The sequence below is a fragment of the Pyxicephalus adspersus genome, chromosome 12, assembly GCF_032062135.1.
Source record: "Pyxicephalus adspersus chromosome 12, UCB_Pads_2.0, whole genome shotgun sequence".
NCBI lineage: Eukaryota > Metazoa > Chordata > Amphibia > Anura > Pyxicephalidae > Pyxicephalus > Pyxicephalus adspersus.
Window position 1 is genome coordinate 27,968,354 of NC_092869.1, and position 144,179 is coordinate 28,112,532.

The following is a 144,179-nucleotide window of genomic DNA, read 5'->3' on the forward strand; positions in this document are numbered from 1 at the left end:
ATCAATTTTTTTTTTTTGCTTAGAGAAACATCTGTACTTCCTATCAGTTTTGTTTTCCATAGGCAATTCAGTTATGAGCAACACGTCTTGCAAACAACTTTCCTTGTAAACGTATGCATGTATGCAGTTACTAGAAAATATTAAATTTATTATGATATTAAAAATATTTTTTTTTCTATTCAGACACTCTGATATAAACCAGTGCTGCACTCATCAAGGTGTTTAGTTAAGATAGCCAGTAACAATCCATTTGCTGGCAGCAAGTTTCAAGCAATTGGATTGCTATTGGGAGCACTGACCTGTCCTACCCTTGCGACACTTTTCTGGTATGACCAGAGATGGGACGACAGTGTAGAAGCAGGTGGGTAATTTTTCGGCAATCCTTTGACATAAGCTTGTTTACTTGATATTATTCAAATGCAGTGCACAACCACACACACTTTGTGCACTATTTATAACATAGGTAATCTGACCTTACCTCATACATTCCCTGGTGGGAATCGATTACCGCCATTGAAACACATTGACCTGAAAGATTCCCATGAGGGAATATTTAAGGAAATGTTTGATTCACTGTTTTATAAATAGAGCCCATTGACTTGCATTGGGTTAAAGCAGCATCCAACGTCAACTCACAACATTTGCATTTTTGATTCACTGCATCATTGGTACATTGCCAGCTACTGTAAGAGAATATTAATAAATAATATATAAATGAATGGTACGATGCACCACAGAGTCTGTGTCAGACTCTGAAGTGCATCTGTTGCATTAAAACAGCATATTCTTTTCCAAGTGCTGTTCCCATGCAACTCACAACACATCCATTTTTGGTTTTCTGCTTCTGTTCCTTTGTTATATATATTAATAAATAGAATACAAATAGGACTCCACCTTACTGCAGGGTTCTTGGCAAGCTAACTCATGGGGCCTGATTTATCCAAAACTGGGGAAGATAGGCTATCATGGGTGAACCTGAGTGAACCAGTAAACCTGCAATGGATCTAGTCCAAGACTTATAACATTTGTCAAATTATAGCAAGTACTTTTAGGAAATCCATTCTAGGTTTGCTGGATCACCCAGACCACTGCATATAAGTGACAAAAATTAAGCTAAATGTGTGTCCCAAGTGTCCCATTGATTAATTGCAACTCTGCTAATCTCAGCTTCAATTTATTGTTCTAATGAAGGCCAATCTCTATTACTATTTGCACACAAACAGGGGTATACCTTTGTGGTAAGCAGCCTGTTAAAAATCACAGTACAATTATTTTTTTTTAATTCTTATTTTTAATTTACAAAATACAAGCAAAATAAACATGAATGCTATAGGCACAAAATGAAAACCAGCAAAGAGGGACGAGGTGCCCACTAGAATTTTATAAAAGTCAAAAGTGTTAAGAAGACCTGTACAAATGGCACTGTACAATTTACATATACATTTATATACAAAAAATCTCTTCTTATCCAGAGTCACAATGAATTCACTTACTAATTTGTCAGTAGCAGATTCTTTTAACATAAAAAAAAATCTAAAAGGGAAAAGGGCAGAATCTTCTTGTGGTTTCCATATCAGGCAATGGAATAAAAATGTTATGTATAAAGTCCACTTAAAAGTGCAAACGTTGAGAGGTCCATCAGCTGCATCTTTGAGTGATCCGGATGCAATGAGTCCCTTTCCTGTTGTTCAGTCGTCATAATACGTGTACAGGCTTCTACACTAGGCGACCTACTGCAACAAATGGATACACATTGATGTTAGGTTACCAATTTAGGGCAGCCTCATATCAAAAATAACCAATATCATTATTTGCACCAAAAACAAAATATTTTGCAGTTACAGCAGTGCTTCAGGAGAACATCAAAGCATTGTATTTGTTTGTCATGACTACTCACTGAAAGGATTCAATCCGGGTCTCCTTCCAGGGGGGAAACTGCCAGCATTAGTACCTACAAAACAAAAGTGTAAAATACATAAAATAATCTGTGCATAGACAACATATAACACAACAAGAATTCACATAGTTATCTTGAGAAGGTTCACTACCAGCAAATCCAACATGTGGATTGGTCTTGACCCCTCAAACCAAAGTCATACAAACTAGGTCTCTAAGAAAAAGAAGGAACATGCTAAAAGAAGAAAGTAAAAAGTCCAGATTCATTTTAATTTAGACTCTTATGACATATAAGTTCAAACGTTTCAGGGGTTCAATGGATACCCCTTTATTAGGACTATAACAAATATAGTATTGACAAATATAAAGTAGTATAAATACTGAAAAGTAAAAATGTAGGGATATGCAATACAATTAGGAAGTCAGTTGACGATTGTCTATGATTCTTTTTCTGCACCAGAGTTCCGAATTTTGTATATTCCAGGCCCTGCTTGTTTAGAAACCTAACATTCAGCCACCCCCACTGGCAGAGCTTCCTGGGGAGAAATGTGACTCCCCCCTCACTCTACACCTTTTCTCTGCTCTAAGAAAAATTGTCAGTTCTATAGTGTCTTTAGCTAACCCTAAATGCACTAGAATCCTTTATCATGTATTAAATGTTTATCGGTGAGATAGATACAACAACTAAAAATTAACACAACTATATTAAAATTGGTCCCAAGCCAATATTGTTTCCCTTAAAATTTCTGCACAGCTCCAATCGGGGGGTTCTGAACACATATCTCTAAGGAAGCATGTCTTGAGAGAACACATTCAATAGAGCACCATTGCTAACATTTTATTTAGAATGCTTTGCTTTGAGTAACTGACCCAGGACAAGCATGCAGCCAACAATCTCCAAATATGATTACTCATACTCTGAGAGAATATCGAAGCCACTGGATCAAAACCGACTAAGAAACTCATATTTTTTAGAAACATGGATCAATAACTGATGTTTCCTTTCATAGGAATGTTTGCTTTATTTTTTTTTTTTGTTAAAACTTCTATTGGGAATTAAAAGGCTTTTAGCTAGATTCAGCAAATCAGTTCCGTTTTAACACCTTATATAGTGATACCTAAAAAGCAAATACATTTTACTTTATTTTTGGACCACGTAAGTCACATTGCATTTACTAAACTTAACACTAGATGGCAACATAACACCAACTAAAAAGTCTGTTTGCATGCAACCAAACCACAAACCCAAAATTACAGAAAATGCATCAGAAAATGGTTTAGTAATTGATCTAATCTAGTTTTAGCATTATGGCTGTTACGCAGCAAGTAATAATTATACGCCTTTTCATCTATATATGTACATGTGGTGGTAATGCTGATTTTTGGACGGCTGTGATAACATGAGAGTTATTATGATGACATAATATAAATCTCACCAGACTCCACTTAACATTTTCTGCTATTATCTGTTAGAGATAGATTAGCTCTGTTTTCTATTACTGATACAATTATAATGATTACATTCCAAGATCCAGTACTGTTAACCCCTACAGCAGACAGTCGCACTGGTTAGGGCAGTGTAAAAATGATAAAATATGAACAAGCAACATGAGTTTCTTGTTTCCACATTCTATGGTCTGTCCACATAATGAGAGGAATTTGCAGCAAAAATTTCTTTGTTCTTCCAAGGCAAAACAAAGTAAAATAAGCTTGTACAAATATAACCTATTACACAATGCATAAGGAGTGCTTTAAAGGTTAAGTTCTGACATCTGAAAAGATATCCCACATATAACTCTATAACTAACATATATCTCCTGGGGAATCTGCCCCACCTGAATTGGTATTAGAAAAAGGAATGGTAGGGCCGGTATTCCAACCTACAGCTCCCCAGTATCCACAGTATATTTGCTTGATTCTATGAAATAAATGTGTAAGTATTTGGAAAAATAAAATAAGGAGGGCAGCTTATAAAAAACATATTGTCCATAAAAAGTTTTTGGAGTTCATACAATCTCAAAAATAGCATTTTTTTTGTAAGACTCTACCACTATTTTTTTTGTAAGACTTTTGTAAGGACCACAGGGCAGCAACTCAAGATTGCTAACCATTCATCTATTAGTCTTGGCTATAAGGTAAGATCTTGAAACACTGGAAATTAGATATTTGTGATGGAATGATCAGGAGATGTAAAAGTGTAGAATGTATTGGAGCAATGCTTCTCAACCAGGGTTCTTCTAGAAATGCTTGATCAATATTCAATTAATGCCTCTCCGTTTAAGTGACACCAATCATCTTTTTGGCTATCTGTAAGGATTACATTCTTCCTATTGGCCAGCAATGTAAGAATCATTCTTCACATTGACCTCTATGGTAATGTACTGGGAGCTGGAGATAATAATTATAGAAGGGGTTCCCCAAAGACCTGAACATTTTTTTAAGGGTTCCTCCTTCATAAAAAGGGTGAGAAAGGCTGTATTATTGGAGTGTGCAAAAATGCTACAATCAGTCCCTACTACCTAAAAAAACACTTTACCTTTCTGCTGTGGATTGCAAAATTATTCCCTGAATTTATTTTTCTAAGCAGTACCAATAGAAGGCAGATTATTTGGGGTAGAAATGGGGGACTATATGAATTCATCTTCCTTGTATGACTGGCTGTAAATCACTAATGATATCACAATATGCTGCAAGCATGCCTCATGCTAGACTGCCTCTTACAAAAAATGTACAAGCTATTCAGACAAGTACTTTCTCTACGTCTGCTGCTAGCAGTTTACAGGAATGTTGAACTAGATCGATCACTTTGGATATATTTTCCTTTGCAGACAAAGTTTACTTCACCCTACATGATGCATACCACAGACAGCACTACGCTGTATTCTCCATGACGATGACAACACAACCTTATTTATTAACTGCAAATTGGATATTATGCTACAAAATACATACAATGCCACCATATAAATTTTCCAGTTTTAGAGACATATGCTATTATGCACAAAGAGACCTGAAAAGAAGTAAAGAGATTATTGGAAATCCTACAACTATTCACATGAAAACAAGATAAGATATCTCTCTCCACAAAATTACCATAAGCATAGATGATGCAACTAACTGAATGAATGAAACCAAGACTGAAGTACCTCCAATACCTATTGTAACGAACTAACATCCTTCACAGAATGTTGCTGTATGTAGGGATTCCTATCTGATCACCTTTACTGTGAATTAGCCACAAATAGCAGCAAAATAGTGATAAAGTTAGACAAACCTTTCATAACTTATTATGCTGCATAGTTTGATAATGTGAATGATCACGGGTTGCTCTGAGTATGTATTTGTGTATAAGTTGTGCATTGCTCTAAAATCAATACTAGACTAAAGCACTGCATGCAATGTAGACATTCCAACACAAAGCTCATGCACAACACACAAAAAGTGAGTTTTACATTAGGAATTGCCTTACCTACTTTAGACAGCATGTGATTGGTTCAACTTATAGCACTATTACACATAATATTTTGGTTCATATTTTTACACTAAAGAAAGTGTAATTGGAGCGATGGCCATGCAGACTGAGCTGTGATTACTTTCCAATGTTTGGAAACTGACTACTAAATAAATGCGAAAGCCTGCTGCAGTTTAGAGTTGAGCCAGCACACTCTTAAAAACATATATGTATTTACATTTTTGTTTTGATAATTAAAAATGTTAACACCACCCACAATTCATATTACTTTCTGGTGCATCTGTCCTTGGGTTCAGTCACCCACTATTGTACCTCTATTTAAGACTCTTGCAAATTCCCTTTGGCAGTTAAATGGCAGCCCAAAACATTTTACATGTTACTGACAGCTAGCATCACGATGAGTAGGTGGCTGTGTGCTATGCATGGTACTTGACCAAGGGCCTGTTGGATTGAAGTAATATGATCTTAAACATAACTGAGACTTTGATGTTGTAGGTGATAACATTTTTGTTGCAAAGCCAGGTTTATATGTAAAAAATAATTTATTTTCTTACCTGGGTCTTTACGAACACCTAGACATCCTTTTAACTCTGTGAGTGAGATGGATTTGTCTTTATTTAGGTCACAGTAGTCAGTAAATTTCCTGGCACATTTCTTGGGTTTGGCTTTCTTCTTTACATATCTCTTAAAAGGTTTCATCTCCTTCTTATTGATGTCTTCACTGCCATTGCTGTCTAGCTGATTGAAGTACCAGAGAACCACACGCTCTTCTAGAGTATGGTTGGGATCTGGTTCAGGGAATCTGAAGAAAGATATTCCTAGAATTACTTCATGTGTATGATTTGTGCCGTATTTACCAATGTACCAACATTTTACTTTTAAAAAAACCCAACCACACAAATTGGGGACCGTAGAAAAACCTATACACACTTGAGTGTAGATTATATACACTATAAAGGTGGAAAGGAAATTCTTCTTTATTATTATGAGAAGTGGTGTAAAGCTGTGTACAAACCTCTGGCTTACATACTTTATTAATGATCTAATGTTGGATAACTGGTTATGGGTAAAACCTGTAAGGCTGATTACTTTTCAGGGAAGGTCCATTCCTTTTTGTCTCTGCCATCTGTTCTGAATCCATGTGTTGGTAGCTTTAAGCTCTACAAGGAACCTGCACTTTATTAGTAATGTTTGTACAGTCATAGACTTTTGTGGACAGGTCCACTTTAGGTTTCATTTACAGGAAAATGTTGAATAGAGCTATGTTACAGGTAGCTACAATAGTTTGTTTAGACACAAACAGTGCTTAGTTCTTTAATGTTTCAGCACGGAAATACAGGTTTTCTTAGCAAGATACAGTCTGTGTGGTTACAGCCTAAGGGGATAGCTATAGACACACTTACACTGTCCTGCCTCTTGGTTTCCCTTAAAAGTCATAAAAGCCATAAAAGTAAAATTCTTGGCAGTCCTACATGTTAAGTCTCTTCATAAATGTAACCACAAAGCACCGCTTTAAAGAATTTCCTAGAGCCCCATACCACACAGACTGAGTGACTCAGATAACAGAAGCTTGTTTTAATAGGATGCTATGGTGAGGTGTTCATAAAGGTGACTGCTCACTTTGGTGAGCACTCAAAGTGGTATATTAGCACATGTAAGTGTTTTGTATTGTTGTCCTTATGCAAGGTCCATGCCCAACCTATATATGATAACTGACCTGCCGCCTGTTGCTGGGGCAGCAGAGTTGATGGCTTGAACCATATCTGTAGTAAGAGCATCCAGCAAACTTGTGATAAACTCCAACTTCTTCCCATCCGGACACCCTATGAAATTAAAAACATTCATAATGGTAAGTGCCAACAACGTTGTTATTTTGTTCATGAGAAAATATTAGTTTTGACAGCTAAACCTATTTACAAAGCTGGTTTTTTTCTGTATAGCTATACTTTTTTCTTAAACAGGCTCCTTAATCTAAGGTAGCTATACCTACCCTAGTCTCTATCAGATGACTCATATTATAGAAGCTTGATTTTTTGAAAGACAGGATAAAGGATACACAAAAGCAATCACAAGTGATTATTTACCCTTCATTTGATTTCCGTTAAATTTGATGTTAGAAATAACTAAAATTGTCAGGAGATTGTAGCCTGCATGAAGTTCAGCTCAGTATACCATTTTTAGCCCTTTGGGGTTTAAGTTGACTCATTTAGGCGTTTTAAAACATGTGCCTCTGCCCATCTGAACCTCCATGTGTTTGATAGTTGGGGAGACACTGATTGTATACTAAAAAAACATAGCTGGATCATTTATGTAGGGTTGTTGCACTCTGATTTTCACAATCCATGTGCAATGGCAACTGACCCAAACACTTCAGAGGAAAACAGGACATGAATGTGTGCCCATATCCATAAACACTGGGATTTTTACCACATAAGTAAGAACCGACTTTATCTACTACACAATTGGGGATTATAGCCTATTGGATTATTTTTTAATTTCAGTATGAATGTTTAATAAACTTTATTTAATCATGTTAGTATGTGGCTAGTACAGCACACACAATTTTCTTGTATGATTAACCATAGAAATATCACAAACAATATTTTTTTCTAGGAAAGGTGGCATCACAACCAGATGCCTGAATGATATTGCTGTAACCATGACATAACTTGTATATGGTATTCCTAACAAGTTTACCTTGGCTTTGTAACCTTCTACTGTTTATCATATATGTATAAAAGATTAATAATAAAAATATGAATATGTGTGAAAACAAGATGTTTTAGGCCACACCTAATGAAGCCTCTGGATGGGGACCAGTTACAAACTTTTTTTTTTGCTATATGCCTTACTATATCCTATACTAAACTATTTTCATGCCTTAATATATCCTATACTAAACTATTTTCATACATGTAAATTAAGACAATACATGTGTATGTTATATGTGTTAAGGGTTTTCTGGCTCATCGGATAATCCTGCATATATTATTCTCTTTTTGCATCTATCAGTTTCTAGACTATTGGAAGTTAAAGCCAACTCATTTGGCTTTCATTATGTTTTTGTAGCTGGTCGCAGTGAACAAGGTAATTTTGCATTCATCCTTGAGCCCCTCTTAGTTTTATTCTCCTTGCAACATCAACAGTGTTCTAATCCATGTAGGAAGGTCAGATTCTCATACAATGAGCTGAGATTGAGAACAGAGCAAAGAGAAACACAGATGCTTTTCATTTCAGCTGTCTGTGTAACTTATGGACCAAGCACTGCTTTTGTTAGAAGAATTTCTTAGCTTGTGCTACTTTACATCAGCCTGCTGGCGACATAAGCAACCCTTCTTAACCCCTACAGTGCTGCACTAGAAGAGTAATTTGTCAAATGGAAAAGAACTGAGCTCATAAATCATTTGCAGTTAGATTATGTGCATTTTCTCCAAATGTGATATATTTAGGACATAATTTACACATGATAATTAAAACTATTGAGACTAACAATATTTCACAGTGTCTTTAGTAATGTAACTCTTAGCAAGCCATTTACTGACCAGATCATACCAGTGTCTCTAGATTACACTGCTATTTCCTGCTGATTGCTACAAATTACTAAGCATTAGAAATTTAACCACTACTGACCTTAGGTTGCATATGACTTGATGTAAGGCAAGTCTTTCAGTATGCCGTTGGCCAGATCGGGTAACAATATTATGTAACGACACTCTTTAGTAGTCCCACATGACTATTTTTCAGAGGATAAAACAATTATTCGCAGACAGGCAACTGTTTGTATATTAATCTTACTTTTGCCCCCAAAAAATTGTTCACTTGAGGTCATCATTTTTTTGTTTACGACAGTGCAGACATTGTAAGATGTATGTCTTATTTTTCCTAAAGTCTAAAACATCCTAACTCCAACCCATGAACAAATACTAAACCAGTTGGATCTATGCTGAGAGCACAGGTTTGCAAGTGTGCATGCCTCTGGAGGCCAGACCAACTGCACCTACCCTTGAAGACCAGTCCACAAGAACAGTTAGACCACCAAACTTAAGGAAACATAGCATAAACTGATGTTCTGTCCTTCTACAAGTTGGGAATCATGTATTTAGAACAAAAACTGTGGCAACACAAACACATTACAATGTAGGAGGATTAAATTGCATAATGTTACAGTGTAAATAATATTATTGTCTAAACAGGTGTAATTTTTTAACTCTGCTGAGAAGTTAGAATTTTAGGAATTCACTAACAACTTTTACCAAAGGCATGGCAGTTACTAAGGCAGGAACCACTGCTAGCCACTTGGCTTCCCAAACTGCTACACCGCAGGCAGCAGTAAGAAGTAAACTGCATACGGCTGCCCCCATTAATTCTGTATTGGGCTGATGCAGGCTAGATATTACATGTAAGTAGCAGTTCAGTGGCGTGAGGAAAAGAGAGTGCGGCCTACATGATATTCCACTGTGACATACAGTCATGAATATTGTTACATTTTGTTTGCATATTTGAACAAGTAAATGTTAGATCATTATTCAAAGATCAGTGCCTACAGATAAAAAACCCCAAAAAATGCAGATTTCTTGTGTACAAAAAAAAAGTACAACATTGTAATAGTTTACATTTACCATCTCTTCCATCACTAAAATCCATAAAAGAAAAATCAGGTGTTCCAGAATAGTTGCCAATATTAAAAACCTCCTTAGAGAGTCTGCTGGTAGAAACTGTCTTATTTCTTATTTGAACCCCCAGTTTTTGTTAGTCTGTTGTTCTCTTTGCTATTGATGTGTGTGATGTCATAATGCACAGATCAAAAGAGCTTTCTCAGAACCACGTAAGGAAAGTGGTGGATGCTTATGAGTTTTAAAAAGAATGAAAAATTAATCGAAATAAATCTCACAATTGTAATGAAAATAATCTACAATTAGATTTGAGTAAACGACCCAGCAAACTTAGCCCAACAGCTGACCTTTTTTAACCTGCAAAAGAGGTGTGCCAGGAAAAGGCCTTTGTTGTCCATAAAAAACATAAAAGCGAGACTGCAGTTTGCTATTGAATATATAGGCAAATACTAGGCTTCAGAAACAATGTCTTGTGGACTGATGATTTAAAGGCATAATTGCACTACAATAGCACTAAAAAATATTTTTTTGTCAAGTAACAAAGCAATGAGTTGCATTAAATGGCAAGGAGCTGTTGCAGGTCCCCAGTATGACCCTGTAGCCACTGTTCCAAAACCATTTGTCTTCTGACTTTCTCTTCTGTGTAGGTATAGCTCATGTACAATTCTCTGTAACACATTAGCTTGGCCCGAGGTCATTACACTGCTTACTATGTTATTATGCTCCTATATATGCAGAGCAGGGACTATCAATTCAAAGAATAGTGTAGCTCAGGGGTCAGCAAACTCCGACCTTTAGGCAAGATACAGCTCAGCCGTTAGTTGCCAGCTACAGAGCCGCGGGTTGCTGGCCAGATCTGTCAGGGGGCGTTAGGAACTATCGGAGCCACAGGGGCTCCGCTTCCGCCTCCTTGCTGTTGCTCCCCTATTTACCACGGCCGGCGTTGATATTCCGTCGGCATGGTAAATAGGGAAGGCTCCCTACAGGGAAATCCCTCTCCTCTGATATGCATACGGAGGAGAGAGATTTCACTTCAGGGGGTGTTTCCTGTTAGTGGGCGGATTCATTAGGGCGGGACTCATAGTCCGGCCTAAAGTACTCCCGGCCACCCCTGAAATGGCCTAGTGGCCATAAAAGTTTGCCTACCCCTGGTGTAGCTTCTTGTGTCTTGCAATCACATTTGATCTATAGCTGCATTTAGCAAAACAAGTAACAAGTGGCTGATAAAAGAGAAGAAGAAAGGAAAATATTAGGACTTACACAACCACTATTGGCAACCAGTAAAAGCAGTTTTTACAGATTCTTCTCCTTCTTGTGAAGGAATAATTATACAACTTCCTTTGGATGGTATCACTACCTTCATCTTCTACCATTTATGCTGAGGCAGTACATAGAATAAGCTCTGCATGATGTTATGTGGGTAATATAAATATAAATACAGCAAAACCTAAAACAGATTAGTAAGTATGATTGTATGTACTATTTTTAACTTTCAAAGTGTTTGCATTAAAAAAGGCATACTTTAATTCAGCTTTAAAGCACATTGATCTTCTAAATTTATAATAACCACTGATCTCATTGCTAAAATAAATCTTGTTTTTACAAAGGGAAACAGAATGACATGCACGTGTGGCTTGGTTTATTTGTCTCTAACCCCTAAATCATATTGATAGAAACAGGCAAATGTTTAAAATGCCAGATGATCCATGTTTATCTCTAGAATGCACACAAAATAGGCACAAGTGCAAAATCAGTAAAAGGCACACTGTGCACATTTGGTGGGACTGATTATACAAAATGGCACAAAATATTCAAAAGAAAATATTATTGCTCTTGGATGCCTGTATAACATTGCAGATTTATACTCAAATGCACACAGCCCTGGCTTATACTTTCTAACACAACCTTTCACTGAAAAGGTGTTTTAAGCAATACAAATGACCCAACCAGTGATTTTATCCCCGAGCAGATCTTTCATAAGCATTATTCAGCATGGACACGCTCTTATTTCAAACAAGGCTTTCCAGCAACATTTTCTCCTGTGTGGAGTTTACAGAATGACTCGTGGAGTCCAGGTGTTTGAGGTTAAAACTGGCAGACTTGCCAAGGCAAACTAAAAAAATGTATAAGGTTCAGAAAGGCTGTGAAATCAATTCTATATGTTACTGCCAGTAACTATGCAGATAATGTAACAGCTCAATTTATCCTTTTGATATAAATGTTACTGCTTATATTTATTTTATTTGTACTACTATATGGGGATAAAGCCAAATCTAGGTATAATTTTTGCTGAAATCTTGGCCAGTGTGCACAGTAGAGAAATACTATAAATTACATCTGTGTCCCCACCAGTTTTATTCTAACCTCCTGCATAGATCTAGAAGAAAATACAGTTTTGTTATAAATGCCTGAGAGCTTCATAACACGTTTATATGAACAGTAATATTAAAAGCAGCCAAGGAACTGTTAAAAACTGCAGGTTCAACCTCATAAGACGCTTGTGAAAATCACCAGCTCTGTATGTTTCAGGAGTTTATATTAGCTTATAGTAAACCTGTTTCTGGGTCACACAAAGCAAATTGACCCTACAGCTGTACACAAGGCACCCTTCAATGACAAATAGTACCTTTCGCACCCCTGGCCACAACCCTGACTTACTGTACGGGTAGATTAAGGTGGCAGGTGGATCATTATGGGATCATAGAGTGCCTGGTGTGGAGTTTAAAACACTTTATGTGAGGCCACAACAGGTTTAGTAAGTATTTTGTGTCCACAAGGTATTATTACCTATTAAACAGGATAAAATGAGTAGGTATTAATGCTGAAGTTCTGCTTGCTAGTAACCTATCCTTTTCTAATTTCCAAATATTTTTCTCTTTTCCATATCCACAGTGGATAATGGAGAAGAAACCGTACATTATTGAGGTCATCCATGTGCTTTCCCTACTTGCAAGCTAGATCAAAATGTTAGACTGACCGCATGATGCAAAGCAATGAAGCTTTGATTGGTTAAGAATGCTGCCCTTATCCCACTATGAACATATGGGGTATTTAGAAAATGGCAGATTAAGTTTTTGTACTTTGAAATGCTTTTATACATTAGCAGATGAAATTTTTTTTCCATATTTGTTTGGAGTTCTACTTTAAGGAGACACTGTCACCCTGCCTATTTGAGGGAAAATGGCAGCGTGTTTGCCAGGAAGTTACCCTTTTTCTATCACCCATCTTTGTCATAGTTGAGGCAGTATCCGGTACTTCTAGCCATGAAGAGAACGTACAATGTGACAGTGCTGAGGTCTAGCCACCAATCCCAGAAAGAATGGTATCCATGCATCTACTTGTGTCTGACACTGGAGTTTTTAAAGTCAACTGTCAGAAGAAAGTGTAGCCATGAGAGATGGCAAAGTGGGAAAAAGGGATGGGCTACGCTACAGGGGACAGTGATTGCTTGCATTAAAACATTTATTGTTTATCAAGAACATGCAGATAATTTTAATTATAAAGCCTTCTCAGGTTCACTTTAAGCCTTGAATGTAAAAAAAAAATAGACAAATACAATTAAAGACAACAATTCTTTAAAAAGGAAAATACAGAAGGTTAGAAAGCATTATAAAGCAATCATTTTTTTGCTAAAGAAGATTTTTTTTTGGTTACGGCAAAATAAATACCACCAAAATGTATTTCTTTCCTTAGCAAATATCTTTCCAATTTTCCAAATGCCAAGGTCAAGCAAATCAAAAGCATATGTGTATTGTTACAAAGAATTATTATTTTCCATATTACAAATAACCACACTGAAAAAATCGTTCATTGGATTTATATTTTTGACCTGCATTAGGATGTGGTTAGATACATCTAGAGTGGTAAAAGAACCACAAAAGTCCATACAAACTTTGAACATGATGAGTCTTTTGCAATAATGCTGGGCTTTAAAAATTAAAGCATATGATTTTATAATATGTTTGTCAGGAATTATTGGCTTTGAAATGTCAATAACTTTATAAAGCTCATACAGGTTTTCTTCACATTTATACACTTTTTGGTATTTCAATATATATATATATATATATATATATATATATATAGCTATTTCCTTTTAAAATCAAGGAGTATGTTTTTTTCCACATTTTAGAACAAATTGTATTATTCATTTTAGGCCAGTGTCGATGGGCTTTATTAGAAAAATGTGGGGTGCTTTTGACATCAGATTGGGAAGCTTCTGTGCATTGGACCTTCAGATGATCACTTTCTGATCTATGTTTGACCTGTTTTAGGAAGTTTTTGCAACCCCATAGTATTAAGAGAGAAACCTATTAACACTGGCTTGTAAAGTGAACATGTTCACAGACTACGGGCATTACTTTATTACTTTACTTTATTACTTTATAAGTAAATGTGCCCTAAAACACTAACATGTGTCACTGTCTGTATTCGTCTGTCATTTGCAACCCCTATTTAATGTACTGAGCTACATACTATGTTGGCGCTATATATATCCTGTTTAATATTAATATTATTAGTGTTACTATTATAAATAATAATAATATTCTCTGGCTGAAGGTACTATAAAGTAATACATTCCCATTAAATTATCCTCAAAGATCACAAATCAAAGGAGAAGGAAAGAAGGGTTTGTTTGTGGCAAATCACAATATATATTGTGCTTTGAACAAATAAAAGAAAATGTGACTTTTTAGACAATAATAAAGTACAATCATAAAATTTGGTTGTTATTGGTCTTTACCATTATTATCATGGGATATGAGACCGTTTGGTCTGCTGCACGCTCTGGACAGTTTATCTTAACCATTCCCTTGCCGTTTTTCATGTTTGAACCGGAAGCCATTTGGAACACTAGTAACCCTTAAATGAGTACCCTCTTTCCAAGGAAGAACCACCACGATAACACATTATATAAACAGTCTCTGCACATGCCCTGAAGAAGCCAGTCGGCGAAACGCATCAGGATAATGGGCGTTCTCTTTTAAATCACTCAGGGAATATCTGTGTCTAGCTATATGGTCTCATATCCCACGATGATAATGGGAAAGACCCATAACAACTGAATTTTATGATTGTACTTTTATATTGTCTAAAAAGTCACATTTTCTATTATTTATTTTAAGCACAATATATATTTTGATTTGGTGCAAAAAACCTGCTGCAAAACCTGCTTTCCTTCTCCTTTCTTTAAATTTATAGTATCGTAAGGGGGGAGGCTGCATATGCAGTATTTTAGGAGGTGGGAGAAGTATTCCTCCCTATCCTCAAAGATCACAATAAAGTTTCTAAAATCAGTTTCAGTGGCTTCTAACATTTAGAAACACCAGATATGTTTTTACAGTAGTGGGCCTGTAATAGAAGATAGTAAATCCCAATGTTAATAATAATAGGTTACGAAAAGGATTTTGAGGTCCCATGACTAGGTGCCTGGATTCCAGTCTTACCTTATTTATATGGAAATAATTACTTTAGTAATTCAGTCAGTCAGATGTCATCTAAAACAAGAATAATGACTAAAAATTATTTTTACCTGGCAACTCTCTGTCTTTAAATGGATCCTCTGTGTCAGTATTTTTCCACTTTGCATCGCTTTCACACACTGGAGTTTCATATCTGCATTACATGAAATTATAACAAAATATCAGGTGTTGTGGCCTGTCCGTCTTTTGCTACAGAAGCTGAAAGATAACTTACCGTGTAGATGTTCCCGGTAAGGGACGTCCTGTATCTACTAGAACACACCAGCAATAGCCGGTGGATTGGTGACACTGCACTGGCTTGTATAGACCTCCAGGAGCACACTCTGGGATTACAATTCCCTCTCGTGGATTTTCTCTTGCCTCTTCCAGGGCACTTTGCCTTTCCTGGTCACAGGAATTCACTTTCTCTGTTAAAAAAAACACACACATGTCCATAATTAATATATAGGCATTGTTATAGGATAAGTAAATATATTGCATAAAATTGATTTTTTAAAATTCTCTAAGATAAATGTGTACATGTAATAGAGTAGGAGCATATGCTCCCATTTACACTTACAAAAGCTTGCACAGCATTCCCACAAATAAATACTGACATGTATCCTAAATTTGATAAAACACAAAACTAACTGCATACAATATTAATGGTTTCTGGTTCTGTGTAAAGGCTCTTATTTATATATTAGTGAATACAATTGGTAGCTGTTTTATTTTAAACGTGATGGTCCTCTAGGGAAACTGAGGTAAGAAACAAGATGTGTTGACCTAAAGAGAAAAAATACTTTTTACAAAGTCCAGCCCTGTTGGAGATTCCTTCATGAAGAATATAGAACTCCCTTCATCCACCCTGACACTGGAATCTCTTATTCCTCCTGCAACAGAAGACTGGTATTGTGGCTATTTGTTCAAATATAATGAAGCTCTATGACTTTTACCATCTCTGCATAACTAAAAGGGGAGTCTTGGAAGGATGACCCCCCTCTGGGTTCCTAATAGATGGATTGCAAACATGAATCAACTATAGTCTGAAGGGGTTTTGGATGTGTTCTATTGACTTACACTTTGTCTTTATGGATAATGCTTGAAAGCTCAGCGAGACAGGTCTCTGGGGGGTTAATAGGCTCACAATCAACACTAGCTTAGATATGCTTGCATGCCAATAAAAAGACCTGGATATATAACTTCTAGAAGTCAGTTTATATTCTGTGCAGCGGTAATTGGGAGGTAGGTAATGTTCATACAACGGACCAGCTCGATACAAAAAATACTTCTCTAACTAACCAGGTATTTGTAGCACAACCCCTACTAATGTATGTCTCTGTGTATTAGGGGTACAGGGAACCTTTCACCAGTCAACTACTTTCCTAACGAGTGCTCAGTTAATGGCAAGCTTCAAGGCACTTGAAATCCGTTAAAGCCATTTTTATGTCAGCCTGGACAATGCTTTTATTACTTAATACAAGTCAAACACTTGTAAATGCAAGGCAAAGAATTGCAAATGTACACACTAGTTCTCAGTGACTTAGCTATGCTTATAATGAGCTAGAGGAATACACCTGCATTTTTTGAAACCGAGCAAGATCCTACCCTGTTACCTGAGACAGTTAACTTCATAAAAGCTACTCAACTGACTAGGTGTTATCACGCTGAATGAGCCAGGTATAGCATGCACAAAAACCAGCAGGGTATGTCCAGACTACTAGTACTATACCTAATGTGATCACACAACATTTAACTCAACATCACGTCTTTGACTTTCCTTTTTGGTATACAAGCAGCTTCACAGCTCAGAAAGGTTTTGGCTGCATGACAGAGTAGTATAGCCCCAAAAAGCCTTGTCTTGGCCCTATCCAGTAAACTGACTGCCAATCCAAGTCTTGGCGTCATTATTGTAACTGGAGAAAGCTTCTGCAGCTCAGACAGAATGAATTAGTTATGAGACCAGGGGAACATATTCACAGTGACATGTCCCCTCGTATCCATAAAAGGAGAATGCAGGTGAGTTATGAGAGGACAAGGTTGCTTGGATGGAGTCCAGTTGGAGTTTAAGCCAACTTACACACATTACTCAAACAGTATGGCAGTACAGCATACTTGTCTTCTATATAATCAGTATATTTAGCTATAACAGCGCAGGCCTATTCATACTAAAACACAACCCTCACTATGCATAGAACACTACTAAACTGCTCAGAAAGCAGGGGCTGTAAAAACATTTTTTGTGTTTTTCCCTTTATCTTATGTAAATATGAACATCGCTGTAAAAAGTTCTTGTAAAAGGGCTTTGCTTCATCCCTATAAATATGGTAACTGTTCTTATTGCAAAGCTTAGTGTTCTGTTTTTTTTACCTAAATTGTAAATGTTAGAACATTATTGCCTGCATTTTCAAAATCATGTACAGCAGAGAATCTCTATATCTGTTGTGTTTTCCAAGCACAAGAATACTGGGATAATATGTTTGTTATATAAAATCTGTGATCCATAATTGTATATTTCTCTGACTGCAAAGTTCAAAATGGTTGTAATGTTTAGGAGAAGAGTCCACAAAAAATGGAAATCCACTATTTGACTTGAACTTCAGTAGTAACCTAGAGAAGTCTCTTCCTCCTATAGCTTCCGAGGACAAGATATTTAAAGGGAACTTATGGATAAAAGTGACAATACCTACAGGAAATCCTTTTAGGGCCTGTCAGCACTGTTGATTTGTATGTTTTGCAAACACAGGATTAAGGGAAAAATATGTAAGCTGCATTTGCTGGTCAGTGGCTTCAAAGCATTAAGTCACCAGGAAAGAAGCAGTATGCACATCAGGAATTTGTACTTTCCTGGCTGCATACCTGTTTTTACAAAAGTCAGAGACAGCCAGGACAACCTGCAGTCAACAATGCCAGCCTACATATCTCTCCCAGCAATGTTTCTTTTTTTGATGCAATCCCAATGAACTTCCACCAATCTATATGTACTATTGAATACTTGCCAGCCTTTCTGGTGAATGCCACTATATTACTAGGGTAATATAGTGTAAACCTAGAATATAACCTATTAGTTGTTAAAACACAAATATGGCAGCCATTTTCCAGATTCCATTTATCAAGGAGGGCACGTGGTCAACCAATCAACAGGATAGGATTGCCTTACATCAGTTCTGTCCAACACCTATACTCGAGGGCCAAGATCAGCACTGAATTTGGCAGGTTGTCACGCAAATGAGTGTTTATGTAAATATTTGGCTTGTTTGTTTCCCTGGTAGCCAGGAGTTGGACAGCCCTGCCTTATTATATGAAGCATAAGCTGGCTACTGCTGTCTATAAAGTATAATATCTGCCATATTCACCTTTATAGTACCAAGTGGCAGTATGCTTAGGGAAAATGGCAGCTTCACATACAGTACAAATTTGAATACACTAGAAAATAGCTGGTAAACATCGAATCTAAACTAGAAGGAGTGGTAGCTTTTAAAAGTATAGAATGTTAAGGATATATGACTATATCTGTCTGTTATAGACAATCTATTATTAAATTGACTTCTTTTTTGCCCAAATGAGAACAAGGGCTAGTCATAGAGAACAGTGGTGCAGCTGCTGTAGTAATGATAGGGACTACAATGTTAGCTTATGGTGCTCTATGGGTGAACCAAATAATAACGTAGTAAATGAAGCTAAACCTGGGAAAGACCAAGCAATGAAAATTATTTGAGATGGATAACCTATTCTATTTTTTTGTTGATATATAAAGATCATCAAACGGTCAACTTATTTTTTGAAGCAAAATGGTTCTCACTAGCTCTCGCAGGGTTGATTTATGAACTCCGGAATAGAAAAGTTATCAATATCATTTTACTTTTTATGCTATGGAATAATTATACAAAAACTCTGATTGGCTGGGTTTTTGTGTTCTTCGGTTTTTAGGAATCATTTTCTTTCTTTCTATTTGAAGGACCAGGGTCTTGATTTGAACATATCTACTGGAAATTAGTGTCAAATCTTTCTAAAGTTTACAATCTGAAAGAACAATAAAGTTCAATTACCCAAAGTAAACGTCTGACCATGTTATCTGTTTGTCAACTCATATATTCTGTCAACTTATAATAAATCACCATTTTTAGATACTGATGCTAGTTTCCTAATAATTTTCTAATAATATCTGTGTAATATAAGCAAGCATTAACATATTTTATGAGTTTCTAAATAACTAATGGCACACTTACGAACACAAAAAACAAAAGGTATAAAAAGTTCTGAAAGAACTAATTCTGACTAAGAGACTGTGAAATTAGAACGTGTTGCTGTTTCCTAAACAAAAAGGCATGTTCAGGCTATATAACTGTGAATCTTTTTAAAAGTAACAACATATTTGTGCAAAGAGCTTCAATCCCTTTCTGGAAGTTCGTGAGGAATACAATTTGCAATGGTTAGGTTAGGTAGAAACTGTTGGATCTAGCTTTCTTTATCTGCTTCCAGCATGTTATGAATGGGAGCTCAAGAAGATAGTATGTTAAGCTGAGTTTATCCATGAAAATTTGTACCATTGAAGCTGTGGACAGTGTGCGTTTTCATCATGACATATGCAGAAAAGAGCCCTATGGAAATGCAGCGAGGAAGTTTTCGGAAAGAACAAACCATAGTGTGGTGAAATAATCCTTTATACACGTCTTATTCCAGAGAAGTGTAAAGACTGCACTTTTTTATAAAATGTTGGGGCTCTGTTGAGAAATTAGCCTTAAAGTTTATTTATCATTAAAGTTTGGCCAGTGTGACTTTTGACACATGTGCTGAGCATCAAAAAATTTTTATGAGGTAAAATCGGGAAGGCTGTCATATGAGGAGTGTGCTCTTCTTTGTAGCCACTCCCCAGAGCCCAATGATTACATAAAAATAAGAAGAAAAATCCCTATCCCAAATTGTTTTTTTCAGTTTAGGGTAAGGTGAGGAAAGGTTAAAACCAGATCCAGTGTTCAAATGTTGTTAGTATTCCTACTGGTCACTGTCCCTTTGATGGAAAAATACGGCTTTGGTATTCTGCTCTCTTTGGACCTGTTCCTAAAATGGCTATGTACTGCGTTTTAAAAAAACAAACAAACGTTGCTATGCGTGTTGTGTTTGACAGTTCATTCATATAAATAGGCAGTCCAGAATACCACAATGCATGGAAATGAACCTTATTTTTTTCATTTTAAAGCAAAGGATGCAGCATCAGAGAGTAATGAAGTGTGCCGGTAAGGTGTGTTTGGCGTTAGCATTAATAATGAACGACAAACACGTTATGTGTTTCACGTTGCATTATTGAGAACAGGTGGCAAATAGTGGGAATGAGGACTTTAGTACACTTATATTGTCTTCTTTTTGTTTCTTTGGAAAACAAAGTATGGTACAAGTACACCAATAAACAAAAAAAGACTATTCTTAATCCAATTACATTATATTCAGAACTTATATAATATGCCTATAGAATTGACTGGAGCTCCTTTTTTAATATAGGAAACACTGGTATGTGTTTGATTTTACAACTGTTGTGTGAATTAGCTAATGACCAATTAGTGTTCTGCATGTCTATTTTTGTCTTTATGAGTGTAGTAGAGACAATATACTATAAGCTTCTCTGGGGGTAGGGACTGGTGTAAATGGTTCTGTGCATTCTGGTATGCGATTTGGGGTACATTGGTGTAACATAAATTAGTAAAAATAAACAAACAAGTGTTTAATTTCAGCTGATGATCCAATGGCAGAAAGTTCTACTAGCACTGACCCCCCTCCTTACCACACACACACAGAACTCTTATTTTTTAATGATAGAAGTAAAAAATGTTAGAAGATAATAACTCATTCAACAGGTCCTCTTTTCTTCCCATGCAGTGAGCAGATGAAGTTAGCAATGTTAACATTACAGCACGCACTGTGAAAAGAAATCTTCTGAGCAAACACATGTAATAGATTAGGTCATTCCTTGCTGTATGAACAGTTTATATGAGCACTCAGTCTTTACCTGGCAACCGGCCGCAAGACAGTCAAGAGACAGACTGACAGGCTGAAAGTTGTAAATAAATAGGCTTTTTTCCCCCTCTCTTCACTGCAAGTTGGGTGTTTACAAGTGACCCTCACAGATGTGACCTATGCCACTGCTAAGGTATCACATACTGCAATATATTATTACAGCCTTGCAAAAACTTTCCATAGCAATCATAAATAGCAGTTGAGAGCGTTATTAAAATGTGGTGTTTTAGTGTCTGGAAGCTGAAGAACATAACCCTTGTAGAAATGAAGGGAAGCTTCTGAGACTCAATATTTAAAAGGTTTAAGTTAAAATCTTGGATGGCCTATAAACACAAGTGTATGAGTTATAGTATCAAATGTTCTCGAGAGCCTTTAAACAAATGCCTTGCAACTCTGGTTTTACAGATGTGTATATAAATATATAACATACTGTGTGCCTAATCCTCTATAGAGCCATGAAGTACATTCAGCACAGATAAACTCTGTTAGCACTGTATTACTCAGACCTTTCTGTTAAGACAAATGCATTTTTTGTAATGGTAAAAGTCAGGGGTTACTACATCATGAGAAATGACTTAATGCTAACAGCAATCTGTAGATGTGCTTACAACTTCAATTTATATATGAAATCAGATTATAGTCAGGTGGATTTGATTAAACATGACTATCACAATTATTGCCCAATGGCAGAATCATGGTGGTCAGCTACATATGGGCCCCTTATGGCTTAATGAAACAATGACCCTCTACAGCCTCCTCCATGGGCCCCTTGTTATGGGTGAGGGTTATGTGGAGTCTTACCATGCATAATAAAGTTTGGCTGTCCAAGAAAGATTAATTTGCCCAATAAAGCAATTAGTAAAAAGACGTGCCTTTAGCAAATGTATCCCAAAAGGACAAATATTCCTACACAAGGACCCTGATTTATGAAAGCTCTCCAAGGCTGGAGAAAATACACTTACATCAGTGAAGCTGGGTTATCCAGCAAACCTGGAATGGATCTGGTCCAGGATTCAAAACATTTGCTAGCAAATAGCAAATGATTTTTAAAAATCCATTCCATGTTTTCTGGATCACCCAGTTTACTTCTGAAAGTGTATTCTCTCCAGCTTTGGAGAGCTTTCATAAATCAGGGCCAAGGCCCACAGAAGCCTATCAGGATTTTAACATCTGCTATTCCCCTTCTTCCATTTTCCGATCACTATATTACATTGATGGTGTCATCAGGGGGCACAAAGTGCCCTACTAATAGCTTGGACCTCCACTTGCGGCTTTTTTGCAGCCTCAGTGTATGGGAACAGTGTATGGGATTGCAAAGTGGGCCTAGACAGCTTTATAGTTCATGTTTTCAGTGCTATGTCATACATAAATGATGTGTTATGCACTACAATGACTTCATTGCCTGTGCCCACTTTAATAAGGTAAGAAACCACCCCTGTACAAGCACGCATCAAAGCATAATAAATTTATAACACAGCAGCCCGGTGAAAAAAAAAGAGAAACCTAATGTAATACAATCATTTTTTTTCTTCTAGATAGAAATGCATAATACCCTACTGTGAACGCACCACTAAATACAAAGAGTTCAGCGAATGATAAAACAAAAAAGACAGGAAAAAAAAAAAACAGAAAGAGGCTAAAAACAGAAAGAACTCAATGTTACAGTAATTATCTTCAGAAATTAACAAGCAGTCCTTATGAAATGTGTGTGTATTAATTGCATAAGCTGAGTAATCTTCTACTATTTAGACTGTTACAATTTAGCTTCATTGTTCTATTGTTTTTGTTGTTCATTTCCACCAACATTTGCCCTTAAGCATACTGGGACCTTGAAAACAAGCATTTTTTTATACTGTAGCCTATCAGGTCTTTTCTGTACTTACTAAATTGCTTTTAGGTTAAAAAAAACTTGTTAGCTGCATTTTTCATTCATGAATTGTTGCTTTTTTGTTCTTGAATTTAATTATGCATAATTTAGGTAGCAGTATCATTGTATTACTCTGTAACCTCATGCCTAAAACTGTTTGATGAGAATATTATGACTTCAGACTTATGCCTTCAGCTACAATGATTTTACTACAAAAGGCTTTTGTCTAAATATTTTCATCACATTCGATATTTTTAAAAAACCATTGGCAATTACCCTAATATATCAGCAACATTTTAGTATTAGGTGATACTTGATCACCCTGTTTTAAATACACAAAATATTACTATTAATGTTTCTGTGTTACTAATAACAGATATAATATTAAGATTTTTTTAACCTAATCTGTGCTTTTTGGGACAACTGAGAACTTCCTGTTGTAAGTGGTATCGGAGAATGGTAATGGTACTCCAGGCAGTTAGAATGAATCTGTTAAATATAATACATTTTTTAAGCTTTCGTGTATATATATATATATATATATATGTACCACAATACCACAGAGGGTTTAGTAAATGTGATATTTACCGCTTTACACATAGGCTCCTATATGTTTAGGAGAAAAAAGAAAGCTTAGAAAATAGTTTCATTAGTAAGTTCTGCTCTGCTCAGCTGAATTTATTCCCCAAATACTTTTATTGAAATCATTGACAGCTACTTAGGTCATCTGTTTTCTTTTTCTCTCTCGTTCAGGTAGTGAAGAAAAAACAAATTCTTTCCCAGTTGTCCATCAATCCCTGCCAAGACGCTGTCATTTATTTTTACAGCCGCATGCAGCTTTCAACACCAATGGATACAAGTGGATTATTGGCCTGAATCCTGCCATATACCATTTTTGGTACTCTGCACCTTTTCATGAAAAGCTTTATTAGGCTTCTGCTGCAATCCTATTTATGATGGTTTTGTGCCTATGAGTATCAAATAGGACTTGTCAAATTGCATAAAACAATTAGAATCATACGAATTAGCAATTTATAGATATATGTTAAAGCAAAATAAACTTCATAGCCTTAGAAAATTAAACATGCATAGCTCAGCCGCATATAGTATAATTTATCACATCCCAAATGTCTATATGTGGTGCTGCATAAAACAAACACAAATATTAAAAGTTTACATATAAATGGTTAAATAAAAAAAAGCAGGAATAAAAATCTTCTATCATGAGAACTACATACCTGACTGTCTCATGCTGGAGCCATTTAGCTTGGCATCCTTGATAACAAGGTGCTTGATCCATAATGTTGGTGCAGTAATATCTGCAAATTAAAAATATAAATGACACATATATTACTTTACTACTTTAATTGTATATACTGTATATATATATATATATATGTATATATCACCAATGTATATTTATCTTTTAAAGATCTAAATAAACCTATTTATATTATGTATGTGTTACTCAGCAGTGCCAAAAGAGTCATGGATCTACTATGAATGGCAATTATGATTCCACAATATAAGGTTTTAGTTAGAGATCCCATTTACAGTATTGTGTGAGTCTAGGTGACCCACTTACAAAAACATCTTGATAAGCTAGAGGTAAAATAGAGAGCCGGGAAAAACATAATATGTACACAACCTCAGGGACAGAAAGGAAAGGGAGACATCACTAAAGCCTTTAAACTCCTATGAAGTTCCCCTCACCTCCTAACCCGGTAATAGCCATATATTCTGGATTTTCCTTTACTTTTTGTCTTAATGACAATAGTCACCAGGATGAAAAGAGGGAGTAAATCTACTTAGTGGGAAACACTCAGATATTTAAACCTAACAGAGTAATCCTTCCTTATTCCCCCAAAAAGTTTTGGCTAGAGATACTAATTAATACAAATTATTTTAACATGCCTTAGTATCACCCAAGCATGTAGTTACCAATCTCATTACTCGCAACTTTCTCAGATGACAACCAGCATTCCCTCCAAATGGGGGATAACTGGGAGACATGATCCATCTAAACTGAGCTACCTAATTCCAAAAGAATGACTGCCAAAAACACAGAAATCATCACAATGAACCATATTGGAGAATTGATCATACACTTAAAATTATCACACGCTGGATAGATGTTTGCAGACCTAATGAATGAATATCCTGCACAAGACTAATCTATGAGCCAACAGACAAACCTGTGCTAATATTTTTTTAACCTGAATATGGTTTGCCTTTGGACTTGATATTATTTATCGGTTAATACCAGTATTTCTTAACTAGGGTTCCTCTAAAGTTGCCTGTGGTTCTTTAATGGGATCTCAGGTCAGTTTAACTGATACCAATGATCTTTTTGGCTATCTGTAAGGGTGCCATTCTTCCTACTAGCTGCAATGTAACAGGCACTTTTCCTAATGACCACTATAAATAAATGACCAATATAAAGGTCCTCAAACACTGGTCAATACTGTCAAAATTCACAGCCACAAATCATGATCATCTATCCAGAAGTAGAGAAAACCATTTAAGTGGCAAACTATAACAAGTTTCAAGGCATATGGTTTCTTTGGCAGGATTGGTCTTGTGGTTTTGAGTCCAGTGTCCAGTTAGTTATCTTACCCACAAACTTCCTATCATAACAGAAAATGATTCTGACTGCTACACATAACACAAAGCATAAACAAAAATTTCTGTTGAAAATAAAATTAACAATCCTATCCCTTAAAATAATAGAATACATTAGAAAGAATTCTCTGAGCATTGTGGGTTATCTAAAGAAAAATCAGTAATAACCTCGAACATAGATGCACTTCTGTGTGTAAATTTCACTTTAAATAACTGAGCTTTATTTAGCAGGAGGTAAAGAGAGACTGCCAAACGAGTGTAAATGCAATATTTCACACTGACCTGACTTAAAGCTGAACTCCATGATTTTTCTTTTTTCAAAAAACGTAATTTGCATTGGGACTACCCTAGCACTGAATACTCATTTAGGTCCAGGTGGGATGAAAACAGCAAATTTGCTTACCACATCCCTTTCTCCTTCCCTCTTATTTCTGGCCATAATCATAAAATATATATATATATACAAAGCCACTGCATGTTCATTTTAAACCTGTCAAAGTGTCTCCTACAGCCATGCCCTAAAATTGTAAGGTGACCATGAAATACAATGTTTCTTGCAAGTGATTGAATGTATTATGGTCTGACATCTGACCACAGATAAAGGGCCACCATTGTTTACAAAAGGTTTACAAGTGATGACTTTTTTTTACTTTATGATTTGTTTAAAAATAAATGCAGATTTACAGATTTCCTGAAAAAACACCAGTATTAGTAGCAGTACAAATTCCTTTTAACATAAAATAAATATCTACATAATTGGCCCAAAGGACACAGCCTAAAAGCCCCCCAATGATACAAGATGGACAACATTAACTTGTTGTCGTGGCTCATAACTGTGTGTTTATTGTGCATTGTATGTGTCAGCCCATGACCTGATCTGGAGGGAGGTGATTTCCTGAGCAGAAGATTGAACCTGCCCATGTGCTGTGAACAGGAAATTGCTGACCCTTGGGTCATTGTCACTTTTGGAAACCATCAAGTAGTGAAAAGAAATCAAACAAGAAACAGGTGTTCATCACAACTTGCCAAATGAAGAGATTAAGGATAGTTTAGCACACCCTTAATCTGGACTGTTAATTGATTGTCTGTGTTATAAGTGAATTGAAATGACTTTTGGGGGGGGGGGGGGTGATGTCCACAGAAATGTATAGAATTGTGCTGACTGTGCAGAACACATAAATATCACTACTAACAAATTGTGTATATTGTGGCTTTTAAAATACAATCACTTTTATTCTGAACAATGTAACAAGCACAGACGAAAGAGTTTTTTACACAATGACATCAAATATAAAAAAAAACTATTTTTATAATTATTTTATTTAATGACATGTTTTTTTAACCAACATTACTTTTAATGTTTTTTAATTAATGTTTAACCAACATTAATTCTACGTGTGGCCTTTACCACTATAACAGAATCCTACTTTTTTAGCAATAATCTGCTATACTGAATATAACTGGTGAGTATGATCAGAAATAACTGGGTCATTTACTACATTGAAGTGAAATGGCATGCATTGCTTTGGAAAGATTGAATGTCAGATATCAGTAGTTTTGCAAACAATAAAATGCGGTGAAGGAGTTGGGATGGCCAATCCCTCCTTTCTTTTAAAGCTGCATTTTGCTCCTTGGGTAAACTTTTTTGGGGGTAATTATGGGAGTTGATGCATACAAAACATATTCCTAGAAATGTGATAGCTACTCACAAACATGAAAAGCAGTCACTCTAAGGCATTAATTATTCTGCAACTTATTTAAAAATGCTGTAAATACATTTAACAAAAGCTGTTACTTGGGCTCTTTAAATAGAACTTTTACACAAGAATCACAACTTTCACCCAGGATTTCACCCCACCTCTTTACAGATCACGCATATCTAGATGTACTTTTATCTAGAGAAGCACCAATTAACTCTAAAAGCATTGCTAGCCTTTTTCATTAGATACCCTTGTATGCTTTGCATGGTGAATGTCAGAAAAGCTCTGTATTAGTAAGTTTGAAACTTCTAAAATGAACCATAATCTTAGTCTATTCACTAAACTGTATTTTAACTCTGTCCATTATTTACCTCTGCCTTATTAAATATTGTTTCAGTACACAAAAAAACAATATTACTAAGGTTTAGAATGGTTATTTTCCCATGAATCAGATATTTATCATTTGAAAATCGCCATCTTTCTTAAATTGTTTTTTTTTAAATCCAGAATCCCTTTTTAATCTTTGTCTCAAATGCCTAAATACTCAATCATAAAAATGAGCAAATGATGTATGGCAATAAGGACACCACTTAGGCTGTGCTTTAATGACCTTACCCTCATATTTCTATTTATTCCACTATAGCCTAATGTGTCTTTGCAAATATTTGTACTAAAGCATAGTATAAATAGAACTCCAGGTACCATAAAAATGACATATATGATGTAGTCTGTCATTAGTATTACCACAGCAGATTTTGTTTTTCTTAGCCCCCCCTCCTTTATATCATAATATTACCTGTTAGTCCTGCCACTAGATTCAATATTTTTCCACTACTTTTAATGGACCAAGCTGTCCAGCAAAAGTTTAAGTTACAGGGGTCTATATATTTAACATTACCAAGGGTGCTTACCAAGGTCAGCTTTTATTTATTTTTTTAGATTTATGTTACTGTAATTGATTAAAAAGTGTTGGCTGGAGTTTACAATTCATACATAACACATTCATACTATCTTATCTGTCTTGTGTTAATATGCAAAAAGAAGTGCACTTTGGTGCATTGATGTATTACACTACACTGGGAAAAAATAAACCAGGGCCTAAATGTTGATTCCTTGAGGTGCATTAAAACTCAATATTTTAAATTGCCTGATGCTGCATGCAGAAATCCACCTTAATGGTCTAAACTGAGTGCATTGCATCAAAGTTGTAATTGCCCCCTATACTTTATTTATTTAGGTACTAATTTATATAAAGTTGTCCTTACAAGATTACTCTGTCCACAGGGTACCAATGGTGGTATGCAATTTAAATGAGCACTTTTAAAGGATACAAAAATAATAAAACTCCAAACCTTCATAAGGCAGGACTACTAGGTATTAAACTATATTAATGCTGCCCCCATAGGGAGGGTGTGAGGGGTATTTACCGAATGCAGACTAGATGGATTTAAAATTATGATTATAGACTTTCCCTTCTCCATCCAAAACCAAGAAACGTTTCGAGGAGTTGAGCTTTGTTGTTCCATTATGTGAAACACAAATGTATTAATCTTTCAAATGCTCATCAAATATCAGACATACCAAATTATCTGTAGAGTATATATATCTTATAAAAAGATGCCCTCTTACCATCTCCTTCAAAAACAGGCCGGGTCTCCATTGTAGGTGTTGGCTTGGATCCATCATCTGAATTGAGAGTAAGAAAGAAACGAAAGGAGACTACCATTATTGAGGTAAATGCTATCTACTCTACAGAACTTTTGAATGGTTGGGGTTTGCACGTGGCCCGGCCACGTTAACATACACACAGATAAACATACACAAAAATAAAATAAACATTTGTAATTATTTTAATCCACCTAATTAATACTCAAAATGCTACAGTAGTGCTGCTTTCATTTACAGAATAGCTGTGTGCCCTGTCATTCACCTATATTATCCCCATCTCAGAGCAGGAATATCAGCTTATTGCCAGACAGTCCAATCTTCTGCCTGCAAACTGCTATTCTTTTTCAAGCTGAAGGTGAATTGATAAAGACTACCATGCAATCCTCCGAACAGCTTTCTTATCTGAGGTTTTTATGAGTAATTCTGAACATAAATAGGAGAGGCAGACTAATTGGGGGTCTTACTGTCTGACGCTGAGTTGACAATTCTTTGAATGGGAGAGTATACATCTAACTGGACAAACTGCTAGTAAGGAAGCATTTTTTTAAACATTCAAGATAAAAATGTCTTTTTGATTTCTGTCTTGTTCTCTTTAATTTATATTAAAGAACATAATTTTGTCTTTCAAAAACCAAACTATTCTAAATTATTGATATATATTTCCATCACACCAAAATTTAAGGAGAACTCCCACTGGAATAATTATAATTATTAGGTTATGTGCCCTTGAGTTGAATGTCATAAACCCCTTCACATAAGCCGAAGGCACATATTTAGGTAGGAAGGTATTTACTGGGATTGCACAGAATAACATTGGACATTGAGGATTATATACTAAGGGATAAAAGTTGCTAAGAATGGTGAATGTTCACTTTGCAAAATTAGGTTTAATGAATAGGGTAAACAAATATTTATTTTGAATACTCAATTATGTGCTGCAAAGATCTTGTTTTGTTTTAATAATTTCCCTTGCACATGTTCATGTATTCAAAATGAGCACAGCTTTACCTGAATTACTAACATTCACTTTGCAAGTGGACCTACACTTTCCATTGCTAACATTTGCTTTTCTAGGTAAACAACCTCTATTGCTTTAACAACCTCACTGCCTGAGATAAACCGCATTTCTCAGTACAGGGCTGAAGTTCCATGCAGCAGTGTTTTTCTTCCACATGGTAGACTGGGGTGTTTTTTCTTTATATATTTTTTGATCTTTGCTATATTTTTACTGGAGTTCTCTTTAAACATGGAAAGTGTAACAGTATATATATTTTACTTTTCATGACAAATAGATAAAGCCACCTACCACAACAATCTGGCATCGAATGGATGGTACTGCAATCGTCTTGGTCATCATCAATGAAATTATAAAAACAATTGAAAACTGTCCACTAAGACTGGCTTTTTTCCACCAGGTGAAGAATATTTTGGTTACCTGAAGTGGGACTACAATACGTACCTTCGTGTCATCTGTTGCCGATTTTATTTCATACACCATTGCCTTTCCCAAAGCTTGATGTCCAAAGGTCTACAAGAAGACCTATGTAAATTGTATTTTAGGAATTTAAAATTATTTTTTGGGAAACCTCTCTTTCAGTGCACATCAAATTTTCCAAATGGTAACAGCCCAGGCTGTTAGCTGAAGTCAATCCATTAAGCTAATTGAATATAAATAATTGTAATGCAAAGATATAAAACAAGAGATTTCCCAAAAATTAAAAAATACTGGGGTAAGCTGATGGATTTGGTACCTATAGTGAGGAGGTATGTATTCTGCTATTGTTCACCTCTACTTCTGTTATAGTAGTTTCCTGGTTGGAATGCTGATCCACATGGTTGACCCATAATTATAAATATGCTGCTTGCTACATGTCAGGGTCTCAATGGGCACTAAAGCAAGAGGCAGAAACACAACTTGCATATTTAGAAGGACTCAGATTTTGGATTTTTGTTATTATTTCAGCCTGGTATATTTGAATTTAGACCATAACATAATGTGTTTCTCATATGGCAGAAGGAAACCATATTGTACCTTTCCAATATCTACATTTTACATATTTCAGAATAGTTATATCTATTCTATAGTCTAGTAAAGATGTTTTATGCCCAATTCTTGGCTCTTCAAATGGATGTAAACCACCAAAGCAAATTATTCTTTTTGGGCATCCAGGAGGTTTTCTTGCCATCATGTTGCAAAAATGCACAACAAATTTGCACATTATGGCATACTTACCTGCCAAAACAAACTCCTAAAGTGTGTTAAAATGCAGTCTGTTCAGTCGCTGGCACTGCCATTTTCATGGGTTCATGGTCTTCATCCATTGTCATTGGCCAGGTTGGGATAAGATTACTCTCATGCATGTCCACTGGAGTTACTTTATCCCAACATAGAATAATGCAAAGACTGTACACTAAGACAGGCATGCAGGGATCAGTGTCCCAATTCAGAAACTGACAGGCGTTTTAATACGTGATCTTTTTTTGTGGTTTAACACTATGCTAAAATATTTGTGATATTAATTCTGTCAACTTGTCAATCAACTTGTTTATACAACATTTTCACGTAAATCTACATAATTTACTGAAAGGACTGCCTCCACTTTTTAAACTCTATTTTTTTATAAATACACTGTACTATATGTCTAATGTATGTGGACACTCCTTCAAATTCAAGTTAAAGTTCAAGGTGCTTCCAAACTTGATGCCATAGTTTAGGAAAACCCTAGTATGTTGCAGCAGAATTGTCCCTTGCACAAGACCCTAACCTCATTGATTTTGAGCAAGGGCTTCTTGTCGAAAATCAATATGGCACCATAACTTTTTTTTTCTTTTTTTGTTAAATGGGTACATATTTCCAAGGACATATATTAAATCCTTAATAGAAAGCCTTCTTAGAAGACTGCAAACCTTTGTAGCTGCCATTAATATTCTCATTGTTTTGGGATTCCTAACAGGCACTTTTAGGGGTAATGGTCAGGTATCCACCAACATTTGCCCTTGAAATGCCAACTCACAGTTCACTTATTCCCTGTACATTATGATTTTTATAGGTTGTAAAGAAACAGTAGAAATGAGGGTGTATCTATGGGGTCCTAGCTCTAAGCCTTATTTAGTATTTTATCATAAGTACACCTTATGTGTAACAATATCTTTGCAGCTTAGTGGATCAGTCAGAGCCAACATTGTTACAGAGTGATAACAAATTATGCACAAACCTGTAGACTCAATTCTATATAGAAGACATGGTGTAATTAAAGCATAATTAAACCCAAAGAACAAAAAAGAAATATATATTGCAGCTTACCAGTCCTTAGATGCGGTGGCTGCATTCGTTTTCTTTTTTTCAAGCCAAGTACATTTTCTGCAAGTACAGAAACATACCTGTTGATCCTGATAGAAATCTAGTATCCTTAGAACTTCCTGTATACTGAACTGAAATCTCAAACAATGTTATCAGCTATCCAAGCTATCTTCTGTGAACTACACAAGCCCTTCTCCTTATGTAATGAAGAGGAAGAGAGGGGAAGGTGTTTGTAGTCCAAACAAGGAGAACAGCCTAGAGTGACAACTCTGTTCCTCCATAATACAGTACAGTGTGTGAAAACTGTCTTCCTAGGACAGGAAGTGTGTTACTGGCAGGATCACCAGGTTAAAAACTATAGAAATAAAGCCTGAAAAATAATGAATGCAGTCATCACACCAAAAGGCTAGTATGGAGCAATATATGAATTCTCACCATATATATGTTGACAATTAAGCTCTCTACATACAGGCATCACAATGGGTGCTCTATTTCTGACACACAGGCCAGAATGTATGTAAATGAGTCAATATATTGCAATGTATTTTTAAATATTGCCAGATATTACCCCACATGTTAGGAATTGCAAAATATTTTCAGATGGCACAGGCATTAGCTTCTAGAATAGAAGTCCTATTTTTTGTATTGGTTATTTTAATTTAGTTTTAATGTTTTCTGTACTCTCTAGTATCCTATTACTGGCAATGATAGAAAGTAGCCACTGTGCCATGGTGCACAGTTACATCAAACTGCAACAACCCAACCTACATATTTAAAAATGCTTCTTGCTGCCTCCATCTGCTCTGCTGCAGAATGAACGGTGATACAAAGGGTTGATGTCCTGTTCTACCAGAAGGCCCAATCGGCCCAATATGTTATTGATTCGCAGTAGCTGAACTCACTTGCAGTATGTACAGTTATTACAGCAAAGTCCAAGGCTGTCCTCCAGCTCTCATTCTCAATTATTGGTCACTGTGGCTGCATTCCACATTTTTACAGTAGCTTAACAATAGCCATAGCAAGCCACTTGGGAAGGATCCCTTAAAAACATTCTCATTGCAAAAGAGTCAAAGTCAGATACACAGGAAAATACTTTTAGATTATGCTGTTCCTAGTAAAGGATCTTCTTTATATGCCTCCTATTTTAAGTAGGTGTTACTGATTCGCAGTAGCTGTACATTGTATGTAGAGTTAGAGTTCTGGGGTGCTGTGTGTATCATAGCATACAGGGGCTAAAAGGGGGGTGTGAGGGTGCTGTCTGTGGGTTACTGGGGCAGGGGCAAAAAATAGTGGAACAATCTGTGGTAGGGGTAGTGCAACCTGTGCAATGGGCGTCATAAAGAAGTAGTGCTGTATAGGACATGGAGGAGGAGTATTATCAGTAGCATGTGAAAATTCCATTTACCACATAAGTACTGAGTGCAGCAAATGACCTTAGCAAAATCCCCATTTTCTTGTATATGGGCACCATAGCTTAAGTACACAATGAAAGTGCTATTTCTCTGGCATGAGTTATAGTTTTTTTAAATAAAACCATAATGGCATTTTGAGAATGATGTCTCTCAAAAAGAGGGAAAAGACAGGCTTTTCAGCATCTGCTTTTCTATTATGTTGAATGATTAAAGAATGTCAGACTAAAAGATCAGACCTTTTCTCCTGCAGTAATGATGCTTTTGATTTAAAGAAAATACTAATATCAGAAATTGCATCCATATTGCTGGAAGACTTTGCTCTGAGAATGAGCCAAGCTAAGGTACCTGAAGTTGGCATTTAAGTTTAAATAATCAGAGCCAGACACTGATCACCGTCCCCCAGTTTTCAATAGTCTCCTCTCAAAGTTTTTAACTAGATTACATTTTTTCCCTCATCTGTACCGAAATCAATGACAGACTGCCATACCAAATTTGGAATTTATATGCCCCTTCTTGATGTATAACTAGCAAATATATTTCAGATTGGTAGATAAGAGAAAATATTTTGGGGGCCTTCCTAATCACATTCCCTGATAATCCTCTTCATTATCTACCTAAAATCCTCTTCATTTATACCAAAGTTAAATATACAGATGGTAAAAAGGGAATATAAAAGAAAAATTTCCACTACATCATATGCCTACCATTATAGTATAGAACATGACAAAAAGAGTGAGAAGAGAGAGAACTTTATTAAAGTACTGCTGCTTTTGGGTTGTCCAACCACGTGCTAAGGGCATAGAAGAAATTATGCTGTATTGTTGTACTGTTCACTTTTCACAATTTTGGCATAATGTCTTCCACAAAGAAAGTAGATGCTGTTGGGTTCCAGGTTTGAACAAGGACCAGTTGTCACTGACTTTGGGTCCTGATGTATTTGAGATCTGAATGGGACTTTCCCCTTCAGGGCCAGCACCCAAACATAGTTTTATTCTGTTCCCTTGGGTAATTCATTCTAGCAAGCTCATATGTGCATTTAATTCTTTCTGGGTTTTATTTTACCTATATAAGCCTACATGTATCTAAGATATATACATGTGGAACTGCTATTTGCTACAAGATTAGTGAAGGGTGATTGTAGACTGCGCGGTAGCATGATCACAGATCTGCCTACAGAACTTTACTTGAAATCTTTGTTGAGTCACTCGCTGCCTCCAGGAAAACAAGCTTAGTAATGGCAGCAAGGGAATTCAAGAGGGTAATTTACAGCAACAGAGCAAAACCCATTTATAACCACTGAATATTTTTCTACTGGCACATTTAATAGATAAGTATTTGACACCAGTCAGATGAAAGGGAAATCGTGGGAAATAGTTTAAATCATTTCATCTGCATCTGATTGGATGGCAAGATGAGCATGTCAGTAATTGACTCACTTGTTTTCAACTGCATCCATATGCCTTTGTTTCTACCAGTATAAGGTTATTTTTAAACTGATGCATAATTGCTGGATTTGTTGATGTGGTCACACACTCCTGCTTAGGCTCTGGTTTACCTGTAATTAATGTGTAACTGAATAAAGAGAATACATTCACGCATTTATTCCAACACTATGGAACAGCGATAGACCAGATAAGGTACCTAAGTGCCTATTTAGTAAATGCAATGATGTGTAAAAAGTCATCTGTGGAATTTGTTGGCTGTTGATAAAAGAACTAATAGTCATAAAGCTTTGGTCTAAATCAAAGTCACCACAGAAAGGAAAACTAAAGTGGAAAAATAAATCTTTTTTAACAATATGACACCCTATTATTGATTAGCTTAAACAAATAAAAGCATGCACCATATTTAATGTACCTAAGGCTTAGTGTGCAAATACAATCTAGACATAAGCAATAGGAAAAGGAAATCTGGAGACCTTTTACAGCTGTCAATGAGAATATATGTATTACTGCTTCCTTTATGCCTCTAGGGGTTATCACAGGTTTAAAAATCCTAATTTAGGAAAGCTAAGTGGAAGTCTGTCCTTCTGCTCTCATTCTTGAGACTCTTTGGTCATTGAGGCGGCCTTTCACATTTACACAGTAGCATAACTATAGCCATAGCAAGCCACTAAGGAAGGACCCCCAAAAAACAGTATCATTGCAGAAAAAAGTAAAAGTCAAATACACAGGAAATGCTTTTAGATTATGCTGTTCCTAGTCAAAGATCTTCTTTGCATGCCTCCTACAGTATCTTTAGGTAGAGGTACTACAAAGCTTCTGGACAGCACATAATATTAATAACCCTCTATACCTATGGGTTTGGACACAGTTTTTTACTTCTGATCCAATTGTTTGTTTCAATAAAAGATGAAATCTGTTAATACTCTAGGGGGAATCCAACAGCCAACCAACTGGTCAGAAGATACCATTGTTTTGGGTTTTGATGAGTTAGATATAGATTAGTAGTATTTGTGTATGTATGTTTACGTACATCCAATTGAAAATTCAATGGCTTTCTATAAAGGAAATAATTAAAAGGAAAGAATCGCATACACATGTGCAGTATTCTAGAAATTACAACCAATTGAATACTGCTAGGAAAATCAGTTTTTAAGCTCTCGTAGTAAAGCACAGGGAAAAGTACGAGGGCAGATCAGATTTTATCATTTGGTAATTTACATTTTAAAGTTCTCTAAGATTTAATGCTTCTGGTGTATTCTTTGGATAGGATTTGAAGGGTTCACAAGTGAATTATATTTAATTATGTTAAAGTGTTACTTTAAAATGAACTTCTACTGAAAGTCCCCTCTTTGTAAATGCTGGCCTATAATCATTTGATGTCAAAGAAATTTTCTTAGGCAGCAGGCTAGCCAGTCGATGACTGTGACTAATCCCTAACGCTCTCTTTTAGCAGAGATGATTCACCTGGTGCTCTGGCAGTTTGGTGATGTTACTAGCAACAATTGGTGGCAATTCTGTAGCAAATGTAATCACTACTAAAAACAGTATTTAATGCAGAATAGATCTTCTTTAAAGCTGAACTCATAGCAGATTTAAGCTGCTCTTTTAATATTTTAAGCTTTGGATAGAATGGGAAAGGCTCTTTTTCTTGCTGTATCCCAAAATGAAAGACTTCCTTTACTATCTTTAACAGGAAAAGGGGTATTCACATACATTAAAAAAACAGAACAGGGGAACAGAACACTTTCCATCTGCGGTTCTTTGTTTCTATCCCCATGGAGAAGATGGCCCTTTTCCAATACTATTGCTCACCAAGCCAGAAAATGAAGGAACATCTCTGCAGTGAAGACTGAGGCTCTAATTAAATTGTGCTGAAATGATAACCCTTGCCAAGGCTTTTTTAGGTTAACAAGCATTAGGTTAACACAAGTTAAGTTAACAGGTATTAGGTTAACACACAATAAATATTTGTCACTGAAAATGATGATTTCAGTAACAGGAATGGATGAGCACTGTACACACAGTGCTGGTAAATTCTATAGTGACAGTAGGGGGAGGACAAGAGGGAGGCACCCTGCTTATTCCTCCTCTATAGGAGGAATGAACTCTCAGTCATTCAGTGATCTATTATGGCGGATTGCTAAATGACATTCCAGGACTGTTTTATACACACTAGATATAGAACTGTCTGACGTGTGTACATACCTTAAGGTACATATCAAATCTGTTGAAAGAGGAAGAATTATTTGTGTAACTGATATTTGGAGTCAGCGTCCATTCTTAACTAAGAGTACTGTTCAGATCATTACAAAAGTAAGTAAAAGGAAATAAATACAGTAGTAAGGAAACTAATATATTATAGAGCTCTTATCAAGGAAGACTTAATTCTACCCTGTTTAAATAATATACCTTTATTTGACTTTTGATAATAGCAACTCTTTTTCCTGGGTTCTAATGGCCACAATTGTCAAATGCCGTCATATATATTTATAAAAAAAATGGAACTGAATGTGACCACTTCTAGGTATGCTGAATCAGGAATACGAAAAGTCTCAGCTACACGAATAGGAGATTTGTGGTACCTTTGTAGTTGTTTCATGATGATACCATAGCAATAGAAGGGCTTATTTATGGAATTCACTTGTTAGCTCTGTTAATAGGGATAGGTTTGTGTGCATTTAATAAAATAATGCCAGTGCACTGATACAAATATAGTAGGTTTAATTGATCTTAGACATGATGTACCAATTAAATAATTATTGAGGTATTTAACTGTAAAAGTAAATTGACAAAGATGATATGCTCCTTAAAGAAAACCTGTGGATAAATCAAAAGTAATAAACTAACATTCTCAGAAAGATGACATGATAAGATGTTAGCACATGCCTGTTTTTGCAACATCATTGCAGTCTTGTATTGTCTATTTATTGCTTTTTAACATGAGGGAAATAACAGTACATTAGCTTGGTAGTCAGTGGGCAGAATACCTCCTATATTGCTAGCCGTGGAAGGATGTCAGAATATGGCGTGTGTACAGCGCCCGTCGTCCATCGTCCGAAGGACTGTCCTGGCGGATCCACGGACGATGAACAACGAAGGATCCTAATGCTAGGGAACAGGGAGAGCGCAAAGCAGGGTGCCGTCATTCTCCCCCTCCCCTTTCCATAGAGCAGAACGGTGCTGTATGTACAGCACTTGTTCATGCATCGTGCAGTGCTTAATCAATGGAAAGGATCGTGAAAGATCCTTTCCAACAACAAAAATTACACGTGTACCCAGCTTTACAGCCAAAAAGATCATTGGTGTGAGTTGTAACTGACCTGAGAGGTCCCAACTACTCAACGATCAGGGAACCCCTAGCAGCCTCTGGAGAACCCTTGTTGAGAAACATTACTTAATTATGTCTTAATTTTCTGGTAGAGATTAGACACAACCAGATTGAGCTATCAGCAGGCTTGGGTGTTGTCATGTAAGGGGGGTTGCCTATTCTTATGCAAATAGCAACTTTGACAAAGTTTTCATTTGCATATCTCAGTCAGGAGGTGCTAGACTGCACTGATCCTGAAGCCAAGTATGTGTTGATATCTTATCAGCTGTCATCACCCTCCTGTTGATATTAGTTTGTCAGATTTGATTAATCTACAGGTTAACTTTAAAATACCTCTAGCTTCAGGCTGGCGATAACTTTGAGATTCAATGAGGTGTCTGTTGAGGAGAGCAGGAAAAGGAGCCATTTGTGGTGGTGATAAAATAACGCTTCCTGAAATAAAATACCGACTCATGAGAAAATAAGTCTTTCAAAAGTTGAATGCCTATTTCATTCCAAAAAATAATGATTACACACATATTTGTTTTTGTGAACTGAACAATTTAGGATAAATTAATAGAGTGATAAAATAAAAAACAATAGGTGAATTAAGGCTCTGCTATATACAAAATATGGACAATCTCATAGCCAAATTACAGGTTTAGTTTTAAATGGTTCGTTGAAAATAGACGAAAAATAGACTTTGGCAGTGGTCCAGATGTCAAGGAGCGAATACATCCCCTCACAATTGCTGTGCTCCAATTGAAAATTCTTACACTTCCTAAGCGACACTGGTATTGGAGCATTGTAAGGTGGTAGAATGTCAGACCGTTGTGATGCAGACTGCTGCAAAATGTTGAGCACTGGGTCTCTGGCATGCTGCCAAGAAAGGGCTGCTAAGCATTAGTTTGGAGCATACGTTCTTCATAAAACTATTAAAAATTAGAACTACAATTGGCCTTTAAGTGTAGCCAGCAGTTCATTTTTTAGGCTTTTAGTCTGGGAAGTTGACTTGGATGGTGCTAAAGAATAGTTATTAGTAATAAATAGCAACCATACATCAAATTTTACCTAATGACATCGAAATATTAAATAGTCAATTGGCTGTTGGGATGAGGCATATTTAAGCAGAATTGACAATGCCCGTCACACACAGTATAAACTGAAATAATATTAAACTTTTCCAATCCAAATGCTCAAATGTGTATACAGATATGTTATATGGTAAGTTACTGCCATGTGAACGACTGTGCAGATGGTTGGTAAACAAAAGGTTAAAGAAAAATAGAAATCTGTAAGCTTACACTGGACAAATGTATTTTTCTCTGAACCTTTGTTGTTGCAAAATGTAAAGACATCAAAGGTTATCCAGTTCACAGATGTGAAATTAGCATGCAATAAGAAGGGATAGAACACAATTCCCCAGGCTTTGTAGCGCACACAAGTGCATTTCCTTTTCTAAAACAGGTGCATCTTTGGGAGAAAATAGAAGGGTTCTAAGGAGAACAAGCACATAGCACTGAAAGCGCCTAATTGTGACAGCAATTCTTCTCTTCCTCTCTTCTGATTAAAAGCCAGGCACTGGAGACAGCGGGAAGCCCTCTCGACCCCTAATGGCACAATTGAAAGCCTCTTATGTTTGCCTTTTTGATTCTTGATTGACAATACACTGTGTGGCTCAGGCAAATGCTAACCAGAGGACAATGTTCATTGGCTCTGCCTATTCTTGCATGGGGTTTTCAGGAATGGACTATAGAGGAGTTAATTGTGTGCAGTGTACAATACACGTATTCTGATAGCACACAAAGAACTTTCTCACTCAGGTCCTTCAATAGCATCATGTCAAAAGTTCCTGAGCCCACTGCATTAATAGCATCCTTTTCACTTTTACAGTTCAACCTTGCCAACTGCTTATTATTACACAGTGATACAACAAGGTGTAATTGTATCAGTATTACAAACTACATTTAAAAGCTAGACATACATACACCATATTCTGCTTCAAAAATGTTTTTACTAATTTAAAGTTAGCTGGAATTGTGTTAGCTGATTGGCTCTGCTTGGCTTTACAAACCCGGAAGAAGGATATCATACTAGAAAAATATTAGAAAAACTACAGCAATAATAAACTTGATTTGGGGTCCATGATCTGTGTTTTCCCATTAAAGTAAATGGTCACTGGGACAAATGGTCAGAGTGAATCTACTCAGTGGTGACTTAGGCAGCAGTGAGTCAGAGATTGTAATCCACCCCTACTCTATTCAAACCAAGCATGACATTCACTTTAAAAGATGTAAACTTTAACTTGTCTTTACCTACAGATGGTAATTTTCTGTAATTTCTGAACCTGATACCTTAGAGAAGAGGAGCAATCATACAACACGAGGAAAGAAAGAGTTGCAATAAGGCTGCAGACTAATAAATGGTAAGATATGGAGGTACAATCTGTCTGCCACCTGGTTGTCACCTGAGCATGAATGTCCATAAGCAAGCATGCTCAGGTGAACAATCTCAAAAATTCCTAGAAAAGCAAGCTGTCATCTTGTGTGATGGCATCTTTCGGGACTTACAGAACAGTGGCACAGTCAAGGTTATTGACTGTCAATAGCCTCTATGACAGTACAGATCTTACATTTGCTGCAAGAAAAGAAGGGAGAGGTGCTCACACGCAAAGCCTGCAGTGATCCCTACTTATTGAAAATCCTTGCACCTTCTAAATCCTCTTTTGCCTAATAGTTCCTAATAGTTCCTGCTAGTAGTAACAATTGTTACTGGACATTTAGCACTCCTTAACCATTTACATGTTCACTACTATTTTACTGTAAGTCTATCTGAAACTTGCTACATTGCTACAATATTCAGGGTCAGCAGTAGACACTGCACTTTATATACAATATTTAAGAGTTCACTGTAAATATGTTGTAACAAGACTGTAAAGACTGTAGAACTACCCTTAAGGCACCATAAAATGAACTAAATATCTTCCACTCTGATTTCTAAAGAGATATTATTAGGTATATGCGTGAGATTTTGATGATCATCACCATTCACCCCAAGGAATGTAACTGCCATTGGCCACATAGCAACACGTCTAGATGTCCTGAAGCATGCTTTACTACTGCAGATGGGGGAAAAGATGAATTTGCGTGTGTATAAATATATTACTTTCTGCAAGGTTTGTAAATCTTGTTTGTCTGTTTTCATGTAAAGGGGAAAAAAGCCAGTCAATAACACTGCAGGCCTTATTTCAGAAAATGTTAAGTCCAATACTAAACACTGGACACTGCACATTAAATTTATGTAACATGAAATCATAATAAACCTTATAAACTGTGTGTCTTTCATGGACTCAACCAAATATCTAATTCTCTTTTTTTCTTTTTCTCAGAAAAAAGGGCACAACGGTTGTTCACCTGAAACCATATAGTGAAGGGGAACCTAATTCACCATGCAATAGAGCAGGTCCCAGACCAAAATAAAGAAGTACATTTGAATATAAGATGTTAGATGTAGTGCTAGGTACAGGAAGAAGAAAAATGTAGTACACAGGAACTGTGGAGATATGCTACTGGCGTGTGTACAGCGGCTGTCGTCCATCACCTGAAGGACTGTCCTGGCAGATCCACAGACGATGAACGACGGAGGATCCTAGGAACGGGGAGAGCGCGCAGCAGGGTGCCATCGTTCTCCCCCTCTCCATAGAGCAGAACGGTGCTGTGTGTACAACACTCGTTCATGCATTGTGCAGTGCTTAGCCGTTGGAAAGGATCGTGAAAGATCCTTTCCAACGACAATATTTGCATGTGTACCCTGCTTTAAAGAGAGCCAAAAAGAATATTGGTGTCATTTGTAACTGACCTGAGAGTTCCCAACTACTCAATGATCAAGGAACCCCTAGCAGCCTCTGGAGAACCCTGGTTGAGAAGTACATTTGAATATAAGATGTTAGATGTAGTGCTAGGTACAGGAAGAAGAAAAATGTAGTACACAGGAACTGTGGAGATATGCTACTGGAAACAGGGAGAGACATGCTTGGGTCAAATGGAGAAGAAATGATTTAGACAGAAATTATAATGTTATGGACAGGGGAAGACATATGCTGAAAACAGATATGCTGATGGAGACCAAAAGTAATATTCTGGTAGTTCAGAGTGTTATATGCTATTTGGAACAAATGGTAGCTATGCTGGTGGGGACAGTAGGAGATATGCTGGTTGGGACAGTGGAAGATATACTGCTAGTATAGGGGTGATGTTACTCCAACAGGGAATGCTATACTGCTATAGAGGGGTATATATACTGCTGGATGACAAGGGAAGATATGGTATTGGAGAGAGGGGTAGAGAATCATGGAAATAAATTGCTAATACATTTGCAGATTAGTTAAGAAAGTCAGAGGTTGATCCACTGTTCATGACAGTGGTGATTTGCTGCTGGGGATGGGGGTAATATGCAGCTGGGGACAAAAGGCAAATGTACAGCTAACACATGGGGATATATGATGCCCAGAAAAAGGCTGATTTACTGCTGCAGAGAGGAAGATGGTGGAAATAGAGTGTGATATTGCTGCTGGGGCAGGGGGTGATGTACTGCTTGGAAGATATGGAGATTTACTTCAGGAGAGATATGGAATGTGCTCCTAGTAAGGATATTATGCTGCCAGCTCAGGTCATATCCTCTTTCATGACTTCTTCATATATAAATAACATTGACAGGTACCATCTAAGCTCTATAAAGCCCTAAACTGATGGGAAAAGACCAAAATGATTATTATATGGACATCACAGAGTTAAAAATGTCTACACAACTGTAAAACTGCACTATTGTAACCTTATATAACTTTTAAAAAGTAATTCTAAAATGTAAACATGAGTATGCTAGTTTTCAGGCTTAAAAAAGATGAGTAATAAATCATGCAATCATAACGATGAAATTTAATTTATTAGCAAGGCCTTTTTCCTTTGAAATCCTGCTAGCAATAAATAACTGCACGTTCCACAAATCAGCAGCAGGTCAAAAGTCTCGGTATGACACAGCTGTTATTAGGATTGTCCATCATGCTGATTTAGAATGATTAATCATGGCCTGTCATTTTTTCCCCAAAACAGGAACACCTCCAGAGTTTTCACACCATTTAAACTATGAAGTAAATGATGAGGTCTTAGACTTGGCACTGAAACCTGGCAAGCTTTGTACAAAAGTACACAAAACTAAGGGGGTATTCTAAAATTAGACGCCGCAGGATTAGGCAGATCATAAAGAAAGAGTTATTATTCCTGCATACACCTTAAGTCGTAGCTAGTTATATAAATACTTAGCTCTCTGCTGGTTACTTTGTCCTTGTGTGTAACATTCCAATATTCACTTGGATGGATTTGTTTTATCACCTGTATTTTTATAGCTCACACATATGGAGAAAAATATGGAGAATGACATTTACTGACTTCTTTCTAAAATGTCTGTCATGACATTGCAATTCTGTTAGTATTGATTGTATATAAAGGAAGCATGCATGGTAGGAAAGTCAGTGAACCAAAAGGTACTAAGGCCATTGGATCATCAAAAAAAACATATTATATATACTTTCAGAAAGGTTGGCCACTGGATACAGGCAGTAAATGTTCCTTTTTAAAAAAAAAGTTGGTCCAGTAAAAACATGAATTTGAGTTATTCCAAATTGGGGTTGGGTTGAACAATCCAAAGACTTCAAAAATGGAATTTCTCTATCAAAAGTTTTGCTCTGCTTCATGCCCTGAAAGCCTCACTCCTTCTGCTGCACCAACAGTCTTGTCTTGCAGTAAAACAAAACTTTTTATGATTAATCGTTGAATAAAGGATTTAAACCCCTCACAGGATTTTATATTTCTCACAATTCCTTCATTGGGCAGCAACAGGTCTCACAAATGCAATATTGGAGTAAAGTATTTTCCTACTGTGCTCCCATCTGCTGTCCTCATGTAGGGAATTGGTTGCTAAATTCAGCATATGAACTGAACACGGACTATCTAGCAATAGTTTTTATTAACATAATTGCATGATACCGGAGGTGAAGCTTCTATATAAGGGCCCCAGGTCACCTTGGGCAGCAATACAACTTAGGCCCAGTTAACACTGGCGGTTAACCACCCACCATCACCCCCCCCCCCCCCCAACCTCTCTGTATAAAAAAGCCATTAATCTGAATGGCCTAATACACACAAAAGTGGTTGAAAAGGGAAGGCTCAGTATCGAGCGGTTAAAAAAGAAATATTTGCAGTGTCCTGTGTGCAGAAACTGCTACTAACTGCATGGAAAGTTTATCCACCACTAACCGCATGGAAGGGTGTTTACTCACTGCTAACCACACAGAAAGGCGTTTATCCACCAATGAATGGAGGATGGAAACATCTGCTGTGAAAATTTGCGTAGTTATCATCTGACAAACAGCTGGAAATCTGCAAACAACCAATGTACGCAGAATTTAAGAGGGTTAATGTAACCTCTAGTGATTACTATTCTTTAAATACTTGCTTCACCAATCAATGTAAACAACTTTGTGAAAAGGACTGCACTTCAGTTTGGAGGACATAGAGAATAAATTATAATGTAGTTATTATATATTTACACACACACACTTATATCATCAAGAGTATTTTATGTTGAACCAGTACGGTTATTTGCAGTTAGGCTTTGTGTTTATGGATCTTCTAAAAATAGATAACTAATATTTATTTCCTGTGTTTGCCAAGGGCTGTTAAAAGAAGGAAATGTCAAGGTTTGTGTTGGAAGAGGACATGGCTGGTAAAATTCTGCTAGCGTTACCCAAGTTTTAATGTCTTGTTATGTTAAAAAGCCTTAACATGTCTGCATGGCAACGTCCAGATAGAAGAGACCCTTCAATCAAAATGAAAAAAAATAAATAAATAAAGCAACTATAAAGAACTTGTAGGGCTTTATATAGTTACATAGTTAGTTAGGTTGAAAAAAGACATAAGTCCACCAAGTTCAACCACAAGGGAAATAAACATATTCCAGATATAAAACCCTATAGACATAGTTGATCCAGAGGAAGGAAATTCCTATACAGGGTGATCATATTCCCCTTATACGTCTCTTCTCAAGGGAGAATAGATTCAGTTCAGCTAATCTCTCCTCATAGCTGAGTTCCTCCATTCCTTTTATTAGTTTAGTTGCCCTTCTCTGCACTCTCACCAATTCCACAATGTCCTTTTTGTGAACTGGTCCCCAAAATTGGACTGCATATTCCAGATGTGGTCTGACCAATGCTTTATACAGGGGCAGGATTATGTCTTCATCTCTGCAGTCTATTCCTCTTTTAATACAAGAAAGTACTTTACTAGCTTTAGATATTGCAGCTTGGCATTGCATGCTGTTATAAGGTTTATGATCTACCAGAACCCCCAGATCCTTTTCCATTTCTAACTCCCCCAAATGTATTCCCCCTAGACAGTATGAAGCATGCATGTTGTTAGCCCCCAACTGCACAACATTACACTTATCTATATTAAATGTCATTTGCCACTTGGCTTCCCAATGAAATAGTACATCCAGGTCTGCTTGTAGATTATAGACATCCTGTATGGACTTAATTCCATTACAGAGTTTAGTGTCATCTGCAAACACAGAAACGGTACTTATAATCTCAACACTGAACCCTGGGGTACACCACTGATAACCTTTCTATTCAGAATATAAATCATTAATCATACTCTCTGAATGTGGTGTTTAGGCCAGTTTTCCTTAAAGTTACAGATCTAATTTCCTAAACCTTTAAACCCTAATTTACATATTACCTATCTGTGTGGTAAAGAAGAATAAAACATTTTAATATTCTATGTACAAGTACTTGTTTTCATGTGTCCCCATTATGTACTGCAAATAAACCCGGTAGTCTAAGACTTCAATGCAACAATGGGGTTCTCTGTGAAATCCGAACTCAGCATCCTAAAATATGTCTGAATCTCCGAGGGGTTTGTGGGGGGGTAATATGTTAGGGAAGTGAAGGATGAGTAATATTTGCCAAGAGATGGGCTTTTAACTCCAAACTGCATTTTTGGATATTATGGATTTTGGATATAATGGGGAGATGATATATTTCCCGGCAAGGGTGATGAAATCTCTTTGTTTGTCCTGAAAACCACTCTAAAAGAGATAGGAAATGAGGGAATATACAAATATACAATGGTAAGGCATTATATATTTAGGATTTTTCTCTTATTCTTCTTAAATGTATTATACAAATAGATTGTATGATAAATTTCCACTAATCTGGAGTTGTGAATATAATACTTGCTACAGAGTTCCAATGTTACAGTATGATCACCGTGGGATAGGAAATGCATGTAAATTTACTGAAACATCCACTTTAAACTAATCATAACTACACATTTCTAGTTGGTATTGGTTAGTATTGCTTGACTGCATGTGACAGTTCAATAACCAGTCCAGTGGAAGAACTTTTGGAGCACTGATATAAAAAGACATCTGCATCTAGTAGAACTATGCATTATATATATATATATATATATATATATATATATATATCAGCAGCTTCAGTTCCTGTAACATAAATGTATCACCTGTTGAACCTGCCAGTAGAGCTGTTTTCACTTCCTTTTACAGGGCAACAACACTATGAAGTAAAATGTGCAGTATTGTTGCCACCCTGAGGTCATGACAATGTAAGTTGTACATGTAGTTTTAAAACTGTAAGCAACACACAAACCAAAGCTCAACTCCACCTAATACATTAAACAGTTACAGAAATATTTGTTTACTTGATACAAGATGAATAGATGCTGACTGATGTAAGCATTCCTGGAAAGGTTATATAGTTTGTCCCAACCCCTGTAACTGTTACTTTTGCTGGACAGCTTGGTCTGCATGTATATGAAGAAAAAAAAAATAAAGAAAGCCTGTGAAATAGAAAAAAGGATTCATATACTGAATCCTATTATTGCAATTGATCACTACATACAGATACCAAAATACAATATTTTGTGCTATAGTGGGTTTTTAAATTTAGATTTTTAACATTAGTAGACAAATGCGTTCTTATCATATAGATAATTGGAATGTAGAGGAAAATACATTATCATATTGTTAAAATACTAACCAATATCATGATAATCTTTACTGTAATAAATAATTAAAAGTAGAAAAGACAGATCTACCAATCATTAAAAAGGCCCCTGGCTTTTTAAAATAACGTTTTAAAGGCAAGCCCACTATTGTGACAAAATCTTTCTACAGCAATCTCTAGCAGCATGTCTTATCTAATGATTCTTACATTTATATTTTGTCTTATCATAAGCAGTTAGTAAAATGTCATTGGTGTCCAAATAAAGTATTGTTTACCAGGCCACACTGAACTTCCTGCACGGAAGGCCATGTGGTAGATCCACAGCCTGCTATTGTGGTAGATCTGCCCATGATAGAATATCAATATAATTAAAAATGTTTATGAGTTTATGTAGAAATAAATCTGCTGTAGGCTGTCATTTTACAGCACATCATCGAACTTCACTCACCTTTCTTGCCTGAGTTACCCTGGCTTGAGGGCTTATCTGTTACCGACCCTGCAAAGAAAAGAAAAATATCAATAAAATGTAATTTGCATTTGTGATATTTTAAAGATAGAATTTACCCTTGAAGTGAAACTGAGGCTGAGTTACACAAAGAAAAGGAAATGGAGGAGCAGGGTAAGCAAAATTGCTTTTAAATGGTACCTCAGACAAAAAGCATTTAACCCAGGGAACACCATGCTGGAAGGCTAGTTTTGGATTTTCCTGAGATTTCAACTTTAAATACATTGAAGTAGTGCTATTGTGACAAATAAGATGATATAAAATAACAAATCATCTGCCAGCCATGCATCAGTATCAGGCCATCTTAGGCAAGTAGGGTCGTACTAAACCCCAGCTTGGTACAACTTCTGTTTGGAAGAGCAAGAAAATCTGTTTTTATGGTGGTTTGTATCGCTACTGGGGGAAAATTTCATTCTTGTTTATTTTTGCAGAAATGTCTTGTAATACCCACACAAAAATGCGGGTTATTAGGCCATTAAGGTATTGGAATCCTCCACAAAAAAACAAGGTTTTGTCAAAGTGTGAGCAAGATACCACCACTTCCATGGAATTAACAATAAAATGTATACTTGCAAGTATATATGCAAGTATACTTAATACTTGCATGCATTTACTCCAACACAACTCAAATTTTTAAAACAGTACTTAATATATCTGCACTACTTGTAATTATTGAGCCTCTAAAGTCGTTTTTATCAACCTTTTTACCCCAAGAAACCCTTAAAATATTTTCAGGTCTAGCGGAAACCCTGCTAGAATCAATTTGTCAGGGGTTAGTAAGAAGAGAGCTCACCCCTCCTTAAACAGATGAATAGATAATTGGTTTCATGCTGCTGGGTCTTTTAAGTTGTATTGGCCCATAAACTATCCAGGCACCATCAAATGAGAGGTCAATCAGCCACAGCTCCAGGAATCCCTATCAAACTCTAAAGGACCCCATAGGGTCCCAGTGAACCCTGAGAATGGCTGCTCCATAGCTCACAATTTACTTTTTTTGCTTATGCAGACCAATAAAGGGAAGTAGGCACATGGTTGGTTACTAGCTACAACACCACATACTTCTTTTTTGTTTGAGATATTAGTGCAGATCCTTTGTGATCCTGATAAAAAGGCATTGTCAAAACCTTTGTAACAAAGTTCCCTTTCAGATGCCATAGGGTCTAGAATAAGTTTGGACCATGTACAGCTATCACTCTGGTATGTGGTATTGTGGTATCATTATTCTCAAATTGGAAAAAGATTTGTTATTTTGTTATTTCTTGTAACAACCAAGGTGTCTCCTGTGCTTTGTAATTGTTATTGTTCCTCAATGCATTTGCAACCACTTGAACATTATCTGTATAGCATGCCAGTTTAGAAACTGTTATTTTATAGCAAGCTAAAGGGATTAGTTTAGTTATAAATTATTCCTTGTCATTACATTGGAAAGCTAGGAACCATGGGCACTAAAGGCTTGCTACTTCCAAGTTGGCATTTCTGCTACAGCAAGTATTTTTTATTGCAATTGTTGGCCATAAAATAGTTTTTCAGTTACACAACTGCACTATGATTTAAAGAAAAAAGTAATTAAAAAAATAATTAAATCTAATCCTAATTTAAAGGATATGTGATTCCACGTATGCGGTCACAAGTCACCTGTGCTCCTACAATAATGACCATCTGACAAAAAGTACTAATAAATTTGATAAGAAGACTCTCTCAGCTCTCGTGTAGCCATCTCTTCTTCATAACTACTGATAAATATGACATGTAGCAAACATCTCTCAGCCAGCTATGCTGCGTTTTCCAGTCTGGAAATAAAGTAGACAAAGGCAAACCACTACACTGAGCTGTTGCTTTAAGCTCACTACAGACAAGAAAACAGGTAAGCAAACACAATCCAAAGGTTTTTTATAGAAACATGTTATAACCAGAAGCTATTCCAACGGATCATGTTGTGTAGAATGCAATACCAAAGGTAACTGTCAAGAATTAGATGTCTAGATGATTATCACAACCTGAGATACTTCAGGCAGCTGAAGTTGTGCAAATTCTGGCTTCTTGTAAGGTCAAGCTTGGTGTCACCTTATCACCTCTCATTTGGTCAAAGCAACCACCTATTACATTAGAAAATCAATCTGGAGGCATATGAAATAAAATCAAGCTGAACTTAAAAAGGAAATACATTTTAGCTGTTCTAAAATTGGTAATCCATCAATTTTTTTGACATGAAGTTTGTAGATAACCAAAATTTCTGTGTTTGCTTCCATGTATTTAATTGGATTGCACAGTTTTATGAAATCATTACTTTGCATATTTTTAGATGAATGTGGTCAATAACAATAACAATAGAGAATGGCTGTTGAAATTACCAACACTGTTGACTATTGATGCGGTCTAAATCTATCAATCAAATCAAAATCTAGCAAAACAAGGCACAGTCATCTAATAGATATGAATACCCTAACAGATTAATGCTGTTTAATAAACAATATTAAAAAAAACAATAATTCTAGAAATAGGATTCAAGGCATTTTGTCATTGGGAGAATTTCTAAGCAACCTCTGGCTATGAATAGTTTTAAGAGGATTAGATTTTGAAGAAAAATTTCATATCTCAGCAGTAGCAGAGATATCCTCATTCGTTTCAACATTACCAGCCATGTAATGATATTACCTAGGCTTTCTTCGATACCTGAACATACAGGAGTCTTGTTCTGCACAGAGGAACCACTGACAGGTTTACCATCAGGTGTAACGCACCAGCAATATCCTGTGTAAGTGTGACATTGCACCTGGAAAAAAAGAATAGAGACATTGTTACAAGAATACAATTTATACATTGTACCGCAAATTCTATTAGTGCTTCGGTGTTGGGCTCTGGACTGCTCCTTAAAGGCAACCTGTCATACAGAAATACTGTAGCAGTTATTACTGACTATTTATGAAAATGCATACTCTGTGTCTGTCCTCCTTACCATTAATTTATCAAGTTATTCTGGAAACTAAAACATATTCCAAATTCATGTGCTGCATGCTTTTGGTCAATGATTCTCTTTGTATTGAAGCAGATGTATGAATGACAAAATTTTAAATTTAAATGACGCCTCCTATATAGGTATTCTAATAGGACACGACCTGGTGATGACCAGAGAACCCAACTATGTGCTTCATACTGCAGGTGCATAGCTTTGTATTAAGTCAACATAAATTAAATGTTGACATACAGTGCAAAATTCGTATACAATATTAACATATACTTATTTGTATACAGAAATATATATATATATATATATATATATATATATATATATATATATATGTATATAGCATAAGGGATCCTCAAAATGCCATTAGAAAAAGAATCACAGTTTATACAGTATGTGGGTCCTATTTATTGTATGTATTTAGTCACATTAAAGTTATTGGCATTTTTATTGATTACTGTTTTGAATTCCAGAGTGGTGACAGTGACATTTTGTGCTCTAGGTTTATATTCAATTCAAAGCAAGTTTCCAGTATTCTCAGGTTAAAAGAATAACTTTATTTATATTTGGATTGGTTTATAGTTGAGTATTTACAGTATATCTAAGCATGCATTTACTTTTATAGGGAGTAGAATGAAAGCAAAAACGAGCCACAAATCATAACATCCAAGGATACAGGGCTACCTGGTGCAAGTCTCTGGAGTTGTAATAAAACATAATCTCAATATAGACCAAAACTTCTTCAGTTCTGTTTAGGAATTCCCAATGCTTCTGTCACACAGGTGGAGAAGTCAAAAGATGGTTTGACACCACCTGGGTAGCCATATCAGCCTGTCATTGCTGTTTATAGTCATGATCAGGATAGGAACTGACAAAGCATAGTTACCACTGCTCTAATGTAAGACAAGCACAGACACACAATATTTTGTGTCTAGTTTATGAGATCCACTAGTTGCATTTAGTAATTTTTCAAGCCTCAGAAAGGGATACAAAATTATTCATGGGTTATATTTAGACATCTAAACAAATCTGCCATTACAAATTATACAAACTCATTTACACTGTAATTTTTTTCTTTTACAAATTATACTCTTAGTGCCGTGTTTAGGAAAAGAAGATTGAATCCAGGGACAAATATTTGCCTGGTCTTAATCTTATTCTCTGGCATTCATCCCTTACTATTTGAGGGATATATCACATTTAGGGGTACTTGGTGCTGCAATTGCAGAAAATGTTTGTATTGGGTAGAAAGCAAGGTTAAGCATGGCGAGTCATCAGGAAAATATTCTTTTTAACTGAAGTAAGGGAACCATTGTGGCCCTGCGGTAGGTAAGTGGTAAACCAATTATTGCTGAAGAAGACTGACAACAACTACTTACATTTCTTGAAAAAAAAGAGATTTAATAGCTAGTGCAGCCCTAGCCTTAGGGTTGCCTGTATTTGGAGAACTGAAAAATAGAGGAAGTTTAATAATATTTACATAATAATCAGTCCTCTAATTATAAACAGCAAAACAATTCACTGAGTTGCAAGTAAATGGTACATATCAGTAAACGATAAAATATGAACAATGGCAATGGATTAAAGGATATCACTAGATATTGTCCATCTCTTTTTTGTACTGGCTTCACTTCAGTAGTAGACATGTTGAATGGTTGAGACAACTTTCTTAGGATTCCCTTACTATGGGAAGATTTACTATTGCTTCTTTTTGTGAAAGGGAAAACACCCCAGTAAGACATAGGCAGAAAAAAATGTTTTGTAAAAGAAAATGGCTTTAGATGTTACATTAACTTTGAAATGGTAACTTCATGCAGACATGGACACGATGCAATGTAACAAATGGATACCTCCACTTTGTGTATAATATAACCGAAGTTTATTTTCTAATGACAGGTCCTCTTTAAGACACTGCAGCTCTGCTATTACTGGTTACCCTACAGAAGATCACATGCATATGACTCTGATGGGTTCACTGCACACATTAGTTTATAGAGTGTTTCTCATGTGTTAAAATTTTTGTTACTTTAGTAAAACTTTTGCTCTTTTGGTGATAAAAAAGTCTGGCTCCAGAATAATGTCTTCATTGCTGTTTTATCTTTTTTATGAAGTAATCTATTCCCTATGTTGATACTCAATGCCCTGCAAATAATAAGATGCCTCAATTGGTTGCAGAAAGTAATTTGATGCACCCTGATTATCATGAAGTCAAGATTAGCTTCAAACAAAATATTTCCAGATTGAATGCACTATTAACTATTTGTTATCCTCTAGGAATAAATTTACCATCTTCTCTACCCAGGATCTTATTCATCATGTACCCACTCACATATGATAACCTATGCAAAAATTAAAAAAAAAACTCTGCACCTTTTATTTATATATATAAAATTGTATATATAAAACAATAGGAACGTAGACAAGATATACCTACTGCAACTAACAAATTACCTGATCTTATATATACCTTTAGAATAAAAACTATGAGTGAGTGAGTGGATATATGGGCAACCATGGCTTCCTCATTTTATTGGCAAGGTCATTCACTCAAGTTTTGCAAATTTCCCTTGACTCTTGTTTCTTCTAGGGGCTCATAATCATACCCTTGTTCTGACAGAATGTATTACCTCCTCCCACTTTTTCATTGTATTCATGTCCAGCTCATGTCACACACATGCAAAATTCCTACCTTGGGGCACATATAAGATGTGATGGCATAGGGAACCACCATTTGATCAAACTTTATTATCAGAGAATAAATTATCCTTACCATAGTCCCAGAACACTAGGCTGCTAGCAACCAAATATTTTCAGACAATGAACAAATGACCAAGGTTCTCATGCACTTTAAAGATAAAAAAAAAAACCCCGGACACATAGGTTGAATTTTCTTTATGTATTTCTATAGTAAAAGTTCAAAGTTTACTGGAATGTACTTTTAAACAAACATAAAATAATTTTACATTTTTGATATTATGAAAATTGTTAAAAAATGTTAAGAAAAGGGGTGCCAGGCTGAACATTAACAGTCACCAAGGGGGGCAAATACCTATGTAGTTAGTCTTACTATGTCTCCATATTTCCTTTTCAGGGAACAGATGAGAAAGTGTGAGTGGAGTTCCAGCCTTATTCCTGGCTAACGTGTGCATATTCTCAGCATGTTATCCACCAAGAGCCCTGTATAGTTCTCTCTTCCAGAATATTAACACATTTTTAAGAGGTCATAGTTGGCTATTACAATTTTTTCTTTGTCCTATTAATTGCATTTATTTATTTATTTTTCTTGCTGAATATTATGCTAAAGTTGACATTTTAGTATTTATTTATATACAGAGCGAATTAAGAAATACTGTAAAAATGTCTAAGCCTTGTTATGTAAAATAGCAAGGGCACTGGAGGACAAAAAGGCTTTGTTTCATAATCTTATTGCAATGAACCTTGCAAATAGGAGAAAGCATATATATATATATATATATATATATATATATATATATATATATATATAATCATTACTTTAAATTAACTGCATCTTAAACTTAACCTACCAAGAATACATAGACTATCTTCAATGTTCAAGATAGAGATCAGCTCAGTTACAAAACACATAAATAAAAAGCATTGGGGCTACAATGATTTTCCTATGTCCATTGCGATTTTTGACTGTACCAAGTTAGGTAAATATATTTAGCCATTTAGATGGTAAATCTATAATAACTGACCAATGGCAGTACTCAGTATCTGATGTAATGTTATGATTTATGATGTATACCCAAACAGATCTTTACAGACCTGACAGACCAGCCTAGGAAACGGCCTATATGTGGCATAATTATGGGTTTGTAAGATCCATAATGACCTTTATTTAATTTAAAATGTGAAGGGTTTAATTGGCAGTGTTGGCGGCCATTTGGCCAATAGTGTTGCATGGGGGTAATGCAATGAGTTCTAAGCTCCTTGTAAACTTTATGTCTTAACCAGGGAGCTTACACAGTATATACTCCTGGCAGCTGGGGGAATCAAGAAAGGGTATAAAACAGGACTCCAGGGGTGGAGTATTTTCCCCCCAGCTTTAGACTGTGGTCCCTCTCAAAAAAACAGGTTACTTGTGCACCTCCTTTCTACCTGTGGGAACAAGATGCCCTTTTGAACCCACTGTTCTCATTTTCATTTAATCTGCTGATTTAGATATATATATAAATATAGTGGACACTCGGTATAAGTCCGCTTTGGAATAAGTCCAACTTGGTAAAAGTCCTGGACATCTTGCTTGGTATACAACCCTTTTGCTAGAACTTTTATGGGTCCAAATGAGTCATAACACCGCATGCTACCCTTATTTACCTCTCTCGTGACAAAGCCACGACTGCCCACAAGTGTCAGTACGCCAGTTGCTACCATTCAGTGAACAATCCGTGCTATAACTCTCTGTGAATTACATTACATCTCCTCCTCCTCCCTTCTCAGCACCATCCTAGTATACACTCGACTCTTCTCAGCGAAGTAAAGTGAGGTTAAAATTCCATTTATTTATTCTAATTGCTTTTGTATTTATGTATTTTTGTATTAAGCAGTGTTTCAATTATTTCATACAGCCCCATCAATGTATAAAATGCCAATAACAATAGGATATTTTTCATGGGAACGGATTAATAATTTTCCTTTTATTTCTTATGGGAAAAATTTGTTTGGTATAGGTCCAAGGATCTGGAACAGATTATGGACTTATACCAAGGTACCACTGTATATATATATATATATATATATATATATCTCTATATATATATATATATATATATATATATATATATATATATATATATATATACTGTATATCTGCTTACAGCATACAAGATGCATGCATTATTGGGAAAAAATTAGGAAGAATTGTGAAAGATATCTCAAAAATTACATAGAAAATATAATTTCCCTTTAAAGCCTAAAATGAACTTGTATGTTGTTTGAATAAATCACTGTGAAATTTCTGGGAAACAAAGACACCCCACCACCACTGTTAAATATTTTGAAACCATTTAGTAAAGGATCTAAATTCTATTGGTATGACAGCAAACCCCCTGCTCTCCCCAAGCTGGCAAAGAATTTCCAGATCCTTATAATACTTTTTTCAGGTTGAGAATATTTTCAATCAGATGTGATCTTCAAGCAATTACAATCCCAGCAGTTAGTGTTTGTTTTGGGACAGACTGCCTTGCAAGGCAGTCGACTCGAGGCGATGCCAAAATCAAATGTTAGGGAGCCAAAACCAACAGCATGGCTTGCATGTTTTCTTCTTATCTGCCACACAAACGTGTACAAAGATTTTATATTTAACGTCTTTATAATAATGTAAATATATATTTAAGAAGTAATTTCATGGATTATTTAGGTAGCCACTGAAACTTCAGGAGGTAAAACACACCTAAATCTTGATATACCAGGGTTTTTTTAGGGAACCATATTAGTGTATATAAATTATCTGAAAAGTTAAGATATTTATAAAAATCAGATCTAATCCCAGTAATAATGTAATGGTAACATGAAATTTCATAAGTAACAAATATGATTTAAAGATGGTCCCTAAAATACCAAGATGACTGAAATGGAATGAAGCTAGAGTAATAATGTGTGCTCAGAGTACCTTCTGCAAATCCCCCTGGAGACAATTTTAATCGTAAGATGTCCGGGTGGATTTTTTAACTATTAGTTACACACAGAGTGCTACTTGGGAAAGGAGAGTGCAGAAAAATTTCTATACCACTGAAAATGTTACCTATTAGGTAATTCAAGGATCCTTGTTATTTTCCCTAAAACTCTAATGTAGGACCAGAAAATCTCCCAAAAGACTACCTACTCTATCAAATACAAAAAAAAAAAACGTCTAGACTCAGTTTTACTTTAAACTGGTGTGTCTATGTAGATTCCATATTTTGTGTGAAGATTTTACAGACATTTGAGATCTGCAGAACATCTATGACTTATTTGGTTCTTTATTACAAGACTCTCCCTAGTTAAGAATGCTTTATCAAACAGAGTAGCCCATCCTTTGATAATCCAGTGTGTATTATAAATTCTATTCTGCCCTGCCTAAAAGGGCTCATTTATCATACATTGTTTTAAAATTTTAAATTCTTCTGAAGGAGGCGCAGCCAGCCTACGGTGTTCTAAGAACTGCATCTTCCTGCATTCCACATCAGACAACCTGTTTTTCTCCCATCCAAGGGAGGAATAGTCTCAGAACGCTCCATTACCAGCTTGGGTAATCTGGGTACTTTTGCTTTCTGACTTGGAATCTGACTTTTTGGTAAGAAAGAAATCTCTGGAAAACAGGAAAATGTTCAGGGGTAGGCAGGAGGGGAACACAAAAAGGACAGGACTTTAAACCCTTGCTTCCAAAGATAGTCACAGCAATGGGAAGGGTGTGCTTGCTCTTTTCGCCTTGGGTGTCAAACCACCATGACCATGAGTTACCTACTGTCTTGATTTCTAGTGATACTGGTTAAATATTTGTCCATCTTTTTTTTGTTTTTGGAAATGTTCATTGTTTTTTTTATAGGCCTTAACTATTGTAATTAGCAGTTACAGGTTTTTCATTATTATAAGGGTATATGAAAACAAAATACTTAGTTCGTATCCTACTAGAGCTCATCCAGATATCCAGATCTTCCAGGTATGCAATAACTTTGGCACTGCTTTAACACAATTAAGTGCTTGGCACCTAAATAACCAGGCACTAGGCCAGAAAGAGCTGAGGGAGAGTGCACTTGATATGTAGAACAAAATTAATTGGAAACTTACAACAGAATTCTGGATGTTGTGGCAGAAAATCAAGACAGCAGCAGAGTGAGTGGACAGTAAGAAATATTCTCGAATGTCTCTAATCTTCTTCAATTCACTATATTCTTCCTCTAGATTAGCGTGTAAATTTCTGACTCTTGACACCCCCAGAACCCCATTCCCCTTTATGGTGCTTTGTTCAATGTAGTCATCATTGCACACAGTTAGAAAGTAAATTGAAATGAAAGAGAACAATGTGCAAATTTTAGGTCTCGATGCTGCCTCCTCCTCTAAGACACTGATATATGATTGGTGAATGAAAACCACAGCCCTTCATTGCAATATAGTACAAAAGCTAAGCAATATACCCGGCATCAATTTTAAAATAATAGTACATTTGCATTCTCCCATTTTATCCTGGAGGGTAGGAGAAGCTACATTGCTGGTTTATTCTACACAATACTAATGAAGTATTGTACTGTAGAATGCAATGCCTCTGGTTAGGTGGCTATTAAACATTCAGGTATTTTGAATGTTTCGATCAAAAATTAGAAGGCATATAAAAGCAGAAGAGAACACACCAATGGGGGAATTTTAAAAATTTCTTTGAGTCCTTGTTCATGGTCAGACTTTAAATGTTCCATAACCACTAGCTTATCCTTTAAAAAGGATTCATTTTACACCCAATTTTTGTCATCCCCAGCACTCTAAACCCTGATGAAGGTAAAATTCTATAGCCTCTGATACATGTTGGGCTGTTGTCTTTGATTGTTAACTATATCTAGACCAAGATTACTCCTGATCCTGAAATGACTCTTAGATGCCACTTTGGGTCAGAACAGGTTATACACCCACCCATAGCGGATATTACTATAGAAACTTATTCAGAGTTCATTAAATGGCTGTTGTCATTTCCCCAAGATATGGCCGGAGAAAGGAAAGACTAACCCCCCCCCCCCCCCCCCAATTTATTTACAATACTAGGATTGCTCAGATGATCCATTCTCACTTTAGCCTACAGATCTTGAGTAGCTGGAGATTCACAGGTTGCTCAGGTTTTTGGAGATTAAAGGCCAGACACGTTTATGCAACTAGAACAGCTAGACTATACAGAAATATTCAGAGAAAAGGTGCAGATGTCAGAATGCGAACATTGCTCACAGCTTATGCCAAGATAAAGGGAACATGCTACAAATATTTGGCAAAGAAAAACCAGAGGGGCCCTTATCACAAACTTTTTATGAATTAATTACGGATCAAGCAATAAAAATGTCTTCTCCAATAATTCTTCCTAAGGGCCCTGCTCTGAAGAAAGAATGAAACTGGTAAAGTATGCTTGTTTTAACAGACTCCCTAACTCCCGTGTGGCAATGATTTCAGGCTTAACAGAGCAATACTTCCTAAAACTAAATCTAATTACACTGAATCTCTGCAATCCCAGTAGACTAAAAGATATACAAACCTCCAAATTGTTCATGTTTTTCTGATTAACAAAGAGGAATGTATACTCTAGGGACAGATAAACTTAAGGTGCTGTCTCTGTCCACTTTTCACAACATTATACTGATATTATATATAAATATATTACTCCCCACATATGCCCAGTAACCTTAGGCTATGCTCAGACTTGCAGTGAGTTTATGCTTCCATTATGGAAGTGAGGCGAATAGCTTCTATCCACGTCATTCCAAGAATGGATGGGGCCAGCAGTGAGTGGTTTTGTACCACTTACTGCTGCCCACTGTCAAATCTGCATATGCTGGTTCTTTAGGGTAGTTTTTATAGTCCGAATGACCAAGAGGCAGGCAAGGGGCCGGCTGTTGGGAGCCACGCGGGATCACTTAATCCTGCTACGGCTGAACCTGTCCTTAGCTATTTCGGCCTCGCCCACAGTGACACCGTACCTTCATCTGGAGATGTCACACATATATACTTTTCCAATTGATGCCCACACCACCTCACTCAAGCTTTGCAAAATAAATATTGACACTCCAGTAATAAAAGCTTCTACACAACAGATCTGACCTACAAGTAATTTTTTTAGCTATTTTTAAATGTTCTTCTTTGAACTAATTTGAAAATACATATTGGGATTTTCATTTTTTTTAATAGATAAAAAATATATGAGAGAAAGTAGCTCATATATTTTCATATACTATAGTGTATAGTCCATAAGGAAATAATAGTATTGTAAGGATTGTATTAGTTAGATAGCAGAACTATCCTTCACCCATAGCTATCTGGGATTGATGAACTACAATAAAGAAATGATTCCCTTTTTTTTTTAAAGAGAAAAGCTTCTGGTCATGGAGATCACAAAATCCCTATGTATGACAAGTGTTGTTGATGCATGGAAGTGCTAATACTCTCTGCCTAACTTCCACGTGGCCCAAAATTGCAAGCAACATTAAGTACTTTTACAGACCAAATACAGTAATTAAAAAAAACAGGTTGGGTGCTCTTTAAAGGCAAATTCCAATGTTTACTCATGCTTTTCTTCCAAAGATCATGCTGTAATCTAGCCATTAGTGCTTGTTTTATTTCTACTGTGGTCTAAACTATAGTGCTTGATTTATTTCTACTATGGTCAGCCTATAGTGTGTGCTTGTTTTATATCTACTCAGACTAAATTATTATTGTTATTTTTATTATGACATAAGCATCACCATGAGCATGAATTACCACTTTAACAGCCTCTGTAACTTTTCCTGTAAAATTCTAGTTATGTCAGAATAATTCTAGATTTTCTTTACAGGCATATAAATATTAATATCTTTTGCTCCAAAATACCAGTTTGTTTTTTTGAGCGATCCTTAAACTGGACGCAAAATATTCGCTTTGTCACTAGCTCAGCAAGATTTGCTGCTCTAATGTTCCCTTATGTAAACAGAGCTGTACGGTTTTCCATATATCACTAACGCTCCTCCGTCTGGGTAAAAACCAAGTCTTTCCAAAAGTCTTTCTGTGGTTTTAATCCTGTGGTGTTGAATGGTACGTGATGTGTTACACATGCTGAAAGGGTCTAGGAAAATGAATGTATAATTAACCTGACAGGGACATATCTTAAATATAGCTCACTCCAACATCAACATGTTTGACTAAACCAAACGTAACACCATACTAAATAATGTGGTGCATGAGAACCCCCATGATTTCTCATGTGTATCTCTCCTACCTAAAGAGTAAAGGTAAACTTACAGTACAAAACCAGGGGTGGTCCTATGAAACATAAATATTCCATCATGATTGCATTACTGGTAAGACCCCACTTCTCATGATAAATTATACATTTTTAAAAAAAGACAAGGGTAGCTAAAGTCATCTTGTCCCAATGCATGATCAAGTCATTGCCAGATGGCAGTTCTTTATTATTGTACTGCACTTACACACAGGTGGGCTGAGGCGAAATTGGTAAAGTTATTGAAACCATGTTTAAAAACTGAAGTCTATTTGTATCGTGGAACTATTCAGTTTCCTCGGGAGAGTAACACAAAAATAGTATTTTAAGTGAGAACAAATTATACTTTCTTAGAATTTAAAAAACTTAGTGGGGAAGTCTGTCATTCAGTGAGGACCCAAAAAAGGTAAAAAGCTTTGCCAAGAATTTATGCAACCACAATGTGTATGGTAACATTTTTTGAGAGAAGAGGACATAAAAGTGATTTTTGGGGGTTTTCTGTGTGCTCCAGAGTTATGAGCTCCAGGGTCTGATCCTGTTGCCAGTCTCAGATCAGGGGAGTAGATTAGGAATCAATTAAAAAAATCTCATTTGAGGTTTAACACTTTTCAAATTGTGAGAGGTAGAATAATGTCAGGAAAGGACGTTACTTGTTCGGACCTGCTGTTAATGTAAGATAGGAGTTGGCTGGTATCAAATTGAGCATATGGTTTCTGTTTTAATACAGCTGTGATTTTGGTGGCTGTCACTCCAATTAAATAACATTTGCTATTTCTCTGTCCCCTCATGATAGCAATAAAGTAAATTAAAGATGAAATTCTAAAATACATACAATAACGAAAAATATACTAAAAACTCACCCAAATCCAAATGTGCAGATAGGGCAAAAATAAACAACAAATGCACAAAACTGGACATCACTGTGCAAACCTGACTGAGTGGTATAATTATATGACAAATATTTAGGGTTATATCTTATGGTTTATATCTTATGACTTATGGACTATTTGAAATAGTGTTGTTTTTTTGGTTTTTTTTTTTTTTGCAATTTTGCAGGAACACATAATATTAAGACTTAGCATATTGGGTCTCTTTGCACTTCACCCACTCTTGTATTTTAAATTTCATCAAAGAACAGAAATTGTATTATGTTTGTGAGCCCAAAAATGCATCTGTATAGTTTACTGAAAATACAAGTTTGGAAAGTAGGTGTGCCAAAATCATCAGGCATAAATATTATTATTTTATTTTTATTCTACAGGGTGGAATAAAATGTGTGGGTTTTTTTTTAGTTTTAATACATGCATAAAAAATACTTGGATCGGTAACAGCAACTGGAACATTTAAAAAAAAAGTTTCTATTTTTTCAGTTCTGAAACTCTCACTAAAATAAAACAAGGCAATCCTGCAATCAGGGCCTTATTCAGAAATGCCCTGTTAAAGGATGACAACATTATCCGTCTCTGTCAGGGTTCTTGCACTCTGTCAAGCAAATATTCCACATCTGTCCCAATGAGATGAGCCCAATGAGCCCACCCTGTGAAGTGCATGTAGCAATAAAAAAGGTCCAAAACACTGCAGAAGATCAGGAGCACAGAGATAGATGTAACAGTGAGCAAAAACAAGAATTTTATATAAAAAATGTAATTTGTTCATTATGCGTAGTTCACAGAGAATAATAAATGACATTCATCTAAGGATTACAACTACTTTAAATGTAAATAAAAAGTGCAAATATTAAATATGGATATTTTTTAGAATCCTGCCAAATACAATTTAATTTAGAAAAAAAAGCAATGTCTGCAACTCTACCTTTTCTTCCAACAATAGACAAAGTGGTTTAGGTAATCCTGCACATATAGTTTCCTAAAGCTATCCAAAGAGCAGGAGTGAATAAGAAACTATCCAAAAATGTCTATCTCCTCTACTTAAATGTTGCTGATCTACTGCATTTTTTTTTTGTTAAACAATTAGTTTGATGCACAGCTACACCAAGGAAATTTAGATTGCTTGACATTTTTGCTCCTTTTATGGGCACATTTACTGTCGACTCCCATATTATAACATTAGACAATATTTCCCTCCACTGCCAACAAAAAACTCACTATCATAACAGAAGTATGTTATGTGGTTTTTGCTTTGGGTAACAAAGCAATGAGAATAAGCAACACATAAGATGTGGTAATCACTTGATACATTACAATTCTGTTTAGCTGAAGAAATTCGGACAGGATACGCTTACAGGCCTCACATGTGTTTACAAAAAGCCTGCTTCCAAGTGTCTTGGAATTCTCTTTTCAGCATGAACAGAACTTTTGGAATGTTGGATAAGACACTTTCAGTACGAACAGACTCCAAGTATTACACCTTGTGGACTATGGACAGAATGAACTACGAGGTGGACAGACTAAAGGAAAATCCTGTTATGAGAAGACTATACCAGTCAAAGCAAACCGGCATTCATATGCAAAATAAGGAAAGCTGTTGACATGATCCAAGTATTTTATATATAAGCATTTCAGCAAAACACTGGTAAGTATCCAACTAGGGTCATTTCCAGATACATATTTTTTACTATGTTGGGTGGTCAGTTTGTGTACACGATAAAGATGATTAGAATCAGAGGACAGAAGGCGCATACAACATTTCTATATTCCTATGGACAGCCTTGCTGACACTCCCATCTGTAAAAGTACACTATAGCAAAGTACACTGTAGCAAAGATCACCTATGAAATGTAGGTTACACAGACTCCCTCAATTGTCTGAATAGGCTTGCCATTCCCTTAAAAAAGAAATAAGCTCTAAAAAAATTCTACTAGACAGATCCTTTATTGCAGAAGAGACCAGTGAAGTTGCTCCTGCAATAAAATATCCTTACCTGCCACATTGTCGTTTTTTTAAATACACTCACCTGTCCCTGATCTGTCATGAGTGCAATCTTCTTTCTACTCCTCTTCATGGTCTTCAGCCATGTTGATTGGCTGGGCCATGATGACTGAATTCATACTGCATTCATACCTGGCACATCCCAGCATCCTACCCTGAGCTGGGCATGGGTTCCGTACAGAAACACTGATCTAGATGTCATAGTTAAACTGTCAATTGAAAATGCTAATTGTTTGGCTAATATGTGCTGGGATGTGTGTCTTATGAAATGATTAGTTATGCAGACCAGAGGTTTTGATTTCTTTTGACATAAAGGATAGTTTTACTTCCCTATTCCTCTCTGTCCTCAATTCTGTCCATGCTTCTGTGATCTGCAGGAAGCTGCACAACCATCACTGAAATCTTTCCCAAGCTTGTAAAATGCTGGAAAATTTAATTTACTCCTTTGGAAAGGCCATATTTTATTGAGATGACGTTCTAGCAAGAGAGTTAAATGGATCTGAAAGGGGTGTTGACATATTATTAAAATGTTTGGGGGATTCTGGGAGAGGGGGTAATTTAAAAGATAAATACCAAAGTAGGTATCCCTGTTGAAAGCATAAAACGTATTTTTTTTTATATGATACAACAGAATTATTGGGGAAAAAAGCTTTCTGTTTAACTATTTCATGCATAATTCCTCTTAGAGACATTTTTTTTGTAAACTAAAGATTTTGATGAGAAAATAATGTGAGATAAAATAACAAACTTAGTAAAATAATTAATATAGCTGTGTGAACTAATGCTATTGCCAGTTGGACATGGAAAATAAAGATTTGAGCAAACGGCAAGTACAAAATAAATCTGTTTATTGTAGCATATGTACATTTGACCTTTCATAAACTAGATTTACGGAGTGTGAAGTGCATGATGTAACAGACACTGCTGTAGTTTAGTGGTCCCAGTATGTGCTGAAAACAAAATGCTGATGCATTGAAAATTGTCTATTCCTACCTACAGTAAAGTGCAGTGAATGAGGATGTTATGGCTGACCTCAGTTCGAATGAACCACAATCTATTAAGTGATTGATCCCCTTTTTTTAATACAATGGGCACATAAATAAAGTTCCCTGGGTCTCACAGCTCTAGGGATTGCAACAGAGAACTCCATGGGACCAGGTTTCCAGAAGGAACCAAATTTGCAGCAATGGTGATGTGGCAACCATGATCAGCACTAGGAAGATGTTTAGAGACACTTTGCAGGTAGACTGTATACCTTTACTGAAGGAAGTACTGAATATATAAAACACAGTAATCCATACACCTACCGATTGGCATGTCTGAAATTTTTCATTCTTAGCAGTAGGCTGTCCAACCTGTACATTTTGCTATGGATGGTGACTGCCAATCTTAGTATTCTAGAAAAAGTGCTTGGTGCAACTGAAGTGATTGAGAACTGAATACAGATGTCCATTGAATGCTCATATCTTCAATCTTACCTGAAAGATGTGTACAAATACATTTCAGGTTCAACCCCCTTTTCAGTTGTTAATTATCTATGGACACAGACTGTATACGTAACCTAAACCGAATAATGTTACACAGGAAAATAATGCAGTTTTCAGTGTGTGAACTTCACAGCTAATACAAATGCCTTTAACTTTGTACAGTTTTTCTGTCTATTGCAGTTGCCAAAAATATGATTGATGGAGGAGTTAGAACAATGTGTCCAGTACAGAATCATCAGTCATCTGAATTAGCCTGCTCTGACAATGCACACACTGCCAAATTACCACCAGTAGGGAGTAAGAGCAGAGGCAACAGATGGAGCTTTCCAGAAAGTTTCAGTGAAACCTGAGCTCAGGTTCACCCCTGTTTCTGGCAATGTAGCCTGGAATAATCACCACAAGAGGCCATTATCTGACCTCTGACCACAGACTTTAATACATCCAAATCTGGGTAAAATTGTTAATTTACAGCGTGGAAACAGAATCTTACAGATGAACTTTGGTATAAAAATCAGAAGGCTGTTATAAAACAGTGAGCTGAAACTCATACATATATCTAGTTAACATTAGAATATAATTTTCATGCAGGTAAAGAGTTACCAGCATGATATCCTTTTCTGGCACCTTCAAGAACTACGGGACTGATTTAATAAAGCTCTCCAATGCTGTAGAAGATACATATTCATTAACCCTGAACAATATGAGCACTGTGTATTAAACATGTATAAAATAAAATTTTGATACAAATAATAAAAATCCTAAAATGAACTGTTGCTGTACAAATTAAAAAAATAAAGTCAAATATACCTCCATTTTATAATAATAAAAAAATAGAACAATTTTATATAATGCCAAAAATAAATGGTTCTGCAATCCAATGCCTAGAAGTCTGTGGCCTGCTTAGTATTTAGAATCTGCACACTATTTCTTTTTTTACTCACTTGGGTGAAGGACCCATCCTCATTGCACTCTGGGATAAAGACAGCTTCTTGCGGCTTTTTTGCTTGTTCCAGCGCTTGAGTTCTTTCCAGGCGACATTTACTCTGGCCAGCATCTAGGAATAAAATATTAACAGTTTTACAACATAATTGTATTTTTATATGGCTGGCAATATTAGTGATGTATTAAAATCATGAACCAGTTTTCACGAGACATCTAGAACCAGGGAAAACCTAAAGCAAGTGAACACAAAGCTATCAAGAGTACGATGTGAAGATAGTACTGTATTACCTAAAGTAATATAGAGAGATTGTTAGCTTATCGTGACGGTTGAGAGTGGAATGGAGCAAGTGAAATGCATGCAGCCGTTTCATTTCTATATTGTTTCCTGCTTTGTTACAGTAAAGGAATGACATTATTGATGTTAAGAGGCAACAAATGAGTGTGCAGGAAGGTCCGTATACATTATTGGGGATGAGGGTTCATCAGCAGACACCATCATTTTGTCCCACATGTGAAATGAATTATCACTAAAGCAAAGTTATTATAGACACTTTATTAATCGTCCTTCAGTAGTAAGTTACCTTTGCACTTTCCTTTATGGACCACATTGAGGGCAGCATCCTTGCACTTGGCTCTCTGGAAGTCACACGTGGATTCGTAGGTTCTACCATCTGAAGCACAAACTGGTCTGTACTGTGTTCTTACACAATGAGGGTTGCACTGGGGGTCTCTGTCTCGCTCACTTATTAAATACTATTAAAAAAAAAACAACAATAGTTACGATACAAACAGAAGACACTTTAGGTACTATAAAAAATTATGAGAAAAACTGCTTGATAAATTAGAACCAACCCATCTAGTTCTGACATAGCTGACAGCAGATACGTTTAACTTGTTAAAACAAGACAGATGAGATGGGATGTGACAGATTTGAACACTACTGACAGGTAGGAAGACAAGGTTTCCAAAACTTTCAAAAGAGCCTACATAGGCTCAAATATGGGGGCCATTACTGTCAACTTAGTTTTGAAGGTTTGGGTCCCAGGGAACTTATCTCTTTTTCATTTCTTCTTTGCTCGCTGACCTGAGGAAGTCATGATTATGTCAGCTGTTAGGTCACTTGAATTGTACGTGCTCATAATGTGTAGTTGAAGATCATAGCTATAGAACATGCACAATAAAGACATTGTTGCTACCCTTGAATCAATCCTAATCTGAAACAGATATTTGAAATTGGGATGAGCCATGATTGTCACCCAGTCTGTTCTCTTGATTTGCACTACAAAAGAGTCCCCCTCTCCTAAAGTTCATGCATGGGGAGATGTTGAATTGGTTGTTTACAGAAGCAGCTTTGAAGGAATTTATGTACACATGTCAGAAGATTCTAGCTCAATACAAGCTATTGGACGATAATCTGACATGTAAAAAGCGGTCCTCCGACGTCGGTAATGGATCCACCCTGACAGATCCATGAACGACAGGCAATGAACGACCGCAGTAGAAGTGAAGGGAATGGAGCACAAAGAGGTTTCGATAGCTCATTCTCCCCCCTCCTGTCTCCATAGAACAGAACAGCGCTATATGTACAGTGCTCATTTGTTCATCTTTCAGTCATTTGTCCCAGAAAACAATTGTGAAAGATCATTTTCAACGACAATAATTCAGCGTGTGTACATAGCCTTAGCTTATTTGTGCCTTCAGTTCATCTCTTGAAAAGTTACAAGTTCAACAAGTATTTTTGTCCACTTTTGATAATGTTCTTACAAAAAATTTAACTAACTTGGGGCACAGAAAGAGGCAGAACCACGTTCAACTTTTGTACCAAATATCATGATTTCAATTGTAGGTCCCTGAGGACTGTCAGCAGTGCATAAGGATGGACTTATAAAAACAACCACAATTTATACAAAAAGATGAATTAAATAAAAAAAATACATTTTATTTTCATTATATATCAATATTGTCAGGGTTGCATTGGTTTGAATATGAAACAATGGAGCAACATGTTGCAATACATTTGCCAATTTATGTTATTACATTCATTTTTATGATATGTGTTTGTTTTTATTATAAATGAATACTGTTTTAATTTATAACAAAAAAAAAGTAAACCAAAATTAAATAAAGCCAGGTTCAAGTTGCAGGTTGGCATAGAAGAAATGGATCAACATCCAATATATTTGCCAATTCATGCTATTACAAAGCATTGCTGAGCTTGACACGGAACAAAAAAGGATACTGGTGTAGTAATCATTATTACAGATGCAAGCCATAAAAGATGACCTTTACCGTGAATAATACAAGAAAAACATAGCCTGAATCATGTTTACAATCCCTTCTATTCCCTTGTGTACTCCAAAAAGTTTATTATCACTGCCATAAGCTCCAATGCTTTGATGACACCATATTACCAGCTCCATGAACACAATGATTTTTTCACCAGAAGCCCCACATTGCTCTTGTTGAAGTCCTCACAAACCACATACAGATCAGCAATGTGAAGAAGCCCCAGATTACCCTAAGCAGTGATAGTCAGTCTTGTTTCATTAACGCATGTTTAGAGAACATATACACTAACGTGTGTAAGTTAATATTAATGTGAACCCATATCAGAACATCTTACATATTTGCTCATCAGCACAATACTACTTCTTAAGCTACGTACACACTTCCAATTATTATCGTTGGTAAACGAACGACGAGCGATCCTGCACGATATCTGCGAACGATCGTATAGCACTGATCCTGTACATACAGATAACGACACGATCGTTCGTAGATATTGTACACACAATAGATGCGATCGTTTGAGCAATACAGGAAGTGACATGCACGACAGGAAGTGAACGAACGTTCGTTCATCACGCATGCTCAGACCATGGACGATCAATGAACGATCGTACACACGAACGATGGTCAACGATCGTCGTCCAATCCGATCCGCCAGTCCGGTCGTCAGTCATTTCCAACGACTTTCCTCGTTCGTCGGCGTCGTTGGTTACTTTTTTTACGAACGATTTTTGCCCAATCGATCGTTCGTCGTTCGTTCGTCGTTCATTTTGAACGATAAAAATTGGAAGTGTGTACGCAGCTTTAGTGTATCATTGTAAACGATCTCTAGCAGAAGAAAATACAACTGTGGATGCTACTGGTTGGTATGAAATGCAAATTATCTAAGAGAGGCACGAAGGGATGTACATAAAAGCAGTTTTCCCATCATAAGAGAAAGTAAGTACAATTGCTAAATGATTATATTTGGTTTTCGATAATGATTTTAAGAGTTTCTTATTTTAAAACAACATCCTGTTATTAGAACACAGTTTCTTTCTTTAAAAACTCAAAGAACTAACGTTTATTACAGGCTATTAAAGGCTAACATCAGGAAAGTTTGTCAGAGGGGTAGAAGTTACAATATCTAAACCACACTGGGTGGATTTCTCTTTAACTTCTGTTCTGCTGTGGCATACAAATTACATACATTGGACAGAAAAGCACATGCAGCAGTGAAAATATTGTTAGATTTGTAACAGTTCCCCACACTTTGTTTAAAGCATGTTTTTTTATTTTGGAGAGACATCTCACATCCAAAGAGGCAGAAAGAGGAAAAACAGAGCAGCCAAGCCTTTCCTGCCCCATTTTCTTCTAACTAGGACTATGAAAGTATTTTAAGGACGCCTTGTTATAGTCTTAGAAAAGCTGGAGAGTTAGACGCCTTCTGTTTGTTTTGGTGATATTTTTTGGTGGATGGGAACATTTTTCAATGGAATACCTGTTCCAGTAACAATAGAATGATTTCTTTCCACCCCATTGTGTCTCCAGGATATGAAGAAAAGGTCTTGCCAATGAAATATAGCCAGAATAAAATGCCAGCTTCTAACCCTCACTACTGTTTTCAAATTTTTAAAAATGTTTTGTCTTAAAAAAATTATTGTGAAACCATCTCTTCTGTCTGCACAATGTTAATTTCTGGGTAGATTTGGGTAAATACTGATCAGTATCTGAACAAATAGGTAAATTCCATTTCACACTGTTCCTGATCAATTTCTTTCTAAGGCTATGTACACGTGCAAGATCACTGCCACTGGAAACAATCTTTCATAATCGTTTCTAGTGAAAGATGAATGAACGAATGCTGTACACCCAGCCCCATTCGGTTTCTTTGGAAAGGGGAGGGTCAAGAGGACAAACAAGTGGGATCCCACTGTGATGTTCTCTATTGGAGTTCCACTGTAATAATGTCAGATTTTAATCTAAAATAAGCACAACTGTTTGTCAACAATGATTTTATGTGTGTTTGCAGCCTAAACCTAATTCCTCAAAATCTTTATTATACAAACTATGTTACAGTATTGAATATTTTATCCTGAACGGCACAGTTGACCATGCTGGCTTCTTAGGCTGAATTAATACACACAGACAGATAGTGGAGGTCGTGCTGACCTTTTTCCTTCATTCTAAAAGGTATAAATTACAGAAAGAAACACAGTTTGTAATTCTGCAGTTTCCTGTGATAAAACCAAGATCATAATCATGTTCTAAAACTAACAGTATGAAGATCTGGCAATAGAAACAATCCACTAAAATACTTTGCATGTAAACAGTATGCTAAGTGCCAGATGACCTTGGAAAGTTTCTCTCGGGCCCATCCTTATAATTTCACTAACAGTGCATGCTTTGAAGGTGGCCATCCAAATAAGATGGAAGCACACTACAACAGGTACATGTACACAAGGATTGATAAAAAAAAATGTACAGGAATGTAAATAAATCCCAAGTGTGTACTAAATATATTTTTTAACTCTTGCCTCAACATAAACTTTAAATCTGTTCTTCAGGCACCGTGCCCTGAACCCCCTCCACTTCCACGCACACACATTTTAGGTTAAAAACCCCGGTCTAAAAGCCCCTTTTACTTATCTAAAACAAGTTCCAAAGTATTTTCTCTTCCTTAAAGCAGAAAGGGAGAGCCAGTCTTCAGGTGTCTATGTCATTGGGTGACATGGACGTTTCTTTGTGGTTGTCCAAAGGTTGGGTTCTTTTGAACTCCAAAGTGTAGTAGTGTGATTATTTCACCATAGGTAATTGGTGAGCAAAGCAATGACTGCAATGGCCCTTTGTCAAAAGGGGCTCCAGTGTGAAACATATGGTGGGCTTAAGTAATTTGAAAAAGGGCTAGAACCTGCTTAGATTGCTATAGATGTCTGTGTTCCCTCTTAGGGAATTTACCCCTTTCTTGTGTTCTGTAATGCAATAGAGGAAAAATACAAAATTTACACACACTTTAATGGAGTTATACAAAATTCATAGCAACCCACTACTTTTCACTTTACTTTAGTCATACCATACAAGTCATGATTTCTGACTCATTGTTATGGGTTTCTGGAACTTTAAAACTCCATCATATTGACCTTTATATTGGGAAACTCAATTATCTTCTACAGTTCCGATCAAACTCTTTATCTTGCTCTTGTGGGCCTTAGGGGACTAATTTTGTATGCATTCCTGCAGAAGCAGCAGTGAAAGTCATCCATGGATATGACCTATGCATTTCAGTGCGTTAATGTGAACAAAGACTAAATAAAGGTAATGGATGGGGGACCTTTTTAAGGGCATTCTATAAATTCTAAATGTCTTTTATTTGCTTACAAATGCTCCAATGTAAGCTTTAAAGATAGACAAGCCATGTGGAGAGCATCCTTGTGTGCTAATTACCATTCTGACTCATATTTGATTGCTTTGTGTGTTACGTATTCAACAGATTTTGGGAAGAAAGGTTTCATCTACATAATGTTGTTAAGAACAGTTCTGACCAGCTTAGCATGTGTGTGGGTCATGGCAAGTTCACAGAAAAGTGTTTATTTATGAGTGCAATGATTAAAGCACAAACAACCATAAATATATAGTTTTGCAGTTACAACGTCAACTGCAGCTGCCAATTTCATCAAAGTCAATGTCAAAGGGTCAACTTATTTTGACTGCAATCATTATTTCATCTCATTATCATTTTCTCATAATTTACAAACATAAACTCTGCAAAAGTATAAATTAAACACTAAAGGTCTTCATTTTTCATAAATCTGTATTTAAATTCATTAGGTGTTATTTTATCACCATTAAAATGTCTATGAGGCTTCAATAGACACCTCATAAATATGCAAGTATAATATTTGAAAAAACTGCAGCATGTCTGATATACCCCGTCTTGAAAATCCTTGTTCAGGCGTTTCATACCATGGGGTAACAACGCTCTGTGCCTACCTTTCAACTGTGCTTCTGTGTTGTTACCTTGAGACATGGGCTTCTAGTACAAACTATAAACAACTGCACTCATGCTGCAGAAAGGTCCCACTAGTGTCATCATAAAGAAGCCAATGCTGAGCAAAGATGGGCTGCTGCCTCTGTAGAAACTCAATGGAAATGGATTGTTAATAGTTAGAATACACAGTCCTTTTTTAAAGTGGAACTAATCCTAATTAACAAAAAATATCACTTTATTGCAGAAGGGACAAGCTGTCTCTATTCTTCAGTAAAACAAATTTACCTGCCTGTTGGCAATATTTTGTTGAATGAACACTAAGCTGCACATGTGTACGATCCCTGTATAGCTGGCTGTCAGAAATGAATGAACTCTCGTGTTCATGCACGGGAGTTAAGTCATTTCACCCCCGCCAATCTAAAAATCCTGAAAATGTCCGTGCCAGCAGTGGAGCAAGGATAGGTGAGATTAGCTTCACTTAAAATCAAATATCATCCAGTTAGGACTGCCTTTCTTCACCTATTTCACATGGAAGAACTACATGTAATATTTTTCAGGTCTTAAAAAACCCTACTATAATTTCTAAACCCACAGCTCACAATACATTAGTGTGGTGGTCAGTAGAAAGAATATCTTCTACATTGCTGGTCAGTGGAAAGAATGTCATCCCTACAGATAAAAAAAGATCACTGGTGTCACTTAAACTAATCTGAAATGCACAAATTGCTTAATACTCACCCAAACTCTGGTGAAACCCCGGTTGATAAACACTAAGTTAGGGTTTACATCCACTTTAACATTATAAAACTACTATTTGGGGCTAGAAATCCCAGACTGCCTTGCTATTCACCTATTGTAACTTGAACCTCAAATCTGGGCCTCCCTCAAGCCTGTGCTGTGAATTCACTTAGTAGTTTACTGAAACAAAAATCATTTATTCCTTTTATCTTTTTTAAAAAAACCTATAGATTGCTCAGACAGCTTCTAGCTGAATTCATGTAAATATTTTCTGTCACAATGAATTTTGCAGATATCAACAATTTTGTCACTGTTAAGGCCCCCAAACGTGGCTGCCTCTTTTCCTTTTTAAGTTCTGCCAGAGAACTGCACAATACAAGACTTGTCTTCTTCTTTCAATGCGACATAAAGGTGGCACCGGACATTACTGTAAATTTCAGTGCAATTCCAGCTTTTGATTAAAAAAAAGGGTTTAACAATGGCACATTATCACAAATGCAGAAACAGCCTTGTGTTTGTGACTAAGTTTGCTGTGAGATTCCCAACATCTTGTTTTCTTTCTGGTATGGGTTAACCTCAGTGTTATGCCACCATCAAAGGGAATTGTAGATAGCTTTGATTCATTGGATCTCATAGAATAAATGAGATATCTTCATGAAATCATTTTGGAGGGAGCTGAATGCTGTTAACCCCATATCATCCCAAGTCATGTCTGGCATCATGGCGTCACCTTCTTCCCCCTTCAGTGGCACAGCTCCCCACGTATGCAGGGTCCGAAGTCTGTGCATTTAGTGGTCCGCGACATGCAAAAATTAGAGTAGATGACTATAATAATTATATATTAATTTTGAAGTAAAAGAAAGGTAACATTATCTGCCCTGTAGGAAAGATTTATTCCTTCTCATTTGTTCTGGGTTCCGCTCTCACCCAGGTCCTCTCATGATAGTTTATCTTCTCCAGTCTTGGAGAGTTTTGAAAATCAGGCCCAATGTATACAGTGATGTGAAATCACATTTAAAAGGTCTACCCACCCAAAATTATTATTTGAGTTTCCTGGGGACTCTATTGCTGACATTTCTGCACCCTGCCTGTGCCTGTTATGAGGGAATTTTTATTTATTTTGTGGGGAATGTTACAGGAAAAGCTGGCAGATACAACACATCCCAATAGAAGAACAACTGGGAGATCTGACAGAGAGATCTTACTACCAGAGTTTTTATGAAATATCAGAAGATAGAAGCTAATTTATCACACCACTTAAGTAAAATAGTGGAAGCTGGCAGTAAACACTTCTTCGTTTCGCTACACTTCACCTCATTTCACACCTTTTGTAAATCATGCCCAAATGAAAGGAAAAGCCCAAAATTCAGTGACTTCAGGTTGCCTTGCCAAAGCTGCTCATGCGTATGTATCATCATTAATACGCAAATACATGGAAAGAAAACTCCTCTTCAGCCCTAATATATGAGTGAATCAACATCTGAAACCACAAAGATGTACAAATAATCCTTTTGAAAATATGTTAATGCACATCACAATGTGTTCAGCATTACAAGGCTGTAAATTCTAGGAAGTAAAGGATGTTCATGTTATCCTTAAGCTGCTGCATAGGAAATGCCTACATCATGCAATGCTAAATAGTTTATGTACACAGCACCCAATGACTGCTTCCCTCCATAAATAACACATATGAGCTGGGAGAGCTGAAAGGCCTAAATCGATTTAGGACTGGCTTGTAAAATACAGATACAATTGTGACGTTTGTGGTCTCAGCTTTTAAAGTGTCATGTAGTCACTTTTTACAATAAGTCTGTGCTTTCCAGATCAGTCCAAATAAGTACTCAGCCATAAATTTTAAACACACACCCAGCGCTCCCCATCACTAGGTGTACCAGGACCGAGCAAGGAGCCCATTACACTCTGCATTGCCCTGCACAGCATTTAGAAATATCCATCACCAGACTGCATATGTTGATGTGCTTTACCTACAGGATAAACATGCAAAACAGAATTTCCCAAACACCTCCATTGTTTTTAGCAACCTAAACAAATCAGAGCTACCAACAATTCAGTTTCGCTAGTTTGCTTTACTTCTGTGTGTTCCTAGTAGATGCTTGGTTATACACTGGCTACCCCTACAGCAATTAAAGTTACATTATTATTATAATTTTAGGCTAGAAAGTAGAGCTCATTCTGTTAAAGGGAAAGCAGCACGTTCATGTTACTCCCTACCCACTACCCAGCTGCACACTCAATTTGTTTGCTTCAATGCTCAGGAACTCCTAGTCAGCTCTAAGAAATTTGGGCCGTACACTACTATGGACTCCCAGTATGGGCCGGTGCTGTTACATGCTGCTTTTTAAAGTTCCATATATTTCATTTACTCCTGGTAGCTAAATGGAGTGATTATGGAGTGAACAAAGTTATGGGGTTCTGTTGGGTGGGTGGTGGTAACACAAGCAAAGTTGTTGCTTTGTGCTGTACGGGCAAAATAGGTTTGCTTTAAGCACAGGGTACGGAAAGATTTGGCATATTGCAAGGGTACGGAAAGATTTGTCCATTCCTGTACTGATCATTGACCTGCTGGCAACTTTATTCCACCTACTCAAGCAAAATGTGCAAGTAACATCCACTCGTCTCTTTCAATTTCATTAATAATCTTTGATTGGTTACAGATATTTCCCAACATGCTTAGGAAACTTTACAAGAGATAATAAGCAATTGGAACAATCATTAGTATTTATTCAAAGATGTGTATTTTTCCAAACATTGCCTAATTACTGCAAGCAATGGTACCATCACCTTTAAAATGTAGGGAATGTACGATAGCCCTTACTGGCACTGATAAACCACAAAAGTATGCAATTAGTTTTCACTGTGTATCCCCAGTATAAGAGACCAGCATTAGGCCAAATCAAGAAAACCACTATCGTATTTTATAGCAGGAAGCAAATAAAAACCTAACTGAAGTGGTAAAATGTACCAAGCATGTCCAAGGTTGTCCAGTCACAGCAAAAATAACAGTGAATAAAATCATTCAAACATTACAGTAACAGAAAATAACCCTAAACCCCCCGAAATATTGTTGTTTCCCTGGAGCATGACATCAATAACGAAAGTGTTCTTTAAAAATAAGGATTCAACTTTTAAGGGATGATTCAGCAGCTATGTATTCCTGTACTTCTTTGCTGTTTATCTTCATGCTGATCAACATGATAGGTGGTTCTGCGTACTGTCTACAGTTTGAAAGCTTGTTTTCATTTAAGCCTTCCCCTGATGGCCCTTTCTTCCCTCTGTCTGTTTGATTGGTGCCTTTTTGATCCTATCTTCATGGGTCTCTTGTGTTCAGTTCAATTAATGGAAGGGTTGACATCATCAGAACAGCATAACCCTTGGCTGGGATCCTCAAGTGCTGTTAGAAGTCTATTCCCAACAATTCTTGAGACTACGGATCACAGCATTAAGGTAAAGTAGAAATGAGACACTAAAACATGGGCTTCTTTGAAAATACTTTTTTGTACAATGATATGTTTATTGATCTGGCAAACACAGGTAATGTGCTCCTGCACACAGCACCTTTACTGGGTGAAAGATTTAGTTGATTTGAGTTGAGGTTCAATTTAAGTGAAAAGGGCAGCTAATTCAGCAGTGATCAAAAGGTATGAAATGCAATATTACTGGGCATGGTCAAAAAACTCAGCTAGATGCAGGTTGATGCAGCTTAGACGGAGCTGAACAGTTGGCCAGAAGAAGTTCAACTGTAGGTCAAATACATCTGTCAATGTACTCTGAATGATCCCAAACAGACAGCAGCAGTCATTTCTTTAAGAGAAAAAAGGTACATTTTCCTATCTGAAAATAATTATTTCTATTTAATTTATTAAATAGAAAATATTGTTAATTATTGTTTTTATATGAATGTTCAATTGTCCTTTAGTCCTTTCAGTGACACAGTTATTTTTTTTTTGCACACGTTTAAAGGACCTAATTGTTATTTAAACCTGCTTAAACATTATATTTATACAGAATATTTGTTGCACAATATATATATTCTACCATTTACTGGACCTATAGTTTCAGTAAAAAAAATTACATTAAAACTCATTGTAGTGTACACAATATAATCTAGCTTTTTTAAGACGCAATCTGGTCTCAAAGTTTTTGCAACTCATCAAATTTGTAAACGCCTTAGAATCTTAATTTCAGCATGTGCAAGAATATATTAATATGTTTGTCACATTTGCATTTTACATACACACCATAGAGGTCCTGGGGAACAAGAGGGACAGGTAATCACCTGATACAAAGTAGCTACAGTGGCCAGGAGTTTTTAACATGCTAGCACTGCCATTGTAACAGTTTCAGCATGAGAAACAAAAGGTTAAAGGGGAACTGTGTGTACACAAGTCAGGAATGCAAGGCCGATTCCTCTCTTCAGAAGGAACTCTTACCTAAATTCAAAAATGGTATAAACAAAAAGCATTCTGGAATCATGTGCTATAAACTGATGATAAACACCTGAGAATGGAAAGGTGTACATGGAGTTAAAATAGAAGACCTTTGGAGAATGAACACCTTGCCAACTGTTAAGTGTGGGGGAGGATCTACTATTCTTTAGGGCTGTATGGCTGCCAGCAGGAGAAAGGAAGGAATATTGTCTACGAAGTATTAACAAATCCTGGAAGGTAATGTGCCAGAGTCAATGCAGAAACTGAAGCTGAAAAGAAGTTAGATATTTCTTGGACAGAAGACCCACAACACACCTTAAAACCTACAATAAACTATTTCAAGAAATAAAAGCCTAAGGTTTTAGTACAGTCTTCACAGTCTCCAGACTTGATATTATTGTAATTCTGTGTTTTAAACTTTCTGCAGTGCATACACAACCTCCTAAGAATATTAAAAGCAGTATGAAGCTTTGATGTTTAATTAAAAAAAATAAAATAAGACATTATTGAAATCCTTCATCTTTCTCTATTTAGTGCAGTAGTTTACCTTTTAAGCTAGCTCTTCCAAATGTCTTGTCTCTCAGAGTTTTCTCCCTCTCTCTGGCTCTGTGGCTATTGACTACAATAAACAGTTGGAGCAGTGGCTTCTGCCAAAAAGTACCAATCTTGTACCAAAATGTTTGCACATATTATGAAAATTAATAGGAATATTGCACTGAAACTAACAAAAACATGTTATGTATTTATTATGTTATGTGTTTTTAGCAAATTAGCATTTTAAGTATAAAACTGTTCAACATTTTTTTTTTCTTTTTGCTGCCTAGCTGGAGAATGCACTAGGGAACCTTTGCATTGCTTTAAATGCAGCTCCAGAACAGGGCAACGAAGTGCACACTTTGCACACACCCCTAGCATCTGTAAAATAATGGGAAAAAAACTATTCACTGTTCACCAAAAATAAAATTATTATTGACGATCCAGTGGCCAATGATGGAAACCAAGCCAAGTGAAGATAATGGCAGTAGGGGGGATCAAGGGACTGTCAGTGCTGGAGGAGGGTAACCCCACAGGTAAGTCTGCCATAATATGCACATGCCAATTGCTGCTGTCACAATTTTAAATACAATTTTTAAATTGTTTTTAGTTCTAGCGTACTGAGATGTTTGCGATAGTTACTTTCTTTTACTAGATTCCAGGGAAAGTGAACATATAAATTCTGGGTACATATTAGGGACTCAGGAAAACATTCTACCATTCAGCTATAACACTGAAGTCAGGGGAATGTTTGTTCAAAATTGCCAAACTCATGTCTGGAACTGCATACCACATTCTCAGATGACAATATCCAAAAAGTGTTTACTTTAACCCATAAACTTTGCATAGAACGTTTCTCACGAGAATTTGCTAAGCAAGGTACTCAGTAGGTGGTATCGTTGTCCCTGCATGATAACGTGCATTATATTTGGTGGAGTTGTCTGATCCAAAAGGCCTTTTGTTTGACATTTATTCTCAGGTTACATCTTTAAACCCACCAAACACACCACACATAACACTTCTATCTTTAATAACCTGATCACTTCCAGCATGGAAAAAAAATGATTTCACTTTTACTTATCAGCCTCCAGGGCTGGTATCCCTAGGGTTTGGAAGTCAGCTACTCAACAGTCATTAAAATATTGATTCTAAGAACTATGTAGCTTAATAAGGTTGGAACGACTCACAGTAATAAACAGAATCATTTTAACCTTTTCTGAAATAATTCTCTCTATGTACTCTGCAACCTTTTCATCTCTCCAAATCACCTAGCTGTGTCCTTCAGCTATGAATCATTCAGAGACAAGTTTTATATCTGCCTTTATTAAATCATTTTTTCTTCTTGTGCCTTAAATTTATACCCTATGAGTTGGCTTTCTGTTTCTGTACCTTCCAGTTCTCTAAATTAGTGCTGTATCCTAAGCCATCTAAAATTTTAGATGTAATGCTTTATAGTTTATGTTATGTGTCCATACAGTTCTGTATAGATATGGATAATTATCTATGATAAAGGATTAAATAGATAAATATCTATGGATAATTGTTATACGCTTTCATATGCTCCCCCTGTCTTTTCTTATTGTGTGCTTGGTTGCCTGCAGCGTTCTGTAATTTACAATATTTACATTACCAGCAAGCCACATCTCTTCCTACTTTTTATTACATTTTATTTTTATACTTTATTCCTTGAAAACAAACTCTATCCCCTAGGAATAAACCCACCATGGCATGAAGTTCTTCCTGCCTATGGCCATATTTTGTAAGCGATCCAAAGTGTGCAGAGAGCTTTTTGCATCAAGAGCCAGCTGAACCTAATGAATTACGGGACATTTGTCAAGACAGTTTATAACAATAAATTCTAAATCAATGCATATTAGCTTCCACTTCTGGTTCATGGCACTGTGATCAATGAGGTGTGATTCATTTTCTGCTCCAGCAAAGCAAATGAAAGAATAATTTATTATACACACTTTATTAAGACTGTTTGTTTTTCTTACATATGTCTATCCATGTCTAAAAAAATACAGGGTTTCCAGGTCAAAAAGTTTTTGAAATGCATTGTAAGCAATATTCAGATACCTCATCTAGTGCAGTAACCAGCTCTCTAGTATATTTAGCCAAGCCTGTATAGTTAAAGAGCAAAATAGAGTTAATATCAGTGACCGTTAGTGATCAACTCCAGTGCAAATTCTAGAAATCCAATGTTGAAAAAACATATTGAATCTATTGTTCCTTGTACAAACTCTAGCTGCATGGCCACTATTGGGCCATGTATACTGGCAGTAAACGTGTTCTTGGTGAGAGGATACTGGATCGGCTGTTGGTATGTTATCATTATAGATAGGCAAGTAGCAATTTCAGAAATGGCCACCTGCACATTTCTCTGAGGTTTAATTTAGTATAGGACTGGTAACATTCAACATTGATACTTAGAGTGCTGAAAAGCTACGTCCAGCCTTTCAGGGGCTTCATGTTAAATGTTATGTTTTTGGTTAAAGATGAATTCCAGATAGACAATTAAAATCTCTTTTGGTGGCCCAACAGCCCCCAGGCGCATGAGGACAGTCTGTCCTTATTCCAGGGCTGCAGCAAGAATGGTGGAGGGGTTAGAATAAGGTAAGTATTTATCTCTATTTTATCCCCCTAAACTAAAACATGAATTAGACCTTTACTATATAAAAGGAGGGGGCTACTAAAAGAGGAGTTGTTTAACCTGACCTAAATTCACAGTGCTGTGAAATAAGTTGGCGCAATATAAATACTGTTTTTTAATATTATTATTATTATTATTATTAATAAAAATAATATTTGAATTTTAAGTGTTAGATTAAGGAAATTGAACCATGATGTATGAGTCCTATTCTGCCACATTGGGGCCTTCCCTAGAGCAATCTACCCTAGGTAAATGTGTACAACCAACTTCCCCAGATTTACATTCACCAGGCAGGGGCTATCTGGAGGGGTACTGAAGTAGGGTGCTGTGATGGGTTTTTAGGAAGTAATGTGCATCACTGACTATAAAATAAAAAAAATGATGTAATGAAAATAAACGTTCTAGGGATTCAACCCTACTTCCAACAAAAACTAAACAGCTCTAAATATTTACTGCTGAAAGTCTGCAAGAATGACAATTTACAAGTCAGACAACCCAAAGCTGAAATTTGGGAAATATAAATAGTAGAATTAAACAACCCACTGGCTTTATATATCTCCTGACTGTAGAGACAAGATCTCTGTTGGGTTCCTGGGTCTTGCAGTACACATTACAAGTCGGGACTTTTTATCTTAGACTCTTTGGACAGAATGAAGTGGGAGTAACAAAAGGCCTTTCTTGTTGCAGGAAGAAGAATGAAATGAAAGGGAAACAGGACAGGGAGCTCCATTAAGAAGCTCTCAATATTGGAGTCATAGACAGTGATATACCAGTGGAAGATTTAAATATCCTGGGTATACTCAAAATTATCACCTTTTGATGGAGCAAACCTTTACCATTTCTAAATGCACATATCTGGCTGGTAAAAATACGTTATGTTGACAAGCTAGTTATGAAATGACAAGCTATTAAAAAACTGGCCTAAACTAAGGTGTGATTGGGACTGTGCTGCCAAAATACTCCATAGTTCCACTGCAACTAAAAATTGCAGTTACTAATGTGAGCTTTTGGGAAGCACAGCCAAAGAGCTTGTCTAAGTATAAAATAACGTGAGAATTAAAATTGAACTATACGCAAAATAAAAAATAATATATTATACTGTAGTCTGTCACCAGGATCACACCACAGAAGGCCCTTGTAACAGTTATACTGCTTGTTGATTCTGCCAGCAGATCCGTTCTTTTTTTCCCTTCCTAAGAAGGCAACAACACTGTTCCTTTTCCCTTGGAATTGCACAGCAGTGTTGTCACCGTGTGGCCTGAGTAGACTTGGATGGATATGTAGCTTTTAGTGGACATAAAGAAAGTAACACTTCTGCCATTGTATGAAGCAGTTTTCATGGTCACAGCTGCAAGAGGAAAGAAAGGAGGACTTACTGTAATCTACATTTTACAATTTAAGATGTCAGACTGGTTTTGGGATTTAAAATCTAACTCACAATTTAAAACACAAAACGTCTTTCAAATTGGTTTTCAAATGTATTGCAATGCTTCAGTGCTTGTTTAGGTCTAAAGGAATGTAAAAGGAATTTTATTTAGCTTATTCCCTTGCTCCCCCAGGCTCCTCCTTGGTAAGCAGGACGCTGATGTCAATCCCTAAAATGCAGGATGCATCGTAAGTGAGGAAGCTGAGGGCTGCTTACAACCTGAGCGTCAAATCCAACAAGAGCAATCGGTAAGATAAAGTAAGTAAATAGTCTTCTTACGCTCCCCTAGACATAAATAGGTATATAACCCTTGCAGCGCAATGGCTAGCCAAACTGTAAAAGATCTATTTATTTATTTATACAAAGCAGTAAATATGGCATTTGCCAGACATTTTTTGGAGGAGTTTCATTCACAATATTGAAAATACATGGATCTGGAGGATTCTTCACCAAAGAATGTCTGGCGATTGCCAGATTCTCTACTTCAGTGGTCGCCAACCTTTTGGATCACACAGGCCACTAAATTTATGGACTCCGGACAGCACATGCATGGGGAGCCGTGTGTCACTCAAAGGGGAAGAAACTTCCCACAGAGTGACGTAATTATGCCAGAAGCCACCCACCTTCCTATTGCAGGTCTGAGCCTGTTCTTCTCCTGACCCCACTGGGGGCATACCAACTAGAGCCGTGGACCACCGCTTGGTGACCACTGCTCTACTTCATAAAAAGACCCTTTTGAGTTGTCAGTATTTTTTTTTACTTGTTTGCATGCATGAATGGTTATAGATCAGGCTTTGCTAGCAAGATCAAATCAGTTGGCTGATTAAGAAGAAGAGCTGTGATCGTCAATAAGAAGAAAATGAAAATCTGTGTTTAAACATTCACAGAGCTGCACATGCACCCATTATGGTTAGGCCCTGCTGGGTGATGCTAACCCTCATCTAAAACAAGAAAATTTTTCTCATAGTGTTCACCTATGTTTTATGTTTTCCTATGTGTAATGTAAAGCATCTAAGCAGGAACAATCCCTACGCCCTACTAGATGTTCTTCAAAATGTTCTGCTGAATCCGAACTCACGACTTACCCAGTTTTCCTTCCTTTTGGTGCTCACCTTGGAACTTTTTTTTTTCTTTATACGTACTTTTATACTCTAGTATATTCATGTGGCATCACAGGCCCTCCTTCACAGCAAGGTGTGTCCCACATGCTGTAGAAACCAGTGAAATGTAATGACGTGGAGTCCTTTTCTGATTTCCACTGCTGACATCCCCCTGGAAATGTCCTTAATGCCCTGTATTCATGCTGGATTACAGTTAGTCTGCAAGGCACAGCATTGCTTTTACACATGCTGGAAAAGTTTTATTACATTTTTATCAAAAAGCTTTACACTTTCAAACACAAGTGCATATGTGGGGGGCACAATTCAGAAGATGTAATTAGCCTTACAAATAGAAGGTGGTAGGGTCATTTCAGGCCCTAGCTAAGCTAAGACCAGTAGGGCTTGCAGTGATTCTCACAAAACCTAACACACTGTTTTCACTCCACAGACTGACAGTGTTTATACTAAAGTGTGGAAGAAGCTTTGCAGTGTGCGGGATGCATGCTCACTGTAATGGTAGTTTTGCCACAACCTGCTCGATTTTTCCTAAAGATGTAATTGATCTTGTCCACTAGATGTCGCTGAAAGAGTGGACTCATTTTATATTATCTTGTGGTTTAACAATTACAGCAGTGCAGAAATCTGACCATACAGACAATACCGCTGCAATGCGATATATGTACAATGCTGCCCTGACAAGAAGAGAGTGGGCAGGTTGGAAAGCACATTTCCATAAATTGTAGCATGTGTTGTTTATATCAAACATTTTTTTTTTTCATTTAATCTTTAACAGGCAGAAACACTGACCAAATAAAAAAATGTTCCCAATTATGATAATCAAGAATTCAATTGATAGAAACCAGCAAAAATATAAATAGCAAGCCAAATGAAAATCTTCTCAAACAAACATTGAGCAACAGTGTAATCTAAAAAACACTAATGCAAAATGTTGTAAACTTAAAGTAAAGTTTTGTAACCGTAAGAATACAATCTGACAAAGTTGCAATAGTATTAAAAAAAACAGCACTTATTCCAAATATTACTTAGTTTGTGAAGGGCTGCTAGCAAATTGGCTTCAGATTGTAAAATAAGCAGTGTAAATGTGCATATACACAATATGTGCAACTAATTGTACTATTATGGCATATCTTGGTTGCCGGGATTAATTTACCTATGTGTGTGTACAGGAGTAACATCAACCCAGGTTAGCCAATTAAGATGGCTGAAGTCACCAAGATGGAGAGATAGCAAAAGTGCAACTGAGTAGCAAGGGGTGATGTGTCATTGCTTTGGGAGGTAAGTACAGAGAACTTTATTTCATTTTAAATAGGCTTTGTACTTGGTGGAAAAAAATAAATAAATCACATTTAGTTGGAATTCCAAAACATAAATGGTACTTTTGGGTATAGGCAAGCACCCGTTACTTCTACCTTTCCCTCTTTTTCTCCATGGTTCAGAGAATGGTGTCTAAGTGGCCTATTAGCGGACCCATTATGGTTTTAAGGAAACTGTAGGAAAGGTCAGAGCAGGCATCCTATGGTGCCTACATAACAGCCCTGCTTTTGCCCCAGTTTGCCTCAGTAAAGACAGCCGTGCTTTGAGATAGAGCACAAAGTATGTACACCCCACGTCCGACTATGAAGAATTAATAAGAAAAATTATTTGTTATGCCCAAATTTATTTTCTACATTACTTATTCTTTATAATGGCTGCTCATCATAATAAAGGCAATTATTTAGTGGTTGGTTAAAACATTTAGAGCAGTGTAATACTTTCAATAGTAAAACAGAAGTTTTTTTCAAAGGTTTCATATATCAGTTTACATGATTACTACCTAAATAACTAAGAAGGAAAAAGGTAACAAGGAGATTTTATTTTATTTTAGGAATTGTCCTACCAAATAAGGGACACATTTTTTAAGGGCAACTAGGCAGATCACCAGAAAAGTACTGATATATTTACTAAAATAACAGAGAAGAGAATCAAAACTTGTTCCTTCTTTAACCTCCCTAGCGGTTCATTTCTTTCCAGTTTTATGTCTAAAAGCAGTACATTGTTTTTCATGAAAATGTATTTTACAGTATATTATAATAGTATGAGTATAATAAAGTTTGAAACACAAAATCATGTAAAAAGAATACATTGAATAAATTAAAAATCTATATATTTAAAAAACAATTTTTTTATTTTTTTTTAAAAAATACATATTATACTCATACTATTATATATACTGTAAAATAAATGTACTTGAAAACAATGTACTGCTTTTACACATATAAATCCAATGTATTGCATTCAATACAGTTATTTTGTATTGAACTCAATACAAATGGATTTTGAATTTCCCGCCCTGCCGGCAATGTACACATGCACCGCCGCCACCGGGAACTACCCGGTGACTCATCGGGTGCAGAAGCCGGCCAGAGGAAGAAGGAAGAAGACAGGCATTGTGGCTATGGGCGACGCGGGACACCCGCGGATCAGGTAAGGCTGTATTTACTATTACCTCTCATAGGAATACCTACCCCGAGTGTGACTCAGGGTTACCGCTTTTAGCAACTTTTTTCTACCCCAAGTCACACTTGGGGTTACTGCTAGGGAGGTTAATAAATACTGCACTCTAACAAAGAATTTTAAAAGTGGAAACAAGAAAAAAATGGAAAACAGTCATTTGTTTGCATTTTTTCATAAATAGGCCCTTTAGTTTTCATTAGTAGGTATGAAAAAACCCGTTAGTAGTGTCTCCTGAAGAATACAGATACAGTGTGCTACAGTGAAATACAAATATATGTACATCCACACTGAGTTTTTACACCAAAAGCTAAATGTGTGGCTTCTTACTGCTAATGGAAAAAGTAATTAAAGGTTTGCCAAAATAATTCACACAGAAATGCAAATGGTGAGAATTAGCATTCAATTTGCTAATGATGATTGCAAGTACTAATAAACTTAGTGTAAATCCTGGCACTTATTTACAAATGTGTTTGTGCAAGCATAATGTTAGTCAATTGCCTCCTGCTTCTTGTCTGGGTGAAGCTAAATGGGCCTGTTTGCCATTTATTGTGGATATGTTGCTGTGTTGGCAGTTTGAATTAGTTAGCTTTTCTTGCTCCTTTGCTGTCAGGTTAATTGTAAGGGAATTCCTCTCAATAAGTCCCCCAGAGAGCTTCCCAGCTGGCTTATGGCTGCTCGGGGACCACCATGAGCCCTCTATAATGTCAGCCACACCAACAGTCTTTATTCTATAGAAGGGGCAGCTGTAGATGCCACCATTTCACTTCCTTTGCACAACAAACTGTTCACATCAGCTCTTCCATTAGCAAACATATACAACAAACCTGCAGCTGGTGTAAGTCGAATACCATGAGCAGACACAAAACCTCACAAGATATCTAAGCAAAATACACTTTAAATTAACGCGTGCCAGGTAAACCACAGTTTACCTTTGTCTGCTTTACGTGTCATGCCCTCCTAGGAAGAAAAAACATAGATTTGCAAAGCTTAAATCCTGCATAATTAATTTAATCCAATATAACAACTGGAAATAAAATCAATTAGTGCAAAAACAGCCCCTTTCCCATATGCACAATAGAAAGCTCACACATCTGCCGGGAATTGATTTTTAGAGTTCAGTGCAAGTACTTCTGCAGATCCATAAAAATAATAAACTCCTCCAGTTTTGTTGATTTACAAAGGGAAGTTGTGTCTATCTGGAATGTACAGTAAATCATGGCAATCAGATTTTACCTGAAATCTTACTTCCTGCATTGTTACAGTTATTAACTGCTAACTGCTTAACCTTAGTATATCAGCATCTAGCACACATTATTATTTTTTATTATTATTACACAGTATTTATATAGCACTGACATATTACACAACACTGTCCAAAGTCATGTCACTAACTGTCTCTCAAAGGGGCTACAATCTAATGTCGCTACCATAGTCATATGTCTTTAATACAGTCTAAAGTCAATTTTTGGGGGAACCTAATATCAATTTAATGCACAGGGCTGAGAACAGGGATGATCATAAGTGATTTGGGAAAACTGAAGTTGCTGACAACTTAATCAGTTTTGTCATTGGTGAAATTTTGATGCATAAACTCTCAATCTTTAATTTGTATTTATTTTTTATTTTTTGGGAGGAAAGGAGTTATTTAACTCTCTTTCCTCTATGTAATGACTCTTGCTACTTTTTAAATGTAACCAGTGACCAGTCTAAAGCAGAGGATGAGTCAGTGCCAGAAAATACGGAATAATCTCTAATACTTTCACTTCTCAGGACAGTCACCCTGCTTATCTTTAGTAACATACATATTTATAATACTGTGCAGGAGACCCTTTTCCTCTCCCTCTTGAAATCTGGGCAAAACTAACTAACTAACTGACAGCACAATAAATCACAAACCTTTACTGTATTGTGTTTTTCACTGTGCTTTTGCAGGCACCTCATTGTCACAGCAGGTACATCCTTGTATTGCTTTGACTAAGTATATTGTGTGAAATAAACAACATGACAGCAGAACAATAATTCAGCAAGGACAGGCATTTTAAGCTCTCATCCCTGCCTCTCACACAATGGGCCTTATTTATTGAAGTTCTCCAAGGCTGGAGAGGATACACTTTCCTCATTGAAGCGGGGTGATCCAGCCAACCTGGAATGGATCTGACAGGATTCAAAATATTTGTTAGCAAATTGCTTTGAAGAAATCCATTTCAGGTTTGCTGAATCACCAAGCTTCACTGATGAAAGTGTATTCTCCTCAGCCTTGGATAACTTTAATAAATAAGGCCAAATGTATCAACACAAGGCAATACTTTCTTTTGCATGAAAACCATCATGGGAAAAGCCCACACATTAAATTAAAACTAAATTACTGACAGGTCAGAAAGCAAATAACTGAAAGGGAATGACCATGATAACACAGATGGGGAAGAGTGGTCTGGACAATCCTGGTAATCCAGACAGAAAAATAAAGGGGCACATAATATCTGCTGCAGCTTCCAATGTTCATTGTATAGAAGTCAGTAGGGATATGGGACTAAATGCTTTAAGCACAGAAACAGACTATCTACAAGTCTTCTAAAATGTAAGACTAGCTTCTATCTAATTTCTAAAATATTGCATTTGTTTTTTGGAAAAGTCAGTATAAAGGTGAAAGAATGGTGAAGAGTGGTGGAAAGTGGAGACAATTAGTTTTTGCAGGGCATGTGTAACTGGGGACATTTCAGAGGTGTCCCTTTGCTTACGTACTTTGAACTAAAATGTGTCCTTCTTTCTCATCTTGGAAAGTTTGAAAGAATGATAATTCATGACTGTACATATACTGTGAAACACAAACTTCCGAGGGGCTCCCAACATTGCTCAGGTCTCTGTTGTCTAGGAGAATTTTTTTTTTAGCATTTTGTCTTTAAAGTGCACCTTTCAAGAAGGGATAACTACAGTATTCTTATATTTCAGCTTTTAAATAGAATATGGCTTGGTTCATAATACCCCCGTTTTAGGATTCGCATTTTGGTCAAAGGATGGTAAAGCTTTGATCTTCTAAACAGCCATAGTTACAAATTTCCTGTTATAAATATTCTGGCAATGTTCTACAGTAGGAATGCCAAACATAATACTATTCTACCGCTCAAAGTATGCTTAAAACCGTCCTAAGATTATAACTTGTAAATACTCTCAAGTAACAAAAGAAATTAGAGGCACAGACATCTACCCACCAGCCATCATTTAAACTAATCATACAAATTACGATACAAATGCCTTGCAAAGTTACGTTGCATTTTTGAGTACATTCAAATCTGAAATTTGATTTTAAAACAAATTAGCCAATATTATATCCTTGTCTTGGATGAAGTGAGAAAGAAATAGAATCTTTTTTAGGTTAGTATTGTTGTGTCAGCTTTGAGGAGATCCACACCATAATTATTATCCAATATTTATATAGCGCTGACATTTTACGCGCTTTACAAAGTCCATAGTCATGTCACTAGCTGTCCCTCAAAGGGCACAAAACCTAATGTCACTACCATAGTCATATGTCATTAACAAAGTCTAGGGCCAATTTTGGGGTAAGCCTAACTGCATGTTTTTGGATGAATTAGGTGAACTGAAATTCAAAATCCTAAAGCTGGCACTGGAATAGGGTCAAATGAGCAATATTTAAATATTATGATGACAGCTGTCACAAGTAGGATTCCTTCTACTTTGGGGAGATTTATGCTTACCTCCTGGTATTTCTCTGATAAAAAGAGTGAAAACACAAATACAGGAGATACAACTCTGCACTGCTGAAAAAAGGAGCTTGGAATTTGTTCATGTAAACTATTTATTTGTTTATATGCCAAAATAGTCATCAAGCCAATTATGCCTATTTTAACTTTGGTTAGGGCATTCATACACAACCTTGAGAGTTAAAAGTGATGCAGCCAGTTTTATCAGTGATAATTAGTCAAGCAACAAGGAGTTTGGACAACTACTAACTAATCATGTAAAAACTGTTCAGCAACTAACTTCCTGTATATCTTTTCAACCAATATAATTTTAATGTCCTTTTACAATGTGACAATCGGAGACAAATATCCTCAAAAATTGTGTAGATTTGTTCATCTATGAATTCGGTAAGTCACAGAGACTCGCTAAGACCAAATAACTCAACTGTCTACTATGGCTTCATGACCTTACTGCTTGAACCAGCAAGATGTCAGAGACCAGTGGACACATGGCCCCCAGAACAGAGTTCCGCTTAGAGGACAGAATGAGTATTCACTAAATTCAAAGACTTTGTCCTGTTGTGTAAAAACTGCAACAAAGAACATTTAATCTAATTATTTAGATTAATTTTAGTTAGAAGTACCAACTAAGCTATCTTTTAGTGTTCCAGTAAAGGTGAGTCTGATGTCAAAGAGGGTGAAATAACAAGTAAAATGAATGATGAGGTGAAAAAAAACATTTGAAACAAGTTTTTCCAAACACACAGAGCAGAATAAACAGTTATGATTAAGATTCTCAGAATTATTCATCCTGTCGGCTCTAAGAAAACACTTGCACATTACGACTCTTTTTCGGAAGAAGATTTGACTATAAAACGAAGAAAGGTTTCTGGGAATTGGTGTTTGGATACAGTGTCTGTCCTAAGGTAGAGGTCAAGCGTGAACACCACAATCTATAAATGAGCACAGGCACAGGAAGGGGATACGCAGTGACAGTAACACCCAAATGCATTTTAGTTTGCTGTTGTCAGATCATTGAGATCAGATTTTTGGTTGATCACATGGGGAATCTGCCCTTGAAGCATCATGATTGCCCTTTACCCATTTTAAGATAAATAAGTAAGTATTGCAACTATTTACCTTTCTGTATTTACATTTCCAGCCACACTGTACCTGATTTTAGCTGTGGTGTAACCATTTTTAGCAATGTAATCAAATCTCAGGTATTGTAAGAGACATTTTGCCGAGTAAGTTGCAGAGTATTTTTTAATACATTTGAACTTATTTATCTCCTATATGGGACTGCAAAATATGCTTGCACTCTAACTTACATAGACTGAGGGTAAATGTATCCACAGTTCATAGATAGTCTACGGTTTGGGCAGATTGGGCATGATCACTTAAACTAGGCTTGTAATGGTATTTATCATTTGCTGTTCCTTTACAGATTTGAGAAGAATTACCATCTGAATTCTTTGTTACTGCGCAAGTGATCTGTTGGTATCAGACAGTGAAAACAGGAGGACATGTTTGAGATGAAAAAGCTGAACATAAAAGACAGCTTTACTGCAGTTCTGTATTCATGAATTCATCATATGTATTTTTTTAATGAGGCAAACAGGCTAAATACCTAAATTTCCTTTTGTTTCATTTGTCCACTATAGAGTTGAGCTTTCTCTGTCTGGTTAAACAGAGACAGGGAGAGGGACCAGACCTGTGTACCTAAACTGGTTGCTGAAGAATTCACTTCTTATCCAATAATTTGTATCATCATCTGATAGGTGAAAATCAGCCCATGAGTAATAGGCCCAGGAAGAAGCCAGAAAAGCCGACAGAGTAAGAGGTAAGTTTCAAGAAGTGGTAAAGGGTACAGATCCTTGATGGGTATTGTTTTCAATGTTATTATTATAGGTTTGGGTGAAAGTCTGTAATTTGATTCAACCATAATTTTATGGTATGGTAGAACTCTATTTCCACCCACGGTTATGAAGGTGTTTTACACTCATCATCACCATTCTTTTTGTTTTTGTTATGGAGACAGAAAATGGAACTGATGAGATGGGAGATCTTATTGCTGGAGAATGCCAAGATATGCAGACCATTAGTTGGAGAATCAACCAACTAACCCGGGTCAAATACACCATTATGACAATCCAACTGAATTTTCCACAGATCCATTGCTGTGACCTCATACATACTCCGGAATCGAGTTCATGAGTTAAAACTTGTAAAATACACTCTGTGTGTGGTCAATAATATTAAAGCCATCATACTGAAGTTAGGAATTGAAAAATATTACAGTATGTAGAGAACAACAATGCATGTTAATAGCTCGGGGAGATATATTGACAGTTAAAGTATAAGAGAAAGCTGGAAATTTGAGCAGCATCCTGTATGGGAAATTTGGCAGTCTTTAAAGGCCAAGAACATCTTATCTAATTTGAAAGTTATGTTGCTGAATGTCTAGATTAAACAAGAGCATTACTTTTAGCTTGGCAAGAGTGTACTCTTAAACGCCTTGTATCAATCACCTGTGTTTCCCTGCTATAAACATTTCCATACAATTTCCAGAGACACTTTACTGTTTGATGCCAGTATCTGTGCACATTATTCACAGTACACGGTTAAAACTGTGAGCTGCAAAGTTGATTATCATAGAAAATCACAATATGGTTATAAAAAGAACATATTTTCTCTTATGGACTGGTGCTAACCTTTATGCCCTTGTGACCCACCTTGAGTTTTTCTCATATGTAAATTGGTAGTTTAGGTGTATTTTAACTGTTGCCAATAAAAAGCCATGTTTTTCAAGATCATGTAACATTGATATTTTAGCTTTCCTGCTGAGAAGTCAGATGTCAATGATAATAAAGCTCTCTTGGAAACCTTCCCACTATTTTCACCCATGCCAATCATAAGCCTTTTTTACAGAAGGCAACTGGGTACTTTAGCCAACAACTGGTGAACACTGTTGTAAAGAGTACCCCATGCCGAGAATGATTCAGAGTGGTGGATCATTTCACTGCTAACTCCATTCACAAATGACTTCAATTGAACAGGGCTGCAGCTGTATTTGCTCTAAAGGGATTTTAAAAAAAGACACTGCTTTAATTATGCTGTTCAAACTTGACTCATGAAAAAAAAGAAACTGTGTGTATTCCAGGAAGCTAAGACATTACCCTTCCCACCCCAGGACCCTTTGCTTCTCTGTGCTTGATGTCATATTTAATGCTGAAAGGCAATAAGATATATACAAGAAACGGCAAACTAAACATAATAGTACAATAAAAGTGCCAAGAAAGATACTGGAGATATCTATTGTTTCACATGTTTAAAAAGAGAATGTTTAATAACAGTTTCGTTTTTTAATGGTGCCTAAAGATATTAGATGACAAAATCAGTCAGAGATTAGGTTATGTATGGTCACATTAAAAGATCAACCAAATATAAAATTTCAGTTTTGGTAGATGATAGAAAGGAAAACCAGATATTCCTTGGTACCAGATATTATTTACCTGATATTCATTGGACTTTCAGAAACTCTATTATTAGGATATCTCTGTTTGAGTTCTTGGGTCCCAATAATTGCTGTTTTCAGTATTGGGGGGGGTGCCTTTTTGTTTGTTTTATATGATGAAGAATAGAACACGAGTAGATAGAACACATGAGGATGCACACCAAAAAACACCCAGGTGAACAAGAACAAAGAATTATGGCAGTAAGATCTGGCTGTTGAACTATCCAAGAAAGTTAGGAACCTATGGGCTAGGACCGAGCCCACTGTATTTAACCTACAAATAAAACTTTTGTTTTGGCCCCTTTAGGTAAAGCAAAATAGACATTTTTTAGCCAACACACTAGGGTCACGCAGAAATCTGTTGCCAGAGACTGTGAAGGGTAAAAGTGCAATGCAATCAAAGTCAGCAGTGAATTACAACAGGAAATGACAGTAGCAAGATTTTAGTATAAAAAGGAACTGGAATGACTTCAATTTTTATATAAGATGGGATTCACATTACCACGCAGACCACAAATGAGTGTTCTGTTGCTTACTAGAATCAGACTAATACATTCACCATTCCTCTTTTTTTCCCATCTGACCTCTAGCCCAGAGTCTATAGTTAGCTTTAGGCACATGGAACTATTTTTAAAGAAACAGCCAAAATAACACACACTAGGTATGTGGCATTTTGTGTTGTGAAATCGTTAACCTTTGCTGCAGGCAGGTTAGATCCTAATGTAAAATAAACACATAAAGGACAGGAAAAATTCCTACATCTGAAGACACAGGGAGGACACTAATACAAACAAGTGATCAATTAAGATAAGAACTGAAAATGAGCACAGCCCTATTCTACAATTAGCCTGTGGGTTTTCATATTAATTGCACTGCAATTGGTTCCTTCCTAATGATGGGTTTTGTTTATCAGTTTGAAATAAAGTGAAAGCAGTCAGCCATGTTACATCTCGTCCATCATCGGTAATGGTGCTTCTTACCCCCATAGGTTTTTTGTTTTTGGTTTATTTTCTCGGTTCATTGTTTAAACTTACTGGAATGTTTTACATGGCCAATTGTACTATTTGGATACAGATGAATACAGATAAAAAAGTTGGTTCAGTTGTATTCTTTTTTATTTTACATAGAAGTTTAGTGTGTATCATACAGTAGAGTAAACTGTTTTGCCTATAGCATTACCTTATTTACTAACCTAAGTGTAATATTACTTTGCAAAATGCAAATTCGCTTAGCTTGGGGAATTGGGTGAATTTGCTGATCTCATTCATCCAATCATGTGAAAGCCATTTTTTTTTTCATTTTGCATGATTGGAAATCATTTGCAAGCCATATTTTCACTTTGCTTCTATTCATTCTGTAAGCTAAGTAAATCCACTTTGCAAAGTGAACATGCTCTTTTGTAGATCAACTCAATACACATGTTTAGGAAGAATGAGCAAATGGAATAGGAGAGTCTTGTGTTGGAAGTTTGATAGGAGGCATATGTATTAGTGCCCATAGTGCTTTTTTGCAGCGCCAAATTGAAAATATTATAATTCCAACTGATTACTATAGGCAGCATGTTCTTGTTAGCACGCTTTTCATACACACGCCACTAACTGATCATAAAGTTGATGTATGTTAGTATGACCTGGCAAAACAAGCAACTGCAGCCCTACCATGCACTGACTTTTTTGTTGGAATTGTTTAATGCATTTGGTTATGAATTATCAAATGACTATTTTATACTATAGGCACAATTCATTAGGCTGTAATTTTTTCACCACAACATCACAACTAATTTTTTTTAACATAAGAGAAAATAGGAGCTGCAAATACCACTGCAAATAATGATCAGCACAAGAATAATGCATACAGATTAGTGAATTGACTCTTATGCACAGATACCTTCCCATCACATGTGCAAATATTGGTATTGGTTGGCACAGATCTGTATGCCTATGGGTGATAAATACTTGCTGGGTATCCCAGATGGCTTTTATGCTGCCCACGGGTCTTCAATAGAAGACCTATGCTGTTTGGTTGGCTGGTTCACTCTCTGGGCATAGTAACATGCATATTCAGTACTCGTGTAATATCAGTAGTCAAATCAGTGAGAAGGCAAAAGAAACAATTTAGGAAGATTACCAGCCAAGTTAGCTTTAGGTTTAAATTGGCTGTGTATACAGAATAACACCAATGATAATATATCTCAGGACAGATAGAAAAAAACAGTTTTGTACAATAATCATATCCCCCTGTATATGTTGACAGGACTCAAAATGTGACATGTGCATTTGGCATGCATTAAAACTCTTGAATTAACTTTAATTCATGGCCAAAGTGTGTGCCAGTAAGCTCCGGTGGGCAATTCTGGCCTTAGGTTTGGTCCTATGCATATGGGTATGACTAGCCTGTCTGAAAAGGGTGACCCAATGGGTATGGTCAGATGAGAGGCGAGGCGGTAGTAACAGCCAAGTGTGATGATAAAAGAATGTTTTTTCTCCCCCTCCCATGCAATGATGCACAGCTTACAGCTAAAGTCTTGCCTTAAAGTCCTGAACTGCAAGAGGAAAGTCTGTTTCACATTTCTCCTCTTTGATAAGTAGAATACCTTTTTTCCTTTTAGAAGCATGTTTACAGCTGGGAATGCAGTGAATAAATGTGACCCAGTGATTTACTGTAATAAAAATGTCTCCCGGCAACATCATTTTGATGAGCAAGCCAATAAGGATTAAATCAGGCTTGCCTGTCCTTCCATTTATTGATGCCAGAAACAGCAAATAGCTCAGGTTTCCTTTTTTTTCTTTTGGTTCTTATTAATAACATATCTCTTAAAACAGAATAATTCTTCCCAGAGTTATTCATATGTTCTGAACTTGTCAGCAATAATTACTGCAGCTCACCATAGCAGGGGGTTCTACACTCATACACACACATTATGTTCTGTGCTCTGGATTTACAAGACAACTTAAAAGACGGCCTGTGGTTCCATTTGACTACTTTACAGGCACAGTTTTGTGTACATGCAGCATAAGCGGAGGCCTGTGGTAAAATTATCAGAGCCAAAGTCTTACAGCAGGACGCGCTTGTGTAAAATTGCATGAGTTTGCATAACCTTGCTCACGCAAATAAAACTGTGACATGCAGGAAATTCTTTACACCCCTGGGTAATTTAATTAATTCATTTTATAGTACCTACATATTCTGCAGAACTGTTCAAAACATGGACAGCAATGCACATCAGTCACTGCTTTTAAAGAAGATTATACAAAAGAAGATATAATGTCCCATCTACAGCCATACATGCACATTGTAAGGATAAAAACCCAGTGACCTACCAATGTGTCTTTAGGAGCATTCTGGAGAACCTGCATAGTTGCCATTTCTTCCTGAATTGCAGGGACATTACCTGTCTTTGTCCTTGGAAGTTTTTGATCCTGGAAATAAAGATTCCCAGTTTAAATTTTTGGCCAAATACAGAACAAAATTAACTTTTTACATGACTATAAAATGTTGGGTATTCCTGCTTATTTTGCATGGTTCATACTCCTTCTCCTGCATTATTTATAACATAATGGGAAATCTAGAAAAGAAAGATATAGAATGCTCTAATAATGACTGCAGCAGCTATAAGCTGATAGAGCTTAGTTTTTACCATTAGAGTCACCTAAAGACCTAAAGTCACCTTTTTTGAAATTTAGGTGGTGTAACTCTTCAGCATCTACCAAACACTGATATTTATAAATATAGGGAAAAATATTAAGTCACTAAATCTTCAGTATCCCGAGAAAATCCCACCATTACAAAGCAAATAAAAGTGTGCATGGCAGTGATATTAGCACCTTTACTCCACTGCAGGAAGGAAGATAGAAGATATGGGACCTGGCGTCCAGTGACCATGGATAAAGAAAAGTAAACAGGGCATATAAACTGAATCTTTAAGGTAACAATTAATATAAGGGGATGCTGTCTGCATATCTGCTGCAGAGGATCACCCTATGTGTCAAGGTAGCCATTATCAAAATTTCACTGGAATTGGAAGAGGTGGAATACTTTACAGAGTTTCTGATCTGATGACAGCTGTCTAAGGCTACGTACACACTTGCAATTTTTCTCGTCCGATATCGGCCTGGCGTGTGTACAGCGCCCAACGTCCATCGTCTCAAAAACCGTCCTGGCAGATCCACAGACGATGGAAGATGAACGATCTTAATGGAAGAAAAAGGGGGGAGGGCAGCAGGGTACCGCTATGTGGTTTTCCCCTTTCACTTTCCATTGAGCAGCACTCGTTCATGCATCATGAAAGATCGTGAAAGATCCTTTCAAACGACAATTATTGCAGGTGTGTACCCAGCCTAAGAAAAGATTTTATCTTGTGTTTTGTTACAAGGGGTTGCTGTCTTAATCTAATCAGTGGGACCCACCAAAAAAGTTAAACAAGATATACTTTGGATATACTCAATATTAAGAAACGTATGAATGAAGTAAATGGGTTGGAAAATGTATTACCTGGGTATAATGTGTGTTTTGCAGGTGCACAGTGTGAATCAATTGTTTTTAACATATTTGATACAATCAGAGCTGAATATTACAGGATTGAATAATATAATTAGATGAAAATAGGACTACTATATAAAATAGCTGATAATGTTATTCATAGCTTTGCTGCAAATAGGGGGAGCGTTTACATTACAGTAAACAGTTAAGGCCAGTCTCACATTTGGTTTCATGCAGTATTAGGAATGAGGTATAGGTACAGGAACATTTACAACTCCTATTATTTCCCCTCAAAATAGTGTTGGACAAATTCATTTCTGTAATATACTTCTCATATTCTTTTTCTTTGTAAACAATTCTTATTGTTGTACTCTGGAGGACTTTGTGCTTAGTAAATGTTTATTATTGGCCCTATAGGAAACTGGTTACAGTACGTCGGTCCTTTTTTCAGTCATCTATAGTACCTGAGCTTGCTTCTGAATGCATTACATAATGCATTAAATAGGACCGCATTAGGAAGCAGAGGAATTCACATTGTGGCATTAAAAACACACAAGAAGTTTAACTGCATGCAATGAAGTGTGTTAAAAACTTGCATTACTTCATGCCCCTAATTGGTAAACATTTTGAATGACATAACAATGGTAATGAAGAAACCACAAAGCTGTCAGGAGAAATAATGTCAATAAAAGGCAGTAAGGGTCAATGTATTTGGACAGAAGACAGACAAAGTAGGGCGCCATGCACAAACCTCATTAGTAAATAATGAAAAATACTAACCTATTTCTTCACTTCTTCCCACTGCTACATATCTCCCCTCCTATTGTGTGTTACTTCCCCCACCTCCTAGATTGTAAGCTCTTTGGGACAGGTTCCTCTCCTCCTCCTGTGTCACTGCCTGTTTTTGTCTGTCATTTGCAACCCCCATTTAATGTACAGTCCTGCGTAATATGTTGGCACTATATAAATCCTGTTTAAAAATAATAACCTATTTCTTTACCTTAGCCACTCTTTTATGTGCTCATTAGTCCAGAAGTCAGAGGATACTAAAAATCCACTATCAGCACAGATGCCCACTGAATACTCTCATGCTTTAAAAATGAATGGAAACCCACTAACTAGTTTGCTAATCTCTTGAGACCTTTTTGCAGCCAGGTTCTGTCTACATGCTTCAGCAGAAGATGCAGGTCTTGTAGTGGCGTTTATTACCGCTGGATGCCTAGTGTCAAAAAAAACACTATGCACCTGGAAGCAGTAACAGACTTTTGCAAATGCCTAAACAGATGGTTGCAAAAGGCAGCTTAGCAGATCATTTCTTTTTTTTTCTTTGTATTAAAACCACTCTAAACATGAAAAGTGTACAAACACATTTTTAAGCATTTGCAAGCAGCACCAATTCAAGTCAATGGAGACGGCAGGGAAAGCAAACTACACCTGGATGCTAAATATAACGTCCAAAAAATGCTGATCCAAGGGTAAATTCAGAAACATTCATTGCTTGTGCTTTAAATAAAAATAAAATCAATGAATTTTAAATGTTTACTTGCAGTGTTATACTTTCCATAAATGACTTTTTATTCTCTTGCAGTGTGCCGTTACATTTCCTAGAAATTTTGACTATTCCAGGAAGAGACAATCCTCATAGCTCTCTCCCCTCCTGGAAGTCATGATTAAAGGGATTGCTCTCAGTAACTTTTGATATTAAACATGTTCTATAGGTAGTTTCACATTCATATAGGAAAAAAATAAATAAGTGAGCGTACAACCACTCACTGAAAAAAATTACAATTATTTGTATACCCTTAAAGGTTCAATTTCTTGAGTGAATGGTTGTACTGTCACTATATATGTATTCTCTATGTACCTATTTATATATTGCTTTGTGCTGCATTGCAATCCAGCACCCAACATCCAACATCACATTTTTATGAACTATGAACTGAGACCTTATTTTTTGGAAAGGAGATACATTGGTAAGTTTCAGGATATATTATTCATGGTAAAAGCATTCCTGCATTTCTATGGTGACAGCTACTTCATTCTTCTATATTCATCACTGTTTCCGTAAACAACCAGAGATTAAAGTGGATCAATAGAAATAGTAATTCAGTATTCAGCATTTAATAAATGAATGTATCACTTCAAATACATAAACAGCCAAGTTAAGGCAAACCAAAGGTAACTGCTGTGGACCAATCTGCCATTTTCTTAATACAAAGTAACAGTAGTGCCAGCACATTTCTCTTATAGCAATGTAAAGATTGTAAAGATAAAATGTTATTTTTTGTTTTGTTTTGCATAGCGTAGGGATTGGTTAGATCCTTTACCAACCTTTATTGCTGCTTGTGTTACTACTGGGGAGATCAGACCTCTATTTGTTCTTCTGACCATGCCACTAGGATAGAAAGTACATAGTAGTAGTGGGAGGTCCTACATTTATAAAGGTCAGGGAAATCCTCCAAATGTTCTCATGATCACTGTCTAACGCTATGTAGACACAATTTTTAGTCTCAGATGAAAATCTAGTGTGTCTAAAGTGGTACCCCGATCCGTCCTGGCAAATCTATGAACAACTGAACGGGATGACTGTTGTACTTGGAGGAGCACATGATGGGCGCTTGTCCTCATCCTCCCTTCTCCACACTAATGAGGAGCACCATGCATAATGCACCTCTTTCTCCTTTCACTGGAAATCATCAATAAAGATTGATTCCAGCAACAGAAATCTAACATGTGTACAAGCAAGTCCCTTCAATTTTGAGGAGGTTTCCTCTTACTTCCAGTTGGGTTTTTTAGGACAAAAAGCACAGGCAAAGCAAACTCCTTTGTGGGTCACAGAAAAATCATCTGATTGGAGGTTTAATTCTTCCCTACTCTTTCCAAAAAAAAAGTTTTGGCTATCCATACATAAACTGAACAAACACACATGCTTGTCTGATTCCTGTATACATATCTATGCTGACCTTGTTCTGAGATAAATCTTAGTGCAAGTTATCTGGTTGCTAATTAAATTTAACAATTAGATTCTACAGACACTTTTGATTCATTAAAGGTTCACTGCAAGAAATATTTGCTTCTTATTGAGGGAATTGGCCAATGGCAAGGAACCCTGATAAGAGGTTTCATGCCAATCAAGACCGATAAGTCTCCTGTCCAGGCATGTGTACATGGGAAAAGGTTAAGCACATTCCAATGACCTAAAAGTATTGTAGGGATGCAGACCTGGACTTTATCCAGGGTGAAGATGTGCCTGGTATGGCATGTTTATTACCAGGGGGTATTAATGTGTGTATGTTATCTGTGATAAAAGAGGAAGAGTCAGGGGAGGGGGTTGCACCACATCCTGTCTCAGAAGGGGGGAGGGAGAGGTAATGAGCCAGCACAGAAGGTGGGAAAAACCATCAGGTCCAGGCTACAGACAAGGTTATGAACTCCAGTGAGAAAATGGTTAGGAAGGACAATCTATATCTCAAAATAACCAAATTAAGAACACGAATTTTCAATACAGACAGTGAGGTTCACAAATCAAAAAGTTGCCTATAATGAAAAATTTTATGAAAATTGTAATAGTTGCATGATGCTTTAAATTTAAAGCCCTTTCCAGCATTTTTAAGTTTCCAGATTTGAGTTTATTTAAACCTAGTGATTATGTTCAGACACTATTAGGCACAACAATCTGTTATTGTCTTCCAATTGTGTACCAATGTCACCCTGTCACTCATGCTTTTGATGGAGATAAGTGACTATTTCAACACATTAGGTAGGCATGTACTACCATCATCTGGAAACTTGGCAATACACCCTTGGGTGCTAAAAAAGGCACCCTTGTTTTTGTAACCCTGTGTGTAGCCATGCATTGCATTGAGTGTTAGCACATTGGAATGCCATTTAAAATATATGGCCCTGAAATGTGGCAATGCATTTAAGGGACCCTTACACATTTTAGCTGGTTTTTCCAGTAGGATTAAACCATTCAAGCCCAAGTGAATGCTATGGGTTACACACCACTGTGTATTCCATATTTAAATTTGTTAATCATTTAAACAACAGTTGAACAAAAAATATTCGGAATCCTGATTAGACACTTGAGTGTCAAAGCCTTTTTCCATTAGTTACTTGCATGAACGAAAATGCATTATATTTTCCAAAATGCAGTGCACAGTCATAGCTATAGCAGGCCCTAAAGGCGTATTACCCCTAAGTACTCCACTATGGAATGATATATGAAAATAAATCAAAGGCAAAACTGGGCTGTTGCCAAAACATCCAGATGTAAACTTTCATTCTATAAGTAGAATTAGCTTGTAATATTAATGTATTTAGAGTGCGATACTTTTAGAAATCTATGAAGCTTAATATTATTTCTAGTTAGTCAATATAAACTGAAGCAAAAAAATATATTCAACACATATAATTAAGGTTTTTCAGATCTGTCCTACAGGGTCATATTAGATCACATATACAAGAGGTGGTCCCCAATCAGTCCAACCAAAATGGCAGGTATGGGATAACCAGCCCATGTTTGGGTACATTCAATTACTTACTCTCTACTTCAAAACCTACTCTAAACTTCAAACTAATACTAAAATCTTGTATCTTGAATTCATTTAAGTGGTCCAGCCTACCTGCTGAGTGGAATTTAATCTTGGCTACTTTTTCTACACCTGGCTAAAGTTATTTACTAAAATATTTATGGTTGTCTATATGCTTACTTTCTAAAACCCCTTTGTAAGCAATCATGCTATAGCATAATCCAGGTCTTCCCAGGTTCCAAACATCACCCACTTTAACTCTTCAGAAGATACCTAGCAATAACAAAAGCATGTACTAATATGGTACAGTCTTTCTAGGAAGAACCATGAAATGCCTGCTATATGTGGCTGAAATGTATTATAAAAAAACTTGTATTAATGGTTTCTATGTAGACTTTATGACATACCCCCTATAGCAATAATCTTTCACTAGCATTGCAGGTTTACTGGAGATACCAACCTTCAGAAGTCAAAAGGGTGATCTTAAAAATACATCCGTACCTAGTGGAAAATTTCCACTGGGTACGGAAGGTAGAGCTCCAATTATGATGTGATAGTCTAAGCTACAATGTGGCATATAAAACTTGATTCACCTGTGCCAATATTTATAACCTACAGGAAAAGCTACTGCCCCACCGTTTAATCTTCGTCAATTGCTGTCTGCAATCAAAACGTGAAAGGAAAAGTTTGAGGTTACGGCAGCTTTTGCCAGATAATTATAAAACTCTACAAACCCATAATTGGGCTGCATACTGATGAGTGATTACAAATACATATGACTCAGAATTCCCATAGGCTACCCATGCGCTTGTGCGTCACTTTGTGGTGGATCTAGCAGGGTAATGATCGGAAAAGTGACTTGCAGATCTTTTACCTAGAATGACAGGCAGTGACAAATCAGCAATACCTTCCCAAATCCTCATGCTGTAAGCACATATTGGAATTTTCATGCAGCTTGCGCACAGTGAAGGCACAATTCCCCATCACTTATAACAACAGAAGCAATCGCTAAGTGACTACAAAGTTTTTCCAATAATGTTTGAATGACTCTGAGGCAAGAAATATTTCCTGGCACTCACAACTGCTTGTTAACTGCTAGGCAGTTAACCCCTACATGGCCTATTGGTCACACGTGCTGCACAAATCAGTCGCATGTCTGGCTATTATTGGTTCATGTGCTATTCATTCTTTCATCGCTGTCCCTCCAGCTTTTTCAAACTTTTTTATGTTTTGCTTTACCATTTGCTTTTAATCAAGGATTATTTTCACCTGATATTAATTAGGATCGCTATTTTTTATTAAACATGTGGCTTTCAATGGGGCAAAGAAACTAAAATATTATTTCAATTAATTGATTATTTATCTTCAGTGCGCCAAAATGAACAGACCATTGCAGCTATGCACAAAATAACTAATTACATCTGAAAGAAACAAAGGAACCACCATCACTGTCTTTTTTTTTTTTTTTGCTGCCAGCTTGAACTGATTACAAATGTGCAGATCCAAGAGTAGTATGAACATCAGGATTTCCGTCTTGCCTGATATGTTTTGTACTGGGTCAGGCAGTATCAAAGAAGAGTCAACACAACAGCCAGGCACCTAGCATTGTCATGGTTAGCAATCATACTTAGTCTATAGTAGTCAGAGGCACTTTTCAGTAACCACCTGTTTTTGGGTGGTTACTCAAGGGTTGGGTCACAATACAGGGGCGCCACCCACCTTCAATTTCTTCCCAACCAGCTGAAAATAATTTCTGGGTTGAGCACTGGTAGTAATCGTACCATAAGAGAAGGATACAATCAATGTACAAAAAGTAATTAGTTAGAATGACAAAAGAAGGATGGATCCTCCAAATGAAGGAGAGTTGGCACATATGAGCAAAAGTAGTGCATAGTTCTCTGAGGACAGGATTCCTTTAAAATAAATGTTAACCTAGCATAAGGGGTGCTATAGAGAGACAGGAACAAAGATTTGGTATATTGAGAGAGCCTGAACAAGAACCTCCACAGCAGGATCGCATGATACCATTTTCTGAAATCTGTAGATTAAAAAAAATGGCAATTGCATTTGTATTGTCTTTCACAGGTTAAACCTTATATGACATAGTGACTGGGTTTAAATAAACTATACTGAAATATATTAAGTATTATTATTATTATAAATAAAAGTCCCAAACAGTTATCAGAATGCAGCATTTTTTATGATAGGGTTCCCTTAAGAAATATTAAAACTTGCCATGAAAATTCACAGCAAGGACAAATATAAAAATATTGCCAAGAAGTGCAGCACTCAACTTTCCCTCTTCTGTCAGAACCAATTCATTTTTACAGTTTAGACTTCTTTTTGGAACAGGTCCCCACTGCAAACATTTATATTGGAGTCTCAGCTTACTGGTGGAACAGGACCTCTTTAGTTCCCATGCCTCCCTCTTCTCCAGTCTTTACTTTTTTACTGGATTCCTGCACATAATGACAACCTGTCAGCCCTCCTTTTCTCCAGCTGTGTTTTGACTAGAATCTGCTGTGTGAAATGACTTTTTACAAGTAAAGCCGTCATCAACAACTTGGGGACAACAAAGAGCTGCAATATTTTTGTTAGCCACCGTCTATTCGCCCGTCTGTTCTATTATTCTGATGTGTGTGTCTGATCTCTTAGGGTGCGTCTGCAATAGGAGTCAGTGAAGGAAACAATTTGCACTTTACACACACAGGAATAATGTCCCAGGCACGCGGGCTTATTTCACTATTTTAACCTATAATGCCATGGAAATGTAAGCGCTGAGGAAGAACAACTGAGTAAACCACTCTAAATGAACGTAAAGTTTTGTCCCACAAGTGGGGTAGACACTTTTTTTGGGAAAAAATACATATCTTTTTTGTCATTTTACTTTATTACTAACATTGGCAAGAATAAAATATTAACATTGGCAAAAAATCCAGTTGTTACCAGCCAGGCCGTTAAAAAACTAACCAGATGGCAACCCTAGCTGCAAGTATATACATTAAAAGTGTAAATCTGTTCGTTAGAGGAAACCGTAACACAAAAACTCCACCTCGGATCAAATCTGGTCGGATTGGTTGAAATTTGTATTCTTTTATTGGGCTGTACCATACCTGTCAGTTAGAATTAACTCCAATCGGAACTAACTGACCACCACTACTGGCCATACACTAGTTGATGCATGCATGAACATCTCCTTTGGTTGAGCTTTGGCCAGGTGTTAACCACTCACACTGTTCAACACAACAAAGCCAGCTACAGCTTCATACATGTGCCTCAGATGATCGCACCTGTCATGAGACATACAAATGGATACTTCTTGGGACCTAATCAATGGCAGGATGTAGTTTTGGTGTACGGAGGTTTACAGTTAGCAAACTTTTTTTCTATGCATAAGCATCTGATGACTATTATGCATGATGCAGGATTTTAGCGGTTATGATTTTATGGAATGGGTATAGGGCAAAGCACTCACTCTTAGCTAACTACTTCTAGTGGTCATGTTGGAGCAAGGAATAAACTAAGCCCCAGTTACCTTACAGCCTATCAATACAGCAAAACCCTAGCTCTAACTTTAACATTGGGTTTCTTGTAATAAAAAAATATTTTTTTCTAGTTATAGGGATTGAAGTTAGGATTGAATCATGTTACAATTCAATTTACCATTATAAGACACATTTAAAGAGGAATAGAAATGTGGAAACTATGTCCAACAAAAGAAAAGGCAGCCAGAGGGCAAAGTATTGTCATCAGTATTGCCTATGGTTGGTCTTCGTGCGGCTGATCCTTCCACATCATTGACTTACCATGCTTTGTTCGGCTTTGTCCTTGGGTGGAGGTGGCCATCTTGGTAGAGGAAGGGCTTTTAAGTTATTTTGTCAGAGCCTCCAACAAAGAGAACAGTGAGCAGTAATGACATCACAGTAATGGCATCACGGAATCTCTGCAGATATACAGCTTTGAGACTGTTGGTACAGAAGTATCTATTTACCTTTGACCAGGAATATACTGCTATATTTTATAACAATAGATACTTTTACAGAGTAAAACAAATAGCAAATATATATTTTAAGCAAATGGTTAGCTAAAGTGAACAACAGTATTTATAAAACAGTAAATTATAGAAGTATTATACCAAAAGTGCTATCTGCAATGATGTCATATGTAACTGATAAAAATCATATGTTCGGTATATGGCTTCCAATATGAGAGAGACTGTATAAAGGTTTAAAGATTAGTTGTCTTCAAGTTTTTGTGCTTAATAAAGTCTAGATCTGGGATTTTCCAGTAGAGAAAAGTCTGCTTGGGGTTTTGCAATGACCTGTAGGATTGGGATGGAAAAACAAGCAAAGGCACTGTGTGATTTGTGTTAGGCCATGTGCATAGAAGTGTGTATACAATAGTTAACATGATAAATTAAAATAAAACTGTCAGGAGACTGTCAATCTGTTTTACACATTAGCTCCTGGCAAGTACAAAACTGCTGAAACATAATCAAGTGATTGTTCTCACAAATGTCTATATGTGCATCTGAAACAAGGAGAGCAGTCAAAATATGTGAATATATTCCAGACCACTTGAACGCATGCCTTGCCTCATTGAATTTCTTGCAAATATTACCCTATTTGTGCTCCTTGGTTGTTACTGTTTTGTTATTTCATAAGTCTCCCTTATAAACCTCTTCTTTGTAACCATCTTCATGCATTGCCACCGTTTTCACTACTAAGCACAATGGTACATAATCAAATTAAACTGAGGAATCTGTATGAGGCTGACACTCCACCTTGGGGCACGAAGGCTGAATGGGAGCCCAACTCTGACTCTGATTATATAATGAATATATATATATTTATATAATAGTACCAATATGAAATGTCTACCATTCATTTAAAGTACTGTCATGATTGCAAGCTTTATAAATTGTTTCAAGTAAACTACGTAGGGCAAAGACAATGTTCAATTATATTTAGCTCTCCTTAGAAGCATTTGCCTTATACTCCCTCAGCTGCATAATTTAGGCTCTCGAAGCAAAGGAAAGTGCTGTGTACAGTATGACTGTCAGAGTCATAGCTTAGGCCGATGGACTTTCCCACATGATACTGCTAAATGGCCCAGCAGTGTCTCATGCAGTCAATCCCATGTTACTCCATACATGTAAGTACCAGGTATTTCCTTCCATTTATGCGAATAAAGAGAGAGTATATGCCCTGGAGATTATTATTATTATTATTATTAAACAGGATTTATATAGCGCCAACATATTACGCAGCGCTGTACATTAAATAGGTGGTGCAAATGACAGATGAATACGGACAGTGATACAGGAGAGGACCCTGCCCTGAAGATCTTAATACAATCTAATAGGTGGGATGGGGGATTGGTGGATTACATTATTGGTGCCTTAGGGAGGCTGCCAGATAATAGTTGTGCCTCCACTAATATTGGGACTGCCTTGCAGCAATATGGTGCTGCAGAATGGATTAAACTAAAGAGAAAACACAACAAAATTTTGGCTGTACCATACCATAGGGTACCAAAAGAATGGTTTAGAAAATTAAGTCATATTATGAAAAAAAATTTGAGTTAGTACTTATCCCTAAGGTATCTCTGGACCTTTGTATAGGGCAGTGATTGAATTGTCAATTCATAACTTTATAAAGAGCTTAGAACCACCTGCAGTGTGTTTTCATTAGAAGGCTGGCAGGCTGATATAATTCTGCTCCAACACAGAAAAATAAGAAAAAATTTCAGCTATTGTAAATATTAACAATTAGTTTTTCCACAAGGCCTAAAGCTTTACATTTAAACAAGAACTTGACTGGACACTAGTTTGGGGACAAAGAAACAAGTTTGATTTAAAACCGAAATCCTACCAAAATGTTTTGTACCTTTGAGTAACATTAGAAATGTTTGGGATTTGTAGTTGTAAAATGTGTCCAATGCACCATAAACAATAAAAGGATCAATTTCTCCAAAAGTAAGAGATTATTGCATTATTATATTATGCAGCTTTTTGGATTAGGATAGAGAAAGGGAGCTAAGGATGGACAGTTAGAAGAATCCTGGAGTTCAGCTTTAGGGTTGTCAGTGAAATACAAGTAGAAGGAATTTGGTTTAATGGGGATACTTGCTATGGTAACACACATGAAAGGCAGGCTAAACCCTAAATTTTCCCACTTTATCCAAAACTAAAAAAGCCATAAAGGATATTAAAGAATTATTGTGATTGTAGCCCTGCTCCACATTTTGTTTTTTATCAAAGTTTACAGGAAGTTTTTCACACCTCTAGCTGTTCATCACGTTATGGTGGAGAGCAGAATTCACATTAGATTACCAGTCTCTCTTTGTGAACAGTGAATATCATGTAGTTTAATACAGGTTTAAGGTCAGCCTTAAATGTTCCTTGACCACTATCCATAATGCATTACCAAAAAAAAGCTGTTGAAACGTGCAGCGACATGTATTAGGACTGCATATTAGTCTGTGACAATGGCCCAACACATACAATAATGTGCATTTAAAACAGGTTACTGCATGTGCATAGATGTGAATAGACCCTTACACCAGTCATGTTTTCCAAACTTCCAGGTGCTTGTACAGCTGTTTTCTTTTGATAGAGTATAAATGAAGCACACTAATCATTTCACCTGTGGCAATGTGAAGTGGTCCCGGGGGGACTGGTATAAGAAAAACTGTGTTAAATCATTATCACGGTTTACACTTTCTAGTCTGGTGTAAATCAGCTGACACAGTACAAATAAAGAGACTGTAAAGAGACTGTAAATTCAATCGGTTCATCACTGGCCTGCCAAGTGCCACAAAAACATTTTACACAGGTAAATGCACAGATGTCAATAGGTCATTAGTCTTTCAGGACCATTGCTTGGAAACACTACAAATAACAAGAAAACAATATTATGTAAGTTACATTGCCATATCATTTCATCATCTATTTTCAAAAACATTTTATTACAGCCTTATGCTATTTTGGTTTTATGTAATTACACAGCATACTACAACCGACAGCAGACCTACTGTATCATCACATTTTATTATTACACTGTATTTATATAGTGCTGATATTACACCATAGTCATGTCACTAGCTATCCCTTGGAGGTGCTCACAACCTAATGTCCCTACCATAATCATATGTCAATTTTGGGGGAGCCAATTAACCTAACTGCATGTTTTTGGGATGTGGGAGGAAACCCATATAAACTCTAAATTCGAACCGGGGACGGAATGCTGCAAAGGCCAGAGTGCTAACCTCTGAGCCACCGTGCTGTCTACATTTTGTAACATTATGTAAATGGATTGCAATACCTTTTGCATAATGGAAAAAATATTTTGTTTTTAATTTTTTTTTTCAACATTTTTCCTAAAGACTGAAGACCTGCAGCTTCCTGTGATATTTGAATTACACATCTTAGGAGGCTGGTAAAAATATTAGATATTATTTATATATAAATGTCAATAAATGTAATTTCTAGTTTTGGATTGGAAAAGCTACCTTTTCCATTCTTTTTTTTATTTCTGTCTGTGACCTGATTAGGGAAATGTTCCCTCACCTCTTGGCACCTTTCTCGAACCCATGAAAGAAATTGATGGAGTGGTTGTTACTGGGAGAAGAAGGCAAGGACAGAAGCCTTTGCTGCTCTACTCAAATAGAGTCAGCAGAAATACAGCAGCAGGTCATAGCAAGATTTCCTTGCACACCAAATCGATAACGAATATCTCCTGTGAAAAAACAAAGAAACAGAAAAAGTGCCCTGAGGGTTCGGCCATTTATACACAAATGATTTAGCCTTCTGGATGGTGACTTATTCAAAGGTACACATTTCTGATTATGACAAAAGTCCAATGAAAGCTAATGCTGATCTTACTGAAATGGTTCACGTAAAGAGAGACATCCAACTCTCTAAATGCAAATCTGCTAGTTCCCAATCATCAATACACCAACATGATACATTGATATATGTGGTTGTTTCACGTTAATCTGGGAGACTGGTAAACACATTCAATTATTTGAGGAATAATAATCCATTGTTTGCAATATAGATAAATACACAATTGCTTTCTGTGACAAAGGGTTCATAATAATGAGCTTTGTTTTTTTTTATTCATTTGATATTCATTTGAAACACACATCAAAAGCAGATCAGCAAATCCCCTTGATTTACTTGAGCAGTCCACATGGTAGTTCGGAGGTTGTGTTTGATCAGTTTTGTGCTGCATTGCATTTTTTGACAGTATGTCTTTTGTGTAGCATGTGAACCGCAGGTCATTTGTGGCCTTTTCATGTCATACGCTGCACTCGCCATATAAATGCATGCATGTTCAGCTGCTGTTGGGACCCCCTTGCCCCTTTTTTAGATGGCACATTCTGATTTTCTCCAAAGCAATATCACATGGTCAGTGAACTGCCCCAACTGTGATTGGATAGTAAAGCAACACATTTGCCTAAACTCACCCTTCTTTTACTGGACCACCACTCTGTGTGCTTACAGGTAGGGGCAAACCAAGCGCTGTGTAAGCTCCAGGGGGATCTCAACCAAAGCTTACAGGAAGGGGGGGGGGGGAATCTCCTTCGGCCTTCAGATGCTTGTGCCTAAGTGGAAAATTGCCAAGCACAGTGAATAAGAACCGGGGGAAGGGAAGCCATTAAGCTGCAACCTGAGAGCTGCAACCTGCAACCCAAACAGAGAGGCAAGGGAACAAACGTAAGATAAAAGTATAAGCTGAAAGGGAGGTAAGCCTGTTAAGTGAATTTGTAGCTTTGTCCTGCATGGGCCAATTACAGGTTTACCAAAAAACAAAATGTTTACATTTTTTTAGGTTTGGACATAGTGGGAATAATTAGAACCTTTGTTGGGTTTATACTGCTCTCTCCATGTGAAATGGGGAGATTAATATTTAATGTGTCTGGTGGCCTGTGTCAGGGTATCACAAGGCTAGAATAGTAAAGTCTCTCCAATGAAGACAATGACGGCAACGCATTTTTGGTAGAGTAAGTTTTTTTTTGTTTTGTTTTGGGTTTTTTTTAGCTGTGTAGGTGTTTACTGCTTCCTGTGCAAGTGACACCCTTAAATTTCTTAAATAATAATAATTAATTGGAAATACAGTACCCAAGAAGTTGAAATCTTTGCAAGTTTAGCCAAGGGGTGGATTTTCACAGTAAATAAACACAATTTTTACATAACTTCATGATAAATCCATTTAATTATTTTTTTAGTCTTATTAAAATCTCTCCCTGATGTCTTACACCAAAGAAAATAAACAATAGTTTATCAATGGTTTTCTGGTGGTATAAGGTACTTTTTAATGGGTTCATTATTTTCCTGGGTTAAGTTCAGTGCTCAGCCCCTGTTAAATTATTGCAATGTACAGGTTTGGAATATATGACAATTACCTTTACAAACCAAGACAAGAATGCTTGCATCATTACCCTGTCAGTAGATTTTCCTACAAATATAAGCTATATCCATTATTTTGTTTTGATTTCAAACTGCTTCCACAAATTGGAGGTTTATAAAAAGTTAAGTAATTCCCCAGTCATTGGAGCTTAACATGGATAAAAGTTTGCAGAATTTCAGCAGACTTGAGGAAATTTGAGGAGGAAAAGTTTTTGCATATGTTCAGTATAGCAGATTGACCAAAGAGAGATTAGTGTAACAGTGGGATGCTTTTTTAAAAAGGTACTGAACTGAGGTTCAGGGAGTATCCCTTACTAGGGATTATGCAGACCCCAATTATATATAAACAGAGACAAAAGAAACAAGTGGTGTGTTTTGTAGGCAATAGTGCTTGTTGTATTTGGTGATAAAACTCAAAGAATACATAATCATTGTAGTGCAAAATCAAATGTACATAGCAACATACGTTTAGATGGCATAGAGTAAATTGCTTGCCATCAGATAAGTACTAGACAAAGGTACGTTATGAATATAGAACGTTAAATATAACAACTGCAAACATATCGACAATATGGTAAAAAAGTGACGTGTAGCGGGAGAAAGCCGAACCCGACGCGTTTCGCACAAATGAGGGCTTTTTCAGGGGTAGCAGTGCGTCTAATATAGCATTTGTAAATGTGACAAAAAGTATGGGTCCCATTAAAGAAGCACTCCTAGTAGGAGTACAGAACATAAGAACCAACCCAGGGAAACTTCATTTGGCAGGTGAGTCTTCATTTGGTGAATATTCATTTGGCATACAGGAGAGCTGCGGTCGCAGCTCCTTCTGTTCCGTACATGGGCATATGCTTCTTCCAGACCAAACAGAGTTTGACTCGCCTGGAATACTTCCTATGTTCTGTACTCAAGTAACCTACAAGGAGTGTTTCTCGATTAGGACCTATACTTTGTGTCACATTAACAACTGCTATATCAGATGCACAGCTACCCCTGAAGAAGCCCTCGTTTGGGCGAAACGCGTCGGGTTCAGCTTTCTCTGGCTACGCATCACTTTTTACGATATTGTCGATATGTTTACAGTTGTTATATTTACCTTTCATAACGTAGGTTACTTTTGTCTAGTACTCATCTGATGGCAAGCAATTTACTCTATGCCATCTAAACTTATGTTGCTATGTACATGTATTCTATGAGTTTGATTAACGAATACAACAAGCACTATTGCCTACAAAAAAATCCTGTGTGTTTCTTTTGTCTCAGTATAGCAGATTCCTATGTTGTACAAAAACACAGATCATCATTCCTGACTATAGTGATAGCTGACACTTTTTTGACACTGTTTTAAATATATAGAGATGGTTCCTTTCTAAATAAAAAAAGTTTACATATAAAGGTGAAATGATTTTCATTAGTAACTAGTAATAATCTATTTTCTTTAAGCTGTGTGACCAGTGATTTCAGCATTCCATCTTCAAAAAAAAGCTAGCATTGTCTACCTTTTCCAGTATGTCATTTTTACAGATCTCAAAAGTTGTATATAAGCCCATTTTGCAACTCTCATTTCATTACTCTCATAATTAGAGCAGTGTTGAGTCAAAATGCTGAATGGAAGTTCCAATTACTTTAAGACACTTCACAATGCAAGCCCCACCAATACTCTCTTAGAGCTCTCCATTTTCTGTTATTCTCCATATTATCCTAATAGATTGGTATTTTTCAACATCCAACAGCCTATCTCAGGTCCAAACTAAGACCAGAACCTGTCAATATCAGTAGGGAAAGGTTCCAGAAAGCACAGGTATTGTAGTTAAGGTTATAGGACAACACTGACTCCCAATAACAGCAAAAAGCAATAGCATCCACAATTGCAGTGGTCACATGCCTAATGCAAAATTTTAGGTATGTTAGATAAGTAGATCCTAGGTATATCCAGCCATCCTTTCAAGCAGACTATTCTGATTTTGTAGGTTGTGCCATCTTCTGGTAGAAAAAACATTTTCCGACATTCTTTCACCATCTAACACCTTGAATAGCTTTAGGTCTAACCTTTAACATGATAAACATTCTATATTACAAGAGAAAGATTTGTGTCTAAGCTCACAGCAATTAATAAACCTTTATAAAAATCCCAATATAACTCTGCCTCATATTGTTTAGGTCTCTTGATATTAGGAGAACTGGAAACATGCAATTTAGGATCTCTTTAACATCTGACACATGCACCAAGATGACTGACAGTAAAGCCCAACAGGCAAGCAGTTATCCCAGGTTTTCTGGTATAACAAAGACTGATCTCCCTGTTGTAAATTAAACATCTGCTATCGAATAAAATTTGGGCTCCCAAGATTGCAAGACAGGCTTCTAGTTACTGCAATTACTATTACTGTTATTTCATACATTTAATTACTTCCAGTAGTGTACAGTATGTTACAACTCCTATAACTCATCATTAACAGTGGGGGTGCTGAATTTCAGAAAACACAATGGGCCTTGAGCTATTGGGGTTCTTCCAAATGAATTTATGTAGTTCACTTATCAAGGTGAGTTATCACTTTGCAAGAGACATTTCATGTAACTTTGCTAACGTGACGATCATTTACTAGATTGTAAGCTCTTCGGGGCAGGGTCCACTCCTCTTGTATCGCTGTCTGTATTAGTCTGTCATTTGCGATCCCTATTTAATGTACAGCGATGCGTAATATGTTGGCGCTATATAAATTCTGTTTAATAATAATAATTTATATTGTAAGGAATACCCAAACACACACAAGGCAATGTAAAGTAATAGACATTCCCTGCACATGATTGGATGTTTGAAGTCAGCGGATGTTCATCCCATTTAATAAGGTAAATGGAATATCCTTGGGATGGGGAAAATTCACTTTGTTATGTAAACAGCCTAAACACCTTTAGTAAATCAGCCCTATTGCCCCAAACAATACAAATGCACAAGAAAATTGAAGAATTCTGTGTATGTTAATGAATACTATGTTATCCATGTGTTCCTGACATAAATGCATTGTACAATACTTTTACTTAAATTGTTTTTTATTTCAAAAAGGGAAGTTGATTTTCTTTAAAAATTTACATTTTTATTCTTTAGTGCCATTTAACATAGACAGAGATGTCAAAGCTGCAGCAAAACCTGGGATGATTCAAGAACCTTAAAAATGGCGACCTAAATTGTGATAAAAAAACAAATAGTGGAAGTTGTACTATACGTTATATTATTTATATTTATTTATATTATTATATATTATATTAGCAAATAAGAACAGATGCCAAGATCAGTTGCCTTCTAGGTTGCAAGTAAATGGTACCATGCAGTGTCCATGCAGACAATAATATAACTGTCGTGGAATCAGAAAAATAGGTATATTTACACAGCACAAGTTGGTTATATTTGTGGCATAAACGATATGATATTAAAGTGTTTTCCCATGACATTTTTATAGTTGTTATATGTTTTCGGAGGAGTCCCAAGCCAGAATGTTTTGCATTCATTAACATTCATATGTGATGCTGAGCAACATAATTATAAGAACATTAAGGCTAAGAAGCACAGGATTACATGATATTAGATGTCCTCCACATGGGGAATAAAGAAATGCTTGATTTGTTGCAGCTTCTAATGCACATTGTGAATAGCTTAAAGCATTCAGTAAAATACCTACAAGACTATAGATAATTATAATTTCATGCATTTCTATCCCTGTTACGAATAATATAAGCAACCTGAAAATGCTGAATGTGTTTCCTGTGAAGTTGTTCCAAAAACAATAAATTCTGCAATCTTCCTTTAACCTTTATAAGTGGCCGTGAGCCACACTAAGTTTAAAAAATGTGCAGATGAATTTCATTTTGCTATTGTATATATAAGCAATTTTTTTATATAAATGAGAAATCTTCTGCTTGGCCTCATGATTATAGAAGTGTATAATGTATTCACTGACGTAAGGACCACCTGCTGAGTAATGCCAAACAACATAAAGATGAGAGCCACATGTGGATCATGAACCACTGTTTAAAAGACAAGCCATACTACGTTTGGAGTTCCTTCTCCCATGTGCATTTGGAAAGTAGCTCTAGGGCCATGGAGAACAATGGATATGCAGTGCGTGTGTACTACACAAAGAGGACCTAGCATCAGAAATTGGTATGATAAGTGCATCATGTTAAGAAATCCAATGCTAGCTGCTGATGTACTAAAAAGGACGAGCAGCACTTCAATGGGGCTATGTGAAAATGAGAATTTAATAAGCCATCAACAACCAAACCAAGACAAAAGAATGCCTATGGTCTCTTTAACAAGGTGTCTAAAAATAACTTTTGTTGCATTTTAATGAAAAGATTCTACTTCACATCTCGCAGTCATACTCTTTGGAATGTTTATGAGAAGCTAGCTGACAATTACACCATCCTTTCACTGCTACAAAAATTCACACAACCAATGCAATCAGGCTGTCCAGCTAGAATGCCAAGGTATGTACCTATTGTGCCCATACATGTTACAGCTTTTTTAAAGAGTAACTACTTTAGAGTGGTCCTATATGGACTGATGCAGTTAAATAATCATCAAAAGAATTGGACAACCATTAGGCCGCGTGGGAGCTAGCTAAACAATGATAATGTGAATAATTAGTTGTGACATACAGAGGTTGGACACACCGATTTTTTTCTTTTTTAAGTTAAAAGAGAGTTCTATATGCACTGGGGGAATGAGTGAGGTTCTGGAGTCCTGCCACTGAGAAGAACATCCCTCGCCTTCCAATAGTTTAGGTAGGACATCTGCCGGTTGATGGCCGACCATAAGCACAGGTGTGCAGTGTTTCCCCCCAAATGTATCACCTTTAATTTATACCTAGACTAATGTCTGATCTAAATGTATTGTTACAAAAAAATTCCATTATGCTATTATAACTTTAGCAATGTCCAGTGCCCAACATTTGGAATGGAATTCTTTACAGTCGTCTAACCACGAAAAGGCCAAACCAGACCAACGTAGTCAACTAAATGTGTCATCTGATTTGACACTAATCCAGAGTCAAAGTGTCATTTAATAGGACAATATGGCAGTGTATGGACAGAATAACATTCATAGAAGACAAGTGGCAGCTGTCAAGACATCAGTCGGAGGGGTTAGGAAATCTTCAGGTGATTGCTTTGATCTTTACTGACCAAGCAGAGATAAGCCGCAGGCTCTACTCTATGGGAACTCACCTGGTATGCACTAACCAGCGGATGCGGATGCTGGATGAAAAAGAGGATTATTCCATGGAATGATCGTTGCTGATGGAACTGTTAGAAGTCCTCATGTCTGGATATTTTTAGGCAGTTCAGTCAAAGGAATGTTCTGTATCATTTGAAATGCTGGTGCTGCAATGTTGTAAATTGTAACAGACACAGAAATTCTCTTTTTATTATTCCTCTAAGATGTTTCCCCATTTTGGCAGGAAGTGAGCCAAAAAGGACAATACCAAGGTTCAGAAGAAAACATATCTCACTAAAATAATTCTTAAAAAAACATAAAAGCTGAATTAGCCGCTTTTTTTTGATACCCTATGGATCCCATTTGAAACCGGGAATCAAATGGGCTTCTATTACTTGAGAATTGATCAGCATAACTGTTTGGGTGTCTATGTGCTTTCAATAATTGATAATTGATCAGTAGAATTGTCTATGTTGAAATTGTATTTGCCAGTTACCATAGTACTGTAGTGTTACAATATTCTATTCTATTATAGAACACAGATGAGTAGAACTCCCTGCACATGAATAGTACAATCAAGTATGTGTATTCCACAATCTGTCAAAAAGTAGATATTCATTAGATAAAGAGTTCAGTTGTGACAAGTATTAATAATACCACTCTGCCTAAACTTTTCATCCGTGAATGACAAAATATTGTAACATTCACGTTGACAGACCACTGTGGCCCTGTCTGCCATGCAAAACTAAAAATCATGTAGTCTCATCATGATCAGCGAGGCCGCCGGCAAGTTCTAACCACAGCTCAAATGTTTCTTTCCACAAGCTGTTCTTCTAAACAGACTGCCAGTTCCTGCAACAAGTAGTAAATCCTAGGCTTTCAGTGCCCAAAGACATTTGGAATTTTAAGTTTGGCAGTTTTGTCATGTATGCGCATATGAAAGAGAACAGAAAAATCTCAACTGGTAACCATGCTGCCTTTAAATTCTAGTTTCTAGGATTGGAAATGTTTGTATGTTTCCCAATAGTTTCCTGTTATGTACAAACCTGTTCATTTGACATATAAAAGAAATTGGTACACGTGTGTCCAAAAACTAACTAAAAGCGGTTTTGTAAAGGCAAGTTTCCTTAATATTGCAATAATGATTCTGATAGGTAATGATCATTTCTGATCAATATTTCTCTTATTACGCTTGTGTGATATGGTATTAAAACTACGATATCGCATTTATCATAGCATTAAAAAAGCATTGCTATGAACCACATACAAAACATTTTGTTGGTAAAATATAACAAAAGCATTGTGTTTATGTTTTTGGTAAGAATTTTTGCATACTGTAATTCTGTCTAGCCGTCTGAATATTGTTTACAGTTCATTAAGGACAGCTCTTAGGCTTATTTATTTTCTTCTAAAACAAATTTTGAACAGAACAAATATCCTGAAGAAAATCTGTTCTATTTATATTTATTTTATGCCACTCATACACTGAAATAGCAATCCAATATTTTGTATATGCATCCATGCATATCTCTATCAACAAACACAAAGAACAGAAAACTTTAGGCTTTTCAGTGCAGTTTCATTTCTGAAAATAATATTTTTCCTCTCTTAAGCTACAATAATACCACGGTTCCTACTTTTCCTTTCCTTTGAAGTGTGTTCCAAATAATTCTGCTTAGCCAACATTATTGGAGCTCAGACAAGCAGTGGAAGGCACTGGCTAGCTTTTGAATTACAATGCCTTTCAGTGAATGGAAGAGATCATTATTAAACATAGAAATCATCAATCTATATATAAATATGTATGAACAATGATAAAATGACTCACCCTGGGTCCAGTTGTTCTGTGATTCAAGCAGTCTGGCAGATGCAGCAGTACAAGGAAGATCTGGGATGTAACAAAAATGGAATAACTTCTATGTTTCATTGTGTTTTTTGACAGGTGCAAAAAAAAACTTTTTAAAAATATTCAGAAACGTCTTTTCCTGTCTTCTTTCTCAGTTGGTAACACACAGGCAAGTGTAAAAAAAATCTCAAAGCATTAGAACAAGCAGTGAGAAGGCATGGTATGTGGACAGGCACAGATGTCTTCCCTGTAGCTCTTGCCTTGTCCTGTACCGGCAGCAAAGTTTAAAGCATTAACACTTCCATTGGGATCCTATTATAAACCCGCCTGAAAAGGGGAGGGAGTGGAGGGGGTGCTAGAATAGCTCTGACCCCTTCTATGTCCCTGATGGGATACTTGCTGAGGATGCTGCTGCCACCTAGTGTTCAGTCATAGAACAAGCATTTACAATGTTACATTCTGTATTATTTGATCATTTTCTAAAGGCTGAACTATCTTTACTGGCAGAGCTAAAGGGTTTCCAAATATATCTAAGTAAAAAGATTACAAAAGGGGATTTAGTGTGAGGAGCTAGAGGTATTGTGTATATAAGAAGTGAGATATCTGGCCAGGGTAGGTGTGAAGATTTTAGGCTTAGATATATGGCATATGACCATTTGTGGTGTTAGATACTCAGCTGTGTTAAAGAGATTTTAACTAGATAAGTGTCAAGTGATAAAGTGATAGAGGTAAGGTTTATTCTGGAGGACGAGGGGTCTTAAAACTCCATAAATGTTTACTAGATTTTTGTTTATTCCGGATTGTAAGTTTTTAGGCAGGGTCCTCTCGTTCTCCTGTGTCATTGTTTGTATCTCTCTGACATTTGCAGCCCCTATTTGTTGTACAATGCTGCGTAATATGTTGGTGCTATATAAATATAGTTTATTAATAATAATAATTTGTAGCATTCTTTAATTCAGTTACTGATTCATTACCTATGTCGGAAATCTATAAAAAGTTGGCCTTAGTAATGACATATGACTGTGGTAGGGACATTAGATTAGGTAGATTGTGAGCCCCTTAGAGGGACAGCTAGTGACATGACTGTGTGCATAGTATGTTGTCGCTATATAAACACTAGTTAGTAATTTATATTCTAAGTATCCACTACTCTGGTAATATAACAATAGTCTCCATTATTATCCTTGACATTTGCTATGTGAACATGAAAGACAGGCAGAGGTTTTTGGGCAACAATTATCTTATATATTTTTTTTATTTTATTTTTTTGATAATTAGATAATTTTTGCCAAAAAAACCCTGCCTGTTATTCATGTTCACATATAAATACTGTATGTTAGGGTTGGCAAATATCCAAATAATATAAGGGAATATCCAAATAACAAGGAAAAAAAATATCCAAATAATATAAGGGAACTTTAACTTACAAAAGATACCTTTCCACATATGTCCCTAGAATCTCTTTCCATTTTCCATCTTGACATTCGCTAGATTGAGGTCATGTCCACATGTTCCTGTCCAGCTTTATATCAAAAATGCCATCTGAACCCCTGCACACCCTGTTCACAGATTAAAAGAGTTCAGTACACATCTGTTCCTTTTTTCTTCTAAAATGTACATTTGCTCCACATATGTTGGATCACTTGCACTATTTTTGTTGTGTACGTTCTTACCTTATCCCAATTTTATCTGTAAAGTCAAGTGACAAAAACAATTGGGTTTTGCCTGGCTGCCACTTTGAATGCTCATCAAATTCTTTATACGTCCAAATCTTTTATAAAGGATTGTATTTGAACAGCTTATTTTCAGAGCTCATAAATGCAGCAATCTCACTATGACATAGAGGCAGTGGCAACTGTCTGTACAGATGTTTTTAGGCATTAAAGCCAAGTTAAAAAAAAAAAACTAGGCACTGGGCATTGAAATGCCTGTACAAGCCTTTTTTCAACTGTTCATATTCAAGTCTAAGGAGCCAGCAGAGGTGGCAAACTTCCGCACACGCTGCTTTGAGCACCCAGAAACCCACATGGAAATGTACCTATTTGGTCTGATGTTATCTGTATTTTGGAAGTCTTTTTGAGTGGTAAAACCACTCAAAAAATGCTTGAAAAAAACCTCAGGTCTGAACAAGTCTTTTGTCAATATATGGAGGTGCTGCATGTGTGAGATCAGTACGGCTTTCCTTCCTCTTGAGAAAAGGACAGAATTATTAAGCAGCTGCAGAGGTTTTCCATTATATTAGAAATTTTCATAGTACAAAAGCATAGTCTACATGTGCACTAATGTACATATAACACAAAAACTCAAGTTCTAGGTTATTGGAACAAATGTCACCATTGAAAAATGTCCCCTTGGCCCTTGTATCGGTGACTAATGTAAAATTGTCGCGTTCCAATGATTTTCTGTTCCTCGGACACTTGTCAGGACAATTAGAGTAGGTAGGTGAATCTCTCCAGCAGAAGCACAGACAGCAATAAAAACCTGAAAGTGGTTTTAAGACCTCTATGCTATCCAAAGTATATTGATTGTGATGTTTATGACTTGTTCACTGTTTAAGGTTCAGCTTCTACTCCTCGTGTTGAAAACTGAAGCACAAAAACAGGATTTTTCTCCTACTCAGTGTTTAAAAAAGTTTGAAAATCTTATTGTTTAATTCTGGCCTTATACTGCTGTTATTAGTCACTCCTTGGAATACACAAAGGGGTTCACAAGTGAATATTCACTTATTTTGGGGATAAGGTGAATACAAATACACCTTAATAAACTCAATGAATATTCGCTCTGAATTTCCTTTGTAAATGAACTCCAAGGACTCCTTGATTGTTCTGTTGGAAAAACACAATAGTTTTTTAAGTGTCATTTACGTTCACTGGACAGCACACATCGGCCTTTTTTTAAAGAACAGCTCACAGCAGACTTGTAGGTAGCAAATTGTGCCATAGGGATATACTGTATTTGTTTCTGGCAGATTCCTCTGACAGGCATTGAAGCAATGTTCCAATATTCTCATACCTGCAGAGCTAGGAGAGCTGTTGTTACAATGCTGCAGGGATTTTACATCAAGTTGTAAGATATGGACCTTCACTACTCCAATGTTACTTTAGAAAGCCCAGGAATACCCAAACTAGCCATCATTTGTCAACTTCTCAAAAGATATTGAGATAAAAGCCCAATAACACAATACCTTGTAATGCATACATTTTTTTCCCATCCACTGTAGCCTTTATAGATGTATATTGCATACTAATGGAGATCATTTTGTTGTTGGGGTGTAAACAGTCTTTTACAGTTGAATAAAGAGCCAGAAAGGCACTCCAAGCCCAGGCCGCTGTAGAAATAATGAGAAAATGATGCCATCCCCAGAAGCTCATTGCTTTAATGTAACTAACTGGCACCACCCTCACCTCACTTCCATATTGAGAAGTGTAATGGGGAGGAGGGCAGCTGGAGAGTATTTTATGGCAGCTAGGTAAGTGAGCAATATTTAAGATAGCTTAACCCAATACTTTGCAGGAAGCAAACTTAGGCCCTATGGGCTTCCTGTTAAACAACTTCATTTGAACTCCTGCAGTCGCACAATGCAGCACCCACAAAGTCAGGAGTGCCCTGATTGTATGCTTATACATCTTTTGCCTAGAGATGTGCCTGAAGATGAACCTAATAAAGAAAATCAGTGAATCACCACAATGTGATTTCCAGCAATGTTGTACAATGTGACATGTATTAAGTCTGATGGAACCACTTCTGGTGCTTCTGCATGGATCTCTATCCTCTAGTTCTGTGATTCTGTGCTATGCTACCATTCCAGTGGGAAATATACAAGAAGGTATATTATGGAAAGACTTAGCTGATTTACACATGATTTGCTTAATCAAGTATTTTAGTTATACAGCACACCATTCATCATGTTTTCCGAAACAATTTCCCAAATAACTGAAATTATCTTGTGTTCAGCTTAAAATCTAGATGTTTTTAACATCCATCATTTATTCATGTTACACAAAGCTTAGTGTCATCATTCATGTTACAAAAAAAAAACTTCCCAGTAAGTAAAAATCCAGCAATGTCCTAGAGCAGGGATTGGTAACCATTTACAATTACAGACCCCAGTGGATTGCACAATTTGTCCCCTTTATTATTCCACCAAATTTATCATCCTCATCCATCCTGTAAGTTACTGGTATCAATTTATAAGATTCCAAATTGATTTTACTTTCCACAATGCAGAAAACCCTGTTTTCAATTTGATTTACATTTTCAGAGATAAAGTTTCTTACCTACAACATTTGGTCCCCATTAACCTAAAGTGTATAGATACAACCTCAGCAGAGTTTAGTGCAGCAGGCATTCAGCAGACAAAAACATCAGAATAACAATTACAGCCACTCAGAAGGTATTATGTGTCCCTTGAGTGAGTGTAAAACCATCAGCTTTATGTATGGCTGCCCTCCCACCTCTGTATGTCTGATATCATGTAATACTGTACAAAGGTTATATTGGTGTTTTTTTTTTCAACCAGGGTTCCGCAGCACCCTAGGGGTTCCTAAAGCAATGGAAAATGTGTGACTTTCAGTTCATTGAATTGATACCAATTATCTTTTTTTAGTGATCTATTAGGGTGACATTCTTTCCAATGACCAGCAATATAAGAAGCATTCTTTTGACAGATGAGTCTACTGACCACCATACTAATGTATTGTGGGCAGTAGATTATTATTATTAATATTATTATTATTATTATTATTAAACAGGATTTATATAGCACCAACATATTACGCAGCGCTGTACATTAAATAGGGATTGCAAATGACAGACTAATACAGACAGTGTCCCATGATATTCTATCTTCTCCAGTCTTGGAAATATGGAATGTTTTTTTTTTTTTTTTTTTTAATCATTTGCAATAAGTAGGCAAATTTTATTCAAGCCCTGGCCAAATCCTTTTTAGGTTTTCTGGATCACCCATGTTCTCCCATGATATTCTATCTTCTCCAGTCTTGGAAAGCTTTATTTAATCAGGCCTGATGTGTGGTGATTTTTATTGTGAATGGAACCACAGCGCACTACAGGACCCTGCACGAATATGCACCAAAAGACACATCAGGGATAATTTACTAAAGGCTGCTCACATAGCAAAATTGAATATCACCTTGAAGGGATATTTCACTTAGCTTAGTAAATGATATGAAGCTCTGCTGACTTTAGCCATCCAATCACATGCAAGAAAATGTTTTTTTTTTCTTAGATTCCCTACATATGATCGGGTATAATTTGCACAGAAAAATTATCACCTCATTCACTAAATTATGTGATTTATCTCTTGCATGGTGATCATTCACTTTGATAAGTGAACAGCCTAAAATTATTTCAGTAAATCAGCCCGCCATGTTTGTTATAGTGCATTTCTGGTCCCTGTAGCACAAACCAATCATTGTAAATTGGCTTCATTAATTCCGAACTAAACCGTCAAACTGAGATTACAGTGTTAGCCATCCTAAGAGCATTTTGCCATAATGTGTTCATATGAGGAACCTATTTGTGCATAATGCATGACTTACCTGCCAAAGGGACCCCTTCAGAGTCCACATACTTTTGTTTCTGGAGCTTCTTCCTTGTCCTGGGCTTTTTTTTTTTTATTTCCTGAGCCTTTAGTGATCTTCAGTAGCTGCTTTAGGGATGACTTAATTTCTGTGCATTCTTCACAAGTGTGGTACGTCGTCCCAGCACAGAATTGTGTGGAAATTGTGTAGTAAACTGCTGACAGGAAGATAAAAATATCCAGAAGAAAATAAATTATTATTATTATTATTATTATTGACATATACAGTTTCTTCTGTCAGAAGACAACCTTACATGTCGACACGTTTTATCAAACAAAGTTTAGTTCCATTTTAACACAACAACATAACACACATTAACACACCACAACAGACTATACAAATCTGAATGGGCCTTATACCCTGGTCAATGTCTAACACACATAGTAAATACGGGCCTGTGTTTCTGCATTTTAGTTTCAATAAGTTTTTAATATATTTTACAAATAAAGATAAATATATATATATATATTTATATATATATATATATATATATATATATATACAAAAACATATAAAAAATAAAAAACAAAGCTCAAGTAACAGACAGTGTAACAATCAATTGTATACAAAAAAAAAGACTGTGCCTGCATTATGTTTTTGAATGGGCTGTTTGAAAGGAAAAATGGTGATTTACTGAAGCCCAATTCAGGTGTCACACTTTTCAATATTTCCTAGGCCTGTATCCCTTTATGTTATGACTGGTGACTGAAAATATCATGTTACACATTTTTTTACTTCATTCATGTCATGCTGCTATGGCAATCTATGTATGTTGTAAGTTTGTCCCTTCCACCTTCTTGTTACCAGGCTCTGATTGTTAGCTCTGCCCTCTTTTTTGTCAGCCATTTTGTAACTGTCTTCTTATATGTGTTATTAAGCCCTGGCAAACAATATCATTTTAACCCTCTGTTATCGTATCTTTACAGTATTTCAAGTCTGAGGGAATAAAGTTCATCTGAAATCTTTATACATGCCCTCAGCTATCTGACATTGTCACTTGTGTTTAAATACAATCCATTACAGATATAGAGTACACAGCAAGATTGTCTGAGGGACCTACACTTGCACCCTTGTGATTGAGTCAGGATGCTGTCAGTAAAAATGTTGTTTCCACTCTTCATGCTGCAGTGCCCTGTGCTGACAGACAGGAGTAAGAGACACATCCCTCACCACCAAGGGTGTAGTGGGGCGGGCACGGGTGAGAATGCCCACTCATGCCCACTCTTATTTTGCAAAGAATTCTTTGATGGTCCACAGCTCTGTCCAGTCTGCCCCCCCCCCCCCCCACGCGGGGTCAGGAGAAGGACACCGCTGGGGGGGCACACTGGCCAGGGCCACGGGCCACGTCTCCTGTATGGAATAGCAGGCTCAGGGCAGTAGGTGGGTTCTTCTGGTATCATGCAGTCACTCTGAGAGAAGTTTCTTCCCCTTTGAGTGACACATAGGCAGGGGTGTGGTAGGGCAGGAACGTCATGGAAACTGCATCCATTATTATATTTCTGTTATTTTACCAGTACTTTAAAGAGGAACCAAACTCTGGAAGCTGTAAAAAGAGGCAAGCAGAAGACAAAGGAATTAATCACCAACATTGCTATGTTCCTGTGTGGTGGCGGCCATCTTGGTAGAGGCAGAGCTTTACTTCCTCATGTCAGAGCCTCCAGCAAGATTAATAACAGAGCTGTAGTGACATTAGTAAATATCAATCCAAAACTCTTGCGTTTATATGCTTGCGCTTTACGTTTTACGCTTATACAAAATTATTGATTTTGTATTGAATTCCAAGAGAATATTACACAAAACAACCACAGTGATGCACTTCAAATGTCCACTGTGTCATATAGACATAACAAGGTCAGAAAACAACACAAGCAAAACCAGTATTTATACACATTTATACACAAATTCATACTTGTCCCAACTACACCCTTCCACTAAACCGGATACCATTGGTCATCCAGAACAATAAACGGCCCACAGGACAATAATAATCACATACATATAACTTTGTTTTCTCATTTACAGGAATGGCTAGCAGCCCTGTGTTCTAGATTTTATGAAATGTTTCTAGACAGCCACAACCAGTAGAATAAATAATATGTGGGTATTATTGACCTGAAAGAATTGAGTAATAGTCACAAATACCATTTTTATGTATGTTGTATATTTAAAATTTTCACATTTTGAGGTCAAGTCAACTAAACCTTCATGTTTAATCCTTTAGCAGGAATTGAGGAGGCATCGCTTGTAGTTTGGGTGGCATCTGTTGCAATCATCACAATGTCAACAGGGTCTGTACTAAGGGGGTCTATGACTAAAGAAATGGTCTGCACTAAGGGGGTCTGCAGTGGGTAAGCCTGCACTGAGTAGGGTCTGCTCTGAGAGGGGTCTGTACTAAGGGGTTCTATGACTAAAGAAAGGGTCTTCACTGAGGGGGTCTGCAGTGTGTAAGCCTGTACTGAGTAGGGTCTGCTCTGAGAGGGGTCTGTACTACAGGGGTCTATGACTAAAGAAAGGGACTTCACTGAGGGGGTCTGCAGTGTGTAAGCCTGCACTGAGTAGGGTCTGATCTGAAAAGGGTCTATACTGAAGGGGTCAGTGACAAAAAGAAGTGTCTGTTCTAAAGGGGGCTGTCACTGAGGGGGAGTCCTGCATTTAGGGGGTTCTGTCCCTGAGGTTTTGAGCTGTACTGGGAAGAGATTGGGTGCAGAGTTGCAGTAAAGGGACAGGTCCAGGTAAAAATTGTGGCTTTGCCACTTAAAACTAGTTTAGGAAACAACTATGTAGTCTTTAATGTAAGCTAGTAGAGAGTCAAATTTTATTACAGCTTTAAATGTGACAAATTATCCACAAAATATCCAAAAATACACATATTTATATATACTTTTTCTTTCTGGTTTCTACCCACTTAATTCATCAATTCGTCATTAAATTACACATTACACAAGGTTTTCCCCTGAATAACATAGACACAAATCAAATTTTCAGTCTCCTTATCCTTTGATCTGCTTAGAGATTCAGTCCACATCTGCACAGATTACATTTTCCCTCAGGCATCGACCTGGTCAAAGGGCCTGTCTCTATGGCCTGGACATATGCTCCTTGCATATCCTTCTATACACACCCTGCTCCTGTAGGCACCATCACACATCCACACTGCATCATGAGACAGATCGGGGAACCTTTTTAGGGTTAAACAGACATTACCTGCATATGGAATACCCTAAATCAAATATGTGGGTCTATGGCAGTGTGCATGTATGTATAACTGCATGTTATGGGCATTTGACATTTGCACAAACATATTTATCTGCTAGATCTGGAAATCACATTCAAAATCTCTTTGTGATGTGGAAAAAGCTTCCTTGTGAATGGCCACATTTAATTCTAAATGTACAAAGTCTCTTTCTGCTACAGTGCGTTCTGTGAATGGCAAATTTCTGCAGCAAAAATATCTTATAAAGGAGTGATGTGTGATAAGGTCATGAAACAAGATTCAATTCTATGCCCCCTTCTGTCAAATTAAAATGGAGCCTATGTGGCTTTTGCAGGCCTGCCAATATCCCAATACACTCAGAAGCTGAGCTTCCAGGCTAGATGCCCAAACATCCAGAGTTCAGGATGTCAGCCATGTTTATCAATAAGGTTAACCACAACTCCAGTGGGAAAAGTAGAAGCTGCCTTCGGCTGTGTGTACATGGGCATATATACAACACCCCTGCACCGTTAGCATTTGGCTGTGGTCATCGCAGCTGGAGCAGACCTCCCCGTGTGCTGCTTTTAGGGCGCAGTTCTCCAGCAAGTTCCCAAAGCTTATGATTTTCAGACCATTTTGAACAAAGTCACAAGTGCCAAGGACTAGCTGTACCTCTTGATGAATGGTTCTGTACTTCATATGCACTGTGTATCTGTTCCTAGACTTCCACTTGTCCCATGTTACATGTCTTTCATCTAATGCAAATGGAAGTGGTAAAACAATGCCTGCTGCGACCACCTTTTGGTTCTTCTTAGTGACCAGGAACTTCATTTGTGAGAACAATGTCCTGACAACTTCTACAGGAAAGGTATGAAGGGGTAGTCTTCTCTATGTGGTCATCAATATTGTCCTAAACAGGCACAATACATCATGTAGCACCTTTGTTATTCCAACAGAATTAGGTAAAGCTTTAAGGTAGACATCAAAAACTATGTGTGTTACAGTCGATGCACCCCAAACATCTGCTTCACACTTGTGGTTTGTGGACCTTATTTTGAGAAACACTGTTTTAGGGTTTTTAGTATATCAGATAAAAATATTTTCTGCAGAATGTAATAAAAATGGATCTTACGTGTCTATTTCCTTTTGAAAGAGCACCTGTATACACAGATAAACAGGAACTTAACTTTCATTACTGTTTGTTATTACAGTCTGTGTTGACACTAAAACATTGTTAATGGTGTATTTAACACCCTTGTGTACTGAAGTATTGACGCCAATGTATTCCTATTGTGCTTGTTGCTAGCGAGTGCAAATGAAGCCACACACCGTGTACCTAATACCAGTGGAACCCTCTAATATGCTAATGCTGAACAGATCCCTTAAAAACAACTCTATTGGAAAACTTATTTTGCAAACTCCATTCAGAAGGTGGGAGCTTGAAGCCTAGACAAATACAAGGTATTCCTGGGTATGAGGGACAAGAGCTTGTCCCCTTCTTGCCTCAGGGCCAGGGGTTTTTGTGAGGAGTACTGAAACAGGTTGATGTGATGCTTCCAGGAAGCTATGTACAGGACCCACCAGCCATGATTTGGCTGCATGTGTAGAGAAGAATAGGGAACCAGTAATGACATCAACAGTAAGCAGCATCAAACTTGGCTGCTGCAGGTACCAAGGTGGTGTTTATCAAGCCAGTCAGTGAGAAATCAACTTCTTTCATCAACTAGCTGACTTTCTGAAGGTTTTTATAGAGGCTTGTAAATCAAACCAAAACAAGTGAAAACCTAACAGAGACAGACATATTTGGTTTTTAAAATAGGGATAGTCCTTCCTAAAGAGGTACAGTTAGGTGCTATGAAATGTTGAAAACTGATCAACCACATATGAATATCTTTGTGAGCCCCACATTTCATGTAACCTATACCTTTCAGCAATAAAATAGTAACATATATTACTGTTTTTTCCAACACACCTCATTGGTAAAGCATTTTCTAGGGCTAGGTTCAGACCTACAGCAGAAACAAGCCATAGCTGCACATTTGCCAACAGGAGACTGGGAGTAGTACTGAACGATTCACTGTGTCCCGTCTTTAATTCCTTATTGGGCTGCCACTGGTGAGATACTACATGTAGAGTCGCACCTAGGGATATGGTTCAATGTAATAGGGGAAATTTTAATTGCACTGCAGTCCCACCGTCAGTCTGAAGATAGCTTTAGGCCCCGACTTGCAGTTGAGAACTGCAGCTGTTTGTCGCTACCATATGCCCCTCTTCAACTGCTATATTATCAACTGCAGAGTTTGACAACTGCTTTTATCATGGTGTTGAATGAAGTTTAGTGTGGTTGACGTTAAGGTGCATTTCTGCCTCCAAAAGTGGAAAAGCAGCCACACTTCCATAAGCTACTTATCACTTTCAAGAACTGCACCCCAATCAGTTGCAACCACAGCCACATGCAAAATGCATTCACAAAATGTTTCCTAACCGCTCTCATTCAACTGATTGGAGAGCACAGTTGAGCCTACGGTAGAATGCTGCGGTCATCTGTAAGTCTGAAATAGTGAAAGATGATCAAGAGGAGATAGTGACAGACAGGCTTTTATAGGCAATGTGATGTTTGTGTTTATTGAGTGAACAAATTCATGTGACCCTGATTCTAACAGAGACCAACTAGTTTAAACCAAGTGATAACATAATATATGTGAATACAAAATGACAATAAAAATATATTTTTATGTAGACTTGTTGTTGTACAATATTTTCTTGTTTCTATTTTAAAGTCAGAAGTGTCTCAAAATCCCCGACGTGTTTCGCCTTTTGGCTTCCTCAGGGGACCATTGAGATCGCAACTATTCATAGGTAGTAAGACAAATAATTATCAATAGATTTACATATATACACAAAAAAGGTGTACAAAATATAATAAATATATCTACTTACACTTAAGATCATATTGTACAATTGTATTTAGGGGACAGCTGAATCAGTGCATCCCTAGGAGATTCAAACAGAGTATTCTCTAATAGATCGTATCAAATAGCAAATGTAAGGTTTAAAGTATGATTAGTAAATTAGGTAGAGATTATTGTGTAAGGCTACACACTGTGAGATCTGGCTGCAGATATATAATGAAAAGGGTGCTGAGAAGGATTTTAAAGTGGGACGGCTGATCTCTTGATCATATTTCTAATTATCAGGCTAGGCCAGGGATCGGCAACCTTTTGAGTCGGAAGAGTCAAAAATTACAATTTACAAAATTTCAAAGTTTTTAAAGAGCCACAAATTTTTTTCTTGCCAACAATAAATAGTACTCGCATAAATAAAGTTTTTTGATAAAAAAAACTAATCTATTTATTCATAAGAAAAAATATCTATTTATTCATATATAAAAAGTAGTGTTTTTCACAACAAATTAGATAATATATATATAGCAATATTAGATAATTACTTATTATTTAGGTAAAAAATTAAAACAATTAAACATTTACTAACAACACTAACTTGTCGTCGAAAGCTAATTAAAACCTACATAGAAACATCCGACGACGGCGTCATTCGAGAGCTTCCGACGGACTGACGACAGTGACGACGCGTGTCACGGAGGAGGGGTGCGGTGAAAAGCGAGTACAAGTGGCTGAGAGATAGAATCGGTGCCTAATCCTCGTTAATCAATTCAGAACGATTTTGAAATGTTTTTTTTTTTTGATAAAATAAATAATATTTGCGTATGGAACTAAAGAGCCGCAGCTTCACATCCAAAGAGCCGCAGGTTGCCGACCCCTGGGCTAGGCACATATAAGATTTTTTATATTTAATTAGAAACCCTTCCTAAATAAGTAGATTGTGAAAAAAGCCCTATTAAACTGAAGGAATTACATAAACAATTATATAGATAAACTGTGTTGCATGCATAGTAATATCACTCCTGAAAAGCATCCCCTGTGTGCAGTGGAATGGCACCATTCCTCTACATTCTCTGCACCAACATGTTGTTCAATCCTGACAAGTCCCCTTCAAAATATCCTCTGTAACCAGATACCCACAGATATCTACTTTCAAGAACTATCAAAACAAAACTAAAAGGGCTAGACATTAAGATGGCTTAACCAGTCCATTCATAAGTGAACGCCACTATTTGGAGTGTGACTTTATTGGTCACAGATGTACAGAGAAGTCAGGTGCAATAAGAATCCCTTCAGTGTTTTCCCACAGCTGCCAGGAAATTCCTGTTACCTTCTCACTTTGTTTGAAGAGTCAGCAAACAATTACACAACGCATGTCTGATAGCACCAGGATGCTAAGCTGGCTGTGATCAACAATTAGCAAAACATCAACACAACACCAATGCCATCAAGTAAAAAAAATGCTGCATAGAAACGGAGAGTGCTTATATACAGATACATTCCATTAAGGCGTATTTACTCTTTTAGGTTAGACAAGTGTTTATTAAAAGCATATTTACGTTTCTTGTATTATATAAAGTTTCTTACAAGCATCTGCTACTCTTTACTCCAGCAAAATAACATTTTCTAGCATAATTCTTGAGCACCCACTTACAGTTTTATTCCTGGAACATGAGCAGTGCCCTGGGGCCTGATTCACACAATTAAGTGTTTCATAAGGAACTTTGTAGCTTTTGTTCAGAAATAAAACAAATGAAACTGCACGCATGAAGCAGTTATGCTTGCTGATTTCTATAAAGATGGCCTTACAGACTCAAAAGGAAATCAAATGAGTGAAAAATAAATGTTTAGGCCAGTGGTTGTCATCTCAAAGCTGGCCTAAACCGAAAAAACAAAAAGTCACCAGGAGGAAGAACTAAGAAAAACACATGCAAAGTCTCTTTTACCAAAAAATGGCCCTGGCTCCTAGTGGTTTTTGGTATACCCATATGTGTACACATCTGTGTATTTGCATACACAGCCAGCTGCTGGGGACAATGTAACTCCTATGCACATGCAGGAGTTACAATGTCAGTGTCTATCCAATAGCTAAGGAGGATCGCTTAGAACCCAGAAGTCCACCATGGTTTTGGCGAATAAAATGATGGCTTCCTGGGACAGGTTCCTGGTTCATCACTGCAGGGCACCTACAAACAGGTAAGTCTGTGCCATAATCAGCAAGTTTGCTGTACATACTACCCACCAAGTACAGTTGCACTTTAAAATAAGCATCAACCGGGACCCATGGTGTTACCATAAACCGTTTTTAATATTTAGGTGTAATGTTACAGAAGACTACCAAATACTGTGGATATATTAAAGGATGTGCCTACAAGGGTGGATGGAGATTGGGTATGCTATAGGTGTGGTTGGAGACTTGGGACATGTCACAGGTATTGCTGAAGACTTGGGACATAATACAGGTATAGATTTAGCCTGGGAATGCTACAGGTGTGGTGTAGTGTCCAAGGGCAACACAGCAAGTACCAAAAAGCCACATGTAAAATATTCAAAAACTTCAAATATTTGCCATATATATTATTCCAATATGTACATCCATGCTTCATTCTATGGGGGGTGTCACTTAGGACCAGAATACATTTACTCTGTAATTTATTGTAGCTTAGGAAACAACTATTAAATTGGATGTGAGCTAAAAAGCTTTCTTCTTTTTCCAATTGCATCTCCAGGACATGAAGTTGAAGCAAATGTCCTCGGAAAATCACAGACAGCACCATATATCCTTACCCCTCCCTTCAAATTTTTGACAATCAAAAAGAGGGAAAGGGAAAATGAGTTTCTAAAAGTGTTTATTATGTTCACCAAGTAAAGTTATTAATCAGTCAGAAAGGTATAATTTACTTATCTAATAGATTGAGGTGAAGTTCTGCTGATTTTAGAATCTAAACTCATTTAGTATATCAGGTCTAAAGTGAGTGGGTGAAGGATATACCAGTGCCGCAACCCAAATTATAATGGCCACAAAAAAGGTTTTGGTTAAACTCACAACTACTTTTTTTTGTTACTACTTTTTCATCATATTGCCCTTTAAAAGTAGCAAATTTAATAATTTAAAGGTTGGATAAAATATTTGGTGCAAGATAGCACTTTTGGTAGCAAAAAAGGGATATTTTATAGAGACAAATGAGGAAAGAGAGACATAGGGGCTTGATTCCGAAAGAGGAACAGTGCTCCTAAAAGAGTGACAGCTGAGAGTTTTGCTTCTCAGCCTAGGATTGTGATGAGAGCCCATTGAATGTCATTATTTACACATAACAATCAATCAAGGTCTTCTTTACTTCTTGTGATTCTTTGAGAATATATTATTGAATATGAACATTAAACAATAGCTAGACCCACATAAGGGTTTCATGCTTGTGATCTTAAAGCATAAGAAAGAATAACAAAAACTTAACAGCGGCATAACTGACAGAGTTTTTATATTGAGTTTAGTAAGGGATTTGCATGGTATAATATTCAACATAAAAATGTCACTTGTCTGAAAAGCTGTAACTTAGCAGCAGAGTGTGAAATCACTTTGTACTTCTCATAAAAATTGTCATTCCTTCCTTAGGGTGAGCAGGAATGAGAGATTGTAGAGTTCCTAACCACTGGTGCGATGACACATGGGGTAGAAAATACATAGAGGGGTGTGTAAAATCAGATAATTCAAAAGCCTAGGGCAAAGGGAGGATATGCTTGTAAGCTAATGTTGGCTGATGGAGCAGGGCACCACAGATATGGCAAAAACTAAATAGAGCTGCTTCCCCATGTGGAAGCAAATTCCAAAAAGTTTAGCTCAGGACTTGTATCTAAAAACTGTGTATATTAATAATACATGCAAAAAAACAATTTTTAATGTTTAGGTGTATGAGGCCTATTATCTCAATATGCCAACAAAATGAATAAATAATTTAATTTATTATTTACAGTGCTTTAAAATCATGCTTCACTCCAGACCCATCATGTGACAAACAAAAATTACACTTTAAAGCCTGTATATTATGGGCAAAAGCACTTTACCCTAAAATATTTATGGAGACTTGCATACTAGTCAAAGACTTTTTATAAAACTAAATATTATCACAATAATTCACATCTACATTCCCTTGTATAAATCTTATTTTAGTACGTCCCTTTATTTTGCCAATCTTTGACACTGCATACCTTTATTAGGTCTAATCTGTATTGTATAGCCTCCAAAACTAATAAAACTACAAATCACTTTCATGAGATAACAGTAACAGAAACATACTCAGAATATTTTTGTTCATTCTGATGCCAAAGTTGACAGTTTTGAGATGTGAGAGTATTTCATCTGATTACATGTAAAAATAGAGAATGGAATCTTTGATTTGAATCCATATCCCTTTTCCTTTTAGCTATATTACTCTGAGTTAAGCCCCACATGGCTTTGCCAATAGCTGCAGGCTCTTTTGTGATAGGTGAATCATACTTGTACTGAGGTTTTGAGTATTGACTTCACAAAGCAGCCTCATAGAAGAATTGCCAATACATACTGGAATTTCAGCCAAGACCACACAAAGGGATCAATAGCAAAGCTTATCAAACTCAGTTCTAAGCTAAGATTCACTGGAGCCAATTTTGGGGGTTGAGCAAATATACATACTGTACACGTCAACCTTTAGGTTGGTTCTTCATTATTAGAATATTGTGCTAATTTTATTACTTTGTAAGGGTCATGGACTATAAACCTCCCTGGCGGTATTCCTGAGTGTGGCCCAGAGTTCATTTTCAGTACCAAAAGCGGTCACCCCCGAGCCACACCCGGGGTGGAATTGCCAGGGAGTTTTAAACTTACCTGGTCCCTACGTGCCCGCGGCGTCCTCCAGTGGTGCCCGCGGCATTCTTCAGCGATGACTGGCATCTACTTTCCCTGGCAATGCCCTCTTGGCATCTGCGTCCCAGGCATGTGAACGTTGGGGACATGACGCCAGGGGATGCAAATGCCGGGATGCAGATTCAGATCTGGTAAATACTATTACTAGCATCAACTAACGACAGGATCATCATTTCTTTAGGATGTAACTTTCTTGCTGGCTGAATCAATGAGATATCTGCACCGAGTGAGGTTTTAAAGCTAACCAGAGGGCAATACGCAACCTATCCTGAAGACTATGTATGTATATTAGAAGTAGCTGCAAAGCCTGAATTGGAGAAGTTACCGGATGGTTTTCCTGCCTCTTAACAGACACCTTAGTGTTAAGTGTTCCCCAATCCTAGTTTTCCCTCTGTGTAAAAATTTACCCCCCGAATGAATGTGGAAAAAAACATTTATGATACAGTTTCATAAACAATGAAATAATTTGATTTCATCTTGCCCATGCCTAAATGATCAAATGAATTAATGGTGATGGTAGATTGGCCCTTTTTACAAATTAATTATTTAAATTATTTAGGAGGTTTAATTATTTAAGAATTATATAATTATTAGTGTATGAAAAAGCAAAAACCTATTTTTTGAGAGTGGAAGAATTAGATTAGTCAGATCTTACTGCTGTCTGTTAAGATTTCCCTTTACCCCCTGTCAAAGTCATCACATTATACCAGATAGGAAGTTAGAGAATTTTCCAACAGCACTATAGACAAAAAATGCCTTTGAAAAATCGAGTAATACATTTATTGCAATTTGACTTTTAAACTTGTAGATCAGTTTGTAGAAAAACATTTAATGTAGCAATCCAAGTAGTCGTATTTTATGAAATATATGATTCTCTGCAGACTATACAAAATGACTTGCTTAAATTCAGACAAATCGGAATAAAAGGGGAAAATATTCCTGTTGTCCAACTTATGATTCATTACAACTTCTGAGCTGATAAATTCTGCATCAGCTCAACAATGGTTTTAAAATCCATCATTAATAATTGCTAAGGATAATCCAGACCCCAGAAAACTCAAGCTTGAATTGTTTACCCAAAGGCCTATAAATAAAAGTAAATATCTTTTCCAAAAAGACTAAAAAACATCAAGATGAGTGAGTGAACTTTTGGCAGCCCTCTCCAGGACATGCACCCATCGACACACATTTCCTCCTCCTTCACAAGCCCAACTTTGACCAGGCTTCATCTTTTCACAGCCTCTGGTCCAGCCTTGTCTTTCTGTCTCTGCGGGGCTAGTTAATATGTGCCAAGTCTTCACACCCTCAACGGTTTGCAAACGCCGACACTAATCACGTTGCAGGGAGCAGGTCAGCAGTGAAGGAGAAGAAATTCGTGTGAACAAGTCCCTAGGATGCCCCTGATGCCTCACACCTGCATGGCCTATTCAGCTGCACTGTTTACACATTGTCAGCCACAATTAATTCTTTACAACAATGCTCTAGTGATTGCCCTCCCATTGCACAGGGACCCCATTCTGAGCTCTTGTGTATGTTAAATTGAGCATAGGACTGTGATTAAATTAAGTTTTGTAACTCCAGTCCCCTCCCTCCGCAGTTTTTTTTCCCGTTATTAACGATTCTGGAGATTGTGAAGTGCTGGCACTGGCGTAAAAAGTTAATTACAATCAAAACTGGGAGAAATAGAATTTATATCGTAAATATTCACCGGAGCACAAGGAGAGGTCTGCCCGGTTATGCATACTACGGATGCCCTGGGGCGAACACAGTACCAAATGGTAGGCAAGCAGAGCTGTCAAAATGTATGAACCCAGATGACTGAGACCATAAATAGTTTTCAGCCAAAAAAAAAAAAATCACTCTTGAAAATGAACTCTTTATAGCAGCAGGGATATATTAAGGACAAGACAACTAAAATGGAGCTTGGAGCTGTTAGAAATTCACAAACTTGATAACTGCAGATCTAAGGGGGGAAAAGAGGCAGTAAAAGTAAATCAATAATGGAAAATATTGCCAGGAATACAGAAAAGAATATATACCAAATATATTCATATTCCAAATATAGAATTACCAAAAGCTTGTCACATAGACATGCTGATCTTTCTTTCCGTAGATTACAAAGACACATACAATGAAATTGGATGAACAGCCATGATTAGTTAATTTATAAACCCTTTAAAGAGAACAAAGGTTCCTTAAAATCTAATGGTCTGCTGCAGTCATATAGAGCAATAATTGGTTATTATTTCACCATGAAAAAATAGATCACAATTTTGGGTCTGGGGATCACTACCAATATTTAATCTGGGTTGATCTTGATATACTTCTGTCTCCTTAAAATATAGTTGGCCATAAAGGCATAATTTTTTATTGCATATTTTTATATTTTATGTTGAAATCAAACCTTTCAATCTGAATAAATTAGGCAGATGTCTGAAATCATTCTTCAAACCAACACAAGCAGAAAGAAATAATTTGATTGATTCATACATTGACCATATATTTGTATGTAAAACCTGATTTTTCCAAACATCGCCTTTAATTCTAGCTTGATTCCACAAAAAAAACTCAAAAGTTTTAGGAGGATAGTGAAAGATATTTAATAGTTGATCAGATCATTTTCATGAAATTTGTTTGTATGGCCAGCTTTTTATTGACTGTACCCACAAAATTTGAACCAACCATTGTCTTCAATTTTCCAGTATACACTTAGTATGAAAATAAGTTGAACATTTTTACATTTTTCAAAAAATAAAGTGCGTGAGAGGTAACATTCACATTATTTCAGGATAAAGCGGGATTTTTCTATGTGGTTTTCTGTGCAGGCATTTTTTTTTACTGTTGAACACCTGCACAGCTGCGCTGCATATGTAACTTGACCTGTTCTTAAGCTGAACATTCAGGTTTTCATTAATCTAATCAGTTCTACCTTACATTTTTATTGGGACACTTAAATCATTTTTGAATCATCTGAAAAGTCGGTCTTCTTATAGCTGACAATAAATCCTTAAAGACATTAGAAGACAGCTAACTGCAACATGTGATTCTCATATTTTTTCAATGCTTGGACCATCTGTTAGTCGAAGGAATAATCTGGAGGTGCCAAAAAGAAACTACAAGTTAATTTAAAGCAGAACTAAACCTATTTTTGTGAGCAGGCACAATATTGGGGCAGCCATAAAAAGGTTCTTTATAATGTACATTGAGCTGTGCATGTTCATACCGGTAGATAGTTGCTAGGAACTAATAAACTTCTGTGTACATGCGTAGAAGTTACATCACTCTTGCCTGGCCAATCAAGATGGCCAAACCTGGAAGAGGACTGGGCAAAGAAACCTAAATTTGCTGTCTGTGTCCCCATTTGGGAATTCTTCCACCAGAAAAAGAAATAGAAAGAAAATCTTCCAATGGGGACAATTATTTTGATGGTATCTCGTGTGAGAACAAATCTACTAATGAGACATACAAGAAAAAAAATCAAACTGTCAGAGGTTTGAACCTTTCCACATTCTATCCAAAATACAATTGCTTGCCTGCATTTTTAAAGGGTCAGGGGGAAAGTTTTATTGCTTGCTGAAAAGTTTATACCACATTGTGAAATCTTTCTATCTGTTTTCACACTTATAAGGTAACAGATTGCATTAAAACTTAGCTCAAACTTCATATAAAAATATTGTTTATTTTCAGGTATGAAAAGACAAAGTTATATTTTTAAAGATGAAATTATTTTTTATATATTTTCTGTTTAATAATGTTTCTTTAAAAAAAGATCCATTAGGTTAAGTGATTCAAGAAATTTCTGGGCACCTCCATGAATGTGTCTAAAACGTTTGAAGACTTTATACCTAGTCTTATACAAACCCTTGAGTCTATTTATAAAGCAGTGAATCTGACATTCACTGAACGTGCTGTGATAGAGAATCCTCTAGGCCCATGTGTTTTCAATAGAAGTAATTAATTTTCCACCATGAAATGTTTGGTGAATGTGAGATTTACAGGTTTGAAAATATAATCCTTTTGGCTCAATTTATAAAACAAGGAATCTGACATTCCCTCAGAGATTCCCTGGTGGGAATCAATTGCTGCCATTAAAACACATGGACCTGGAAGATGTCTGATTCGCTGTTTAATAAATAGAGCTCTTTGAGTTTATCCTACTACGTTCTCCTGGAATTATGAGAGATGCTTTACAACTATAAAGTCTTAAACTCAAATACACAGGGGCCAAAATTAAAAACTTAGACCAATTCGGGGGCCAAACTTGAAATTTCTTGAGGAAGTTTACTACTTCATCCATAACTAACAAAAACAAACCCCTCTACACACACTTTAGGGTTGAAAAGACTAATTTCTATCTATCTATGCAGCCTGTGTGTTGTTCATCCTCTCACATCACAAGTTTGTCTGACACTAAATATTACACTATGCAGTCTCTAATAGATTAAAACAAACACAATGCCCCTGGTAGTCAGGCTCCATGTGATCATTGCCTAGGCTTTGTGTCACATGATGGGTGTACAGGAATAATGCCTATGAATTGCATGTATTGAAAATGATGATGGAAGGATGGTAACACAGGCAGGAGGGCCAGATGTAGTTTATTTTCAGAATTCTTTGGGGGGGCCAAAAAAAAAAAAGGACATTAAGGGCCAGATTTGGCCCGCGGGCCAGAGTTTGACAGCCCTGCTTTACAACCTCCCTCCATTTCTTCATTTAAAACATCTTTTACTGCACATAAAGTTTTCAAATTTTAAACATTATTTTTTATTTTCCCACAAGGCTTTCTATTGCTATTCACAAATATATCCTACAAAGGGAACATTATTATAACTGCATAGACTACAGGCTATGAACTGCACAAGTTTTATATTGTAATAAAAATTGTATTAAACTAAACAATCCCCTGGAATGTTACTACATTCTTTAATTTAAAAGTTAAAAAAAGTTTATTAAAAGAAATGAAACCTATACATTTTAAATTAATTTGTCATTGAACAAATAAATACTTCTTTCCTTAAAATGAATGTATATTTCTGTTGATGTGTTTAATTCTACTTTAATTGTCTCTGGAGTGCTAAAAATGTGTGCCTTTAGGCTTGTGACCTAATGGGAAAACTCCCAGAGATCTCTCTGCAATGCAGGTGCACAGCCACAAAGCAGTTCAAAGGCGTCATAATGTTATTTGTTAAACACACCATCCTTAAGATTATCCCAGCTGTATTTTCCACATGTGGCAGAACACACAAGCAGAGAAGCAGAAGCCTGATACTAGTGGTTTAATGGCACTGTGACCTTGAATGAAGCACCTTGTTTCATTTCAGGCCAGAGGCATGTTTCATCTCACCTTGTGTTAATATTCTCTCCAACTAAGAACATATTGTGCTGATCCACCTGCTAAAAGGAAAGAAATGTCTTGGCTACAAAAAACACCTTTGTCTAACTTTTTTTTAATTGTCATTCGGATTTTGGATTGTGGCCTTTTTTTAAATTTAGATTAAACAGACTCATAGTCATGTGATTATTTCCGCCCCCTATATTAATAATACAATGGAGCCTTTTGATTTGAATCTTTAATTTTGATTATTAACAAAAATATTTTTAGCCATGTAGGTTAAGAAAAACAAATTAGCGTTTTTTTTTTTAATAATTTTTAAAGGGTTCAAAAAATATTGCACAGTATTAACATAAAAAGTACAACACCAGCAATAAAAAGAATCCAGTAACACATTATTGAAGAATGGTAAGTATGACTTAGGAGAAAAAAAAATACTTTGATTTATGAACAAAATATGTTGTTTTTATTACATAGATGCTTTCAAATAGTAATGCAAGCATCCTATTTTTTTTGTCTATTAAATGGCCTTTTAATTTATTAAATAAGTACATTGTAAAATAAAATAATAATTTAGGGTTAGAAGGTTCAAGGATTCTGGGAGAAGGCATTCATATAAATCAATATTATTATAATAATAAAGGTCCAAGGCAAAATATTTTTTTAACACTATACTAGTATCTTTGTAGTAGTATGAAAACAGTTTTAGTATTATTTTTAATTATTTAATTCGCTTGACAAACGTGGGTAAGAGTAGCTTGTTTGAAGCTGCTATTCTTTATTATAATCATATTATCCTTTCAACAGAAAATAGCTAATAAACTAGTGAGCAATTTCCTGGCCAGCTACCAAAGAGCTGATATGTTGGGCTCAGATTTAGGTATAAAAACAGTAATAAAACAATACGACAGTAACAAATGTTGTTATATAACCTTACCGAAAATAAATTATTCAATAAAGCATCATGATTTGAGTGATCAAACATAAACATAAAAATACTAAATGTAAAATCACATGATGACATGCAATAGTATAAAACCAATATAAATATTTTATGTTGTTATTTGTCTTCATTACTATGTAATATTTGTATTTCTAAAATGTAGGTATTTAATTTTTAATTTGAGTTTTCCACGCTAAGAAATGTGAATTTTCCACTGTTTTGGAAGCTCTAAATTAGGTTTTTCAAAAAAGAAAAAAAAGGAGAAATTTACGTCCTTACTTATTTTGTACACACACCTAACCAGTTTTGACAAGAGCACATTTCTAGAAACTTACTCAGATATAAATATTACAATTCCTGTTTAGTTAAAGGATTTGAAGGATTGTATAATCAGTATATTTTGGCTATCCCCTTTTCGTATGATGACTTTGGACATGCAAGGAGCCGATGGTATTTTTAACAGCATAGGAGCGGCAGCAAAAAGCACAAATGTGCAGAAAATGTAATGTGTGATGGATTTATGTTTTATTTTTTGCTTATAAAGAGTATTACTCTTATTGTCATCAGTAGGAGATATATGTACTACACTATATGTTTTCTGCTTGTTAAAAGACAAATACATCTGTATAATAAATGACTGTTAGATTGTAAGCTCTTCGGGGCAGGGTCCTCTCCTCTTCCTGTGTCACTGTCTGTATCTGTCTGTCATTTGCATCCTCTATTTAATGTACAGTGCTGCCTAATATGTTGGCGCTATATAAATACTGTTTATTAATAATATTAATAATCATAATAATTACTAATATTATTTGAAAATGTAATTGTTATGTGAACCCTAATACATTTGGTTGCTTGGACTTTGCAGGACCTGACGCACAATTTGTGAACCAAAGAAGCCATATAATCTATGCTTGACAATTGTTAAATAAAAGAAAGACAATGGTTTAAAATAAATGTACAGTGAATGCATATCAAATCCACAATATTCTGAGTGGACAGATCCATTGGTATTCGCAGGACTTACCAGATCACAGGTCAGTGTATTCTTACAGCATGTAGGTGGCACCAGACTTTTATAATGAAAAAAATATGTGTATATCAAGGACCTCAGAGGCCTAGGTATTATTTTTAAATTATCAGCAATGCAAGTTAATATAAAGTCCACAAAACAATGTGCAAAGCTAAAAAGTTGTGTGTTTGCGCCACCTAGTGGATTTACTCTGCACAAACAGAAATGCATTGTGTATTTTTTAGGTTTTGGTTAATAAAAAGTCACCAAATTGCTCAGTACAGCACACGGAACCATTCACATTAGTCACCGTTCCAGTGAATAAAAAAAGAAAATACATAATAATGCAACTATCATACAAACTACTCTATGAGAGAACAAAGCAATATCGATATGTATAAGGCACAAATTGTGTGGACAATACCTTGACTGTGAGCTTCCCATATCTCCTATAGAAAAAAAAATGCAGCCTTTTGCTTTTAGGAATTTTATTATTAATAAAATGGAATTCTGTTTTTTTCCTTTCCTCTAAGAATAAGAATACACCAAAAATGGCAAATATCTCAATTTTTACCCAGTAAAAGAGCACATGTGATGAGCAATGTAATGCAAGCATATACGTTGATGCTTGCAAAACTTTATATTGTGATAATAGACATTGCCTAAATTATTACTAGAATCTCTTGATTTAAATCCAACATTTTTTAAGCTACCTAAATGTTTAGAAATTATATTTTCTATTTTTTATCAATCATATAATGTATACACTATGAAAGCTACCACCACATGAACTCACAGCAACAGAAATCAATTTACAGGGTTTTTTCCTGGAAGGGGATCAAAATCATTTCAGTATGACAAGAAAACAAAATTTAGCCTTCTGGCCTCCCCTGACACTGTAGAGTTAGTGAAAATTTGTGGGAGGCTTTCTCCCAGCTCACAGGCTTCACACGGCCTTTCTGCTTGAGCCACAGCTTACTGATAGCAGGTAGGTGTCTTTTTATTAATGGCCAGGTGCACCAGATCCATCCTTTTTGTCTGGCCTGGAAAAAGGAAAGAGTGCCTGGCCCACCCAGTCCTTCCAGGACACTCCGGGCCTGGATCCCAAATAAAATGCTGCAATTCTGCAGCAACACAATTAGAGACAGCCTAATCCAGGCCCTTTAATTACTTTTCCAGGGAAAATACAGGTAGAAGATGCCAAACCAAATACCCTGCAAATTTGGCATCATACATTTCATCCTGGTACAATATATAAATAAATATATATATATATATATATATGTATACTACTCATCCACAACAATAAAACCACCCCTTATTATTGTGTAGTTCT

General features: G+C 36.5%; 1 protein-coding gene and 1 long non-coding RNA gene across 11 annotated transcripts; one reads left to right on the top strand and one right to left on the bottom strand.

The window, feature by feature from the left end:
- Nucleotides 1–1,268: 1,268 nt before the first annotated feature.
- On the bottom strand, nucleotides 1,269–119,254 carry SMOC1 (SPARC related modular calcium binding 1). 10 transcript variants are annotated; one of them, XM_072428905.1, is made up of 15 exons: nucleotides 118,946–119,254; nucleotides 96,803–96,901; nucleotides 67,177–67,348; nucleotides 66,595–66,707; nucleotides 51,038–51,137; nucleotides 48,308–48,355; nucleotides 32,617–32,673; nucleotides 29,274–29,330; nucleotides 24,561–24,641; nucleotides 15,679–15,871; nucleotides 15,515–15,597; nucleotides 7,086–7,191; nucleotides 5,923–6,170; nucleotides 1,898–1,951; nucleotides 1,269–1,733 (listed from the first exon to the last, which is right to left on the bottom strand). In XM_072428905.1, the coding sequence occupies exons 1-15, from the start codon at nucleotides 119,042–119,044 to the stop codon at nucleotides 1,717–1,719; spliced, it is 1,527 nt and encodes a 508-aa protein (XP_072285006.1). In that variant the 5' UTR covers nucleotides 119,045–119,254; the 3' UTR covers nucleotides 1,269–1,716. The 10 variants fall into 10 exon arrangements, with proteins under 10 accessions (XP_072285006.1, XP_072285004.1, XP_072285003.1 ...); XM_072428903.1 differs by having other exon boundaries at nucleotides 29,274–29,363; XM_072428902.1 differs by having other exon boundaries at nucleotides 1,269–1,730; nucleotides 29,274–29,363; nucleotides 51,020–51,137.
- Nucleotides 84,944–92,832, top strand: LOC140342081 (uncharacterized). Its single transcript, XR_011922990.1, has 3 exons — nucleotides 84,944–85,046; nucleotides 91,413–91,808; nucleotides 92,007–92,832. It is a non-coding gene; the product is annotated as an uncharacterized lncRNA (long non-coding RNA).
- Nucleotides 119,255–144,179: the final 24,925 nt, after the last annotated feature.

What these genes read in the sequence shown, in the direction of transcription:
- SMOC1 (XM_072428901.1), bottom strand. Translation starts at nt 119,044, where the DNA reads ATGAAACATAGAAGTTATTCCATTTTTGTTACATCCCAGATCTTCCTT. An exon ending in GCCACCGCATCTAAGGACTG is followed by an intron (nt 29,364 to 32,616) that starts GTAAGCTGCAAT and finishes CAATAATGGTAG; the next exon opens with TCTCCTTTCGTTTCTTTCTT. An exon ending in GCCTGTTTTTGAAGGAGATG is followed by an intron (nt 24,642 to 29,273) that starts GTAAGAGGGCAT and finishes TTTAATTTGCAG; the next exon opens with ATATTACTGCACCAACATTA.